The sequence below is a fragment of the Felis catus genome, chromosome A2 (genome assembly GCF_018350175.1).
Source record: "Felis catus isolate Fca126 chromosome A2, F.catus_Fca126_mat1.0, whole genome shotgun sequence".
Taxonomy (NCBI): domain Eukaryota; kingdom Metazoa; phylum Chordata; class Mammalia; order Carnivora; family Felidae; genus Felis; species Felis catus.
Window position 1 is genome coordinate 98019979 of NC_058369.1, and position 102573 is coordinate 98122551.

Here is a 102573-nt window from a genome sequence, read left to right on the forward strand (position 1 = left end):
GGTAGTTGGATAACCACATTGATCCAATAGTGTCCAACACATGAAGCAGACCACCATGGTATGAGGAAAGCCTTGAAAGTAGTGTTATCACAGTGGGGGCTCAGGGTTTTGGAGCTAATTCATGTCACCAAGAGCAGGTAACTATCTCTTTTGAGTAACAGCTCCCAGCTTGCTTCCAAAACCAAATATATGATTATGGAAACAGGTAATTATGTAGCCTGGACCATCCTTCATAAACGAGGTATCATCAGATCCATAATCCATAAAACCAGGTCTACCTTAAAGCACTTCAAGAAGTAGTATCTAAAAGAACAGATTAAATCTTGCCACAAGGATACAAACATTGAACCTCTTCCAAGCAACAGAGGATGCCAACTATACAGGAGGCAATCGAGTATTTTCTGAAATAAATTTCACCAGACATTAAGCTTCATTAATAATATTTATTTTAAAGGTAACTTTTTATTGTAACAAATATAAAGTCATCAATGTTTTACAAATTGTCAAAAATGCTTTAAGTACAAAAAAAATACATTAGTAAAATGAAAGTTATATTGTGTTATTTGGTACATACTTAATACTGTCGACATGCACACCATATGCCAGAAAAGCTCATGCATTATTGGGAAAGAGAAGAAATAAGATAGAACTGCTATATTGTCTGATTACAAATTCATTGCTTCAGTTAGTTTTCTTTCTTCAGGGATACCATTTACCTGCAAAGTGTAAGAATGAGCATAGGCACGAGTTAGTCAGGGCATGGACACTTCTAGATTTTGAGCAAAACATATTATGAGCAGGAGTAATTTTCTATCTTCTTAACATAATCTAAAATAATTATGTTGCATTATATCTCTGCCATAGGTTTTTCTTTTCTTTTTTTTTTTTTTAAAAAGGAAAAATTCTAAATTAATCCTTTCTTTCTTGGGCCCAAACTATAATGGTTTGTACTTCTCAAAAGGTATGGTCTGAAAATTCCTCCCACAATAAACAAAAAGAATGAGGTTGACTGCGGGATGTATGACTGTACCTTTTAATCGTGACTTTTTAGAAAATATTGTGTGGGTTGGAAGGGCAAAGAAAATGAGAAAACCTAAAGGGGCATCAAACCTAATGGCTTGGGCCTCCTCCAAAAGGCAATGCTATTGTCAGCTTGTAACTGCTCTATTATCCCAGCTAGTGCTTAAGTCCAGGATTACAACACCAGCAGCTAGTTCATTTCTGAAACTTTTGGTGATCATTTAAAAAAAAAAAAAAAAAGAAGCACACACACAACTAAATAAAACAAACTTCAAAATATACTCTTCCCTAACAAATTCCATGTAAGAAGCTACAGATAAAATTACCCAGTATCCAAGAGACAAACAAACCCTGTGCTTAAATTATATTCATAAAGAAAACTATGACCTCACTTCATGCTTTGAGATACTTGGAAATGGCAGATTATTACTACACAATAATAATAATCACAATGTGGCTGCCTCTTTGTGGTACCAGGATAAGCAGGAAGGAGTGACAGAAAAGCTGTTGAACCCATGAAAATACATAAATAGCACTAAATCCATGGATGTACATACAGAGCAGAATAACTCAGAAATTGAGAAACAAACTATTTTTTCATTCAAATGAACAGAATGGGAATAAGGAATGTAAGCTGCCCATTTAGCTCCTCTCTCTGGGAGGCATAACTCTATTTGATCATGCATTTAGCAGAGGCGGAAACACAACCATCCATCATAATTATAAAAAATGCTAGGGTGGTCTCTCTCCCTTTAGCACTTACTTTGGGGACTCACTGAAAACAGCAATGGCAAGAAGAAAACAACCAAGAGGAGATAGTGCACTTTAGTCAATAATGTGCTCCAAATTACAGAAAAATATAAGAAAACAAGAAGGTAATAGGCTAGAGTATTAACTAAAAAAGAGATCAAAGCTTCCTTGACTCAAGCAAAATGCATGCTCCCCAAAATCTATTTTAGAAAAAAATCTAGAAAATTGGGTTGAACAGCCTAAAATTCCCCTAGGGAAATTCTTTGGCTTTTATCCCATTTGCTCAGACACAAATTGTCCCTGTAGTTGGAAATACTGCCTGTTACTAAAATATAGCATACTAACAAGACTACTTGCTAAAAATCTATACAACTATCAAATATCTCTCTCTAATATCATCTACTTAGGTTTCCTTATTTTCTCTAATGGAGGAATAAGTAAAATTTACCTGGGTTTTTAAAATATACAGATAAATTATTTACTGTTCTACTAGAAACAGTCTCCCTTCTACTCACTCCCTGCATTAAATAATGAAGAATCAGAGGAAAGACATCTTAGAGGAGTTAGAAGTTTAAGAATTTAATGAGGAAAATGTAGAAACAGTCCCTTACAAGTTTTTTTCTTAAAAAAAAAAAAAAAAGGCCATGCAATTAGTGTTAATAGGGATTCATTTTTTGCTTTGCTCTTTAGGTAACGCATATTTATAACCAAGTTTGTCCCTTCATCAATCTCCTGAATGCTTACACAGTAGCACCACCACATCAATATATTGAACATCTTTGTTGAGACATGTTAGCATTTAATTAAAACAAGTGGTCAAAATGGTGGGAGAAAATTCTGATAAACATTATCTCGTAATTAAAATCTGATGAACAACTTTATTATACTTGCCTCAAATCTTTGAAAAGTTGTCAAACGAAAATCTCCTTAAATTCCCGAAAGCAGTAATAGAGAAAATAATTTTTGAAGAAAAACATCCAATAAATTTCTATACGTGCCTAAAGTTTTTAAGAGACTTACTTAATAGCTTCCCTACCATAATAACACTATGCATACTCAGAATTCCACATCCAACTTACATTTTTAAAACTTCTCTTGCTTCTCCAAAAGAGCTACAAAAGGCATGACTGGTTGCCTGGCAATTAGAACTAGGAATCAACCACTAATTAGAAGACAATCATGAATAAGTTATCTACTCAGTGCTGAGATGAATGAAATAATTGGCTGTGGAAATTTTTTAGGGACACTTGAAAGAAATAAACTTAAAGAAAGCAAGTCTTAGGGAAATAGAATAGTCAAGGGAGAATCGTCTGCCATCTTGTTGTCACTGGTCATGTTATAACAGCTTTTTAAAGTGGCATTAAAACCAGGCCAACCATTTCTCATTTATCCCCCCTGAAGCCTCAATGATTAGTCACAATGGTTTCCTTTTGTAAGAGTCAGTTTCAAGCTGCTCACTTACTGAGACAAATCCTGGATGCATCCAAGCTAAGAATCTTTCATACCAAGGGGAAGAATAGGGAGCTTCACTGAAGGAAGGGGATTTTATTCAGTCTTCCTTAATTAGACAGGACCTCCATGGATGCTTTTGCTCTAAGATCATTTACCCAGTGTTTATCACTCTGATGCCAATCTATGCAATAATCTCAGCTATTATTCTGAGGTTCAAACTCTGATTAAGGAATGACACAACTGTTTTGCCTTACTTGGTGAAGCTAAAGCTTCATAAATTATATAGTACTATAATTCTGTTTTAATCTGTTAGCTTCATACATAAACATCATGACATTATTACTTTTAGTACTTACCTGTAGTCTGCTGTTGGGGAATCTGAGTCTGATGTGGCAAGTTCCTAGAAATGATTGACATTTTTGAGTAAAACTGTGTTTGTCTATACACTTGTAAACAGCAGACATACTAGAATAAAAAACTTTATAGTTAAAAAGGGCCCCAGAAATCATCTAACCCAGCACACCCTCATGAGTTTACGGATGAGGAACCTGAGGTCTGAGGAAAATAAATAATAATATTTGGTAACATTCATAAAGTTCCTACTAAATGCTACATTCTACCTCACAACAACCCTAGGAGGTGGGTATTATTTTCTCCAACTTAGAGATGAGGAAACAGGCTTTAGAAGTCCAAGGCTACAGAGCTAAGAAGTGGTGGATAAAGATGTGAACACAGGGATTCCAGGCTTGTGCTTGTAACCTGTACACTTTCAGATCCAAGTCTAGAACATACATACACACTCACACAGAACAACATACCTATCCATCTTCATTCACTGTGCCAAATCTGTGCTCTCGTATCTCTGTCCCAGGGAATGACACTGGCCATCCACCCAACTGCACTAGTGAAGATGTAGAAGTCATCATCAACCCTTCCTTCTCCTTCAGTCCCCACATCCCAATCTTGGGAACCCTTGATGATTCTCCTCAATCTCCTTTGAATCCGTCCTCTTCTTCCCCACCTGTGTTGCTAACCTGGTTGAAGCCATCACCATTTCTCACTTGATCTTTACAACTGAGCTGAACTGTCTCCTTAGTCTTATTCTTGCTCCCTCATAATCCGCTGTGCACATTCTAAGACACAAATCTGGTTACGTCACTCAAACAACACACATTTCATGATTTCCTTACACCTACATGCAAATTAAGTTTCAAGTTCCTTAGTGTGGCCCAAAAGACCATCAGTATATCTTGTCCCTACATGGAGCAGCCCCTGACTGCTTGAAATAGAACCGCCATCGCACCATGGCCATTCCCATCTCTTGTACCCAACAAACTCCCATTTGTCCTTGCAAACTCAACTTAAAATTTGTTACAATGGAAACGAATTACTCTTATAATTTAAAAATATCTCACAAGGAATGCTAATTAAAATTTTTTAACTTATTATTTTTTTAATTAAAAAATATCTCAAGTACCACTTCTTCTATGCCTCCTTACTCTCTAAGCATTCCCTTCCCATTATCACTGAGCATGGATTTACACACATGCTGCATTGTCATTGTGTTTCTCATCACATAATGTTTATTTGCCCCAAAGTGCCTTAACAGTAAGAATCCCTCAACAGTAGCATCCTCAACAGTAAGCATGAGATAAATAATTTTTTAATGGGTATGGGCAAAAGTGAAGACACCCAGAAAGATTCACATCATACACATGTGTTCATTAACGTTCATACATACTTAGTTTCAAACAATGATATTCAAATTTGTTTGCAAAAATGTACAATTTAGATTCTGTGTGGAAGAGATTCTAGGAGTCGGCCCCTTGCTAGGAGTAGGGTTTTCAGAGTTTTTTTGTTTCTCTTCAGCAATAGAATTCCTTTTAATTGAAATCCTAAGCAGAACTCTTGACGTACAAAAGAGATAAATGTGAGGTTGCCTGGGTTGAAACAAGGGAGCCAGGAATCCCGCCTGCTTTGTTTCCTTTGCCCCACATGCTGGCCCCTAAGGCATTTCTAAGAAACCTCCAAGAAACAGAGTTTGAAAACCATTGATCTGAATCATTTCAGCCAGGCAAATATTATGTTCCAAATACAACAATCTAAAGTGGAAAGCTGTATATGCTAGTTAAATACTGTTTAAACTCTTAAATTAATCTATAGAAATGTTAATGACTTCAAGTAATTTCTTTTTTAATTTTCAGTTCCATTTTAAATATATTGTTAACAAAATCAATTCTAATTCAATTCGAGGAAGCTACTTAATAATTCATCCCAATAATTATATTCTTTTTTTTTTTTTTTTTTTTTTTTTTGCTATTACCTATCAGCCCTACTTATCCTTTTGTGGTCTCCGGGAATATTTTGTTTGATTATTCTTTCAGTATTTCACATGATGTATTTATAGTGGTCTTCATCTCTAAAATATCAAAAGATTAATCTATAAATCACAGAAAAAATAAGATAGATTTAAAGATGGAAAACAAACATCTGCAATTTCATGGGCATTTGGGAGGGGGATAGGAATTTTGTTTTAACTTCTCAGGAACAACTAATTTGGGCTTACCTATTCTACAATAGAAGCTATTACACCATACCTTACACACACACACCTCACACACACACACACACCACACACACACACACACACACACACTTCTTCATTTCTCACCACCTCTAGCTCTACCAAGCTTATTAATGGGTTAAATCAATACATTTTGACAAAACAAAAATACTGCAGAGGACAAGAAAAGCCTTTCAAAATCCCTAAATCAAGGATACCCCCAATTCAAAATCAGTATTTGGCTAAAGCAGTTGGAACCCCCTTGCTCCTACTGGCCAGTAGGAGTCATCCTACTGGCCTGGCTCCAATTTACCCTTCTGTGGAACACAGTTTGAAAACCACTGATCAAAGTCAATCTCCACCCTGTTGTTTCTTCTCTAGCCTCTGATTCTTTTCCTCTTCGTCTATACTGCTAAACTTTGTAAGTACTAATGGGCTTGGCTAGGTTTGAGGAGAAACGGTTGAGAAAGTGCCACACAGAAGGTAGATCTATGAGAAAACAGTTGTGCTACTTTGGTTTAGAGATTTAACATTACCTGTGGCACACGCCCCACTTGGTTAAGTGTGAACAACGGACATGCACTACTTGCAACTTCAACTGAAACACAGATGAGTTACATAAAAGTGCTTATATGTGCAAAAAGGTGCTCAACAAGAAATCAGTGAAGATACAACCTGCCCAGAATCTCCAGGGTTGTGCACACCTGGCTCTGCTTTTGTGGGTGCCCAAACCTGTGATTGCATGTGAGCCTGTGAGTGTCAGGGTGTTAACATATCCAGGGTGGGCATACTTGAAGTGTGAATTACATTGAAGAGTTGAAAGGAGGTCCCTCCTAAGAGCATTGCTTCAGATATACAGGAGAAATGCTGGAGTAACTCAGCTAAGTCAAGCAGACCAGGCATCGAGAAAACGGAAGCATTCCATCTTTGGTGAAAGCAGACTGTTAAAGGCAATTATACAGGAAAGTGTGGTTGACTTCAAATAGAAGCCCAATCATCCTTCAAAGAAGGACCTCTGTAAAGTCATAAAACTATTTAGAATCATTACGTTATTAATGGACCAACTGAAAGATTATTATGTGTAAACTGCATTACGTAGAAAAAAGACTTAAGAAAACTGTATTTCTCTAAATTATTAGCATTAATTATTTTCTAATGTTGCTACCATTAATTACATGCATTTAAATAGAAAATTATGTAAATTAGCCATTGCACAAACTTTATTCTTTAAGGAAGCAAAGGTAATAACTTGCAAATTAATAAATAAGTGATTGAGGGGAGTACACAATTATTTATTATTTGTACAGCCATTTTAAGGTAATCTGACATTCTTGGATATCCTGTAGAGTAATTATATGAGTAAGGTTGATGATTATCAACCCATTATATTCCTACTTGCTTGAAGACTCAAAAGCAAAGAAAGGTTAAGTGATTTTCATTAAGCCACAGAATCTGTGCCAGAATTGAAAATAAATGACATTAGTTTGGCTATGTAGAATACAAAATACTTCTCTTTTGAATTAGTATGGAGCTATTTAGCAGTAAGTAACATATTTAATAATAGTAATATATTTTTGGAATTTCCCAATTATTTCAGCAAAATTGATGTTGCTCAACCCTTGAATTTTCTATAATTTTTTTCTAACAAAAATGCTGATTTGGACCCCTCACCTGCTTTTACTAAGGAACCAGGCCATTTGGATGGATTAAGGAAGAAAGGAAGGACACAGAGAAACGTCACTATAATTTTTAATTTCAAAACCTAATTTTAAATAAATCAATGTAGAATATATATGGAACATAAATGAGAAAGGAGAAATTCACTTATTTCTTTTAGTTAGTTTCCCTTGCTTGTACAAAGCCAAAAGCAAGCCTACCAAGCCCACCACAGCTTTAAACTGAAGCAGTACAAACCTACAGAACCAAAATTCATCACAGATATTGCATCCATTGCTGAATTAAAACAAAAAAAAGTCAATGGCTCTGAAATATCCCTGGCTGCTTGACTCTTCTTGTCAACAGGAAACCATTATCTTGGTACCCTAATACATTCTCTTCAACTGATACTTTCATTGAAACCTAATTTTTTATTCATGAAATTTTACCATAGCTACTTCTCATTATTACCAAAGGGAAGACAAACAGAAAAATACTTTAGACAAAAATTAAAATGATTAGTTACTATATCTCTCATTAGAAGACTGAATTCTAGATTTCTATTCATTAATCTATAGAAGATTAAGCACTACCTACCTCCTGTTTTGAGGGAGACCCGATTACTCTGGATTAGGCATTGTGTTTAGTATAATGAATAAGGAAAATTTCGTATAGACAATTAAAACCTTTCTAGAAAATGTCTGGATACTTTTCCCTATTATTCATTACATAAAATCTCTTAGGAGGATGCCTCCCACTCAGGAAAAGTCCATTGATATTGTGTTGGGATGAGAAAAGGATTAATAAGGAGGCAGATCTACCCCCTAGAAAAACATGTACTACATTATACATTTTAGAATAAATCCTTTTTTAGAAAACGGAATGTCTGAAATTCCCCAGCAAATGCCTCCTATAAAATTGCAAAATGACAATTTCCCAGTGGTTTTTAGTTTTTCAAGGTTCAGCATTTCTCTGTCCCAGTCAGTACTAATCAGTACTCATTTCTCACTTCTCTACACCGTTTCCTCAGGCAGCAGAAGGAGGTGTGAAAAGGATAGCAGCTGATAAACAGAAACCCACAAACAGTCCCAACACTATATCAGGCACCTGAACTGCCCCCTTTCACATTCTTCTTTTGTACATCACCTCTTAGTGGGGAATCAGGAGAAACCGCTCCCCTTTTAAAACTCTAGGAGAAGGACTATGAATAATAGCCCCTTCCCCACCTCCACCCCCAAACACCACCCCAAGCTGGTGTTCCCAACTTCTAAAGCCTAGCCCTTTTAAGTATTTTAATTGGGAATTGTCAATGCTTTTTCCTCCTCCACCTAACTTACAGCTCCACCAGATTCCAAATCCACAGAAGTAGGGCCCTGGGATCTGCATTGCAAAAGCTCCACAGGTTAATATGATCTGCAATGTGGCTGGGAAACAACCAGGCTGGACTATCTCTCAACATCCCTTCTAGGACCTAAAATTCTATGACTTGGAATTTGATTTTCCTCATTTAAATCATTACAAAGGTTTGTTTTTGAGGTACATCAATCTGTAATATATTTTTATTCTTAATATGTTAAGTCTTTGGTCAAAAAATACCCCTTAATCACAACGATTCTTTGGGCAAAGCAACATTTACTGTTAAGAATTACTTTATAGGGGCATCTAGGTGGCTCAGTCAGTTGAGTGTCTGACTCTTGATTTCAAATCAGGTCATGATCACAGGGCCATGGGATCAAGCCCTGCATCAGGTTCCACACTGACCATGGAGCTTGCTTAAGATTCTCTCTCCCTCTGCCTTTCTACCCTGCTCTCTCTTTCTCTAATAAAAAAAAATTAAAATTAAAATTAAAAATAAAGAACTACTTTATAATGCAATCTCCAGCAATGAATGGTAATAAGTAGGTAAGGGAGAGAAAAGTTTTTCTTACTATTAATGGTAACATGTATTCACTCCACTGCAAAGATAAATACAGATGCAGAAAGCCTGACTGTATTAGGGGATGAGGAACATTCTTCAGAATATGTGGCTAGTGTTCTTCAAGACCATCAAGGTCATGGGAAAAGAGGAAGGTCTAAAAAACTGCTCTGATCAGAGGAGACTAAAGAGACATGCCAATTATTGTGTCCTCAACAGAATCCTGGAACAGAAGGACATTAAAGGAAAAACTAGTGGAATCTCCAATTATTAAAAAAAAAAATCTGAAGTCTGCTTAATAGTCAATATTGGTTTCTTAGCTGTGACAAATATACAATGGGAGAAACTGGGTGAGGGGTCTCTGGAAACTATATTGTCTTTGCACCTTTTCTGAACCTCAAAAATCATTCCAAAATAAAACATTAATTAATAAATATATTAGCAAAGACAAAACTAAATTGCCCTGGCATTTCCATAGCATGTGATCATTTTAACAGCCTGTTTATATTGTCTCTGTAACCTGAAATGTAGAAGGAACGCTGTGCAAAATGAAATCGTCCTTCCTGAGCATGTACTCCATCTTCTGGTCCCTGTCCAGGTCTCCTTTCCACTACCTGTTCAATCACTTTGCCTGTTATCTGGATCAGAGATCCCTCTGAGGTCAATGACTACATTATCTTTGCCTTAAAATCAAGATAGGTAAATAATCTAATTTCAGTTTTGACCTAATTCAGTGTTGTCTCTTATCCATGTTCCAATTTCATCAATTGCAAATGATTAAACATTTTTTTACTAATGAACGGTGTCAGTCTAGAGTCCTGCAAAGCACTGTACCAAGAAGAAAATATTACTGTGTTACGGACATGTTACTGGGACAGCGCCTCATCATACAACTGTTAGGAGTTCTCTTTACCTCACACTGTTATCGGGTTCTCTAGATCCTGGACTGACTTGTTTAAGAGACCCAAGCAAATTTCCGTGCAGCTCTGAAGAAAAATTTGGAATGTTCTCAAGTCTTGCTCAGAAGCCAACATAAACTTTCAGCCATTTCCTTATGCCTGAATATTTCCGGTGTCAAGCCTGACGAATCAACATGAAATCCTGTCGCTAGCCAAATTATTTATGAATGATAAAATCAGTAAAGTTAGTATGAATACGTGAAGATGAAACACATGCCCTTTTAGGAAGGGTTAATTAATAAATACCAGGGAGCATTATCCAAGCTTTGGACTTGGTTATCAAGTACTGTAATACCTCATCTAATGTAATATCTCATTTTAATGTTGAGAATTCAGTTCAATCCAAATGACCAAACTATTTATGTATATATGTACTTGGTGCTGAAATAAAACTTGAAAAACATGCTTTTTAAGGTAAGGAGTAAAAGCTGAATTTGCGTAAAGGACAGCTGTGACGAACCTGATACAATGAATTCCCTATTATCTGGCATGGTTGGAAAATGAGGTTAATCACATATTCTGGCTTATAGGCAGTTACCATAGAGACAGTGCACATATTATCCATTTCCAAGAATAAAAGAAAGATAATACACACTCAACACTGAAACTACACCAAATGTAATTTAATTTTCCTCTGATGAGTCAGACGTACTTGATGATCTCGCAGTGCCTCAGAATAATCATTGTGAACATCATCAATTATCTATGTACCCTATTTATATAGAAGTGCTAGTTAATGGAGTTTTTCCATTAGCAGAAATCTGAATAATGTGAAAGTTTTCTGGACTTAAAAATACGTATATGGCCAAATTGTCGCAAGTTCAAGAAAATAACCTATTGCATTTGCAAATAGATCGGATCAACATAATGATAGTCGATGGGGTTATGGAAGGACTGGGAAGATGTATTTGGCTGTAAACTAGACAGAAAATTTTATTGTTTTTGTATATTAGTAGCAACATTGCAAAATCCTAACCACAGAAAATCAAAGTAATTTTTAAGGAGCTATTCTTAGTCTCAATATATATGGTCAGAAAGTGTCTCTAACAAATGACACAGCCTTTTTCTTTCCCTTAAACTTCACTAGCAATAGTTTTGCTGACTTGCAAACATATTTAAGTTCCCCTACTCATTATAACAAATATTTCTCTTTTAAAATGTGATAGCATTGTTATTTTTATCACTAGGAACATATGGTCTTTGAAGAGTTATATCTGACCTTTTTTCATGGATTCATAAAGTATATCAATATACTCAAGGCCTCTGAAAAATCTTATAGTTTTAAAACAAACAAACAAACAAACAAAAGAACTGTTTCTCAAGTATATTTGACCATTTCATTTTTTTGAGATTATATATCAACATTTGAAGAATATATACCCAGATTTCACTGTCACTCTTAGGTAAAGAAAATACAAAATGGTAGCCTTAAAGACTTTTAAAAATTCTTTCCATTTGGAAATGAATGATAAGTCCGTTCATAATCTTCATCTAAAAAAAGCAAGAAAGATTGCTTAAATTGTGAGCTATTATAATACTCTTGAAATTATACTCATTTTTCCCATCAGTATCTAATCCTGGTAAAGTGGGTTTTAGGATGACCCATGAACCAACCATCAGAGAACGTAGAAATCTATCCCTTCCATTCAGTACAACTAAATTTTGTGAGACTTTAATATTCACATCCCTGACAGAATATTAATATTTCCAAAACTCAAAAATTTTAAATGTATCCAAGTTTCTCCATTGTCTATCAGACTTGAATCAATTACTGTACACACACACATGCACACATAAACACATACCTTAGCCTATTCACCACTAAGTAGATAATGTTAGAGCAGTTCAGGAAAATACAATACTTTTAGATTTCTGAAGTATTTTGGACAAATTCATCAAATCTAACTATCGAAATTACTCTTATTAATTACTGTTTAATTTTCAAATTACCACATACATTTTACATGATTACAAAAAAAGCACTTGCAATGGGAAACTGTACCCAGTATGGTTCCCAGAGAAATCTTTAATCAGTATTACCTGTTGATCATACACTAAGGTTTATGTGGGGAGAGGGAGGTAGATTTTTCTCTATATCCATCATATTATATTCACAAAAGTAAAGTGAAAAAGAGGAGGATCTCAAAAGCAAACTTGTGACTTCCTTGGGAAACTGAATTTACAGGGGAACCCCATGTTGTTAAAAATAAATTACAATTTTACCTACAATCCCCTTATATCAAAATTGATCTTCTAGGCATATAAGGTGGGTTCTCAAAGAGCAACTGGGAAATTTCCTTAATTAACCCCTTGTCCCCAAAGGTACCCTTTACAAAGGTTTCTTCCAGGCTTTCTAATCATAGTCCTTCCAGTACTACAAAGGTTGGCACTAATAAGTTATGCTTATAGTCAAAATTGGAACTACTCATTTTTATATACAGGCATATCATAAGAAACAATGTAAAAACCTTTTATACCCTGAGGCAAAAAAAAATTAGATTAAATAGATCTCTGGTAATAACATTAAAAAACGGGTTAACGGGGTGACTGTGTGGCTCAGTTAAGCATCCGACTCTTGATTTCGGCTCAGGTCACTATCTCACGTTTGTGAGTTTGAGCCCCACGTTGGCACTGACAGCATGGAACTTGCTTGAGATTCTCTCTCTCCCTCTCTCTTGCCCCTCCCCTGCTTGCACTCTCTCTCTCCAAAAATAAATAAATAAACTTAAAAAAATAGGTTAACAGAACCCAATAATTCTAATAATAGCTCTAAAAAATAATTTGTTATGTTTTAGGATATGCTTCTCTTTTCACAATTAACTCATCTTTGAGCAAACATGATTGGTCTGTTAGCAGTGTCAGTTTCTTAACTATTAAGGTGGATGTCATCTTCTTTCAATTAGTGAAGAAGAAAAGTGCATTTCCTGAAAGTAATTCTTTATATTTGGGTCAGCACAGTGGGGTCAGGATCTATACCATCAATGTCCTATTGGTATTTTCTCTTAGAGTTACAAACAAACAAACAAATGCAAAGCGAAAAGTTCTGGTCTTTATAGAAATTAAGTAGATATATTCATGCATACTAATAATTATACTACCAAGCGGATACTTACTGCTGTGTTTGCATCAGAGGCATATTGGTGCTCTCATAACTGTCCGTGTGCAGAGGGGGTATGATTTCCCCAGTCACAGGGTGGAACACAGGGAGTGTTGACAGGGGCCATGCTATCTCTCTATTCTTGGACATGTCACGAAGTTCTTTGGTAGATTTCTGAATAGCACTATGATGGACCAGCTGGATGCTAGATCAAAAAGAAATAAAACAACATCTGTTTAAAATCACATAGTAGCCCAATGGGTCTTCAAATTTGAAAAACGTTGTGAATTTTTGTCTTCTTTTTAAAACAAGGCATTATTGCACTTTTGGGCATTCTACAAGTTATCTCTGAAAGAGGTACATTTCACATACTTTTAACACAGCAACGCAGAAAGTTGCAAATCAATTTTTAAATAAATGTGTCTTTCATTAAACTAAGCTATAAAGCATTTTGTTAATATCACAGCCCTAAGTAACAAGCTAGTGCTCTATTTAATGTCTACGATTAAGATTAGACTACCATAGCTTTTATATTGTTGCTTCTGATGGGGCATTTATAAATACTCACAGAAGTTTCATTTTATGGTAGGTTATTACTGTAGATTCAGGAAAACGTGTATGAAGGGCCTTTTCATCTGTTATCTGGTTTATAGAAATGCAGGTTGGGAAATCACATAATATAAATGGCAAGTTAATATTCTGAATCTGAAATTTTAGGTTTAATTTTTACTTATGTCGTCTTAGTTTTCAAACCCTTTTTATTTTTTAGTTTCTACCCCTCCTAAATATCTCTATTTAGAAAGCAGCTTTCACATTCATGAAATAAACCGTGAACGATGACAAATGAAAAAATAAAAGCAAGACACACATGTATGGAGCATGATGAGCAACTGAGAAGTGAAAGAAATGATAAAGAAAATAACAGGAAAGAAGACACTTACTCTGGTGTTTGCATGTTTCTCTTTTCCCTAGAAACAAAACAAAATTTATGAATTAAATAATAGCATTGATATTTGGAACATTAAGACTATATGTTCATGGGATCTTGCATGATGTGGAAATGCTGACATTGTTACTATTAAATGCAACCAGGAAGCATTTGCCACCAGGTTGATGACATTACTTAGATGAGTACACATACAGAGATGGAATACTGATGAGAAACACACAGAAAAATGAAAAAAAAATGGAGATTAAGAATCAAGCTCTTGGAAATAAATTCTATGACATAATGAAATCAGGCTACATGTAAAAAATGGAAGAATTTGTTACTTGCTGCTTCATTAATTTTTTATCCTTTGCTTTGTTACCCTGACGTCTAGATAATCTCAGGAGATTCTTTTAATTGACATAGATGTCCTGAAAGTGCTAACTGTTCATGAAGTGAACACTCATTACTCAAATTATACTCTTATTTTCATGAATTTACTCCTAGGTTTATATGTATAGATACATATTTTCTTAAACATTTAGATTGTGCCACCCGTTTGACAGCAGAACAATTTCGAGAAGAATTCTGACCATCACTTCCGATCAAACTCAGACTATTTATTTAAAGTGCAATCACCATATCAGTAGATCCCACAGTCTCTGCACAAAATGGCTTATATAACCAAAAGAAGTAGCCTCAATTATTCTTGGGACTGTTTTGCCAGCATGAATTTACATCTAGCCTTAATAATTGTTGAATAAAGTAATTATATCCCCTAATTTGATTTACTAGACTCAAACTATTTTAATTCATTTTAAAGGAATAAAGTACTGTAGTTTGACTTGAACACAATCTCAATTAATTTATAAAGTGTTTTATGAACCAAATGAAACTTGGCTTTTAATGGAATCTTATGTGTTGTTAACCTAGTAGGCTCTATAATTTTTTATTAGTGCTTTAAAGTACTCACACTCCTTCCCGTCGGCAGCACATGATATAAGCAAGTATTAGAAAAAGGACCAGTGCTACTGCCGAGGGCACAGCCAGTGTAATTAGGAAATCCGTGTAATAGTCTCTGCTTTTCAAAGAATCAGAAGGGGGTTTGTACTCTCCACCATCAGGTAAAATCCCCTCTCCTCGAATCACCTCCTGATAGGTGGACACTTGCTTTGTTTTATCAACCTGATATAAAAGAAGACAATTACACATCAAATTAATAGCTACAAACATGACAAGAGTTGAAGATCTAGACATATCAAAACATTCTTTGACACATTTCTCAAAAGCAATTCCTTCCAATTCCTTTATCATCTTGAACTTGCAGTTGTTTATGGCAGCTAGGAAGAAGTAATGAGCAAAAATAATTAAGGGTTGGGGCGCCTGGGTGGCTCAGTCGGTTAAGCCTTTGACTTTAGCTCAGGTCATGAGGTCACAGTTAGCGAATTCAAGCCCCACGTCAGGCTCCGAGCTGACAGCTCAGAGCCTGGAGCCTGCCTCAGATTCTGTGTCTCCCTCTCTCTCTGCCCCTCCCCCACTCACGCGGTCTCTCTCAAAAATCATCATTTAAAAAAAAGGAACAAAGGGTTTATGTTGGCCTGGTTTTTATGTCCTTTCCACAACATATAGACATATGTACGGGAATCCGTAAGTAATAAAGCTATGTGTGTATGCAGATGTTCTTTCCTAGTTTCCCTCCCCCAAAACAAAGTATGTTCCCACTACTGTGTACATTTCTTGTCTCCTAGTGACAAACCTCTAGTGCAGATGCCAACAAACCATGAACTAGCTGATAACAGGGGTGTGTGTGTGGTTTCTAAGGTTAATGAAAGAGAAAAGACAAAATGAGAGACAATTCCTAAGTGACTACAATCTTGATCTTTCTTTCTGCCATCTAGCAGACAGAAGTAACTTTTAGGAAAGAGAGCCGAAGGCACATGTCACTCATTTAATGCTACAGTTTTACTACATTCTATCCCAGAATCAAAAAATGCACATTTGCACTATATTAATTTACCTCCACATTAACTGAACCGCTTTCACGGAGTTGCATTTAATTGTTACAGGACTCTAAAAATAGTCATGTGAACTTGGTCATTACATTTGCTCCCCTCGCCCTTCCCCCTCCCCCAAAAATGCTGGGGAGAATGATTTGTGGCTTTTCTCAGCATCCTCTCAAAACAAAACAAAACAAAACACTTGAACAACTTTGTGAAGAACACAGTGCTAGAAAAACTTTTTTTTTTTTTTTTTTGCCAAAGAATTGATGGTCTGCCTCCTTTAAGAAGGAGTGAACTGGGGCGCCTGGGTGGCTCAGTCGGTTAAGCGGCCGACTTTGGCTCAGGTCATGATCTCGCGGTACTTGAGTTCAAGCCCTGCGTCGGGCTCTGTGCTGACAGCTCAGAGCCTGGAGCCTGTTTAGAATTCTGTGTCTCCCTCTCTCTGACCCTCCCCCGTTCATGCTCTGTCTCAAAAATAAATAAACGTTAAAAAAAATTAAAAAAAAAAAAAAGGAGTGAACTAAGTAACTGATGAATTTCCTCTTTCAATCTCCAATGTAGGAAGCTTGTTGTCAAACTTGACCTTAAGCTTATTTTTTTAAATAAAGTTCAGGTCCTGATCTTCCATTTCTTTGATATCTTATTTATTATATTTATTGTTGCATTATTTCATTTAAGCCTCCCGAAATCTTCTGGGATGAGATGTGACATATAAATAAATGCATGTAGAATAAAAAATGAAAATCCCAATATTGCCATATATAAAGTCTTACCACAGAAACTAAAATCTTCAAAGCCTAAGTCATCTTTAAACCTTTAGAAATTAGATAATATTCCTAAGCAGAAACCATTTACAGCAGGACCACAAGTAAAATGGCACTGCTGGGGCCTGCCATCCACGGACTTTGATTTACAGGTACCCCCTCAAGTTATGATTGCGGCCTCTTCGTCTCTGGCACCCTTGCTCTGCATATTCAACATTTACCTATAATACACGTAAACCACAGCATCTTCATAATTTTACTTGACTTAAAAAGATAAAGAAAGAAACTTATTTTCCTCAGACACAGCCACATACAAAGAGGAGTCTAGGGCCCAGGGCCACAGGTGCTAAGTGCTACAATGTGAATACTATGTTCTCCCTTACTGGATCCGGGCAAGTTGCCTGCAGTCGGTTCTCTAAGACATGAAGTGACAGTTGTGTTTATGTGTCAATAACTTTGTTCAAATGTCAACTTTAAACTTAGATCGGCTTCACTCACCACCAATCATCAAGAGTTGACAGAAGTTAAATCTAAAGGTCACTAAAGAAGTAAAACAACTTACCTATCTTCCAGAAAGCAAGATAAAAAAATACAAGTTTTATATAAAATATTATACATATCAAGTGTAGAGGAAACCTTACCTACATTTTCTTTAGTCTTTTAGAATGCTAATTAAAAGGTAATTTAAAAAGAGATATTTAATATTTGTGGGGCTGTGGGTAAGATTCTAATTTTGCACACTTGGAATTATTTCTTATTCCTTGAACTCTGCCTACGATTTGAATTTCTAGGACACTGACTCATAGCACAATATTGGTTTATTTTCAGATTTATTATTGTGCTATAGTCCCTCCTTCCAAAGTGGGTAGTGGCAGCATATTTGAGACTTTCTTCGTATGTCACACAGACTCCATATTTATTCTGACTTAGCAGCCACCTGGATGTCCAGGGGGATCATTGGGACCACCTGCCAAGCTAATGTAGCCCCAACTAATCAATGGCAGACTGAGGACAAAAGTGGAGATACTCTTCCCTAAATGGATACACTGTCAACGAGCTTGCCAAATCCTTAAAGTGGAGGGAAGTCAATTGTGTTAACAAAGTAAACCTAGGATCTGTTCCCAAAAGCCATTCAGGTTTCAGTCAAATGTTATCTCCAGGCACATCACTTATAATTACATTTGCAAAAATGAAATAAAATAAAAACTCACCAATGAAATTTTGCACCAGTCAATGTAAAATTGGGTACGAAACTTTTTATCACATGTTATCACAGGCTCCATTTCTTGACTGCATCTCAATTGATTCTGTGGATTTTCAACTTCTCGTAAACAAGAAGAAAATGGTACATCGGCACCAACCATGACATAAACGCTGCAAAAATGTGAAACTCTCAGGTTATCCTTTGAGAAAATTGGAAACACTGAAAAACAATCTACGCTGAAAGCAGGATTTATCCTTTTGAATTGAGGGATTATCTAGAATCATCCCTAAGGTAGGGGCCTGGGCTTTAAAAACAGTGATTCATGTAGGGGCTGCCTTCGATTCTTTCCTTTATTCAACCAATATTTACTGAGTGCCTTGGTGTTCCAGATACTCTCTTGATTCTGTGTTAATTTCTAAAAAAAAAAATTTTTTTTCATCCTATTTATTTTAATTCCAAGTAAGCGTGTGTCTGTCACCTTATGATTACTGTTTGATAGATTATTTACATTTAAAAATTATTCGTAAATTATTTAAAAATAACACTATTGCTAAAATAATAAATAATTGTTAGTAATAAATCTCACTCGATTTCATTTTAATAAGACTCTGACATTACATCTCTGGAGGTGTGGACATGTAGCTATTCTACCCAAGAGTTCTGTCAGCTTTCCTACTGCATAGACCCCTACTGTTAAGTTTCTTATTATACTCTTTTATCCAAGAAGTCAATCTAAGAGAAAGCTATGATTTGATAAGCACAAATTCAGCAAGCAAACTTTATTTTCTTGGTGCATATCTTAGCAATTAGGGGGAAAAACTCTACTTAATTGGTCAATAAGAGTTTCACACACACACACACACACACACACACACACACACACACACACAAAGAGAGACACACACAAAGAGAGACACACAGAGAGAGAGAGAGAGAGGATAGTGTTAAGAGCATTTAAATAATCTTGAAGCTGCTTGAGAAAAGGGCATCTCATAGGTCTTTCAAAAGAAGAGAGAAAACCAGGAAATTACTCTAAATAAATACTTCCTTTTCTAATGATAATGCTGTAGCTACTTATAAAATGAAATAAACCCATCAAAATTCCAGCCCTTTGCAGAAATTGACAAGCTAACCCTAAAATTTATACTGGAAATTCAAGGAGCCTAAATAAATAAATGAAAAATTCTTAAAATAACAAAGTTGGAAGACTCACTATTACCAATTTTAAAATTTACTACAAACCAACAGTAATCAAAACAATCAGCAATAGTAATCTAGCATAAGGACAGACATGTAGATCAATGGAATAAAATTCAGAGTTCCAGAATAAACTCTTACATTTAGTAAACTGATTTTTGTCACAAGTGCCAAGATAATTCAATGGAGGAAAGAATAGTCTTCACAGCAAATGGTACTGGTACAACAGGGTATCCACATACAAAAGAATAAAGTTGGACCCTTTCCTCATATGATATAAAAAATAAACTCAAAACAGATCAGAGACTTAAATGTTAGAGCTAAAACTATTAAACTCTGAGAAGAAAAAGTCATACATTTTTATGACCCTGGATTAGGCAGTGGTTTCTTAGATATGACACCAAAAGTAATAATAGAAAAAAATCAGATAATTTGGACTTTATCAAAATTAAAAATTGCGTGCTTCAAAGGTCACCATCAAGAAAGTGAAAAGGCAACCCATGAAATGAGAGAACGTATTTGTAAATCATATATCTAATAAGGGAATTGTATCTACAATATATAAAGGACTCTTACAACTCAATAACAAAAAGACATATAATCCAATTTAAAAATGGCAAGGGATCTGGGATGCCTGAATGGCTCAGCTGGTTAAACATCGGACTCTTGGGGCGCCTGGGTGGCTCAGTCAGTTGAGCATCAGACTTTGGCTTAGGTCATGATCTCATGGTTCGTGAGTTCGAGCTCTGCATCGGGCTCTGTGCTGACAGCTTGGAGCCTGAAGTCTGCTTTGGATTCTGTGTCTCCCTCTCTCTCTGCCCCATCCCCACTCATGCTCTGTCCATCTTAAAGATAAATAAAACATTTTAAAAATTTTTTAAAAAATCAGACTCTTGATTTTGGCTTAGGTCATGATCTCACAATCGTGGGATCAAGTCCCATGTTAGGCTCCATGCTGACAGTGCAGAGCCTGCTAGGGATTCTCTCTCTTCTCTCTCTCCCTGCCCTTCTCCCCCACTCATGCTCTCTCTCTCTCTCTCTCTCTCTCTCTCTCTCTCTCAAAAGAATAAATATTTTTTAAAATAAAAACAAAAATGGCAAGGGATCTGAATAGACATTTCTCCAAAGAAGTATACAAATGTCCAATAAGTGCATGAAAAGATGCCCAACATCATTAGTCCTCAGCAAAATAGAAATCAAAAGCACAATAAGATAATGCTTCACATCCATTAGGATGGCTCTAATAAAAACACAGATAATAAGTGCTGGTAAGGATGTGGAGAAATTGGAACTCTCCCACTCTGCTGGTGGTAATGTAAAATAGTGCAACCACTCTGAAAAATAGTCTTGAAGTTCCTCAAAAGGTTGAATACAGAGTTACCATATGATCCAGAAATTCCACTCCTAAGTATATACCCTAAGAGAAACGAAAATAGATCTCTTGTAACAAACATTTGCACACGAATGTTCATAGCAACGTTATTCACAGTAGTCAAGAGGAACAATCCAAATGCTCACTGATGAATGGATAAAAGGTGGAATATTCATATAATAGAATATTACTCAACCATAAAAAGAAACAAAGTACTGTTACAGGCTACAACATGGATGAATCCTGAACACAATATTGTGGATAATTGAAAGAAGCCAGTCACGAAAGACCACATATTACATGATCCCATTCATATGAAATGTCCACAATAGGAAAAGTTCTAAAGATATCAAGTAAATAGCAGTTGCCCAGGGCTGGGGCTGGTGGTGGTAGTAAGTGGTTGCCAATGGGTCTGGAAGGAAGGTGTTAGGATGGTGAAAATGTTCTAAAATTGATTGTGGTAATGATTATACAACTTTGTGAATAAGCTAAAATCCATTGAGTTATAGGTTTTATTTTGAAATGTTTATGTATTTTGAGAAAGAGAGACTACAAGTGAGGGAGGACAGAGAGGGAGAGGAAGAGAATGTGAAGCAGGCTCTGTGCTGTCAGAGCAGAGCCTGATGTGGGGCTCAAACTTGCGAACCGTGAAGTCATGACCTGAGCCAAAATCAAGAGGTGGATGCTTAACCGACTGAACGACCCAGTGGCCCTGAGTTGTATGTTTTAAATAGGTGAGTTGCCCAGTGTGTGAATTACGTCTCAAAAAAGCTGTTATTTTTAGGAATGAAATTAAATGAAAGTGCAGCACAAAAATTCAAAGCCGTGTCAATGGAAGTACGAACTCACACCCTGAGTTGACAACTGTGCCCCAGAATTTGATTATACAAACTCATTTGGTTGCTCTTTGTGTCAAATTTATATTTGGACTTAAGATTCATTTGAAGGAACATTTTTTAAAAACCATGGTGCCTTTGGGAGACAAATAGTATATAATGGGCTAAAATTAAAGATGAAAATAAAAATCAAAAATTCTGTACAAAAGTAGGTAGAAGAAACCACTGTGGAGTATTGAGATGATCAGTAATTATAAATATATTCTATTTAAAACAAGTTCTTACTTTTAAGCTTATAAAAAGCCAATTTCTATTCCCTTACTAACTGCTTGGCCAAGATCTTATTTCTCCTTAATAATTATGAAATGTACTTATAAATACAGAAATAAAATGAGTGTTTTTATAACTGTTAACTTGCTTTAACATGACATTGATTTGCATTTATAATTGGTAAGAGTTTAAACTAATCCAAGATAACATAAATGGGCATAAGTTTTCGGTGCTTTGAAATGTTTTTCCTTCAAATTATAAAAGCAATATAAAAACATTACATAAAAACTGGGATAAAAAAACAGAATTAATTTATATTACCAAGATAACTATTTTCATTTTCCAATGTACCTTGCAGAGTATTTTTCAAATGCATACATTTTAACCTAACTGCAATCATCTCTAAAATACAATTTTGCACCCTGCTTTTTTTCCTTAATGCATCATAAGCATTTGCCACATTGTACAGGCTTTATAATTATAGATTTATGGCAATATATTTTTTTAAGTGCACATGATTTATTCAACAATTATTTCAGAGTCGGACATGTAAGTTGCTTCCAAAGTTTTGATTTTATAAATAATATTGCAAAGACTATCTCTGTGCATATTCTTTAATGTTACTATCTTAAAAGAGATGCCTAGAAGTAGAAACATTTTTATGACAGTTGACACATACTGCCAAATTACTTTCATCTCTACTTGGATGATCCATAAGCTTCACAGACTTAATATGTTCCGAACTGAGCTCATCGTCACCCCACCCCACCTCCACCTGTTCCTCCTTTTCCATCTTCTTCTCTCTCGATGATTGGCATAGCCAGATGCTCAAGCACCATCATCTTTGACTCCTGTCCTTCTTTCCACATATTCAATCCATCATCAGTCTCTGACATTTACCCTGAAAGAACTCTCCCATACACCTGTCCACTTTGTTCCATCTCACTGTTACAACCCTACTTCTGATCACCATCACTTTCCACAGGCCGTGGAGCAACAGCCCCTCAACGATTCTCCTTGAACCCAGTCTTTCTCACTGTCCTCAAGGAGCCTCTTTGCAGAACAAATGAATGAATAAAAAGCATTATACCAGTTTTAAAACACAGGCAACTGCTTATTTGAAAGTTGCTAAGAGAGTAGATCTTATGAGTTCTTTCTCATCACAAGAAAAAAACCTTACTAAGTGAGGTGACGGATGTTAACTAAATTTATTATGGTAATCATTTTGCAATATATACATACATCAAATCATAATGCTGTACACCTTAAACCTGTACAGTGTTACATGTCGATTAAATATCAATAGTGGAAAAATAAATAAGTTAATAAATAAAATGCAAACAGACTACAAATGTCATGCTTGAGAGAAGGAGATATTAGATTTGCCTTGCAGGTCCAGAAAATGTGTATTTATTGTTTCCTTTGCAGAGCCTGTAAGCTTCAACATGTTGGCTTTTTACAAAAAAAAATTTAGTATAAGGCCATGAATAATAACTCTATGCTATACATGCTAAAATTACATTTTTCATAATCTGTTTTCCTTTCGGCTCACTTTTTGATATGCAGAAACAAAATTTTTACGAAGTGAAACAAAAAAGATCATTACACCTTTATGACCTCAGTCACGTGTTTTCAAGCTTTAAAATGTGTAAACAGCTGAGATGGTAACATATTGTCAAGTATAAGACTCTCAAGCAAGGTTACCAAAACCTCAGAATCTTGAGAATTGATTTACATGGAAGGAATTTGTTCCTTCTAAAGGAATCTTTTCTTCCAGTTTGAACAACTCAATTTCCCTTGAGGTAGAACATATTCACTGTGCCTTTACACATACAATGTTTTAAACCAAGTAACAGGTAAAAAAAAAAAAAATTAAGCCCAAACTCTGCCTTTTTCAGCCAGATTTCTGTTAGCTAAATGGATCCAATGAATGCATACTTTACCTATTTGTCCAAGAAACGAATGTGCCTTATTCTTTATTTTGTGTATAAAGGAAATAAAAGAGAGTTTAGGGAAGAATGTGTCCACATGTTACATGTTGCCTGGGAACTTGAGCTCTTAAAAGAAAATGCACTATGATTCCTGCCTCTGTCCCCCACACCATGTCTTTGTTCTGTGCATATCTGCAACCAATCAATCAAAAAATAAGATGAACAATAAAGGATAAATTAAACTAAATAAAAGATGTAATACAGAATAAGAAATACAATAAAGGGCACTTCCAGACTCTGTTCTACTGTTCACTTGCTCCTCTCCATTGGAGAAAGAATAAATTATCAGAAGAGGGAACTGGCACACACTGAAGGGTCAGGCCCTTCTAGTTCTGTGTGTTGGGGGGAGACTTTCCTGCGTGCAGAAGGGAGGCATTCGGATTCAGTCTACTCTACCACTCTTCACCATGTGTTATATTTTGCAAATGTCCCTAATGCTTCAGGATAAAACAGAAACAATTTTTCTTGGTATACAGGGCTTTATCCAGTCTGGGTTTTGCCTCCTTGGAAACTACCACTTCTGGATCCCTGTCCCCCAAATCCATTTGAAATAGGTTGCCAAATCCATCAGGGTTTCTCCTACCTAAAGGCTTTTGCTCAAGCTGACCCCTCTATCTAGAATCCCTCTTTGCTATTTTTGGGGGCAGGTTAATTTGTATTTTAAACTGAGATCATGCTTCCCCTTCCTCTATGAACCCTTTCCAGGCATGGAGCTGAAGTGAAGGAGATACACTCTCTGTGAATATCTCAGCAATGGTGTGTATGACACTGTTTTCTAATTATCTGATTACTCACCTGGTCCCTACTAGATTGTGAGCGTAGATTTTTTTTAAAATCACTGTACATTAAAGATTAATATAGTATTCCTGAATACAAATACTTAGTAAGTGTTTAACTACAAAAGAAAAAATGAATCTATATGTGGAACGTAGAATAGACTTAAAAAAATCCTTAATGTTTATTTATTTTTGAGAGAGAGACAGACAGTGTGTGAGTGAGGAGGGGCAGAGAGAGAGAAGGAGACGCAGAATCCGAAGCATGCTCCAGGCACTCCAGAGCCTGATGCGGGGCTCGAACTCACGGACTAAGCCAAAGTCAAACGCTTAACCAACTGAGACACCCAGGCACCCCGAACAGACTTTAGGCATATAGCTATACTGACTTATACTTACAAAAATAGATTTATATGGACTTCCAATTTTTACATTACTAAGGCTCTATTTTAGAATTTCCCATCAGGTTATCAGCATCATTCCACAAAAGAATGTTTGCACCAAAAATGTAGGAGGCACGTTACTTAAGAATGAAGGACAATCTCATAAATCAGAAAACACGGGGACAAAGTCAGCAGAGCACTACAGACTGGCCCAGGATCATGACCTTGCATCAGAGCAGTATTTGGCAGCCACTGACTTACATTCTCTTCCCCAAGTGTAACTTCTCACTGAGGCCTTCATAGGGCAGAAAGCAAACAATTAATTAGAGGGAGTATTTTGTGAGATTGTCTAACGAATAAACTAGGATTCTCTGTTGCTGATTGAGGCTAGATCCACATGCTTTGGTAACCAGAGGAAATAGTGGTGGGTTTGACAATCTCTTATGAAAAGTGAGTATATTCTTTAATCCTCACACCCCATCATTCCCTTCATAGCCGCCATTTACACCACATCACTCACCCCGGGCTGGCAGCTATGCCATGCCTAGAATGAAATATGAACCCACTCCTCTTTCCACGAGCTTTATCCCAGGCTAAATGCACCCACGAGTCCTTAGCCTCTGGCTCCCTATCAGGAGCAAAAGCAGCAGCAAGACCACACCCAGAGCCAGCACAGTTGCCCGGGGTTATGGGTCTGGCAAGGGAAAGAAAATCTTTTCAGGAGGCTCAGCCTTCCTTCGCAGGAGCTTATTTACTTTGAAGTAAATCTTTGTAATTGTTTTCTGCTAGAGTTAGGAGAAGTTTGAAAGCTGTCAGTGAGCCTCGAGAAGCGCACAAATGTACATCAGGAAGGATGAGGAGCCAGGATGCTGCAGAGGGGGTTCTTGGTGATTGACATTTAACAGCACTTGGGGCTGCAGAAGGGTAGTGGGTTTCCTCTGATGGGTCTACTGCGGAGAACTTTTATTCATCTGCTGTTTATCTGACTCCATCTATCAAATATGGAAAAACTTGCCATTAGCAGATTGTGGCTGCCATGAGTAATAGTTTCATGGAGATATCATTTGTGTGTATGTTTAACAGTCTGAGACTTTTGCTACTAAATATTAAGCAGAACTCATTTATCAGGTGCTCAATTAATACTTCAGAAGTATATGACTACATCTTTAAATAAAATCTTAAAACAGAAAGGGACTGGGACGCCCAGGTGTCTCAGTTGGTAAAGCATCTGACTTCAGCTCAGGTCACGAATTCTCGGTCTGTGACCTCGAGCCCCGCATCGGTCTCTGTGCTGACAGCTCAGAGCCTGGAGCCTGTTTCAGATTCTGTGTCTCCCACGCTCTCTGCCCCTCCTCCACTCATGCTCCCTTTCTCTCTCTTTCTCTCAAAAACTAAATAAACGTAAAATAAGTTTAAAAAAAAGAAAGGGATGGAATTCTTTTGCTATACTGACCTTACTTCTTGAACTTTTCAAAATTTCACTTTTAAAAGGGATTTATAGCCCAGGTTACTTTCAAAAGAAAGTACGGAGGCAAAAAGTTTATTAGGTAAATTGAGAATTATGATTCTTACATCAGCAAAAAGGAAGAACGGCACAAGAGAGGAGTTAGTCAAGCATAGGATTTATTTCTAAGTTTCAGGCAACAGGGTAAAAAATTATTTGTGTTACCAAGGCATTATATAACAACTAAAGAAGAGACGCAAAATCATTCCAGGGACAATTTTTTCTTCTGGAATGATACTCAAGTATGATCTTGTTTCACTGGTGTTCATATAGGGACACTGGAGTAGTAGAGTTGGCATTGCATACAATTTATAGAAATGCTATTTTAAAAGACTTATCATATGAATACTTTGTAAAGGTTATGGCTTAACATTAAATTAAAACTCATGGAAAGCATTTCAAGTTGGGAAGGGATCTGAGACAACAGGGTCCAAATAAATGCCATGGGACTGACTCTCTCAAATATCTGACAGCACATGCCTCCCTCTAGCAGGTGCTAGGGGGTCAGTCAGCTAATGACTGAATTCTCTAACAAGTACTTATAGGACAAAAATTCTGTTCTTAATTTAGAGTCACATGCTCAGGCCCAGCCCTAGACTCCAAGACTCAGAATCTCTAAGGGGAAGCAGGAGCCAGGAACCTATCCATATTTTTATTAAAGCTCTACTGGCAATTCTTAGGCTAGACATGGTTGAGAAGCACCATTTTTTTTTTTTTTTTTTTTGTCAGCGTTTGGTTTAGATAGTTGTTCAGTTCAATTTAGGGTCGTTGTTTCTAAAAGAGCCTCTGTGGGCGGGGCCTGCACTACCGATTATGGAAGAGTGAGCCCAGAAGAAAGCACAACCAGGGAAAACCCTACCAATGCCTGTTTTTCAGGTTGCTTCCTCTAACATCTTGTGGTCATTGTTTTAACGATCATTGCAAACACATCACTTTAAGGAACTGTTGAGAAGACTCCAGCTTTGGAGAATGTTTTCAGGGGAGATTCTCTGTTCATCATTTTCCATGGTTCTACTTTAAATACTCAGTGGGAAACAGAATCATGCTGGAACTCTGAAGTAAAAAAATTTAAGCTCTAAAATTATGGTTTCATATAGAAAGCCAACCAATAGATAGACAAGAGATAAAGCAGCTATTTTTCTCAAAGCACTTCTATGTGTGCTTGACTGACTTCAAAATCCATTACTGTAACATACAAGCTACAATTTAATTCTGAAATTTGTAAGTTGGACTTCACAGCTCACTGCTTATCCTTTATCCCCCTTCTACCTACTCTCCCATACTTCATCTGTGTCTATTTGTGATCTCTTCCCTTATTTCCAACAAAGTTCTCTGTTAAAGCTGCCCTTAAATTTAATTCTTATTAATCCAGGTATTTTAGTTAATTCCAGATATCATCTGTATAAAAATGTTACCATGAATATGGATAAAGGAGGAGTTGGAAAGGCATATGCTATATAAACTGTGATTTATTCCATATCTCGTATATTTATAGAATGGTTTAAAAAAAAAGGTAGATCTGCTTCAACCTACAGGTTAAAAATTAAAGACCAAATTTGATTTGATGTTGACATTCAATCCTTTCAATTTATCCAGGCATAAAAAGTGTTTCTTAAACTATACAGGTATAAGTCATCGTTTGCAAGGCATGACAATAGACGAATCCCTCTCAAATGAACTCTCATTTAGACACTATAACAACTCTGAAGGAAGAAAGAGTACAATGCCCATTGGAGCAAATGGGGAAACCGAGGCACAGAGGAGTGCTGCATTTTGCCCAATGTCACCCAGCTTATGAGTGACAAGGCCAGGCTTTAGGAATAGGTTTCAAATCCATTCCAGCTATCCATCACCGACACATGGTGGAAAGAATGTTAAAGCGAAGAAATAGTTTCCTAGAATAAAGTTACAGCAGTCTGAGTGTCCTGCAGCTGATAACTGGGGCATCAATTTCCTTTGAAATTCAGGACCCTAAATACTCAGCTCCTCTATGGAAGGTACAAAAGACTTAGTGCTATAATTTATGATGCTGATCCTGATCTACAATTAGAATTCACAGGACCTGGAACATCAGATACAAAGAACCATTAATGTAACCTCTTTGTCAATATAGAAAATTGCTAGTGTTTTCATATCTGTATAATACCTACTTATTAAAAAGAATGCAATAGGCCATCCTTTATCTATAATAAGTTTGATAAGATCACCATATTTAACAATGCACATTTAAGGCAACGAGATAAAGGTCTGCTTACCCCTCCTTCATGTCATTAATGGGCAGTGGGACCCGGCCGCCCCGGTCTAGGGCTGACGTGATGTTTATGGCGTTCAGACGCTCTGGCTGCCACACATTTTTCACCGCCCCAAGAAAGTCTCCAAGAACCTCGCTGGCCAACATTTCTTCTACATTCATATTTTTAATGAAGAATTCTGCTTGATATGGTAACGGGAAGTCTAATTTTGGTGAAAAAGGATATGTGTATCTTTAATAAAATAGTCTTTCGAAAGAGAAACAGATGAACAATTTGAGATTTGTTGATTTCTGTCATAATCCTGGCTTTGGGGAATAATACTAATATTGACTTTAAAGACTTTCTGCATAACGGAGGACATATCTAAAAACATAACATACATCTGACACAGAATTTTACCTACAATGTAATCAAATCCAAGGGATAGCAGGGCAATTTGTAATTGTAGGATCTGACCAAAAAAGATAAAAATGCCACACCTGCCCCAAATTTCCCAGTGACTTGCCAGTCTCCTCCCCTGCCAATATGGAAGGAGCATTTCCAGAAAACTCTACGTGGGTAGGAATAATATTTTGTATTGGTAGTGTTTTAAAATCGACAGATCTTTTTCAAGTACATGGTCTTATTTAATCATTACAACCCTATGTACTTCACTGCCCATTTGAACAGAGGACAAGGTTGAAGCACAGAGCAACGTTCTTTCCAAATAGAGATGTTACAAAATATCTGTAATTGTTTGTGAGTTATTTACATATAATTTGAAATACCATAATTTTAATTTGCAGTATTCCTGATCTTTTTAGAGCATGCTGAAACATTACTTTTACTAAAATAAATACTGGTTATATTTTCAAAAAGAAATCTGAAACCATAGTAATTTCTCTTTTGATCACTCCATAATTAAATATTCTAGGGAATTATATTTTAAATTTCTCACAAAATTCCCTACCTCATGTTGTTAGAGATTCACTTAGCTTTTTTCCTTTTCAACATCTCATCAAAATTTCCCTCTAAAAATTTTTAAATTAATATTTTTAAGTATCCAATGTCCAATTCAGACTTTCAGTGTAACTAAGTAGAATAGATAGAAATAAATAAAATTTACAGTTGACTCTTGAGCAACATGAGTTTGAGCTACACAGGTCCACTTACATGTGGATTTTTTTTTATATAGTGAGTACTGTAAATGTATCTTCTCTTATGATTTTTTCAATAACATTTTCTTTTCTGTAGCTCACTTTATGGTAAGAATACAGTATATAATACATATAACATATAAAATATGTGTAATAGACTTATTTATGTTATCATTGGTAAGACTTCTGGTCAATAGTAAGCTATTAGCTATTGCTAGTTATGTCTTTTGGGAGCCAGAAGATACAAACAGATTTTCAACTGCTCAAGGGTCAGCACCCTAACCCCTGCATTGTTCAAGGGTCAACTGTATTTCAGTTCCTCAAATGTTACTCTTGAATTAAAAAACATCATTTCCTATATTCAGATTGTTCTGTTAAGATAAAGAATAGCTTTGGGGTGCCAGGCTGGCTCAGTCAATAGAGCAGTCAACTCCATCTCAGGGTCATGAGCTCAAGCCCCATGTTAGACATGGAGCCTACTTAAAAAAATTAAGATAAAGAATAGCTTTTTATGTTTAATAATATTTCTGTAGTAATAAAGGCTACTTTTTTGGGAATACTTACTATGAGGTAGGCCAAGCTAAGGGACTGCGGTCAATTATCACATTTAATACTCACGACCAGGGGGTGAGTAGGTACTTGCTCTGCATTGTCAGAAGGGGAAAATGATCTTTAGAGAGGCCCAGAATTTTGCCATCATTTGAACTTGCCTCATATATTTTTTTATCTAAGCTAAAGGAGACCGTGTATATAAAGTGCTCAGTGGAGCTCCTAGCATAGAGTAAGAACTTATAAAATAGTAAACTTTAGCAATTATTATAAATAATATGAACAAGCTGTTTACCTGAATTCTCCCCTTAGAAGGAAAAGAAATTGTTTCTGGACTATATACACATTTAAAGTCCTCAGTAGTAATTACACTACATATATTCTCTGATTTACTTCATTAAAACTCATACATCTGTTAAGTATTCCACTCTTACTCAATAATTAAATAAAAACTAAAAATTACACAATAAATAACTGAAATCTTGATGACCTCACTTCTTATGAAGCCTCTTTAATATTAAAAGACATTTGAAGCCACAGGAAGATGTTCAGGGGAACATGTTCAGGGGAAGATGTTCAGGGAAGATGTTCAGGCTTTAGAATTTTCAAGGGGGTTTTCTAGACTATGGTGTCTCTTCCTAAAGACTGAGTTTTTCGAGGCTCTAATCACGGAAGGTTCTTTATTCATCTTCTACACTGCCATTTATTCTGCTTGTGATTTTGTTAGATTTGTTTGATGTATAGCCCATCTGCAATCTTCTAAAATATGATTTATTTATTCTATTTTATGTAGATAAGTTTCCTGTTTTATACAGATACATTTCCTGTTTTATACAGATAAACAGTAGTTTAATCATGCCACATTTTTCTCCACAGTGAAAAACAGCCATGCATAAATATGTCATGAAGAACAGTTTCTTGGCAATAAATAATATTTATAAATAATACCAAATATAGTTTTTGAGTGTGCTAGAAGTCTATCATCCATTAATTTTACTCCGTGTTTTTATATCCACTTTTCCAAAAAAGCGTGCAAAACATTTTTCTTATTATCAATGCCACTTTTTGGAGAACTGTTACTTGGTTTTTCCTAATCCACGTGACCCTGTTTCGTGGCTCCTTTCTGAGACCCACTGCCGCCACACCCCTTGGAGGCTCTGGGCCCTGCAGCTGCCTGCTGTCCACCGAGCCAAGAGCTACTGCCAGACCTTCCAAAGATGAGTCATAGGAGCTTTCTAACTTTGGGGAAATCCCATGCCTGCTATATTTGGACATCACAGAGGCCAAGGGAACGGCAGGCCAACAAATTGGTGGCAGGCCCCTGAGGCACTAGACCCAATTTAGAGAATCACTCTATGCACTCTCCTTGAGCGCCAAGCTCTGTGATTCTACATGACTAATTTCCCATTAGGTCTCTCAGAGGAGGAGACAGCTGGGCAGAGAGTCAGACTGAGCATGATTATCCTGATATGCGACTCCTGCTATTTCTCCTCCTAACCTTATCTGGGAGACACGGCACGTGTGTAGGCCCTGCTCAAAGATGTACATCCTAGGGCCCACATGCACTCCATCGAGACCAGTGAGGATAAACGCATGCTATTTGGTTCACTGGTTTTCACAGTTTGGGGCCACTGAACCCTATGTAAAAGACAGTGGGGCAGCTCCGCCCAAAATAAAAGTGGAGGCTTCCAAAATCTATCTACTCTTCCTCCTTCACCAACACACCTTTAAAACCCCCGATACAGGGGCACCTGGGTGGCTCGTTGGTTAAGCATCCGACTCCTGATTTTGGCTCAGGTCATGATCTCACAGTTCGTGAGCTTGAGACCTGTGTCAGGCTCTGTACTGACAGTGCGGAGCCTGCTTGGGATTCTCTGTCTCCCTCTCTCTCTGTCCCTCCCCTGCTCATGCTCTCTCTCTAAAATAAATACACATTAGGGGTGCCTGGGTGGCGCAGTCGGTTAAGCGTCCGACTTCAACCAGGTCACGATCTCTCGGTCCGTGAGTTCGAGCCCCGCGTCAGGCTCTGGGCTGATGGCTCAGAGCCTGGAGCCTGTTTCCGATTCTGTGTCTCCCTCTCTCTCTGCCACTCCCCCGTTCATGCTCTGTCTCTCTCTGCCCAAAAATAAATAAACGTTGAAAAAAAATTTTTTTTAAAGAAATACACATTAAATAAAATAAATAGCCTGTAAAGCCAACTTCCAATCCTACAGATGTATCTGCTTGAGCATAGGTCTCTACATATCAAACACATAGAGGACGGATGCCCGTGTATTCTGTATCTACCAGTCCTGAGACCAGACTTGAGGAGGAAGTTCAAACTGTATACCAGACTGTCTTTCAATCTGTAGGGACTTCTGTACCTGAGAAAGGGGAGCCCCTCTGGGAGCATAATGGTGAGGTTAGTGGTCCAAGCCCACTGTAATGTAACTACATCACTACACTGATGAATTCCCAAGGAGAAAGGGAATTTTGTGATTATTCTGACCATTAATGGTATTTCAATTCTATAAGGATAGCTTAGACTGGATACGAGCATCCAATTACAATTGCAAAAGTCTTCCGGATCCAAACAGGAATACCTACCAAAAGCCCTTGGGAAGTAGAAAAGGGGACAGGGAATCTTCTGTCCAGGCCCACAGAACTGGCATTTGAATTTGCCTTTCATATATGAAAGTCACGTTAAGTTTTAAACTAGCACACTGTTGTGTGCAATTGACACTGCTAAAACACGTGGGAAAAAACTCATGTATAGGGGTTCAAAATCTTTAAGCAATCTCCCCAATTATGTTTTGCAGCATCAATTCTATAAATATTGCTTTCTTTCAAATAGTGTAGAGGTATTTTTCAACTCAATTATCAAGAATTGCAAATTAGTAGGTTCTAATAAAATATTTTGTTTGCTCATTTAATTGTACTGGTAAATAGAACTATGAATTCCCTATTTAAGATGCACAATTGCTTTTACTAATCTTATGGGTAAAAATGCTGTGTCAGTTCTTCTGTTACCCTCATAAATGATATCTAGCATAGAGAGGAGTATCCCATGATTTACAAATTTTAACTACAAAGTTTTTAGTGGCATGAATTTTTTCCCAACTGAATGCCAGAAAAGGGTCAGAATACTTGAGAGTGCAACTCTTAGAATATTTCCTGTGTCCCTAACCTTCCAAATCCTTGGGAGTAACTTACAATGTGACTATATGTAACTCCAAATTGCTGATAGGCTCCAGCAATGCGTGATTCGCTATTTAGGAAGGAGACTGTGACCCAAACTCCAGTGTTTTCCCATCAACAACTCTCCATCTTCACACACAATTAAACCACTACCTATGATCAGTTTTAAAGTAAAGTAATAAAATTAGCTCATAATTACTGACTGTACACTCTGAGCTCAACCCCATGTTAAGTACATTTCAATCCTTAACTCAGAGACTCCTTCCTTACCCCAGACTTGGGAGAGAAATGCTGGTCTTAGTCTCATTTTACAGATGATGAAACCAAGGCTTGGAGAGATAAGTGGCCCATGTGTTTGGCCCCCTATTCTGAGCTTTTCAGCGTCATCACACATCATAATATTTTATAACCAGTTAAATATTGCTTCACTTTCTTTTCTACACTTTACTACTTTATTGGTAACATTAGGTATGTGGTACCTTAAAATCTTGAATTGTGTTTTACATAGACATAAAACATAATGAAATACTTCTGGTAAATAAGAAAACAATCAGCAACATATCCTTCGTACCTACCTTCTGCTGACATTATATTAATTATCAAATTATGCCTTGCAGTCTCAAAGGTACGCCTATTGTAGGCAGTTATCTATTAGAAAAAGAAAATCATATTAAAGAAGTGAAATGTTATTTGGGAAATGAAATTCATTAAGGACAAAATGAAAACAAATTGTCGTTCTTTCCATTTTCGTTATTTGTTTATATACTTACAAAATGTGCCTTCTCCGGGCAATAACGACTCAGAGCTTTTAGCAATGTTATGGGAAAATAAATAATTAGTCAAGTCTATTTAACATGCAAAAACAAAAAGTTAAAATCGGAAAGACCCTTTTATAGAACACCATTAAGTGCTAGTACCAACGAAGATGCATCATTAGTAAATGGATTAACCATTAGAAATTACTTACCAGTGCCGGTCTAAGATTTCAAAAAAGCCAAAACAATGTATTTTTGCACTTTTAAATGGAGCTTAAGGATTATACTAAAAAGTACACTTTGAAAAAAAGCACATCTCTGTGTTCTTTGTATTCAGTAATAAACTGCACACCAACCAGTCAAAAAAATGCACGAATAACCCCTGGACCTCGTATCTCCCAATGGGAGCAGAAGAATAACAAGGATCATAGTCTGTAAAGCTTATGGCACATGCTCAAAAACACAAATCAATCCCTTTGTAGAGTCAAATATTAGTAAACATTTGCAGAGCCAATGAACTTACATCAAAGTCAACCGCGAAATGGCCAGTGCAAACACCAAACAAAGCAAAGGCCAACAACAAGATAGGGCCTCAAAAATTAAGGAATAATTAACTTTATAACAGATATTAAATCATTCAGACAGGTGTGCAGTACCTCAAAAACAACAAATGATTGTGCAATCGTCTTAGAATCCCAGCACTAGCCTTCTGGCAGTGACAAGCTGTAGTGCACATTGAGACAAAAAGAGCAGGACAAAACTGACTCAAACGAAAAGAACAATCTGGCTCATTTAAAAATAAATATCAAAGACTGTTATAGCATCATATGTGAGCTTTAAAGGAAAGAAATTACACTCGCCAGAAATATTATTTGAGAGAACAATAAAAAAAAGAATTTTGGAATAAGTAAGTCCAAACCTTTAACACTATTTGAAAGTACATATTCTGAAAAGCATATTATTGCACGAAGTTAAAAGGATTTCTCTGTCCCCAATTTGTCAAATTTCTGTTGGGTTTAATGACTTCCTTGTTGCTGTCTGTTGGGACACATACTCAACAAGTTTCCCACGGGACACTAAAATTAAGACGAGTCATTAAAATAAGTTAGGAACTATTGCTCACAAAGAAGCAAATGAAAAAATGCAAAAAAGACTTGAGGATTTTAAAAGTTTACCCTGTGAAATAATTTAATCATGTTCTCAATGGGAAAAAAAAGTATCAATTTTCTACTATTTGTTAGAGTATCTCAAAGCTAAAGCTCAGAAAGATCAGACATTTTCAAGTTCGTGGCAAGATTTTTTATGGCTAACCTTCCCATAATTATCACAAATTTCATTATTATAAATTTCATAAATTCTAATACTTTTTTTTTAAGTCACAGGCTACTGAAGAGAATGAAGGACCTTTCATAAATCAGGGAGAGAATTTTATCTGAATTTATATTTAATGTTTAATTTTAACAGCTGTAACAGAATGCAGTCTATCACTTCTAATGAGGTATTTAAATAAAGTAACATTTTAACGTTCTCAAATTTTACTTCTCATGATGATATGAAGCCCTTCATAGCAGAGAGGTATGCATGCGTTCAGGCTTTTTTGATCCCCTATTTCTAGAACAGTAGCTGATCTATTTTAGATGCTTAACAAATATCTAATGAATAAATTAATCAGTGGGTTTATATGTTTAAATATTAGCTTAAGATATGCAAACCTCTTTTTGACTATGTTAATAGAATATTTTAAAATACTGTAAATATGTTACTATATACAAATATAGATATGTTATTTACAGATAAATCACTACTTGTGTTAAATGAAAGATATGCTAAATTTTCATCATTACCTTTTTAGCATATTATTTGATACATATTTGTAACATTATGTTAGTAGTAAGGTATGAGTGAGAACATCATGAACCCTTGAGAATCCTGGCTCAAGACATGTGTTTCTCTCCCATACCTCTCTGCAACCAGCAGTAGCCATTTTGAATTTTACGTTTATCATCCCATTCATTTTTAAAGAGTCTTATTATAAATGCATGTATGCTTAAAATATGTTAGTTTGCTTGTTTCCGAGTTCTATAACAGTGTTTAACTATATGTAGTCTTCTGGGGCTGGTTGTTTCATTCAACATTATGTTTAAAACATTTGTCCATGTTGCTGGGCAAGCTTACATTCATTGTTGCTGTAAACATTCAATAATATTATAATAGAGTTGTATGGTGACAGATGGTAGTTACACTTGTGGTGAGCATTGCATAACTAGAGAGTTATCAAGTCACTATGTTGTACACCTGAAACTATGTAACACTGTGTGTCCACTCTACTTAAAAAACATTTTTTTTTAATTCACTGAATGAAAACTCCACATTTCTCTATTCTTCTCATAGACTTTTGTTATCTATTCTTTTGCTGACAGGCTTTTGGGTCTCCATTGCTCTGTGCGTTTCCAGTGTTTTGCTATACAAACATCGTTCAATAAGCATGATTGGCCACACCTCCAGTGGACATTTGCAAGTGTTTCTTTTGGGTATATGCCTAGAAGTGGGACTATAGGATTATAGGGTACAGTGACACTCATCTATGTGAAATATTCAATACTGTTTTCCAAAGTGCTTATCTAATCCCCATATCCACCCTCAGTGACTTTTACCAAGGGTAAAATTCTCTTTGTGGTCTTAATCTGAACATTTTTCATTACTGATCAGAGTAAGTTTCTTTACCTAATTGTCATTTGTGTCTCCTCTTTAGTGAGATGTCTGTTCATGCCTTATTACTTATTTTCATGTTTTTTTCTTATTACCAAGTCCTTTTTTATATTTTAGATACATATCATTAGTCAGCTATATATTTTTAAAATATCTTCTCCCAGCTTGTGGGTTGCCTATTTTTTAATGATTTTGATGAACACCAGTTGACAAGTGTAGCACAGTAAAATTTATCAGTCTTTTCTCTTAAGTAAAAATGTGTAGGTATTGTTTAAGAAATCCTTCCCTACCCCAAACTCAGAAAGATATTCTTCAACCTTTTCATATAACAGTTTAAAATTCTGCTTCTCATATTTAAATCCTTAAACTACCTAAACTCAAGTTTTGTATTTCTTATGAAGTAAGAATTTAATTTTGTGTTTACCATATGGCTAACCAATTCTCTGAGCACTATTCACTGACATCCTTTCCCCCAGTCAGCTGTGGTACCATCTCTTCAGACGTATATCATTGTTCCTTATGTAGATGTATCCGTTTCTGGGCTCTCCATTCTATTAATTGGTTAATTTGTCTATCCCTATATCAATACAACCTTATGACAATTACTAGCGATTTATAATAAATCTTGATATCTGGAAGGGAAAGAAACCTTCCTCCCCTCTATTTCTTTTTCCTTAGGAGTGCCTTGATTGTTCTTGGCACTAAAATTTATCTTCTTTATAAATTTTAGAATTAGTTGACATTAGTTTCATGAAAAAAACCTATTGCAATTTTTCTTGGAATGGCATTGAATCTATAGGTCAATTAGGGGGGGAAATGATGCCTTCATGATTTTGAGTCTTCCTGTCACTGAATGGACTACCTTCTCACTTATATAATCTTAGTATCAATTAAGTTTTATAAATTTCTCCATATAGACTTTGCACACCTTCTGTTATATTTATTCTAAGTGCCTTACAATTTTTGCTGTTATTATAAATGGTATCTTTTTAAAACATCTATTTTCTCAATACTTGTGTTTCATGTATAGAAACAGAACCAGATTTTTCATATTGATCCTATAGTTTACTCCTAGGCTTTCTTAAAATTTTAATAGTCTATAGACTATTTATATCATTGAGTATTCTATTTCTTCCCTTAAATACTTACAGACTTAATGGTCTTTTTTCTTTCTTTACTGCGATGGCTAGGATTTCTAATATATTCTGTAATAAATGTGATGGAAGGGTTCACTCTTGTTTTGCTCTTTAATTTAAATGGAATTCCTTTAGTGTTTTCCAATTAAAAAATGACATTTGACATTATTTTAGGTAAATAGCCTATATAACTTTACTGAAAATTTTAAAAAACTATTTTGACAATAACTCAAAATAACCTTTTTCTTATATCTACATATATATCTATGTAGATACTTATATGTTCTATTTCTGTATCTTATATCTACATTGTCTACTGGAAGGAGATTTATTGATAGAAGTCACTGGAAAGTCATATTAATTCAAACTTCAATTCAAAAGAAGAGGGGCGCCTGGGTGGCGCAGTCGGTTAAGCGTCCGACTTCAGCCAGGTCACGATCTCGCGGTCCGTGAGTTCGAGCCCCGCGTCAGGCTCTGGGCTGATGGCTCAGAGCCTGGAGCCTGTTTCCGATTCTGTGTCTCCCTCTCTCTCTGCCCCTCCCCCGTTCGTGCTCCGTCTCTCTCTGTCCCAAAAATAAATAAACGTTGAAAAAAAACCAAAAAACAAACAAACAAAAAAACAAAAGAAGAAACACCTTCTCTTTGCCAACACAGAAGTTCATATCCACAGTCTATGGCTGATTAAAACTTTGGAGAAAAACTCAAAGCATGTGATCCCCTGAGAGTTTATACCAGATAGAAAACATGCCATTCAGGACCTGTACAAGCTCCTGGCAATTCCATTTAGTAGCTCCTATGATGCTGCTCTGGTCACTACCACTAAACCCTTATGGAATTAATAAGTTAAATTAGAAATCTAAGCTCCTGAGGCATCAGGGTATAAAACTATAGTAGGACTCTCTTGCCACTGACTGCCATTATAATTCTGATTTTGTTGGGTATGGCAGGGAAACCTTACTAGCTTTTACATCCATTTAGTTTTTATAGTGTTAATTCCCATTCAAAGTCAATATTGCTTTTGTTATTGTTTTAATTTCCTTTTTTTTTTCAATGTTTATTAACCTTTGAGAGACCGAGAGAGACAGAGTGTGAGCAGGGTAAGGGCAGAGAGGGGGAGACACAGAATCCCAAGCAGGCTCCAGGCTCTGAGTTGCCAGCACAGAGCCTGAAGCGGGGCTCGAACGAACAAACCGGGGGATCATGACTTAAGCCAAAGTTGGGACACTCAACTGACTGAGCCACCCAGGCACCCCTATTGTTTTAATTTCTAATGTCTTCCAGGTATGATGTTAGGTACTGGTAAAAATCTGATGGATTATAATAGCATCCATTCCTTCCAGAATAAAGGCCAAACATATCACCCTGGCTTATGGAGCCCTCAAAGATCTACCCCTACCAACATCAACACCTCTGTTCCCATCATCCACCCTCTGGGGTGCATCCTGCCTTCTAGCCACATTTAGAGTTCTCTGAAATCGTGTGGTTTTGCTTACACCTCCAAGATTTTGATGTGCTGTTTCTTCTAAGATAGCCTTCCTTCTACTTGTGAAGTGAATTCCTATTTACCCTTTTACAACTCGGTATCAAACAGTACCTTCTTATTAAAATAGCTATGACAGTGTTGGCTAACAATGGATTTCCATTCCAGTGCTTCAACTCCTGGAAGACATAGCAGGACTCACCTCTTACTCATCTTCTACTACCAGCAGTTATCATAATACTTAGCACATGATAGGAGCACATGTCTATTTAAAGACTGTATTTCAATGAACATGCAATTTGAAATTAATATATAAAGCAAATAAGTGTTTTAAGTTTGTATTTATTTTCTTACATAGAATTCATATTATAGTAATCTATCATTTTTAAATGTCTTTTAATTTTTTCCCACTAATTTAGACTGCTCCCTTTTTTATATACAAAGCTGAAACAAAGACCTTGGTAGATAAACAGAAAGGAATGGCATATTTCCAAATTAAAAAAAAAGTTCTAAGTAAATTACCTCAATTATTGTTGGTTTCCCCACATTTTCTGCTGTTGGAGACCCATACAGGACACCATCGCTATATGGTGTCCTTTGGATATATCGAAGCCATCCAGGTCGGTCTGGGTAACCCATTAAATTTGTGTTAAATGTTATAGGATCATTACTAATCTCGCCTAGATAAGAAACACAGAATTAAGATATAAGACAGTTATTTTCACACATGTTGCTTTGGTAATTTCAATCAAAATATTTCTAAAAATTTTTCTTACATTTGTAGCAAACTAAATACACACCAAAAAAAACAAAACAAAACAAAACAAACAAACAAACAAAAATCCAACCCATCTGGGAATTTCAATTAGAGCCTCACGTAAAGAAAACGTCTTTTTGGTTATTTAGTTTGCCTGGAAATCTTATGCAACAAAGAAAAGCAGTCATACAATGTTTTTGGAAATTTGCTTTCTTTTCTTTCTTTTCTTTTCTTTTTTTCTTTCTTTCTTTTTTTTTTTTTTTTTTTTCACATAGGAGTGTGAAAGTTCTGCCAAGGAGACAACAATCTTTCAGGAAAATCCTCTAATCATGCTGATGCACATATTCTCTTGAGAAGCCTTTCTTTCATGACACTCTGGATACTATCAAACTAATCATAATGGACATCTCAAAATGATAAAAGTATCATCAAAACAAAAATAATGTAATTTTAAAACTTTGGAGAATGTTATAAATCCAAAAAGAACCGTAATTAATAAATAATAATAATAGCACCATTTGTTAGAATGTGCCTGGTCTCTATAGGCACTATTTCACCTGATTTTCAAACACACCTATAAAAATGTTGCTAATAATATTAGCCCTAATTTTATTCATGGGATATGTAATTTTCCATGTTAAGTAACTTCTCCATGGTCTTACTAAATGGTGAAATTAGAATTTAATCCTGGCAGATTCCAGAAACTATGCTCTTAACTACATATTTTCTTCACAAACATTGGAGCTACTGCTCAAAAGGCTCAGCTATGTTGTTTTGCAAACACAGAATGCCACATAAAAACCTTTTTTTGGGGGGGTGCCTGGGTGGCTTAGTCGGTTAAGCAACCATCTCTTGATCTCAGCTCAGATCATGATCTCATGGTTTGTGAGTCCGAGCCCCGCATCGGACTCAGGGCTGACAGTGTGGAGCCTGTCTGGGATTCTCTCCCTCTCTCAAAATAAATAAATAAACATTAAAAAAAATTTTTTTAATAACTTATAAAAAGATTATTTTTTTAATGCTGGTGAGAACATGATTAACTATTTTCTATGACTGTTTTCAGGTATGTTATTCATCACATAATTTACAAAAATAACATTTATATTAATTCTAATGATACAATTCTCAGAAAGTTCATTGTTTGTTACTTAGGAATCATAGTAACAAATATGTTTTTGCTTGCTACCCTTTCTATATTTTAATTAATTTGATGGTATTCATCAAATGGGGCAGAGAGAGAATGAGACACAGATTCTGAAGTAGACTCCAGGCTCTGAGCTGTTAGCACAGAGCCCGACATGGGGCTCGAACGCACTAATTGTGGGATTATGACCTTAGCCAAAGTCAGATGCTTAACTGACTGAGCCATCCAGGTGGCGTTAAACCAACAGTGAATTAAATAAGGTTTCACAATTAGTATTATTTTGAAGGAAAAATTAATCTTCATTATATTATGAAGTTATATAAAATTATCTCATATTGTAAAAGCTTTCTTGAGAACTCTTTCTAAATACCATATTTCATTCTCTTTTACAACATATGTATAGTCTTCCAAAGATCAATATGCTACATAAGAATCGAAGTCTTAATACGGAAAATCATAACTGTACAGCTATAATTATTTCTACACGAATACAGGTAGGTCATTTGTCAGAAGCACAAAACTCAACATTGGAAAACTAGAAACAAGCTTTTTTTTTTTAATTCAAAAATGAATTATTTTCTTCTGTGATTAAATTTTTAATCTTAAAACAGGAAAGATCCCTACAACAGCCAATTTATCACATTTACAGACCATTTTGAATAATGTTAATAATATCTGATCATAGACCTTGTGAGTCATATACACTGAACAAAAAGGAAAATTTAGTATATTACCCACTTGTTTCCCACTGAGAACATACCAGGCTTGGGGTAAGGTGGAAATTCCCCCTTAAAATACTCTCTTTCCAAAACATGAACAAAGAGGACACCTGCAGATGGGTACACATTCCGATCAGAGTGCACCTTCGAGAAAATCGTGTACACTGAAAACAAAGGAAAGATAAGAGATCGAAAGACAGATAATGAGAAACGCTCACAGTTTGCTTGCACTGCAAAGAAGGGTTTTGCTTCTTTAGAAATTTCTGGGAGAACTGAAGCAGCATGCAAAATATTGTTAAGAAGTTTGTTTTAAAGGGAAGTGACTTCAGGACAAAACATGAAACAACTCTTTCAACATGGTGTGTTTAGACACTCTCAAAGATTATGTAAACAAAAGTAGGCACATTTAATAATTAAAGCTGTTATTAAATAGGAAGACATTCATAATATTTTTTTGGTAATTTCTTTTTATGGAAATTATTACCAACAAAATATATGATGAGAACTGACCCACTACATAATTATGATTACAGTTTCTTTTTTCTTTTTTGAAAGTGAAGTATAAAGAGTAATTTTTAAGTGGTAAAAATCTAAACCATATTAACTATTTGCCAGACAAAGCGTAGCAGACTATATAATATCAAATGTATATAATAGGTGACTTTCATATACGCTTATAAAAATGCATTGGATACTTTTTCCTCGTATTTATCCTAGAAATGATTTACTCCATTTTACCTGATCTTGACTTTTAATAATTCTATTAATCTATTCTAGTATGCTACATCCTAAATAAACATAACAATCACATAATAAAATTCAGCGCAAATAATTTCTTTAAATGAAATGGGGCAGATTTCATGAGTTTCCAATTACTTATGTGATGTGAGTACATTAAAATGGCTAAATTGGTTTAATTAGTTCCCACCTATTCTTTTTCCTGTGATATCATCATCTCCACCAACACATTATTGCCATTACACTTGTCACCTCTACAATCTCTTTTAGTTTTTTATCTTCCTGATTGGCTAGTGGTGGCTTTTAATCCACCAGTGGTGGATTTTAAACAGATAAATCCTATCTGGTCAGTTCTTTCTCTTAGTCACTGATGGATTCGTGAATGTAGTAATTAACCTTGAGAACCTCAAGGCTGCTTACCCTAGGCTCACAACTAAAAGCCCTAGATAGCAAAATCACTGACAGTAAATTTTTCAGCATAAAAATACAAACTCTCACAAAATGCTTCTTTATCTGTGAAAACTTGTCCCTGCAGTTCTATGGATGGCTGACAAAAATGGAGAACTGAATGAAAATATTGTAGCTTCATGTACCCATAGCTTTGCTACTAAAAACACAACTTCAAAGGCTATATAACAGATGGAAGGAAGCTGCAAGTTATGTTTAAACTAGGTACGTAGAGAGACTCCTCCTTTCCTGACTTGATTTGCTAGTATTCATAAGTACTCTGCACGTGGCCCTTAGAATACCCAACTTCTTCCCCCCAAGAACAATTTACTCACCTGTGGAAATGGTCCCATTCCAAAAAAACAAAACAAAACAAAACAAAAGAATGAGCAAGTCACAGAAAAATAGAGAGGATGAGAATGTGAAATTTTTCATCAGTTGGATTCCACAGCCTCCCCTGAATGCCAGGTGCTGTGGAGAATGTGAAAATGGAGGAGGCCCAGTCCCTGCCTTCCATGAGTTCACCATTTGGTTTGGGAGACCAACGCCCACCTAATTAGGTATGTTCCCAGACGTATGGACTGCTCTGGCAATACATAGTAAGATGGTGAGGAGCAATGGAAGCTGGAAAAGATCTGGAAAAGATTTATGTAAGAAGCAGAGTTCCATATGGCTCATAAAACACTAACAAGATTCTGAAACTCATAGATGGGGATTTGGGCATTTCAGTGGTGAAAACTTGTAAGATACAGTCGTGGGATACTGGGGGGACCTTTCAAGGAAAAACAAATGAAGTTGTGATCTTGAGACATATTTAAGGCAAAAGGAGAAAAACTAGGAAGGAGAGTCAAATTATGGAGATTTGTGAACCCCTACTGAGAAGTTACTTCATTCTGTATGTCAAGGTGGTTAAATTCTAGATCACCATCCTACCCTCAAAGCACAGGAGTACTTTAAAGAATCTAAAGGAATCTCTCTAGAGTTTACGTAATTTATTCTTTCTAGAGACTAAAACACCTTGAAGTCCAGCACTGAATTTTCCTTACCATTGTGATTTTCTTGGCACTTAGAAGGTGTCTGACATATTTGAATAATTTTACCAACGCCTGTTGAATGGATGAAAACCTTCTACTTAAAAAGCACTGTGGAGGTAAACACAGGTGTTATGTTTGTGGACTAAATGTATACATAATACTTGACTTAAATTTCAGCTTTTTAACGAATTAATTCTCACATGTGTGTAGCAGTTTCTGGGTTATCATCCTCCGTTTACATTATAAACTAAGAGTCTCCCTTAGTTTGTGCCGCCATCAAGTAATAAAAGCTGGCTTCTAAAGCCAAAAGAAACGTTGTTCATATTAAACAATATTGAAATGATTCTATTTACTATATAGCCCTTGGCAAGGCCTGAAGGGGAACCACGAAGGGGTACCTGCCACCGCACATCACCTCACTACAAGGACTAGTATGGAACATCTCAGTTTCCGCTTTCATAAAAACCATTTCTGTGATCTACAGAGCCAAACCACAATTTACCATGGCCCTCGTGGGTTTTAAGATGACATGCACATTTCTTTATTCACATGTACTCAATTGCCTTTCTGCAATGTGCTGAACTGCATACTTGCTGGTCAGTTACCTTGGCAACTCTGCAGTAAAGGCTGCTTCACTGTAAGTATAGTACGCCATTCACTCTGAGAAAAACATGATATGGATGTATGGCACATTCATCATCCAGAAATGGAAAATGACTAAGCCACTATGTTTTGTTTGTGAAAATGATACTTCCTTTCTGCAGCATCAGTTTAAATTACGGGCACCCACACAACATTTTAGAGAAGGGCCCTTTACCCTTCCCTTTCCCATTTGTTACCTGCAAAACAAATCACTCTTCAACAGAGGCTATCTGGGCGGTATTTACACCTAGCTTCCTTTTGGAAACAACACGGGACACAGAATTCCAAGTTACAGGCTCTTGTTCTAAGCATGAGCTATATAAATAACGCTGATCTGGTCTGCACCGACACCAACAATGGCTGTGACTCAGTTAACACGTGTTGCGTCCACATGTACCTACACAGTACTCACAAACAGAAAGCCTGAAGTGTATTGCTTTCCTTAAAAACAAATCTTAAAAATCAAATTTAAACATTCTAAGAATCCACAGTACTAAAATCTAATGATCTCTGAAATATACATGTGTACAGTGTCATGCTAATCAAACTGAGGTCACAGGCTCTGGTCTCTCTGTGTATCACATGGCTTTGCAATTGTCTACGGCTGCAAATCCATTACCTCTGCAAACACATGCCACTGGAAACAAATGAAACTGAAAACCAGTGTGTGGCTAAATCCCGTGCAAATCCATCACCATTAATGGGAAAAACAATTAAACCAAAAATTCAACCCACAGGGGGTCAAAAACAGCATCTTCAAACAGCAAGGGTAGCTAGATTTGCAAAGATTAAAAACTGAGGACAGTCACAGAGAGCAGATTTTTTTTTAGGAAAAATTACATATCTAAGAAGAGCAAAAGGGTGTGTGGGCAAGGGGCCAGGGTCCCTAAACTCAGTTCAATGTTCTTCATTACCATGCTACCGAAAACTTTACAAAACTGTTCTCTGTACATTTTAGTCATAAGGTACAGAAAACTACAGATCATGTCAACAATCATGTGACAGCAGAGAGCCAAGAATCAAGTAACAGACGGTGATGGCAGTAACAATAAAGTGGGGCCTCATGCTAGCTAAATAGCATCCTGTCTTCCTTTATTAATAGTCCATTTGAAATTTCTCCCTAAGGGAGCCACATCGTGATGAGGGTGTGCATTTGAGTGCTTATGTACAATTACTTAAAAACAAAAGCAAATTTGGATGTATTTAGTAAACATGAAATTTTGAAAGGATTATGGTGGTGCATTGCTAGAATTTATAGCATATAACTTCACAATTATCACAAGGATTATTTTTAATGGCGTATGCGTGTGTACAGGCACGTACAAAGTCCCTTCTCTACAAAAAAGTCCAAAGAACACTTACCAGACCTTTTTCTGCATCACCAAGAACAAGTGCACGGTTATAAAATAAACTAGCTGCTGAGTGTGAGACCCTGCAAGTACCAGGGAGATTTAAATCTGAAAGCTGTCTCTCCACTGAAATCTCTGAGAAGAAAGTCATAAAGTATTGTCAGTGTTCACGTCCAGGTGGCCTCTGTTAGGCACCTATTTTGTGTATATCTCTCTCATAGATGCTTTATCAACAAATTAATCCTTCTAAAGGGTCCACTTATATCATCACTTTCTAACTTTTAAGGTTTAATAAGACACAGTAAATTCTCACTTTACCAGGAGACCCAAGGAAGGAAACAGTTCAGAGAGCTGAGTTTTCTAAAGGATGGAGTCCATCCTTTTTCATGATGGTACAGCATCATCATTTGGCACATCAATTACTGCACTCTGCTCTATTATACAATGACGTCCTTATGGACCGTTTGGGTGCCTTGTCATTTACTGATCACACACCTCCGCTAGTGGGTCCCAGTCTGCTAATGCTTTTTAAGGTTGTGTGTTTTATAGATTTTCTGTTTTCTCATCTGCAGACAAGTTGTCAGCTGTCATTTCTCATTGCTATCAGTATGTTTCCTATAGCAGCTTCTCTATCCCTTCTAATTTGCTGCTATTAATCTGCTGCATGCACGTTTAGAAACCAGACTACCAAATGAGGTGGCGTTGTGTGTTAAAGTAAGAACAAATTTGTTCTGTCTTAACGCACGCGGGGCTCTGCTAGATGTGAAAAACAGGAGCCTGCATTTGCCGCATCGATTTTGGCCACCTTTTGTGGCCGATTTCCTGGTCCTTAGTTGATGCGGTATACTTCTGAATAGATGATCTTACTATAATTGGGACACAGCCATTATTTGAGATGGCAGCGTAAATTCCATGTATTAAATGCATTCAGAAATAAATAAGTGTACCATAGAAAGTCTTAATTCAACCCATACATTATGTAAACACGAACTGTCAAATCAAAATGAATGGATTTAATGTGTTGTATAAAATAATTTCTTACATATCTGCTGTGTGGGAAATATACTGCATAATTTAAACAAAGAGATCTATTGATTAAGTGATCTATTACCTTCAGCAATAGCTAAATCAGCCTAAGAATATTATAACGCACTATAATTAATAAGTAATTTATTATTAAGAAATTAAAGTCTACTTCTAAAAGCATTTCAATTTTGTTAATTTGCCTCTCATGTTCAGAGAGTTTTAAGACATAAGCTGTTCAATGGGAAGCATGACAAGAGTGCTTTGAGTGAAAATTACTTAAATAAGATGGCGCATGTTTCTCAACTGTTCATAGCACTGCCTGAAAAAAACTGGGGGTAAAAATGATGAAGAAGACTTTTAAGTACGTTTAAGATGAATGGTAATACTGAACAGCCATTTATCTGGCACAGCTTTGAAAATAAACTTTTGCCTAAGCAATGAGACATTCCGATTCCTCAAAATCCTCTTTACCTTAAATCCTTATGCTAATCCTAATGTTAAGAACCAGGATATCATTTTAAAAGAAAGTTACGTAAAAAATACAGTTGCTAAACTTATTATATGGCCATCCCTGGTAATTAAAACTTATAAGTACTGTCAGGAAAAAAAATTAAGTTTGGTCTTAGACTTTATGGCTTTACCAGCTAAAAGGCTTGGAGCCCCTGAACACACAGCACCACAAGAAGCTGCTACCAATGAATCGGGATGGATTCTAAGAGATGAAACTCATTTGCTGTCTCTGCCTCAAAAGAACTCATTTCAGGGTTTCAGAGTCCGATATATTTATTGTTTCCTTCCCAATTTATTTTTTTAATGTATTATTTCTATAGCCAAATTGAAATTTAATTACTAACCTAGATAATTGCTGTAGAAAACTATTCTGAGGAACATCAGTATCCAGCTAGGTACACGACCTTTCTGTGGGGTTTCTTTTCCCCCTCTCACTAAGATTTACCTTATATTTGATCAATCCAGGTTTATAAATCCTGGCTTGGAATCAAAAGTTTTTCTCAGCAGTCTGCCCTTCACCTTTGAGTTTACTCAACATCAAAGTACTGCAGGCCATTCATTTGGCGGTGGTCAGCTACTGTTTTTATTGCAGTCACAGACCATGCCTAGGCTGTAGAATTCATCACAGGGAAGGCATTACATTGCTTTTTTAACTTCATTCCTTTAAGAGATAAGGCCACTTTTCTTTACATGAGGTAGAAGAGAAACACTGCATCTTTTTCTACAAAAAGCAAAAGGTTTTTTTTTCCTCCTGACCAAAGCCACTTACCGAAACTATTTTTCTACACTGGAGTGAAACGTCTTGATTTTCCATATAATGATCACATGTTTTTGTTTTGTCCTGTTGTTTTTTTCTTAAATGTCAGTTGGAAAGTGGTTGCAAAACATTGTTAAGTGGTGATCGATGAACTTAGTCTCGTGAACGCTGCTGTTGAGAAGGGCTTTAGATGTCATCCTGCCTGAGCATGCCAAATATATTTCTCTACTAAAGACAGATCATAGCATTACTTCCTACTTGGATATGGCCTCAGCATTCTTCTCAACCCAGAATTCCTGACAGACACTATCAATCGGAATTGGCATGCACTTGCCCCCCTGGAGAGTTCAGTCCTTCATTTTATAGATAACAAAATTGAACCCAGACAGACAAAATGATAGGTTCAAGGAGAAGTAAGAGGAAAGGCTGGGACTTGAACCCAGTAAGTCATGTATTTTGTTGAGTTGGAAGCATAAGGTAATACATTTGGTGGTTGTCTGTACCTTGTATTATTACGATCTACTACAGCAAGCTAATTATGTTGCATAATGCCTGCACTTTCTTAACCTTTTGTTTGATGACAAACCAGAATTTGTCCGAGTTCATTCTTCTATTTTGTGAAGTTACCGTAATAACACTGCACAACGGGAAGAAATGAGTTGACAGTCACAACTCCAAGAAAGAAACAGACCTGAAGATTCTTTTGTTTAAAGAAAGAAACACACTTGAAGTTTAAAAGGAGACATTTCAGCTGGCATTACCTGAGCCTAGAAGGAGAAACTCATATCCCTGATAGATGGTCTTTTGAAGTCCTGGAACTTTGTGACTCTTCCTCCTAAATTTGCCACCTTTCAGAGGCAAAGAAGAATATATATTTTCAGCCATAGGAGCACTTCCTGCTCCTCTCCAACCACAGAGGAAAAGAAGTCATCTAGAGACATATTTCCATCTTCAAGGCATGCCAGTCCTTGACTGTCAGTAAGCTAAGGAGGAGCTCCTTTAAGACAGCAGAAGAGAATTCTAACGAATTATTCAGAGTACATATTACTTTATTCCCAAGAAGGTCAAATTAAAGTTTAAGTTTAATATTAAATAATTAGGAAATCAGTACATGATTATTTTGACTTTCTCTAAGGAGAAAGTTTGTTTCTTAGGGGAAAAAATAATAAAAGTTTATCAGTAAACCTAAGGCTCACCCATTTTGGAAAGTGAGTTAAGAAAGAAAGGAGAATTTGAAAACATTTATCTAAGTGAAGTATATGAATGAGTAATGTGAAGGCTTATTCCTTTTTTATTTAAATTATTCTGGGATAAATTTTAAGTTCCTCTACCTCCACCCTAGGGGAAAAAAAGGGAATCTATATTTAGAATGCTCTTTATGATTTTTGTAATTTGTGCCAAGATAGAATGATGCCAACTGTGTGACTCTGAGACTTCAAATTCCTCAAAATCCTATTTACAGAAGAGATACCATCCCACTGCTAAAATTTAGGACAGAGCATTATTTTAAAAGGTATAGAAAAAATACAATCACTAAACTTACTTTACTCTATAAATGCTCTTAGAATGTTTTGTGCTCTCTTGAAATTGTCAAAAAGAGATGATTGGAATTCACGGTCAAGAACATCTCAAAGAACATTTGATACCTGAGGTAGCATTTAAAACGGCCTTGCTCTATGAACCACTAGAAACAATTCTCTTCGTACAGTTGATAAGGCATCATTCTCTGTATATTTTGATAATACAGAACTATAGTGATAGTATTTAAATTGGATGAGAAGACCAGGAAGGGAAAAAAAGCTAAAGGTTGAGTTCAAAGAAACTGAGGATGTGGTATCTCAGTAGATTTAGGATGTATTGATCACTTCTATTTTGAGAACTGTAATTATCACTCAAGTTCTAAGGAGAAAATCAGTTTGGGATCCAATGAGAGCATGAAGTTTAAAAGAGGAGGAGACAAGTATCTCTTGAAGATTCTGGAGAATGCTGCATGCAAAGATCTTGGAATCGCACATTTTACTAAGAAAGCACCACAGCAGGGGCACCTGGGTGGCTCAGTCGGTTGAGCGTTGGTCCAACTTCGGCTCAGGTCATGATCTCGTGGTTCGTGAGTTCGAGCCCCTCATTGGGCTCTGTGCTGACAGCTGGGAGCCTGGAGCCTGCTTCTGATTCTGTGTCTCCCTCGCTCTCTGCCCCTCCCCCACTCATGCTCCGTGTGTGTGTGTGTGTCTCTCTCTCTCTCTCTCTCTCTCTCTCTCAAAAATAAATAAACATTAAAAAAAAAAAAAAAAGAAAGAAAGAAAGCACCACAGCAGATGACTCATCGGGGCTCAACAGCTTATTGTGGAACACCTTTTTGGCAAATCAAGTAGGAAATGGAGGGACATGCTCAAAGATAACAGGAGTTCTAGAGATCAAAGTGAAAGAGAAGAAACTGAAGAAAAAAAGAATGGATGACTGTAAATTTAGTGCAGAATGGTGTGAAGTCCAAAGGGAGAGTTTTTGGTGATCTCATGTGGGGCACCAGGAAGCAGAGCAAGTCCCAAGGCCTCGGGAGATGAAGAGATTTAGTACATTGTAGATGGCAACACTGAGAGTCATCTGGGGCCATAACTAGGAAGATCAGAAAACAGGAAGAGGGGATATGCCTAAGAAGCTCAGGGCTCTCAGCTTGAATAAGGAAGCATCCAGATCCTGATGATCATCATGGGTAATTCCCTTGAAGAAACCAGGAGGAATCCTTTGAGAATATCTAAGGAAGGTGTGGGGAAAGGACTCTGAGATGATGGGCTTCGGTCCTGGAACAAATGCATTTTTTAGTGCTTTTTTAAACAAAGTTTTGTGATCTTCTCATGGGAAGTTATTGTTATAAAACTCTATGTTTTATTATGGATATTACCAATCAAAATTCCTTTAAAAATGCAAAGATACTTGCGGGTTTGTTTCAAAAACAGTAGAGTAGAAAATTGGAAGCCTCTGTCTTACTGTGAAACAGACCTGGACGTGGATGATTCCAGCTTAAGGGATAATTTGGCGCTAGCTGGAATAAAGCTAGTGACCTCTAATTTTGGAGCTGTATGAAGAGAGTGAGGTAAGCCAGGAATCATTCCTACAAGGTACCCAGGATTTGTTATATGGCAGTAAAGCCATTTTTATCACATAAAATTACTTCTCTTCTAAAAACATTTTTAAATTGCTATTTTTATAGACACTTTGGTTGCCCCAAAGTCATGGAAACCAGGCTACATGCAAACATGCAGGAGCACATATAGCCAAAATTGTGTATGTGCATATGTGTGGTTGGGGTGGGGGGTGGTGGGCAGAGATCTTAAAGGCAAATAATCAAGAAATGTTAAGTGAAAGCTTATGATGATAATCAGCATTTTGAAAACAACTCATCTTTTGGTTATTAAGTAAGTCTTTTTCTCCCTGATGAAATGCATTATTTCAAAGGTCCTGGCATATTGCTAATGGACACATTTATGATAGGGAAGAAAAAATTTAGGAAAAAAAAATCATCCAAGGGTCAGGTCATCTTTCCAATAGAAAGTAAGTGCCATCTAATTATTTAATAGCAAAACATATCAATTTGGTTTTGCAACAACAAAAAAATCAGTCAAAAAACCATCCACAATTAGCCAAAATATTTTATGACCATTTTTCTAAGGTTGAATAAATACTGTTTTTAAAATGATTTATGTTAAATGTGCTTCTTAATGTTTTTCAATGTTGTAAATAAATTGTTATAATAACCACACTGGGACAATTTTTATAAGTGGCAAGGTAATGACTGGATAAGGGTCACAATAGGTTAAAAACAAGAATTATTTTTAGTTAAAAAAAAAGGCAAACTACAGCAAAGGAAAAAAAATTTAGAAAATAATGGATTAAGAACATAGAGGATCAGAAGTTTTAGAAGATTAGGAAAACAAAATCTGATTTTTTTCAGACTGACTTACCAAAAAAAAAAAAAAAAATCCACACATGACTAAAAAAGCAAATGGGATACTGGAAGCGAACATTTAATTTACCCCCCAAAGGGGATTTAGATTTACCACCTAAACTCACCATCTTTCTTCCCACCAGTCATTTTTCTGCTGAAAATATAATTGTTGGCCTGTTTGGTCTTCCAGTTAACTGTTCCATTTATGCCATCAGCACAGCTTAATAAAAAAGCTTTTCAGAATAAAACAAATGCACAAAAAATGAAATTAATGTCACATTAAAATGACTATCACAGATCAGCTACTATTAACTGGGATTAGATTCCTTTCCGCCCACTAGCTGTTTAATTCCATTTACTAAATATTTGTTGTGTGTCACTACAAGGAATATGTAAGGATATAAGGTTAACAAGATACAGGTTCTGCAACTCAACAAGTCCACAATCTTCAGGGATTGATCATTCATGTACACAAATATGAATGAAATATATATGCATATAATCATTACACATATACAGAGTGGTAGAGAGAGAAGTACTACAAAACCCTCAGGGGGGAGCCATAATCCTTGGATAGGGGTGCTATGATAAGTTTAAAGTATGTTTTACATTTTACAGTTGAGGGGGCGCCTGGGTGGCTCAGTCAGTTAAGCGTCCCACCCTTGGTGTCAGCTCAGGTCATGATCTCACGGTTTTGTGGGTTCAAGCCCCACACTGGGCCTGTGCAGCTGCCAGCACAGAGCCTGCCTGGGATTCTCTCTCTCTCCCTCTTTCTCTGCTCCTCCCCCACTCACACTGCAAAAGCTCTTTCTCTCAAAATAAATAAACATTAAAAAAAAAAAAGAAATTTTACAGTTGAGTTTTGGAAACATTACATTGGCAGAAATGAGCAGAATTGGGATTAGGGGCTAATAAATAGGAGGCTATCTCTGGAGTGCAGGGTAGCAGTGAGCCCATAAATCAGTGGTTGAAGCAAAAGGAAAATAAAGCTGGGGCCAGTTACACGACATCATGCAGATAATACTGACAAAGTTTTCAAATTGCCGCATGTGGGTTAGTTAAAAGGGGAGTCAAAGATGGTTTTGACTTTTTGAACCAGAATGACACAAAATAGTGATACATTAGGAATCCCCCCAAAAGGAGTCAGTTTTAGGAGGAAGATGATAAATTTAATTTGAGATATATTAAGTCCAGGGTATCACTTGGAATATCCAGGTGAAACCGTCTAAGAGAAAGATCGAAATAGAACTCTGGTTCGTAAGAGAACTTAATGGGGTTTCAGATACAGATTGGAAATTCATCCCCAGAGGAATGATTATTGAAGCCAAAACCCCAGCATAATTCTTTAAAGAGACCATGCTCCCAGGTCACATGCACTAGGCACCCTCATATACCAGGTGATCTGGAGAAGATACACCTTCGTGTTTTTGAGCCATTCATCTATTCTATTTCCCATCATCGAACCACCACTCTTACTGCTTACTCTCCCTCATTTTTCATCCTTACCTTTTTTTTTTTTTTTTAACGTTTATTTATTTTTGAGACAGGGAGAGACAGCATGAACGGGGGAGGGTCAGAGCAAGAGGGAGACACAGAATCTGAAACAGGCTTCAGGCTCTGAGCTGTCAGCACAGAGCCTGATGCGGGGCTCGAACTCACGGACCGCGAGATCATGACCTGAGCCGAAGTCGGATGCTTAACCGACTGAGCCACCCAGGCGCCCCTCATCCTTACCTTTTAGACATAATATTCGGGTACGATTTTCCTAACTACAACATTGGGTCTCCAATACATTCTCCCTTCCTCTAACCATCTCAGGTATGTTCCCTCTGGGTTCAGCTCAGTCCAGGAATCCCCCCAGGGTATACCCTACAATTTTGTCCTAGCTTCTGGAGCTGAAATATAGCAAGAAGGAACGCACAAAGAAGTGGCAGGGACAGCAAAGGCAGAAGAACATGGTAATAAATACATTTATATAGCAAGCACAGAGGATGATTCAGCAAAGAGCAGCAGAGGCAGTCAGAGAGGTTGGACAACTGAGCCTGAAGTGTCACATATGTCAACACAAGAGATATCAAGGAGACTGGAATCAACATCCTCACATACTGCAAAAAGGTCAAAGAGAATGAGAGTTTAGAAAAGACTGCTAGCCTGTGTAAAATGAGAAGTTACCGGGGACTCCTTGAAAGTGGAGTTGCAACAAAGTGACAAGAATAGAAACCAAACCGCAAAAGGTCAAGATATAGATGCAGCAAATATAGTTAATCTTAAGAACATTGGCAGGGATAGGGGAGCAAAGAGATTAAATGATATGATAGATAGACGGCAACATAGCAAGGCGGAGAGAGGGCAGGTTATCTGAGTGTGGGAAAACAGATTTTGTTTAGCTCGGGAAAAGACGCAAGGAGACAGGCAGACTAAAGGTAAAGAAAGGGAGAAAACCTGATGAGACACAATGCAAGAGAAACTAGAATGGGCGAAACCAGCATTTACAAGTAAAGAAAATACCTCACGAATCAGAAACTAAGGACAAGTGAAGATAAAAACATCAGCAGGAGTACAGGAAGCTTCATGTTGAAAGGGGTTCCTCACCCTAAGAGATGAAATGTGTATTTCCTTTTTAAACGGAATTTTGAATAAAATTCTGAACTTTAATTAAATGATGAGAAATACTGAGTTCCCTTCCAAAATGGAAAAAAAGAATACAATTCAACACCCAAGTTATTAAAAACTAACAAAGAGGCAAACAAAACCTCAGGTGAACATTTCAGTGATGCCTGCAGGTGGAAATCAAAGGCCCTAGCACCCCAAGCAAATAAATGACTTGATGGGTATTTAATTTTTAAAATATGCAAACTTAAGTGTACTAATTTTATATCTACTGAAAGACCAATCTTCTGGATGATCCTTCTAAGAAATGGTTGATTTGCTTAATAACTGAAGTTATGTCCTTTTATTTATTTTTATTTTTTTTTAGGCAGGCTTCACGCCCAGCACAGAGCCCAATGCGGGGCTTGAACTCATGACCCTGAGATCAAGACCTGAGCTGAGATCAAGAGTCAGACCTTTACCTGACCCTGCCACCCAGGAGTCCCAAATTGTTTCCTTTTAAATCTAGGTGAAAAACACAGTCGTTACTCCCTAAATAATTTAAGCTAAAATAGGATCAGAAATGTCCATGGCCTCTTGTGGCCAAATATCTCCCCTACCCCCACTGCATTCTCTTGATCACTGGGTTCCAAAGACTACATTCTGGTCACAGAAGAATCATTTGGGCAACTCTCTAAAAATACATATTCATACCCCAAAAAATTCGTAACAAAACAATGTTTTAAGCACATATTCATAACTCCAACGTGGAGAGTGTAGGTACGTGGGTTACACAGTTTTATCAGGTAATTCTCATACAAAATATGAACTCTAGAAGACTGAGAGAAAACCTACAAAACCCAAGGGTATATAGGATATTCACTGAGTCACATCATATGTGCCAAATGTAAGGCTGACCATAGAACTGAAAACTACCTCCACTTTCCCATGGATTGGAGAGTTACCATAAAGAACAGTTTGGAGTGAATGGGTCAGTTAAGCGTCTGACTTCACCTCAGGTCATGATCTCACAGTTGATGAGTGTGAGGGCTGTCTGCTGTCAGTGCTGAGCCTGCTTTGGATGCTCTGTCCCTCTCCCTCTCTGCCCCTCCCCTGCTCACTCATGCTCTCTCTCTCAAAAATAAATTAGCATTAAAAAATTTTTTTTTAAAAAGAATGGCTTGAATATCCAGACAGCACCCCTTTTGTTCCCTCCTTTATTCTAGCCCAGTAGTTCTCAGACTATGTATGCATAAGAATTGTTATTCAGTAAGGGAAGGGAAACAAAAATAACATAAAAACAGGGAGGGGGACAAAACATGAAAGACTCTTAAATACAGAGAACAAACAGAGTTACTGGAGGGGTTCTAGGAGAGGGGATGGGCTAAATGGGTAAGGGGCATTAAGGAATCTACTTCTGAAATCATTGTTGGATTACATGCTAACTAACTTGGATGTAAGTTAAAAAAATTTAAAATACAAAAAAAAAAAAAAAGAATTGTTCAGGGTTATACACACAAAACTACATATATTGTACTTTATGGGTGATTTAAAGAATTTACTAAGATAACTTAAATCTATGGGATTTTTTTTTTTCTTCCACTCTGTCATGTCCTTGCCAGGTGAACAAATTATCATTGCTCATACGTTCTAGGTCCTATATAAGGGTAGTCCAGTTGGCTTTTACAAGATTCAAAAGACAAATTTGATTGGTGCCTCAGTCATTAAAAAATAGAAGCAGTGTAAGAGTTTAAACACATTCCACCAGCATCATTCTATTTTAAAGCCAGCATTGCTTTGAGCATATTCATTTTTTTTTAAAAGTTCAGAGTAATCCATGTAAAGTTCCACTCTGACCACAGAAGACAGTAGTCCAATAAATCTAAATAAAAAGACAACTTTTATATGACTCTACTCGCCAGAGAGTGTCACTAAAGGCAAGACACAACACCACGGATGGTGTGCCTGCTTCCACATTCAAGTCTCACACCTTGAGGAAGAAATCTCAATAACATGGAAATAACTATTTGTTTTTAATTGTGTGTCCAAGACCATGGATCCAGTTGACTAGCTTCTTGTATAGAAAATTACTATAATCTGTGCAATGACAAATGCAGATATTCGCTGAAAAAAGCTACCATTTTAAAGTTTGATTTTTGTTAGAAAAGGACCAAAGCATTTCTTTTTCTGTGAGAACAAATTTCCTTAGTTAACATGGGAAAACACAACTCAATTTAAGAATATTTACTCTATACATAACTTATCAAGATTAAATCTAATATGCAAAAAAATTTCAACCTGTATGGACCGGTTCTTGGACTCTTTCCAAAGATAACAGAGCATCCTCAGAAATCTTGAAAGAAACTCCACTGTGCTCACTAGGTTCATGATAATCTCGGCAACAATTGTACCTGGATGTGAGTTTTGCTCTGATGCATAAACACAAAAGCAAAGAATAACATGCTTACTGCGTTTACACTGCCCAAACTAAGAAGACATTCACGTGATTAGCTGGCATACACAATTTAACCAATTCCTCAACAGCTCTCTCTCAAAAATCATCAGTCTGAATTAATCCAAAGGTGGCTGGCATGCCCTTAAATTCCCTTGAAACTATATAATACTTAAAGTTCGCCTTAAGATTCCATGATTTATTCTGAGTCTTGTAGCACCGTGACTGACTACATTTCATCTGGCCTGGAGCAAGCACTCTCCAAAGAGACATTACTCTTTCCCAAACCTGAATAATTTGCGGACTTGAGGAGGTGGGGTTTGTTATTTAATAAAAGCAATTGAAGAGCTGTGAATGGTGACTGATTGCTGATGAGCTAATCAGAATGTCAAGGGAAAGAAATAATAAATAACGATTTACTCTGCCATTGCTGTCCAAGTAAACAGCAGGGAATGCCAAATGAAATTTAATCTGATTAACACACTCACCTTAGAACCAAACTGTCATGTCTTTCTCTGTCCACTGTCTCCTCTGTCTCTTTTCATATTTCACTTGAAGGGGGCACAGACTTTGTTTTCATAAACTAGATAGATAGCTCATGTCCCTGACATCTGTCTGCTTTCCCCACGTTGCTATGCTGCTTCCTGGCCCTCTATATCTTTTCTTCCCTTCCTTTATTCAACATCCTTAATACTTTTAAAATTGTCTCTTATATTAAGATGTTTTCATATTCTTCTCTCTAGAAATGTGCATTGACATTATCATTAGCTACTGCGTTTTGAATAATAAGTGAGCGGCACTACACTAAGAGTTTATACATATTAACTGATAATCATTACATTATCAACTATGGGAAGTAGGTATTTTTAGTTCCATTTTTCACTGAGGATAAAAAGACTTGGGAAATTATGGAACATACCCTGGATCATAAGTTTACTAAGTGGCAGAGTTGGACTTTGAACTTATTTCTTGGCTTACTGCAAAGTCCGTATCATCTACTCCATCAATACTAACCCCAAATGGTTAAATGGAAAAGCAATTTATAAACTACATACTTTTAAATGTATTTTGAAATATTATTACTAGTACATCATCTTCAACTTATTTTTCTTTCTAGAAAAAGTAAGTTTCCCTTGACTGCTGGATTAGAAATAACTAGCAATGAGGCAATGCCCATAAAAATTAATTCCATGCATTATGTGCATGATTGCACACATGGGCATGCATGCACACACACACACACACACACACACAAGATTCATTAAAAGAGGAAAATTAAAAAGTTGGAAACTATGGGGGAAAAAGGCTTTGCTGAGAAGGACTATCCACTCCAACCTCAGGAAAAGATCCTCTAAAGAGAAGTGTAACAGCAGGATTTTAAACCTAGGAATGCCAAAATAAGAAGCCTCCAAACTTTGTTAAAATAGGAGTCCAGCAGGGCAAAACATAAGTAATTATCAAATATGTTTGAAAATTATTTGAATTTTATAATTTTAGCATAAGCAAGGTAAGATACTAGTCTTTGGAGTAAAATAAAGTTGGAATACAGAAAGGTAGTGTTTTGTATCAGAGTCTCTGAAGGTAAGAGTGGGTTGAAATCCCGGTTTTTGTCCACTGAGCAAGTTATGCAATATCTCTGTACCTCAGTCTCCTCATCTGGTAGGGACAGTATAGTGCCCGCTTCATAAGGATGTTGTTAGTATTGAACAATACATTTAAAACCCTCAAAAGAGTGCTGTGCACATAATGATGTTCTCAGAAAAATGTGAGCTATTATTACATTTAATCTTCAACTAATATGGAGGAAATCTTATTTTTTTTTAATTTGTTTAAAGTTTATTTTTGAGAGAGAGTGAGACACAGAGCAGGAGTCGGGGAGGGGCAGAGACAGAGGGAGACACAGGATCCAAAGCAGGCTCCAGGCTCTGAGCTCAGCAGAGAGCCTGACGCAGGGCTCAAACTCACAGCTGTGAGATCATGACCTGAGCCGAAGTCAGCGCTCAACCGACTGAGCCACCTAGGCGCAGTGAAGGAAATTTTGGATGCCTTTAAACGTGATTTCTTAAAAAGTAGACACTTAAATGAAAAAAAAAATGTGACAAATGGCATTCCAGACTTAAGCTTCTCTTTTTTGTTCTCATGGTCATAAGACACATAAAAAGTGATATTTCTAGAGCTGCATGTAGTAAATGCTGGAGGCTGCTGATGAGCAGAGCCAACAGCCCAGGGGCTCCAATGACCCCCCAACTCCACGTGGCCTCCCAGAGGACTAAGATGATGGCATTGGCCATGGTATGATGGACGAGAGCTGTAGCCTAATCCTTCAGAGGAAAGCCAGATGTAATTAGAAGCGAGTTCTACTGATACGTGCTAGCTCTGACTCTCATAAACTCTTAGGTGTTTTGTTTTGTTTTGTTTTTCTGAGCAAATAATACAACAGAAGCAAAGTCTGCACAGGCACAAGAATCAACTTTGCATCATACATATCAAAATTGGGGCGAAAATTAAATACCCAATAAAAGAAGTGTTGATTTGATAGAATAATGGAGAAGGGACAGTTGTCCACTTCTCTTAGTAGTTTTACTCCTTTGCTCAAATAGCCTGACCAAAGCACATACTGGGTTTCCACTGCCCGGAAACAGGACTATCTGTGTTCCATCTCAGAAACGTTAGATGGATAAGGAGCACCAGTGGGACCCTTAACAAAAGGGATGCATAATAAATGCACTAGTTATATGCACCATTATAATTTAATGTCCTGATCTACAAAATGTTGGATTATTTTGAAATTAATAAAATTAGCGAAAGGCAGAATACAAAATAGTATGTAGGCTATGTGAAATCTAGTGTAATAGTGCAATCTAGTGGAAAAGGATTAAAAGGCAGAGTGTAAGAGCTACCAGGTTAGGGAAGTCAAACTGTCAGGAAAATGCTGTTAAAAACACAAAAAGTACAATGCTTACAAGATTTTCCAATTAAGAAACCTCTGAAAGAGAAAGACTCTCGTATCAGTTGTTTACTTGGAACTGTCATTACTTTTCTTTATTGTACAAGCCCTGTATCGCCATTGCAACGTATTCAAATAGTATAACCAGGAGGGTATAAAAAATCAAAATCCCCTCTCCCCTATCTGTGGCCTCCCTCCAGTGCCTAGGGCATCCATTCCCAAAGGGCTTTACACCTTTTCACATCTATGCATATACAGACGTACGTTTGTGCACATACACACGTGCATATACACACTGTACTCTTTTTCACATAATGTGATCACACTGTCTTCCTTTAGCATAGATCTTGAATGTGTTTACGTGACATCACATCTGAAGGCTGCATAGATAGCTTTATGCCGGTGCGGCTCAATCATAATTTACGCATCAGCACCTCGCACTCAGCCGTCCAAACTAGAACTCCTGATCTTTCCTTTAATGCCTGGGCCTCTTACCGTGTTCCTCATCCCATGAATGGCACCCCCATTCATCCTCCTAAATATGACAGAAATCTAGAAATCGTCCCTGACATCTCCTCCTGCTGATCCCCGTGGCCAATTCAATCCACGACCCACTCCCGTTGCTATTTACTCCTCAAAGTGTCCCTCCCAGCTTCATCCCCCATAGCCACACCAGCTCAGGAGGTCTCCAACTCCAGCCTGGATTACAAAAGTAGCCTTGGAAGGAGTGTGCTGCAAGCCGTTCTGACCCCTCCAACCCCTTCTTCACAAAGCAGCCAAAATGCTCTTTGTGAAATGCAAATCTGATCGTGTCCTGCTTAAACCCCTCCGAAGACTTCCCCTAGGTTTTAGGCTGAAGATTACACTCTTAAATGCGGTCTAACAGGTCCTGCAAACTCTGCTCCTTGACCTGCTAGCTCGCCTCCTTTTGCGTTGGGCTCCCTCTTCTCAGTCAGCTCCAACTCCTCTGGACTTCTTCCAGCACCTTTTATTTGCCAAGTCAACCTGCCCCAGGGCCTCTACAGAGCTCTTCTTTTACCTCAAATACACCTTTCCTCTTCACCTCACTAACATTTACTCACCCTTCAGATCTGAATACTTCCTCAGAGAAGCCTTCCTTAATCCCCCTGCCTGGCTAAATCCGTTACTTAGAAATTCTAGTAGTGTTTGTAGCACTTATCACAGATCGAAGGGCACATTTATATGTGTGATTATTTGATTTATCTCTGTCAGCCCCACTAGTGTAAAAGATCCTTAATGGTTGGGACCCTATAATCCCCAGCATCTCAGAGGGGACTCAAAACCAGTTGACACCCCCAGAAAATAAATAAATAAAAGAATTTTTAGTAAAGATGACCACTCCTTTTTCTAATTTTTCATTATTGCTATCAACCCTACAATAAACATCCTTATACTTTTACTTTTGAGCACTTTCACAAGTGTACCTATAAGCTAAACTCTTAGAAGTGAAACAGCCAGATAAAAAATAACCTTTCAGATTTTGATAAGCACATGTAGCAACCTGTTCTGTTTCCACTTCTGCAGTACCGGCCTTTGATTAGTATCAACTCTATAGCTAGAGAAAATGACAAATGTTAAAGGTGCTACACTGATTAACTATTTCATAAGAGAGAAAAACCAGCATTATTTAACCACATGTCTTACCAATTTGCTAAGGAGGGAAAAAAAAGGAAGAAAGAAACAGAGAAAAACCCCAAAAGAACATTGGGGCTATTTTTTTCTTTTCTCCTGCATTCCAAGGTAAAAGATCAACTTTACATCTATGACTCTTGCTGAAGAAACTGGAAGCTAAAATATTTCACTTTAACTACTATAGGAAAATTAACTGTGATCTCTCCTTTCAAATTCACAATAAACCCCAAATCTCCATAATAATCAGAGTGGTGACCAGATGAATGAGTGAAACACTGAAGAATGGGGAAGAATTTACACCAGGGCTGCCTAACTCCTAAGCATTTTTGAAATGAACAGCTTCATTTGTCAGAAAAGAAAGTCTTCCTTCCGAAGTCACAACAGATGCCCTGGCAATTCCCGGGGTACAGAATGCTGAGGATCTATTCTAAAAATCTGATTAGTCCAAGGCAATTAAGTAGAAAGGGAGACATGCTAAAGATGAGCGCTCTGTAAGCAATAAAGCACATTTAAACCGCTATTGCATACATATTGCATAACGATTCTCAGATGAAGATCAAAAAAAAAAAAAATTCTACCCAAGTGACTCTAGAAGAAAGCAGCACTTTAGCTTTACCCACATTATTTTTCTCCAGGAACATGACATTAATAATCATGCCAACAACTGAGTGTGTTGAGACTACCTATTTATTTCCTGAGACAACTTCTTCAACTTTTAAAATTTAACTTTGAGGATTATTTACTTCCGCGGCGCAGGAGCGATCACTGCATTCAAGGAATCGCAAATAGCCGCCCGTGGGTCAGGTGAACGACCGTTGACAAGCCAGAAGCTCATCTCTGAGCATTTCTCTCTCAGAAATATGAGCTCAGCACAGGACCGCCTGTGGCATCTTCAACAACTGGGAAGTGAGCCATTACAAGTTGCCCTGTGCCTTATTACAATCCCACAAAAGTGCATGGCACTTTTATAAAAGATACAGAAAATAAGAACAAACTTGTTTAACATGAAAAATATACTTAACACAGTCAGTTAGAGTGACCATGGTTCTGATCTAACAATTGGAGTGAGAAAGTTCTGGCTATGGGGCTGGGGGTGCTGGGGAGAGACAGGAGTGAAAAAAGTAGGAAAAAGTTGGTTTAAAAAGATGACTGAAGGATATTTTCTTCTTTCTTTACATCGCTCATCACAGTCACCCTTAGTTTTCAAGGCTCTGGAGCATAAAAATAGTTTCCATGGAGTCAGATGTATTACAGGTTATCATGCCTCAGAAGGGAGGGGGGTCCTGTGTGCATACTCTATAAATTAATTTTGAGCAATCAGGTTTTCAAAGTTAGATATGGTAATCAAAATAAACGATCAACAGGCAGATGGACAGGAAAGAAAAATCTGCCACAAGACATGTTCGAGACACTGAGAGTGTGCTCCTGAGATGGCCAGAATCCAGGCTAACCTGAAATGGAGAGAAGTTAAAAGGCCACAGGGTAGGAAATTACTTTTGATTGAAAGGTTTTATTTTCAATTGAAAAGCTAAAAATTATAACTAAGTCTTGCAAGGTCATATAAGAGGGGTGAAAACTGCGGAAGGGACAACTGCCCCCCATTTCCCCCAGGGTAAGAGGATCCAGCAGCCAAGGGCTTAGCTGTCCTGCACCAGCAGCCAATGGCGGTTGCTCCCCCTTAACCCTGGGCTCCCCATCATCCATGGCCACTCTGCCCGGGAAGCCAGCTCCCAGCCAGCAAGAAACACCAGGAAAGGAATAACTATAGGAAACAAGTTAAGGTCAGAACCCTTTGCAGGGGGAAATAAAAAGGGCACAAATAAACAAACAAACAAACCCTTTAATTCTCTTCTCAGATATTCAAGTTTGAAATACAATGAAAGGGGAGGAAGGAATGTGTTAAACTGCCCTGTTTCAGCTACTTTCCAGTTGTAAGAGATCAACTTGCAACACAGAGGATTATTCTTTTCAGACAGTTTATCAGAAAAAAATAAAATGTTTCCATCACAAGTATCTCTGCTGCCCTACGCAAAAATGTTAGCATGGCCTTCAGATTAAATATTCACTGAAACAAAGGTGAATAGTTCTGAGATTTTAAAAGAAGAGACCAAGTAAAGGTGTTGATTCCCTGGCTGAGCTGCACTGTTAGAAAGGTCTGGAGTTGAAATCCAGCTCTACTTTTCATCCACTGATGCTAGTTCTGTTTTCCGAAACAAACAGAAAAGAGTTCATGTCTACTTTTAGTCAAGCTAAACATTTCCAGACCCTTTGAGGATACCTCCTGTGACAGGATTGCCAGACCCCTCATCATCCCCACGGACTGTTCTGGAAGTTGTCTAATTTGTCAACGTCTCTCTTTAAATGTGACAGCCAGAAATGGACGCAATACTACAGATGTGGTTAATTAGAGTGGGGTACTATTAGTTTTTGTGACATATGGACACTATACTGTTATCAGAATCTAAATTTGATTTTTTTTCTCTTTTACAGAGACATCATGATGCTGGTTCATATTAACCTTTTTCCTCAAAGATTGCCACCGCATTAAGTCACCTTCTTCCTTATACACTGATGAATTATGGTGCATTTACTGCTATTAAGTATCTTTTCACATAACATCGCAGCCTATTGAAACCACATTAAACTCTAAATTCTTGTTATCTACTTGTAACAGCTCCCCCTTTTCAAGTCATTCCTGGATTTTAAAGCAAGCATCCTAGATCTTCATCAAAGTCATTCATAAAAATGCTGGAAAAACAAAAAACCCAGGGCAAAGGGTTAGATCTTTCTCCAGGGACCACTCTTGCACCCAAACCCAGTACCCCACACACCTGGAGGGTGCTAGTTCAGCCCGTCTCATGCCCACAAAGCAATCCCGCTAGTCAACACACCATCTCACCCACAAGAGCATCTCAAGCCTTAACAAATGCTTTGCTGAAAGTAAGATTCACTTATGTTTCAAAACAACGTGTAAAAAAACTATACATATTAAAATTATAGTCTTTGAAAACTACATATGCACACAGAACAAAGACTAAAAGGAAAGGAGCCTCAATGGAAATGTCTGTTCAGGCGTCAGACTGTGGAGACTGTTTTTTATTCAATACTGTGTTTACTATAGTTACATTGTTTAAAAAATTGAAGACACCAGGAATTCTTCTTAGAGAGAATGTTGCTTGGAGGCAGTTCATGTAAAACAGCTTTAAGAGACTTGAGACTCTATCTGATCCTACCAACTTGAAAACCCCAATCAAAAAATATTCAGTTAAAAAGACTTGTTGATCCTTAGGAACACTAGCTTCTTTTTTTTTTTTTTAATTTTGCTTTCCTGTTTTTGGCATAATATTTCTGGAAATCAGAGAGATAGCAAACCAGAGAACAGTATTCTAAAGTTTAGAAAAAGCCTGGATGGGGTATATATATAAGTGTGTGTGTGTGTGTGTGTGTGTGTGTGTGTGTGTGAGAGAGAGAGAGAGAGAGAGAGAGAGAGAGACAGAGAGACAGAGAGAGAGAGAGGCAGACAGAGACAGAGACAGAGAGACAGAGAGTGAGTGACTCAGTCTGTTCATGTCTGTCTGTCTGTTATGTCTGTCTCTTTATCTATGCTGGAGAAGTTCAAAAGGATGAAAAGGAAAAAAAAAAGTCACCATGTTTAATAGTTCTGTGAAGATTTGGACTAAAACAGACCTCCAGCCCAAGAATCTCTAATGGACACATAAACTCATATCATCTATTCACCTAGAGTCCTCTTTTACACTAAGAGCAGGAAATAAGATCAGCAGTAGGATTTGCACTTTGGTGTTTAGAGCTGAGGCAAGGGTAAGGTTTAAGAAAAGGAGTCAGTAAGAGTAAGTGTACAGTTATCAAAAAAGAAAAAGAAATAAAGTGGCTGGTTATTTTGGAGAAAATATCCATAAATCCTGCCCTTATTGGAATCCCAAACAATCTGAATATTTGATGGAGAATTTTTTAACATGTCAGGGTGTCTTTACTGCCTCAGCATTTGTTTAGAGCATGGTTTTCTCAGTGGAAAACCAGCGTTAGAAACTGAATACATGTTACCCTTATCTGTTTGAGATGGTCTCTCACTAGGTTTCTCTGGTGCTGTCTCTTGCTATTTTTAATGTCTGAGAGCAAGACAAGTGAATATTCCACTTTGCTTAGAAATACAATTTGTCCATTGTCCTAGAAGCTAAGCTAAATACATCAGGTAAACCAACAGCTTTTAGATTTATGGAAAACCCTTATAATAAAGAGGTAAGATGAGCAAATACTAAGTCCAGTTGACAACTGAAAATTTTACTTTGCTTAGAAATAAATTTTGTCTACCACCCTAAAAGTGAAGCCAAAAGTATCTGGTAAATCAGCATGTTCACAGATCTATAGCAAATTTTCATTTAAAATACATAAAATGTCCAACTAGAAAGTCTAGTTATTATTTGACAAGTGAAAATTCCACTTTGTTTTGAAATACAATTTTCCCGCCACCCTAGAAATTAGGCTAAATACTTAAGGTAAGTCAACAGTTTCACAGATGGAAAATTGTCATAAAATAGGTTAAATGTCCAAAGAGAAGTCTAGCTAGTATTTGACAAGGGAAAATGCTACTTTGTTTTGAAATATAATTTTCCCATTGCACTAGAAGTTAAATACAGGTGGTCAATCAACAGCTTCATGGATCCACAGCAAATGCTCATCAAAATGAATTAAAATGTCCAAATATAATGCCCAGTTATTATTTGATAAAATAAATATGCTCAGTAACACCTTTTTTTTTGCTTTACATGTAACCGTGTGCAAAATGGGTAAGAAATAGTCAACACTGAGAATATCTGAGAAAATCCAAAATTCACTTAGGAATAATAAATGTCAAAAAGTGTTTTAAATTCTTGTCTATTAATTGGAGGGAGGCTAATGTTTTGTAAGATAACACAAATGTTATCTAAGGTATTTGTCAATGTTACATTTTTGTATTTATTTTTAATATTGTTTTGCTGTTTCAGATTTGAAAAGTCTTATCATAATTACTTATCAATGTTGTTTTTTTTTGCTCAGAAAAGTATTTCTAAGCAAAATAAAAATTATTTAATATGAAGAGAAATAAAAAACATAAGGAAACACACCAAAATGATAACTATGTGTATGTTACAATAGTGAGATTAGAGGAAATTATCAGTTATCCAGTTTTAAATATTTATGTACTAACGTTGTTCATTTAAATTTTAATTAGAAAAAGCAATTAATATTATTTCCTTTAAAAAATCTCTGTAAATTTAATGTTGTTTAACAGTTAGGTCTCTTTGGAAAGAAAATAATGAAGGAAAATTAATTTGATCTGATTTTTAATTTTTAGGAATCATACATATGTAGCTCTATGAGAAATATATGTTATTTTGGTACATGTAAATGCATAAAGAAAGTCTGAAAAAGTAAACTACATAATGTGTATGGGGATTAGCTTAGGATGAAGAAGTTACAGGTGATCTTGATTTTCTTCTTGATTTTTTTCCCAGTTTTCTGTAGTTTTATTCTCCTGAATTTTGCACAGTGAATAAAAATTCAGTATGATAAAAAATAATACTAAAGATGTTTTTATACAAAAAAATTCTGGTTAACATTTTGAAATAAAAAATGAAATTGGTTCAAAGTTATTCAAACTTTAAAAGTCTTGGGATAGATTTTTAAACTTTTATTTTCCCTACCATCTATCCTGGTTTTTAATCTCACTTTTTAGATAAAGAATATCTATCAGTTAACAAATAGGCAAACTAAATTTTCTAGATTGAAAAAAACATCTAAGGGGTTGACAGTTCGGCAGTCAGAATGGTACTCTGACAAACATAAGACATCCTAAAATTTTATCTTGCAGAAAAGGATGAACATCTTAAGATTAAAGGCACTTATAAAAAGTATAATTGTGTTCACCCAACTTCCTAGAAAAACATCTTCCACTGTTGGAAATTTTCACTTCATTCATTCATAGATCTGATGCTTAACATTTTATTTCTGATAAAAAGTAAAATCCCAGTAATTGTGTTCCACTTTTGTTTATTCCTAGAAAAGCTAACTTTAATTGCGATCCCTGACACGCTGTCACGTACAATGGGTCGAATTCTTATTTATCCTATATGTATAAATAATCTGTAGCAATGTTATTAAAATATACTCAATTTTAGCCTTTAAATACAAATGTGGTCATCCGCATTTCAGAAACCTCACTCAGCTGTAGACAACTGGCTTTCCATTTTAACTTAAACTTCTTTTTCTAAGATTATCAACAAATTGTCCTTTTTCTCAGACCCTGACACTTTGAGGCGCTTAAATGGAAATCCTCGTTATGGCTCTTTTTTTTTTTTTTTAAGCATCCTTCTTCATCAGTATTTCAGAGGTTTGCAACTCATTGCACTTTTATCTAAAGTAAAATATGTATATTTATATGCATAAATACACACAAACATTTGTGGCCGAATCTCAGCAACACGCTTGAAAGGATTAAACATGCGGTTACCGTGACTAAATGTATTCATTCACTCTACAAGACTTAGAAAAACGTAACGTTGCAGAGAGAGCTAGGTCTCTGTGTAAACCTTGTAATCACCACTAAAAGGCCATAGCTGGGAGCCTCCGAAGCCTCCAAGCACACTGGAGGCATCCACAGCTGTTTTTAATTGTTTTTGCTTTTCAAAATAGTGCACTTGGTGGGGCAAACGGAGCTGTTTGCAGCGTCTCTGGCCCCCAGCCGGGGTTAACCCTGACCTGAACGCCCTGTTTAGCTCCCAGCATTTCACGATTCTGCTTCCCTGCTCCGTAAAACCTAAGAAAAACGAGATTTCTGCCGCCAAGAAATGCTCTTAGGAGGAAGGAGAATTAGGTGTTTCAAATGCACATTTTTGTGTTCCCTCCCGATCGGATTCAAGGAAAGAAAAAAAAGGATGTTTATGTGGAAGGGGATGCAGCTTGACACCCATTTCCTATGGCTTGTCTCCGGGCCGCAGAGCCCCATTCGTGTGGTAACGACCCCCAGAAAAATGGGCAACAACCCCCAAGTCTTTGCTTCAGGGATGGGGAGAGGTCCACCACCAGGGCTGGTAATTAGGGGTAGGGGGTGCGGTGGGAATGGAAATTGGAGACAGAATTTCTGCGCGCTCTGGGCAGGGAGGGGCCCGCGGGGGCGCGGAGAAAAAGAAAAGGCCAGGGGTCAAGGCTGAGAAGGGACTCACAGGGCCCAGGAATTGGGGTGCGGGGTGTTCTGGACGAGGGGTGTCGTGAGGATGCGGGTAGAAAGAGGGGCTGGCGCCCAGAAAATGCCCCCAGGTACCCAAAACCCGGGCGGGGGATGGGGAGGCGGCGGCCTGTTGGCCCCAGGACCTCCCGTCGCGCGCGGGCCACTAACCTGTCAGCAAGAAGGTGCCAGTGGTCGCGGGGCTCATCCTGCGTGTCCCCCGACCCTGTCCCGTCCAAGCACAAGGGTCTCCCAGCTCCCACCACCGGGACAATTGCATTCTTGGCCTGACTAGGCCGGCCGTCCTCGATTCTCCCCTCCCCTCCCTTTCTTCTTTCCTCCCAGCTTGGCCAGTTCAGCATCAGCATCCTGCACCCCCTCCTTAATCCCGTACTCCCCCTAGCGGCGGGCCAGTGTAGCGTGGCCATCGCCCCCACCCCCATCCCCCAATCCCCCCCAACCCCCGCCCCCGCTCCCCTCCGCCCCCCTAACCCGCGGAGCACGCTGGGATTTGGCGCCCCCCTCCTCTGTTCAGCCTATATAAGGCTCCCGGTCGGCGCTCCCGGTACACGCGCTTCAACTTCGGTTGGTGTGTGTCGAAGAAACCTGACTACGACCTGGGGAGAACAGCGAAGAGGGTCCACCGAGCCTTGCGAAAGGTCCGCTGAGCGGGCTCGCGTCCGGGGCCACTCCGGGCTGCGGAGCACCCAGCGGAACCCACGCCTGGCACAGGTGTGGGACCCCGTCCTCCTGTCTTCGCAGAGGAGTCCTCGCGTGGTGAGTATGCGGTGAGGATGTTTCTTTTTTTAAGATCACATTCATTCCCTGTCCTTTTCGGGAGCTGCGGGAGATAGAGTAGTGCCCCTAAGTGTCTCTACAAAAATCTTGTCACGCCTTCACTGGCTGTACCCCAAAACAGAGTGGAGAGAGAAACCAAGCCTTCAGGGCTTTGATTTCCAGGACCCAAGTCCAGATAAGAGCTGTAGACAGACATGAGCTGCGGACAGACATGAGCTGCAGACGGATAAGAGCTACAGACCAATTTGCAATTTGTTCTTCAAATGCGCTACATAGTGATAGGCGCTACAAACTAATTGGCGCTTCAATGCGCTATAAACTGATAAGCGCTTCAAATGCGCTGTAGACTGGCGCTTCAAATGCGCTACTAGCTGATGGGTGCTTCAATGCGCTACAAACTGATAAGCGCGTCAGATGCGCTACAGATGGATGGACGCTTCAATGCGCTTACAAACCATTATGGACTGCAGCAATATATGAGCTGCAGACTGATGATTGATTTGCGCTTTAAATGCGCTACAAAATCTGAGCTGCAAAAGATTAGCGCTACAAAAATGATACCATTAGCACTACAACAGCGCTTCATTGTGTTACAAGGCACAGGAACTGCAGAGGTACATGAGCTGCAGAGAATTCACACCTAAAATGCGCTACAAAGTAATAACAGCTGCAGAGATATACAAGCTGCACTGTTTTATGCTATAAAGAAACCTGCTAAAAAGGGACAAGAGCTGTAGAGTAAATTACTCCGTCTTCTTGGAGGGGGACCCCACCCTTTGTCTCTAACACACCTTTTGGAATGGCTCCCACTATGTTTTTCTGCAGGACGGTTGTCTGCATGATGGTGCTGTTACACAAAATGGAGCCCCGGGCAAAAATTAGTGTTTAACATTCTGCCCACACCATTCCTGCTATAGCAGTGGAGTGGAGGGGCGCTGACTTGAGTGTAAAAGGGAATCTTTTGGTGGTGGCAGAGCGAGCTGCCTTGCCTAGTTGCGCTTGATTGAAGTGGCAGTGTAGTTGTAGTGGTGGCGCGAATGGGCGTCCAGCAACAGTTTGTGGAAACTGTTGGTTTGCTTAGTATGGGCGGGGGGGGGGGGGTTGGATCTGGGGATGATTGCTCTTGTTGCATGAAATGAATCTGGCTGTTGGAGGCTGGTGGGAGGGGTTTTGGGAAGGGGGGATCGTGGGAGAGGCAAACAGCCAGTCTCAGACCTGCCCCGCCCATTCTAGCGCGCCTTCTCTGCAGTATCTGCTCAGAGCGGGCTTAGCGCCTCCCAGCGCCTACTCAGTGCGCGCCTCCTCTGCAGCGCGCCTTCCTAGAGCGCGCCTTCTAGACCATTTCTCCCCAACCCCGCCCCTCCCTAGCCCCCTCCTCTGGGTGTCTCCCCCCAGACCCCGCCTCTCCTTGAGCCCGCCTCCTCTGAGGCCTGTCCCCCAGGCCCCGCCTCCCCGTGAGCCCGCCTCCTTTGAGGCCTCTCCCCCAGGCCCCGCCTCTCTCTGTGCCCTCCCCTGAGGCCACTCCCCCAGGCCCTGCCTCTCCCTGAGCCCTTCTCCTCTGAGGTGGCTCCCCCAGACCCCACCTCCCCCTGTGAGCCCACCTCCTCTGAGGTGGCACCCCCCTGAAACCTCCCTCCCTAGGCCCGCCTCCTCTGAGGTGGCTTGCTCAGATCCCGCCTCTCCAAAGCTTGGCCCCTCCCTGAGCCAGCCTCTTCTGAGCTGGCCTACGGCCCCGCCTCCCCGGAACCCGCCTGCGCCTGCGCAGTGTGAGCCCCCAGCCCCTCCCATCAGGCCCACCTCCTCTGCGCCTGCGTACTGCCTTCACTGCCTGAGCCTGGCTGCACAGCCCCTCCCTTCTGCGGTTTCTGTGGCGCCGGTTTTGCTTTTTATCCAGCAGTGTCTAATAAATATAAGAACAATAAACAAGAACAATTAGCAACAATGATAATTATACCTGGAATTTACAAGCACTTTTTACAAGTGCTTTGCATATATTAAATAACATAATCCACAATTTAAACTTGACAGTGGGTTATGAAAGGTGCTTCTGAGCATACATGGCTGGTGCCTCTAAGGGCAATCCAGCTAAATGTTTTTACTATAAATGAGAAATAAGTTGTTTTAAATACTTTTAAGGTTTTTTTAAGACACTAATGGGCATTTATGGTGGCTTACTGGAATAGGATTCTTTGGTGGATACAAAATAAGGAACAATTTGAACTGTGTTTCCTATGTTTCCTAGGAGTTTAGTGGCTTATTGGCATTGTTGGCCTTGGAGCAAGGATGAGGTGTTTATGTGTATGCCTGTGAAGCTAGGTTTTTTTTTTCTTGGAACCCTAGGGTATTAGCCCTGACTAACTTGCCTGCATATTTATTAATTGTGCCTGGCACATGGTAGGCATTCATTAAATCTGTGTTAAATGACCAGAGTAAATTGGTTTATTCAGTGCCTTCTTTGGTGTCTGCAGGTGTTTTCTGGGTTTTTTTCTGTGGTGCTTTGCTGTGCTGGATTGTCCAAGGCATTGCTAGCCTTATTTCTCACACTTAATAGGATCTTTAAAAAAAAAAAAGCGTGTATGTATGTATACATATATATATATATGTATATATATACTTTAAACTCCAATAATGTAAGCTGTAATTATAATTAAAAAACTATTTTAATTTAAAATATTCAGAAGAATTAGTTTTTTTAAAATAAAAAGCAAAAACTATTTAAATATTTAAATTTGGGGTGAGTGGATTACTTACTGGTGGTACATAATTTTCATTTAAAATTTGTATAATGTAAAAACATTTTGAACATAGTTGAACATTTTAGCTGGCATTGTTAAACTTTTTTATTAAACCAATTTATGCCTTACTTTTATTCATATGTACCATGTTTATGTTTCTAACTAAATGAAGAAATTTTAAAACCTCATTTATCTTGATACTTTTATACATACTTATAATTACAGCTTTCAGTAAGTCCCCATGCCCACCTTGCCACCCTGACCCTCCCCTCCCCCCAACTCCTCTTAGGAAATTCTGTGTCTGCATTTTTTTAAAGTTCAAAACAATGGTAAAAATGTGCATATTAATATAATTTGCATTTCACAAATAGTACACAGAGTACTAAAAAAGAAATTGGGACTTTTGAAAATGTAAAGCAATTAAGAGTTGCTTAATGAAGTGTCATTTCCTAATGAGATGTTTAATGTGTGACAGTTTTGGGCCACTATTACTCTTTGATATGTTTGGGGAACGGAAGTTTTTAGAAGTCATCCTGAATAGTCAGAAATGAATTAAATGTATTTAATTCCTATATAGACTAGCAATTAATTCTTTTTCATATGTAAAGGTGACATCTGTCCCATGTGGCTCGGCTCTATGCTATGTATCCTTTCAGGTTTTCCTAAAACCTGACTGCACCTCCCCAGTCCAGCCCCTCATAAGGGGGGTTTAAAGAGCCATAGTTCTGTAATTCAAATCAAGTCATAATGCTCCTGTTTCTATGTTAACTGGTGCTCTAGTTACTGTTTAAATATTTTAAAACTTTATTTACACAAATGTTAACCTGCCTGCCCACTATCCTATCACTTTTAAAGTTGAAACCGCTCTTCTCTGGACAGTCATCTCCTTTAGGATATAGAACCCCACCCCAAAATTTAAAACCCCAGAGGTGGGCACCTGAAACCTGATCTTGGTAAAGGTCAGGGGTCTCAAACTGGTGACCTTGCAGGCCAAATAAGACCCTTAATTTGTTTGACCAGCACTGGAATACAATTTTTTTTAAAGAATTGAATGTCTTTGGGGAGGGGGGCAATGCATCCCCAAATTACAGTCACAGCCTCCTCCTTACTGTCTTAACTTCAGGTCCTTTTCACTTTTATGGTACCTTCCTGTCTACTAAAAGCATTTGAATTTTAAACCCTTATTGATCTTCTGATTCCCTAAACAATACAATGATTGCTGATTTCTGAACATGTTGTTATATCTGTCCTATTATTGTATTTTGCAGATATTAAAACCCATCAGATCTGGGCCTCAATAAAACTCATCTCAGTGACTGTGATTGACACGTGGGTTGTTAACCTTCCTGACCTGGGTCAGGCAGCGCCAGGCCATGCTCTGAATGCCTTTCCAGAATTTTGAAAGTATTGTCTGGATGACAGAAGTGGCACCCGAGTCACCTGACTTGTGCTTATTAGTTGTTTTTAATGGGACATTAAAACTCTTAATTTTGTAAATAAAAAGTCCACTATTTTGTAACCTTATATTCTGAGTGTCACCAATACAGTTATCTCCAAGGAGTTGGAAATGAAACAGTGTCACAGGTTATGATGTATTGCATCTTCTCGTTTTTCTACATTTTTAGACTATTTAGAATATTTAATCTTAAATGTCAATTAAAACTATCAAAATGGCACAGTAATTCTGTCTCTTAAAGATTCTGCTCGGGGGCTTGGGGGGAGATTCTGCTTGCTGTATAGCCATTCCTTGGAGTAGGGAGGGGGAGGGCAGAGGAGGGGCCTAAAGGATTATGAGGGGTCTTAAGGAAGAGGAAGGAAAGGGTATTTCTCTACACCCAGGGTCAAGGCTGAAGTGTACAGCCATCATTTTTGATTATCACGTTGTTTGGTTTTTTTTATGCCCTACTGATTTAAATGTTAGCTATTTTTCACCTAACTTCTTTGAATAACACATGTTTATCTTTGTGGGTTGTAAATAATATAATTAATTTAGTGTCCATTTTGCCTTAATGAGTCAGAGAGGAAAAGGTGGCCAGGACTGCCAAGTTAAAATTGTAGTGAATAGGCAGACTGCCTGCTTTGTATATTATATTTTTAAACTTTTGAGCACTTTTCTAAAGTTGTCCAGATATGAGAATTTAATGCTCATTATAAAGTTATTAAAAAAATTACTCTAAATGCACTTAGCCCTGTTTTTAGCAAGTACATAGGCACTGTTGGATCATTTATTTTAGGTGTGATTTATTGTCCCCATACCCATAATTAGGACCTTTAATCCCCCAACCCCCCCCCCATGCGCCATATATCCACTCACCACCTAGGAGTGCAGCCCTATCCTGCTCTAAATTACAAACTTTTTGGTGGGACTGTGCTGACAAATTTTGTTTAAAGACCAGAAATTGCAAACTGGTGACCTGAAAGTCAAATGAGGTCCTGGATTTGTTCAACCTACGGTGTATACAAAAATAATTTAAAAATTTAGGTGGAAAATGTATGCCTAGGTTGCTATAGTTGCAGCCCCTCCCTGTTTTAATCTTAGCCTCTTTACACAGAACGTTACATTTCTATTTTCTTAATAACTTTATTAATAACTCAATAACTTTTATTATTAATAACTTTAATAACTATTAATAATGTAATAACTAACAGTTATTAAATATTCACACTGTGCCTTACCTGCATTGTTTAATTAAATCTATACTGTAAGTTTTTGAGTGTCCAATTTGATAGCTCAGCTCCTTCTAAGAGGCATCAATTAATATTTGTTGATTGATCGCATAATAAGGAGGGAAACTGATATACACATGTTGCTGCTCAGTGCCACTTCTGTCCCACAGGGAATTCTCTTTGGGGAGTCAAATTGTGGTCAGAAAAGTAATTTAGATAATCCTGTGGGTTTTGTGGCAGTTGTTGTTGTTTGTTTTGATAATCATTTACCTTCTGCATGGAGGTAGACCACATGACAGTTGGCCAAAGTGCCCCCTTCCCCCAGAGTTGATGAATATCGGCATTGTGATTTTAAAACCCCACCTTTTTTTTTTTTTTTTTGGTTCCCTATTAGCTGGAATATTAGCTGTGTTTCAGGTAACTTGTTTAATAACAGTTAATCATTTTGGCTTTACTTTGTGGTTTTATTCTGGCTGGGTCTTTGACTTGAGAGGTTTTTGCTGTGCTCTCTTGATACAGGGTTGTTTGTTTACAATGTCTCAGTGTTCTTTTCTAGTCGGTGAAGGTAAGCTTGCTGTTGATATAGTTATGTGTTGTTGAGTCATAATGAACAGGTGACATTTGAGGAGGAAAAGGTCATTTGGATTTCTAAAAAATGGGGTGCTTTTTGTTATGCTTTGTTTAATTGATTAATTTCTTTCTCCCCTTTTCAAGGTTTGCATTTCTTTACTAATTACTGATGTAAACAAGTAGGGCAAAGAGATACTTTAAATACTCATGTATTTGAAGTATTTTTGGTGGATACTTTAAATACTCATGTATTTAAAGTATTTTTGGTGGATACTTTAAGTACTCATGTATTTGAAGTATTTTTGGTGGGTACTTTAAATACTCATGTATTTAAAGTATTTTGGTGGATACTTTAAGTACTCATGTATTTAAAGTATTTTGGTGGACACTCTAAATGCTAAATTCTTTTTTGTAATGTGCTGCTTTGAATGTACATGTTAAATTTATGCTTTTGTCTTCCTTTACAGAAACAAAAAGCTTTTGAAAACAAAAAGAAGAAAGGGTGGAAGAGGAGGCCAGGACCCAGGCCTCCATCCCCACAGGAGCGAAGCTGCACCTGGGAGGTCTCCTCCCACCCCAACTCTCACCCTGGGGCCCGACTGCCCACCTCCTCCTCCTCCTCCTCCCCCCAACGGCCCTTCCTCCTCCTCTTCCTCCTGCTCCTCCTCCTCTTCTTCTTCTTCCTCCTCGCGCAGCGGCCAAAGAGGCCAGTACATCCCCAACCTGGCCGAACGAAGGCGGGACGATCTCTCTGAAGAGATCAACAACCTCAGAGAGAAGGTCATGAAGCAGTCAGAGGAGAACAACAACCTGCAGAACCAGGTGCAGAAACTCACGGAGGAGAACACCTCCCTCCGTGAACAAGTGGAGCCCGCCCCTCAGGATGAGGAGGATGACCTCGAGCTCCGAGGTGCTGCAGCGGCCGCTGCCCCGCCCACTCCCATAGAGGAAGAGTGCCCAGATGACCTTCCCGAGAAGTTTGACGGCAACCCAGACATGCTGGTCCCTTTCATGGCCCAGTGCCAGCTCTTCATGGAAAAGAGCACCCGAGATTTCTCAGTCGATCGCGTCCGCGTCTGCTTCGTGACCAGCATGATGACCGGCCGTGCCGCCCGCTGGGCCTCCGCGAAGCTGGAGCGATCCCACTACCTGATGCACAACTACCCAGCCTTCATGACCGAGATGAAGCACGTCTTTGAAGACCCTCAGAGGCGGGAGGCTGCCAAACGCAAGATCAGACGTCTGCGCCAAGGCATGGGGTCAGTCATTGACTATTCCAACGCCTTCCAGATGATTGCCCAGGACCTGGATTGGAATGAGCCCGCCCTGATTGACCAGTACCACGAGGGCCTCAGCGACCACATCCAGGCGGAGCTGTCGCGCCTTGAAGTGGCCAAGTCGCTGTCCGCACTGATAGGCCAGTGCATCCACATCGAGAGGAGGCTGGCCAGAGCGGCCGCGGCGCGCAAGCCTCGCTCCCCGCCGCGCGCGCTCGTTCTGCCACACATCACCAGCCACCACCAGGTAGATCCCACCGAGCCTGTGGGAGGTGCCCGCATGCGCCTGACCCAGGAAGAAAAGGAACGACGCAGAAAGCTGAACCTTTGCCTCTACTGTGGGAATGGAGGTCACTACGCCGACAACTGTCCTGCCAAGGCCTCAAAGGCTTCGCCGGCGGGAAACTCCCCGGCCCCGCTGTAGAGGGACCTTCAGCGACCGGGCCAGAATTAATAAGGTCCCCACAAGATGATGCTTCATCTCCACACTTGCAAGTGATGCTCCAGATTCATCTCCCGGGCAGACACACCCTGTTCGTCCGAGCCATGATCGATTCTGGCGCTTCTGGCAACTTCATCGATCACGAGTACGTGGCCCAAAATGGGATTCCTCTGAGAGTCAAGGACTGGCCGATACTTGTGGAAGCAATTGACGGACGTCCCATAGCATCGGGCCCCGTTGTCCACGAAACGCATGACCTGATCGTTGACCTGGGAGATCACCGCGAGGTGCTGTCATTCGACGTGACTCAGTCTCCGTTCTTCCCCGTTGTCCTCGGGGTGCGCTGGCTGAGCACACACGACCCCAACATCACGTGGAGCACCCGATCTATCGTCTTTGATTCTGAATATTGCCGATACCACTGCCGGATGTACTCTCCGATACCACCGTCGCTCCCCCCACCAGCGCAGCCGTCCTTCTACTACCCGGTGGATGGATACAGAGTTTACCAACCAGTGAGGTACTACTATGTCCAGAACGTGTACACTCCGGTGGATGAAAACGTCTACCCAGATCACCGCCTGGTTGACCCGACCATAGAGATGATCCCTGGAGCACACAGTATCCCCAGCGGACACGTGTACTCGCTGTCCGAGCCTGAAATGGCAGCTCTGCGAGATTTCGTGGCCAGAAACGTGAAAGATGGGCTGATCACCCCAACGATCGCCCCCAACGGAGCCCAAGTTCTCCAGGTGAAAAGGGGGTGGAAACTGCAAGTTTCCTACGACTGCCGAGCTCCCAACAACTTCACCATCCAGAATCAGTATCCTCGACTCTCTATTCCAAATTTGGATGACCAGGCTCACCTGGCGACGTATACTGAATACGTACCTCAGATACCTGGATACCAAACGTACCCCACCTATGCCACGTACCCGACCTATCCGGTAGGATTCGCCTGGTACCCGGTGGGGCGAGACGGACACGGGCGATCGCTCTATGTCCCCGTGATGATCACCTGGAATCCGCATTGGTACCGCCAGCCTCCGGTACCCCAGTATGCGCCGCCGCAGCCGCCGCCGCCACCGCCGCCTCCGCCGCCGCCGCCCTCTTACAGCACCATGTAAACACTTGTCGTGTCCTTCGAGATCTCTGCCCTCAGATTTACTCCTGTTCAGCTTCTCAACCAATGACTGTGTGCCAAATTGGGCTACTGCATCTTCAAGCCAAACCTGAGGCACGGTCCTCTCTGAAACGGCTAAGGAAAGGTCAGGGCCACCCTGGACGGGCACACGTCCTGAAAAGCACCAAAAGAGCGACAGAGCATTTACCAACAAATTATCTCTCGGTTTTCCACCGTAACTGCCAATGTAACGAAAATTCGTTGAAATCTCTGTCACCATCTGAATTAATAGGCTGCCAGATTCCACCTTTAACATTTACAGAGAAGCTGATGCAAACACAGGAAATGCTGATTTCTCTATGGAGGGGGAGATACAGAGGAGGAGGAGGAGGAGGACATGACTTTTCTTGCAGTTTCGGTACCCTCTTTACATCATTGGAGGACCGACGCCTTATTAAGGAAGCCAGAATTGTTGGTGCAGTGTAAAACGGCTTCCGTGATCTTTTTGCTGCACCCTTAGAAACTTCACCATCTTCAGACTCCACATTCATGGTTCCGTTAATTCTCAAGGAGCAGCAACGAGACTGGTTCTCCCAGGAGCAGGCAAACCCCCTGCAACAGCAACACCTCAGGCTTCAGAAGGAAGTGCTCTCTCAGAAGGGACTCTGGCATGTTTAGAGTGTGCCTTCACACCCTGGTGCAAATCACATGTACCCAAGAACTCTGGCTTTCTCACAACACCTTACCATCATCATGCCAGTAATGGCTTCCATGAAGTGTTAAACCCGGTAATTAGAGACTGTTGGTGATTACGTTTTGGTCACGCACGAGGGTTAATGAGTAGCAGCAAATCAAAAGGATTCTTAACCCATACCCACCTCTTAAGAGACTCTGAGTTAATGCTACCAACTTGTCCATCAGAAGAAATTTCACGGGTGTTGTTAACTGGCTGGAAGAGCCTCATCTGAAGTCTTGGAAGCATCTCTCCATGTGTCTGCCTCCATTTGCATCTGGGCATTTCATCAGCAGTCCCCTCACTAGACTATAGCATTAGGATGCTTAGAGAGGGGACACGAATTTAGCACCCAGACCCACACTCCTATGCCTGCGAGGGATATCTTTGAAGAAGAGGGATTGAGGCACTGGACATGGCCTTGAAGATACGGACTTCTTTTGTGAGCTTTAAATCCAGAGAGTGACCTGATGGGTAACCACTTTAAAAGGATCAAGAGTTCACACAACGGAAAGCGGTCCCCTCTAGGGGATGGAGAGGATAATAAGCTGCCAATGAATGAAAGGCCTCGAAGCAACTCAAATGACTCAAAGCAACGGACAACACAAGTGTTGTCTTCAGTCTGGTGATGACGTCTAGTCTCCTGGATGCTTTGTGCTAACCTGGGACTGCCTGACTTCTTTAGCCTGGTCTTTTGCTACTACCTTGAACTGTTTGTCTAACTTTTCTCTTTCTGTTTAATTCTTTACTACTGCCATTAACCCTACTGCAGGATTCGTGTCATCTTTCCTGCCTGGTTGCTGAGACTCCATTTTGCTGCCATGCACGGAGGAGAAAGAGGCAGGCTTCGAGGGGCATGTGTTTCAATACACAACGTCCAATTGCCAAAACACAGTTTGAGCAGTAGACCGTGTGGTATATATTTCCAGTTGTTTATCATGAAGAGGAGTCCAACGGTGAAGTTTCATTTTTCATCCACATCATCTTTCATACATTCATTATCGTCCCCCCCCCCATTCTTGCATGTTTAAATACTTAAAAGTTTTAGCTGTAGGTTAGTGGTGTCTTTTAACAGTGTTTTAAAGTGGTGACTGCTTTCAGAAGTTATTTCCATTGAATTACAAAGTTCTATCCAATTCTTACTGTTAAACTAATTAAAATGGATAAGTTAACATAGTATAAAATATTTTACTGTGAACTTCTCTTACAACACTGTGAATGAGAGTCCTCAGAACTGGAGTATTTGTATAGTGGTTCATCCCGTTAACCTTCAATCTTCTATTTTAACATACACAAGTTCAATTTTACCAATTGGGCCTTTAACAAGTCACACAAAAAGATCTACAAATCCAAAGAAGATAACTAATTGGCCAGTTAATTCCAAAAACGTTTCCTCCCCCCACCCCCTTCAGTGGAATCAGAAAGCTTGTCAGTCACCCACGTGTATTAGAATAATTACTTTTAAAATGGTGCGTTTGTGCTTCTGGACTATTTTGAAGCGTCACTTCAGTTTACCTCAGATCAATCCATCATCCATACATTTGATTCAAGTTGTTTTGTGTCAAACTTACAGTTGTCAATTGATCTTCAAGCTGCAGAGGACCTAGAAGTAGGTCATTTGTCTGCAGCCCTGTGGCATGTGCACACGGACATTTGCCATCACTGCAAGCAAACGTCTGGAGATGTTGACCAACGAAAGCAGCGGTCAGGGAGAGCATGGTGATGGGGATGAAGACCCTGACGCACATTTGGCTGTTTAGTAAAGCTTGTGGAAAACTTTGGGCAGTGTGTACTATGCTTTATTGCTATATATACTCTCTATTATACTATCTATAAATGTAGGTGTTAAGAATAAGTAATTTCAAATTTATTCTATAGTATCAGGATTTAATAAGTTTCCTTTCACTGAATTTATTTTGTTGCTGTTGATTATGTTAATTGGACACTTTTTTTTTGGCATTTTCCCCACAAAAACGCCTTTATTCATTAGAAAGGAAAGAGCAAAGGAATTAAATCTCTAAGGGAGTTAGAAAGGGAGCAAAATAAAGCATAAAGGACGTAAATAAATCAGCATATCAGCGTTATTAAGCAAAGCCGGTAGTCGACCTTTTTGAAACAAATTGGCAAACGTGATTAACTTTTGACCCAAATTGTCAGTGTTCATGAAATCAAGGAAGAAGAAGATATGAGCTCCCATTGTTGGGCGACCCTGGAGAGAACTAGTGAAGGTCATCACACTAGGATATTGAGATGGAGGAAGTTTACATACATTTCTGAAGGGTCAATTTAGTTTGAGCAATGAGGTATTTGTATTGGATGCTGGAAAACAGAGAATTAGTTTGATTCAATCATGCAAGGTGGCACAATGGATAAAGAGGGCACATCTGTGTCGTGCGGTCTGGATTTGTTTTTAAGTTTGCAGGTACCTCTTGGGCTCCTGGATTGATCTGGTTGTCATCCACCACAGACATCGAACATCAGATGCGGTTCCAAGATTGGCAACAGAGAACACTGCTGGAAAGACCTGGACAAAAATGAAGGATCACCTGCCGTGATGAAGAGCTGGGTGGGAACCGTTTATCTAAAGAATGAACATCTAGTGGGGTTGAAAGTTCTTTGTTGTCTCAGATTGTAGAAACGATCAATTGAATTGGTCTGTGGAAATTGCGTTGTTTTTATTTCTTTATGTAATCATTTAAGTAATAGGGGATATATATAATGATAAGTATTTTAGGGTGGGAGGGACTATTAAGTAATCTTAAGTGGGTGGGGTTAGTTTAAAAGTTAGCATGATATTATGTATTAGATAACTCTATAAGTGGACATGTGTACTTACTTGTGATCCTTTACCCTATGATTGCTACCCTTAAAGATTTCAAATAAACTCAGAGGGACCTGCAGAGAGATCAACCTATTTAGGGCAGATTGGACATGGACAAAACTCTAGTGGGAAAAAGTTCAAAGATGATTAGATAAATCATTTAGAAGAGGCTCTTTGCCCTGGGTGTTAACTCCAGGGGTCCAGATTGTGAGCAAAGCCTTTGGAGAGTTACAGGATGAGTAGGTACTCTTTGAAAAATTCTTGCTGGAATGAAACTGGTAATGATGGAAGGTAAATATTTATGGAAGTTACCGGAAAGTGATGATGCCCCTGTCAGTGGCCCTCCTACTTACCCCTGCCTCCTCTCCCTACCACCTCCCTACCCTTCCCCATTTTATTGCTGTATTTCTCTCTATTTACTAATATTGTATTGATGTTATAATAAAAATTCAATTAATAAAGATTTAGTGGTTAAGTGCAAACTGTGTCCTGATCATTTCAGCGTCCACCGACATTAAAGGAACAGGGTGAGGGTGTGGAATGGGGGAGGGGGAGGAAGGGAGATGGGAGGGTAGGGCAATGGGGGTGGGGAAGTGGAGAGGGGAGGGTGAAGCAATGGGGGTGGGGCAGGGGGGAGGGTCTGGGAGCCTAGAGGGAGGGTGGGGGTAAGTTTGGAAGTGGGGGGGTCGTATAAAGAACACATTAAACAACCCAGTATCAATTACCCAGAATACTCCAGGAAATCAACTAAATTATTCCCAGATGCAAAACTTTAACATATAAAGTAAAAATAAAGCACCACCATTAATGCTTTATGAATGTAATATAAAAATATTAAGATGCAAAACTTTAACATATAAAGCCACATAATGGTGATTCTATTAAGAAAATAAACTTTTAATATGAATCCCTCATGGAATACTTGATATTTATTAATAGAAAAATTATAAAATCATTAAGGACTGAAAGGAAGACATACTAATGAAATAAGATGGAGATGAATAATAAGGTAATAAGATGGGAAATGAACACGTGGATTTTTAAAATACCAATTAACATTAACAGTGATCATGAAAGTCATATGAAGAAAAGGGACAAATGGGGTCCATGAGGCACTCATCCTATCATATTTCAAAACCTAATGACATCAGAGTTGTAATAGTTTGCATACAAAACACTGACAAAGGGACTCTTAATGTGCCAGTTTCAAAGGGTTGCTGGATTCATATGACACGGTGGTCACATAAACAATGGTTTATTGGGAAGGATACATGAAAAGAGCTGGGACTAATGATGAAAACACAATTAAAAACTCTCACCTTGGAAGCAGGCTACCCTGGATAGTTGTCCACTCAGCCCAGAGTACACAAACTTTCACAGGTATGTAGAGTGATGGGTGGAACTGGGGAAACTGGGAGTGGGGGCACAATCAAATGCCTATCAAATGCCTGCACAGGGGTTACTTATAATTTACACAATATGATGTAAAAACTATCAACCAAATCAGTTTGAAAGAAAATGGAGGGAAATAAATCATAGAAAGATAGATACCACATGTTTTCACTCTTATGTGGATCCTGAGAAACTTAAGACCATGGGGGAGGGGAAGGGAAAAAAAAAAGAGGTTAGACAGGGAGGGAGCCAAAACATAAAAGACTCTTAAAAACTGAGAACAAACTGAGGGTTGATGGGGGGTGGGTGATGGGTATTGAGGAGGGCACCTGTTGGGATGAGCACTGGGTGTTGTATGGAAACCAATTTGACAATAAATTTCATATTAAAAAAAAAAAGGATGGAAATATCCTATTCACCCTTGTTTTATGACACCTAGGCTCCTCCCCATCCTGACCTCCCCCTCTCTCCATAAACCATGTAGTTAGAGGGGCCTGGGTGGCTCAGGTCATGATCCCAGAGTGGTGGGTTTGAGCCCCCTGTTTGGCTCTGTAATGAGTGTGGAGCCTGCTTAGGGTTCTCTCTCTGTCCCCCTCCCCCACTCGCATGCTCACATGCTCTCTCTCTCTCCCTCTCAAGAGACAAAATTTAAAAAAAAAACACGTAGGGACACTTGGGTGGCTCAGTCAGTTGAGCGTCTGACTTTGGCTCAGGTCATGATCACCTGGTTCTTGAATTCAAGCCCCCCATCTGGCTCACTGCTGTCAGCACAAAGCCTACTCGGATCCTCTGTACCCACCCCCCTCTCAAAAATGAACAAACTTTCAAAGAAAACCCATATAATTAAACAAAGCTTAAGTGAAACAAACAAAAAGTTGCTGAACCTCAACATTGTATTAAGTTAAATTATGCAACTGTATCACAAGACAAGTCTAGATCATTAAACTTATTTCGTTTAGCAAAGGCAATATTTGTTAAAATACATTAACAGTTTTATAAAAGAAGTGGCTTTTCCGAGTGGTATCAACAAGGTCTGTTTTGTAGCTATACAAATTACATAAAGAATCCCTTTTATGCAGCATAGTTGAAGCAAATAATTAGTCAAAAGCAATTGTTTAAAATGATGACTACATTGTTTAACACATACAAATATACTTTCATTGGTCAATCTTGATAGAAACCTGTGTCTCACTCATTGGAGGTCTTACCTTTCTTGAATAAATTATATTAGTAATACAAAACAAGTTACACAGCAATGAGAAAATACACACCTTTTAAAAACATACAATTAATCAAATATGAGCGTGGAGAAGAATCACTTTTGACCCATACATCAAAAAATACACTATAGGTGCCTAGGTGGCTCAGTTGGTTGAGTGCCTGACTTTTGATATCGGCTCAGGTGATGATCCCAGGGTTGTGGGATGGAACCCAATTTCCTAATATTTTCTTGAAGAAATAAACACCCAACCCCCACCCTTAACTCCTTTTCCATCTTCTTTGAATATATGTAGAAAAGAATCTGGATGAAAATAAATACATATGTGTATGTCTGTGTGACTGTGTATGTGTCTGTGTCTGTATATTTATTGATTTCCAGCTTCTTTAAATATATGTAAAGGAGAATCTGAATGCAAGTAAATAAATGTGTGTGTGTCTTTTTGTGTGTCCATATATTTATTGATTTCTGGCTTCTTTAAATACATATAGGAATGTATCTGGAAAATAAACAAACAAATAAATAAATAAATGTGTGTGTGTGTGTGTGTGTGTGTTTAAATATATATAGAAATGTCTCTGGAAATCAATCAATTAATCAATCAACCATGTGACCTTTGTGTGCCTGTATATTTATTGATCTGGCTTCTTTAAATATATACAGAGGGGCGCCTGGGTGAAGTCAGTTGGTGAAGCATCTGACTTCAGGTTATTATCTCCTGGTTCTTGAGTTCGAGCCTTGCATCAGGCTCTCTGCTGTTAGCATAGAGCCTACTTCAGATCCTCTGTCCCACTCTCTGCCCCTCCCCTGCTTGCACTCTCTCTCTCTCTCTCAAAAATAAATAAACATTAAAAAAATGTTTAAGTATATATAGAAAAGAATGTGGATGGAAATAAATAGATAAGGTATATATATATCTGTGTATGTGTGATGTGTGTGTCTGCGTCTGTATAATAATTGACTTATGGGCTCTTTGAATACATGTAGAAAAGAAACTTGATGAAAATTAATTAATTAATTAATTAAATGCATGTGTGTGTACATTTATTGATTGCTGCCTTCTTTAAATATATATGGAAATGAATCTACATATAAATAAATAAATAAGTGTGTGTGTGTGTGTGTGTGTGTGTGTGTGTATTTACTGAGTTCCGGATTCTTTGAATATGTACAGAAGAGTCTGGATGGAAATAAATAAATGAATAGTGATTGTATGTGTTTGTGTGTGTATGCATGTGTATGTTTATTAATTTCCGGCTCCTTTAAATATGATATAGAAAAGAATCTGGATAGAAATAAATAAATAAATGTGTGTCTGTGTGTGCCTGTGTGTGTCTGTGTGTATGTGTGCCTGAGTATTAACTGATTTCTTTCATTGTGCCAGACACTAGACCAGGATTTGGGGGACACAGTACTGGGCACAGACACTGGGCTAGTACAGTTGAAGGATGAGCACCCAAGGTTTCTCCAGCTAGAATACCCCAACTGCTCTTGGGCACCATAGTTGCCCAAGTCTTCTTTGAACAGGTATTACATAATCATCATTCAGTGCAAACAAAGGATCTCTATTAATTTGGGGCGTTTAAGTTATTTCTTTAGATATGCCAAATTTCTTAAATAGTTTTTATTTTGATTAGTGTTTAATTGAGAATTAGGAAGTATCAATAAGAGAAAAGGAGATTACATGGCTCTTTCCTCCCAAAGAGTTCCCAAGGAACGAACTCTCTTAGCACACAGTAGAGCTCCCTAATTATGTTGCCAGATAATCCCTAGAGACAGGTGACACAGGTGCATCTAGAATGCTGCTTTCTGGCAAATCAGTAGAGTTTACAGAATACCATGTGCACCCATGACAATAACTCCAAGGGAAAGCAAGAGAACCTCTGGAAGATCATTAATTACTGTTTTATATCTGGCCTTAGATAAGAAAATCACTGAATTCGAATTAATTATTACTTGTATAACTTTGTATCCTTGTTCTTCTCAAGCAGTTCATGTCATGCCAAGAAAAAAATAGGGGCATTATACTCAAAAACAGATCCTTATGAAAATTCATTATAGGTAAAAATTATTTTTTAAAATAATAAAACCACTTTTTCTCTTCTATTTCTAAGAGGTTTCAACTTTATTTAAATCTTATTTACATCAATCTTGTGTTAGAGTAAGTCTAATAAGGTAGCACAACAGCCTACATTCTAGACCAAAATATATTTTAAGACTGTGCTTTACTCATTTCTGTAACTTTGAGTCATCTGAGTACCACCCCAAGTTTCAACAGTACCCGCAGTTCTTAAGATTAATCACAGTAGGGTGATGGCATTTTACTAGATTTAGGACCACAAAATTGGCATATCAAATTACCCCATCAGTCCAGCACTGAAATAATGCCCATTTCTGAGAATTAGGTTTAAGCCTTGTTAGCAGGGGGCTAAACCTCATCAAATTCCAATGTTGGGGTTGGGAAAGTGTTCACTGATTACCTCTCTCCCTTTTGGAACTTGAACACGGGAAGTTAGATGTGAATTAAAAAATTGTTTTTAAATTGAGATATAATTGACATATAACATATTAGCTTCAAGTGTACAAGATAATAATTCAATATGTGTATATATCATGAAATGATCACCACAAGAAATCTAGCTAACATCCATCACCAGTTTAAATTTTTTTTTGTTATAATGAGGCTTTTAAAGATATACTCATTTAGCAACTTTCCAATATACAATAAATACAATATTATTAACTATAGACACCATGCTGTACATTACATCTCCAGGACTTATTTATTTAATAACAAGAATTTTTACCTTTTGGCTGCATTCATGTATTTTTCCCACCCCCCTTATCCCCCACCTATAGTAACCACCAATCTGTTCTTTGCATCCATGAGTTTGGTTTTGTTTTTGTGTTTGTTTGTTTGTTTGTTTGTTTGTTTGTTTAGATTCCATATGTCACTTAGATGATATGATATTTGTCTTTTTCTGTCTGGTTTATTTCACTTAGCATAATGCCTTCAAGGTCCATCCATGTTGTGGCAATGGCAAACTTTTCTTTTTTTTATAGCTGAATAATATCCCATGTATATGTATGTGTATGTGTGGATGTATCCATGCTTTCATTCATCAATGGACACTTAGGCTATTTCCATGTCTTGGCTATTGTAAATTGTGCTGCAATGAACATAGGGATGCACATTTTTTTTCAGATTTTATCTTTGTTTCCACTGGATAAATACTCAGAAGTGGAATTGTGGAATCATATGGTAGTTATATTTTTAACTTTTTGGGGAACCTACATACACTATTTTCCATAGTAGCTGCACAAATTTGCATTCCCTACAACAGTGCAACAAAGGTTCCTTTTTCTTTACCTCCTCACCAACATTTGTTATTTCTTGTCTTTTTGATGATAGCCATTCTAACAGATGTTGAGATGATCTCATTATGGTTTTGATTTTCATTTCCTACAAATCAAAACCACACTGAGATTCACCTCACACCAGTCAGGGTGGCTAAAATGAACAAATCAGTAGACTATACATGCTGGAGAGGATGTGGAGAAACGGCAACCCTCTTGCACTGTTGGTGGGAATGCAAACTGGTGCAGCTGCTCTGGAAAACAGTGTGGAGTTTCTCAAAAAATTAGGAATAGATCTACCCTACGACCCAGCAATTGCACTGCTAGGAATTTACCCAAGGGCTACAGGAGTGCTGATGCATAGGGACACTTGTACCCCAATGTTTATAGCAGCACTTTCAACAGTAGCCAAATTATGGAAAGAGCCTAAATGTCCACCAACTGATGAATGGATAAAGAAGTTGTGGTTTATATATACAATGGAATACTACTTGGCAATGAGAAAGAATGAAATATGGCCTTTTGTAGCAACGTGGATGGAACTGGAGAGTGTTATGCTAAGTGAAATAAGTCAAGCAGAGAAAGACAGATACCATATGTTTTCACTCTTATGTGGCTCCTGAGAAACTTAACAGAAGACTATGGGGGAGGGGAAGGGGAAAAAAAAGTTAGAGAGGGAGGGAGCCAAACCATAAGAGACTCTTAAAAACTGAGAATAAACTGAGGGTTGATGGGGGGTGGGAGAGAGGGGAAAGTGGGTGATGGGCATTGAGGAAGGCACCTGTTGGGATGAGCACTGGGTGTTGTATGGAAACCAATTTGACAATAAATTTCATATTAAAAAAATGATTTGCATTTCCCTGATGATTACTGATGTTAAGCATCTTTTCATGTACCTGTTAGCCATCTGTATGTCTTCTGTGGAAAAATGTCTATTTAGATCCTCTGCCTGTTTTTTAATCAGATGGTTCTTCCTTCCTTCCTCTCTCTCTCTCCCCCTTCTGGTCTTCCTTCCTTCCTTCCTTCCTTCCTTCCTTCCTTCCTTCCTTCCTTCCTTCCTTCCTTCCTTCTTCCTTTTTCTTTCTTTCTTTCTTTCTTTCTTTCTTTCTTTCTTTCTTTCTTTCTTTCTTTCCTATTGAGTTGTATGAGTTCTTTATATATTTTGGATTTTAACTACTTATTAGACATACAATTGACAAATATTTTCTCCCCTTTAGTTGGTTGCTTTTCATTTTATTATTTCTTTTGCTGTGCAGAAGTTTTTTGGCTTGCTGTAGTCCTACTTTTTAAGTTTTCCTTTTGTTGGTGTACAATCCAGAAAATCATTGTCAAGGATGAGGTCAGGAAGCTTACTGGTTGTTTTTTCTAATTTCAGTCTTTAATCCATTTTGAGTAGATTTTTGTGTGTGGTATGGTAGTCGTCAAATTTCATTCCTTTGCATGTGACTGTCCAGTTTTCTTAGCATCATTTATTGAAAAGACTGTCCTTTCCCCATTGTATATCCCTGCTTCCTTTGTAGTAAATTAATTGACCACATGTGCATGAGTTTATTTCTGGGTTCTCTGTTCTGTTTCACTGATCTTTGTGTCTGTTTATGCAAATACCATACAATTTTGATTCTATAGCTTTGTAATATAGTTTGAAATCAGGTACTGTGATGTGTCTAGCTTTGTTCTTTCTCAAAACTGTTTTGGCTATTTGGGGTTTTTGTAGGTCCATACAGATTTTAGGTTTATTTGCTCTATTACTGTGAAAAATGCCATTGGAATTTTGACAGGGATTGCACTGAATCTGTAGGCTGCTTTGGATAGTATCGACATTTTCATGGTATTTATTCTTCCAAACCTTAAGCAGGGAATATCTTTCCACTTATTTGTGTCTTTTTCAGTTTCTTTCTTTTTTTTAACTTTATTTATTTTTGAGACAGAGAGAGAAAGGGAGAGAGAGAGAGAGGAGCACAGAGTAGGGGCAGAGAGACAGGGAGAGAGAGAATCCTAATCAGGCTCCACACCAATAGCACAGAGCCCAGTGCAGGGCTTGAATTCACAAACCATGAGATCATGACCTGAGTTGAAATCAAGAGTCTGAGTCTCACCTGACTGTGCCACCCAGATGCACCTTCTTTAGTTTCTTTTATCTATGTTTTATAATGTTCAATGTACAGGTCTTTCACCTCTTTGGTTAAGTTTATTCCTAGGTATTTTATTCTTTTTGATGCAATTGTAAATGATATTGTTTTCTTAATTTCTCTTTCTGATAGTTTGTTAATAGTGTATAGAAGTGCAACTGATTTTCATATATTATTTCGTATTTTTTCACTTTACTTAATTTGTTTATTATTACTAACAGCTTTTAGTGGAGTCACTAGGGTTTTCTGTATATACTATCACGTCATCTGTAAATACAGATAGCTTTATTTCTTTCTTTCCTATTTGATTGCCTTTTATTTCTTTTTCTTCTTTGATTGCTATGACTAGGTGTTCTAGTACTATGTTGAATTAAAATAGTGAGAGTGGGCATCCAAAAGCTTTCAGCTTTTCACCATTGAGTGTAATGTTAACTATGGGTTCGTCTTATTATTTTGAGGTATGTTCCCTCTATATCCACTTTGTTGAGAGTTTTTGTCATGAATGGATGTTAAATTTTGTCAAATGTTTCTTTTCCACCTATTGAGAGGGTCGTGATCTTTTCCCCCTTCATTTTGTTAATGTGGTGTATCACATTGAATTGTGGATGTTAAACCATCTTTCCATCACTGGAATAAATCCCACTTGGTCACGTTGTATGATCTTTTTAATATATTGTTGAATTCAGGTAATGAATATTGTGTTGAGGATTGTTACATACATCATTATTGGGGCTATTAGTCTATAATTTTCTGTTTTTGTATGTCCTTTTCTGGTTTTGGTATCACAGTAATGTTTGCCTTGTAAAATGAGTTTGGAAGTGCTCCCTCTTATTTTTTGAAAGAGTTTGAGAAGAATTGCTATTACTTCTTTTTTAAGTATTAGAATCCACCAGTGAAGTCATCTGATCCTAGACTTTTGTTTGTTGGGAGGTTTTTTAGATTACTGATTCAGTCTCCTTACTAGTGATCAGTCTGTTCAGATTTTCTGTTTTCCTCCATGACTCGGTCTTGGTACATTATGTTTCTACAAATTTATCCATTTCTCCTAGGTTGTTTAATTTTTTATGTATAATTTTTCAGATAGTCTTTCATGATCCTTTGTATTTCTGTGGTATCAGTTGAAATGTCTCCTCTTTCATTTCTGATTTTATTCATTTGAGTCCTTTATCTTTTTTTCTTGTTGAATCTAGCTAAAGATTTGTCTTTAGCTTAAAAACCAGCTTAGTTTCATTGGTATAAAATGCATCTTTCTTATGATAAAGCTAAGTTGTAGAATGCAATTTGGGCCTTAGGTTAAAATTATCCTTCTACTTCTCCCCCATTGCAGTTGTGCCTACCTTTGTAGGACAAGTCTGCGTAGACTGCATAAGTGAACAGAATGTAGAACTTAAGCTCCAGTTTGTCCTCAGGACAATATCGATACCAATGTATTAGAGATGTCTCCATTCCAGTGATAGCTCCTATCAGGAAAACTAACCATATCTAGGACCAACATATCAGGGTTCACTAAGTATACAAATCGAGGCACCTAGGGGGCTCAGTTTGTTGAGCATCCAACTTTGGCTCAGGTCATGATCTCACAGTTCATGAGTTCGAGCCCCACGTCAGGCTCTGTGCTGACAGCTCAGAGCTTCCAATTCTGTGTCTCCCTCTTCCTCTGCCCCTCCCCAACTTGTGCTCTGTTTCTCTCTCAAAAATAAATAAATATTAAAAAAAATTTTTTTCTAATCCTTGTTATTTAGAACTTGATGACATCTACTTCTGCTGCGTAGTATCTGCTGTCACTTTTTTTTTCTCTCCTATTGAAAGATCAAATCTCTGGGCAGAAGCTCTGAAAGTCAATGTGACAAAGGCCTGCATAGTGATTCCAATCCACAGTGATGGACTAGAGGGCCACTTGGAAGAGAGAGAGGTCCCTACCACAAGATGATTACTGGACCATCACAGACACACACCTAGAGGTTAAGAGGTGGCCTTCTATACCTACTACAAAGGTGTGTGTGTATGTGTGTGTGTGTGCGCGCACATGTGGTGTTTGTTCATTTAAAAATACAGCTTAGGTGGATTAGATAGTTTTATCTTGGATTTTTTTTTAATGTTGATTAATTCTACACTTACATATTCCATAAATGGTTAATACATAAAATCTATATAAAATATTTGTTACGTGATGAATTTTGTCCCCCCCAAATCCATATGTTGAAGCCCTAACTTCCAATTTGGAGACAGCACATACACATAGAGGAAAGACCATGTGAAGACAGGGAGAAGATTATCATCTGCAACCACTCTTATTAGCACCTTCATCTTGGACTGCCAACCTCCAGAATTGTGAAAAAATAAATCACTGTGTTTAAGTCACCCAGCTTGTGGTTGTATTTTTATGGCAGCCCTAGTAGACCAACATAATATTCTATGTTATTCTATAAATTTTATACTTATCATAATTTTAGAGTAGTATAATATAATAAATGTAAGCATAATATAGTAAGTCATTAACAGGACATATTATGTGTCATATTATATAATTATTTTGATGTGTTCTACATTATAGTATACATGTAGAATACTAAAATAAATGTAAATATAATATAATATGAATATAGGTATGACAAGTATGAATATATGCACATATTTGGTATTTATTATGTTAAAATAAATATAAGTAATATGAACACACTCTCTCTGGTTGATGTTTGCATTTTTATTTGTTTTTAACATTTATTTTTGAGAGACAGAGAGAGACAGAGCATGAGTAGGAGAGGGGCAGAGAGAGAGCGAGACACAGAATCCGAAGCAGGCTCCAGGCTCTGAGCTGTCAGCATGGAGCCCGATGCAGGGCTCGGTCCCACAAACTGCAAGGTCATGACCTGAACCAAAGTTGATGCTCAACTGACTGAGCCACCCAGGCACCCCGATGTTTGCATTTTTATATCAAAACCAGTGGAATATCTATAGTACAGTTCACCATAGGTCATAGAATCCCCCATAGTTTTACAACCTTGCGTTTCACTTCAACGCAAGTGGGCTTCTGGAATTCAAGAGCTAGAGCAAAGAAATAGATAGCATTCTGTTGTCAGCAGTCCTCAGCAAGAAAGAGCAAATGCAGTGTGTTGGGCCATGAGGAAGCAATGGCTTTCACCTCCATTTTTCGATTGCTACAGGGGAGAGATTCCTCACCAGAATGCCCTAAAGAAATCAAGCTCTTGTTAAATGAGCCACTATATGAAGTGGGGTAAGATAGAGAATGGTTTCCCTCTACTCTCCTCAGCTTCTCATTCTATTATCTGGTTAGGTTTTACAATCACACCTATGGGGTGGCTGTCACATTTGAGAAGGGGCCACCAACAGCTTGATAAGATAAACCTATAATTATCCTTGGGAGTCTCCCCAACAACACACACTGCTACTTTATTTTATGCCCAGTGATGGGCAGTTTAGTTTTTATTCATAGAAATTTCTGAAATAGGTCATAATAGGTTGTTAATTCTAAAACACTCTATATCCTAGGTCAAAATTTCATCGCATTTATTATTTTAATCTCCAATTATGCCCAAGAAAGCACACTTGAGGTTGTACAGACAAATTTAGAAATCCATGATATGGGAGCCAAGTTAGAATGTATGAACCCCCCCACCCACCCTGCTACTTCTAGGAGGAGTTAAAGTGAAAAGAAATGCCCTTCCAAATTAGGTCAAAATTCACAATTTTCCCCTCTAGTTTCTTATTCCATTCAGTCTATTCAGTGGGATTTCACTGCCCTCTGGGTGAATAGGGTTCCCTTAAGTTTGGACTGTCTGGTCCTGAAGGGATGCTGGTACTTTCTTTGGCATCCTTCAAACTCAATCCGAGTCTCTCACGTGTCCCTTTAAAGAAACAGTCAACAGAACACATAAGAAGACAGACATACCTCATTCTATTGCACTTCACTTTATTGCACTTCACAGATACTATGTTTTTTAAAAATTGGAGATTTGTGGCAACCCTGCACCAAGCAAGTCTACGGGTGCCATTTTCCCAACAACATCTGCTCGCTTTGTGTATCTGTGCCACATTGTAGTAATTCTTGCAATCTTTCCATTTTTTTCATTAATATTGTATTTGCTATGGTGATGTGTGGTAAATGATCTTTGATGTTATTATCAGAGACTGAAGATGTGAGTGAATTGCTGCAATCTCAGATGAGTAGTTGATTCTTATGGATGAGCAAAGAAAGTGTTTCTTAAGATGGAATCTACTCTGGTTGAAGATGCTGCGAAGATGGTTGAAATGACAATGAAGGATTTCAAATATTACATAAACTTAGTTGATAAAACAGTGGCAAGATTTGAGAGGATTGGCTTCAATTTTGGAACAAATTCTACTGTGGGTCAAATGCTATCAAACAGCATCACAAGATGCAGAGAAATCGTTTGTGAAAGGAAGAGTCAATCAGTGTGTCAAACTTCACTGGTGTCTTATTTTAAGAAACTGCCACAACTGTCCCAACCATCAACGATCACCATCCTGATCAGCCAGAAGCTATAAACATTGAGGCAAGACACTCTGCCAACAAAATGATTATGTATGACTCACCGAAAGCTCGGATGATGGTTAGCATTTTTTGGCAATAAGGTATTTTTAAATTAAGGTATGTACATTGCTTTATTAGTCATAATGTTATTGCACACATAATAGACTATCGTATAACATAAGCATAGGTTTTATATGCACTGGGAAACCAAAAAAATTATTTGACTCGCTTTATTGTGATATTCGCTTTATTGTGGTGGTCTGGAACTGAACCCACAATATCTCTGAGGTATACCTGTATTACAGTTACACACATATACACCCCATACCCCCAACCCCTTAAAGACTTTAACTGAGCTGTTCTTAGGCCTTGGTGTATGAGGTGCATCAGTCAGTATTAGTTTTAGCTGCATGTAAAAGAAAACTCCTAGGTAACAGTAGCTAAAGCAATATAGAAGTTATTTCTCTCCCAAATGAAAGACCAAAAAGAAATACTCCAGGGTTGGTGAAGTGACTCCATAGTATCAATAGACATAGACTCCATTCTGTTGTTCCACCATCTTCCAGTCTTAGATGACCACTGGCCAGAAGGAGGAAAGGCAGAAAAACAAAAGGGGTCCTTCTCTGCTGAGTCATCTCCCTTTAAGCTAAATCCCACACATTTTTACTAATATTTCATTGGTCTGAACGTGGTTACATTTTGGGGTGAAGGTGTGGGAGGATAGAAAAACAATGTTTCATTCCACATGTTTCACCCCCAGCTAAAACTCTGGGATCTGCTTCTAAGGAAAAAGAAAATAACTGATGAAGTTAGAGTAGACAACTTAGTTTCTAACACATAGTACAATCTGGATCCACATTGCTTCTGATCTACTTGTAGTAAGAGAAGAGAGGTGCCAGGGTGGCTCAGTCGTTTAAGTGTCCAACTTTCACTCAGGTCATGATCTCATAGTTGGTGAGTTTGAACCCTGTGTTGGGCTCTGTGCTGACAACTCAGCCTGGAGTCTGCTTTAGATTCTATGTCTCCCTCTCTCTCTGCTCCTCCACTCTCTCTCTCTCTCTTTCTCTCTCTCTCTCTCTCTCTCTCTCTCTCTCTCTCTCAAAAATAAGTAAACATTAAAAAATTATAATAAAAAGAGAAGAAAGGCAAGCAAAGAGAATCATGAACAAAATAAGAGAAAACAGTTTGGTTTGAGCCTTGCCTATATGGCAGCAGTTAATTCAGAACCAGCTATTCTGAGTCCAAAACCTATCAAATTCAACTCAATTAAAAGTAGTCTTCTATTAAGCTATTAATTCTACTGCCATGTTTTCAACATATTTGGGGGATAATATCCAGCTATGCACATGGTTTTATTGTCCAGAAATTTCATTTGACTCATTCTTGTCTTTGAAAAATTAAAAAATTTGCAATGTGGTCTCTTCATGTGGCCTATCATGAATAGTTAAAACACTTATTCCCAGCCCCCTCTTTTGTACTTTCTGATGGCACCCAGGAATGAACTGAGCATGGGGTTTAAATCATGGCAATGGTCCATGCTGTGTTTTGAACATATTTCTCCACATCTGTATCAAGAAATTATTTAAGTACAATTCATTTCATGGCGTCCTTCATTCTCCAAATCTCCTACTGTCTGTATTTCTTCATTTCCTGCAAAGTCCCAAGGCATTTGTGGTTCTTTTTTTATTGCTCTGGAAATTCTTAAGCCTTTGAGTCTGGTGTTCTTACTTGTCTCATGTATATTCAACCAGAGAATCCAACTCAGAATTGTGAACTGTAGCTGCTGGTGATACATCCAAAGCCTATCCTCAAAGATCCAATAAGGATCAATATGATCTGTCCTCTGCACCCTTCTAAGCCTTATTTTTCCAAGCCTAGAGTAACTGTTGTTGCTTTGATTGCATCAAAGATACTCCCTTTAAACACCCCTTTGCAGCATCAATTGGGATAAACTTTACTGATCCATTTTGTTTTCCCTGTCATTTATTCATTCTTTTTGACTGCCCTAGTTGAGTTTTTACATTTTTTACCTGCTTCTAAGTTTGCTCCATTTCCTTTTCTATCAAGAGGAAACCTAGCACTGATGGGTAAAGCTTAACATTTCTCTTCTAACATATTCATCTAGATTTTCTTGGTGGGGGCCCATGGCAGGAGACCCACAGTGAGAGACATGAAGTCAAAGATTTTGGGTCTTCAAAAAGCATCTATTGTTCAAACAAATTTTGTGGAGTCTCATCAACTCAAGCTGAATAATTTCACAAAGGAAATATCTTCCCACCATCCCCAAACATAACCGAGGACTAAACTCAAACTATTGTCACCCAGCTTGTTTATGATGTTCTTTGTCTTCCCAGTGCTCTTCTTAAGAATCCTGACTCTTACATGTCATTTATGCCTTACACTCACAATAATTCTATCACCTTAAAACTCATATGCTCTTAACTTTGATGCTTTGAAGTATATTTTTTATGCTGGTCTTGTCTCAAATATGTTCAAATCTTATATAACCACTTGGTATAATTGACTCAGTTCTCAAAGTATCAGTAGTAGAATTCCACTTGTTCATTGCTGGTCAAAAAAGAAAACTATTACCTTTTGTACATTAACCGTGTATCTCAAAACCTTTCTATAATTGTGTATTAGTGGCATGGGTCCTTTTGTCAATTCTTTCTAATTTTCCACATAGATGACTGTGTTATCTGTTAAGAAAAACAGTTTTATTTCTTGCTTCCAAATCTGTATACATTGTATTTTCTTTTCATGTCTTATTTCATTAACTAGGAGGTTCAGTACAATGCTAAAAAAGAGTTGGGATAGGGGACAGCCTTGCTTTGTGTCTGATCTTAGTAGAAAAGCTTCAAGTTTCTTACCATTAAGTGTGATGTTAACTGTAGGATTTTTGTAGGTGGTCTGTATCAAGTTGAGAAAGTTCCCTTCTAATCCTATGTTGAAAGTTTTTGTCACAGATGCACTTTGGATTTTATCAAATACTTTTTCTACATCTATTGATATGATCATGTGACTTTTCTTTTTTAACCCAGGGGTATCATGGATTACATTAATTGATTTTTGAATGTTAAACCAGACTTGCATAATTGGGATAAATCCGACTTGGTCATGGTGTATAATTCTTTCTATAAATTTTGTTGAGGTTTTTTGCACCTATGTCCATGAGACAAATTTATAATTTCTTTTCTTGTAATGTCTTTGTCTGATTTTGATGTTAGAGTAATGCTAACATAAAACAAATTTAGAATTATTCTCTCTGCTTCTATCTTCTGAAAGAGAATGCAGAAAATTGGTATGCTTTTTTTCTTTAAACGTTTGGTATAATTCACCAATGAACCCATCTGGACCTGGTGTATTCTGTTTGGGATGGAAAGTTATTAATTGTTGATAAAATGTCTTTAATAGATATAAATATTGTCTTTTCTTGTGTAAGTTTTGGCAAATTGTGTCTTCCAAGGAATTGGTCCATTTCATCTGAATTATCAAATTTATGAGCATAGAGTTTTTCATAGTATTCCTTTATTATCTTTTTAATGTCCATGGGATCTGTAGTGATGACCCCTCTTTTGTATCTGATGTTGATAATTTGTATCTCCTCTTTTTTATTTTTCTTGTTTTAATTTTTTTAAAATATTTATTTATTTTGAGAGAGAGAGAGAGAGAGAAAGACAGACGAGAGGCAGGGCCAAAGGAAAGAGAGAATCCTAAGCAGACTCCACGCTGTCAGTGCAGGCCCCATCTTTCAAAGAGGGAGATCATGACCCGAGCCAGACACTTAAGCAACTGAGCCACCCAGGCACTCCTCTTCTCTTTTTTCTTAGCCAACCTGGCCACAGCTTTATCAATTTATTAATTTTTTTAAGGCAACTTTTGGTTTTGCCAATTTGTCCTACTAGTTTCTTCTTTCCAATGTCATTAATTTCTGTTTTAATTTTTATTTCCTTTCTTCTGCTTGTTTTAGGTATAAATTGTTCTTCTCTCTCTAGTTTCCTAAGCTAGATTATTGATTTTAGATTTTCTTCTTTGCTAATATAGACATTTAGTGCTATAAATTTCCTGCTAAGCACTGTTTTTCCTGCATTCCACAAATTTTGCTGTCATTTTTTTCATTTTCTTTCAGTTCAAAATGTTTATATTCTTATGAGGTTTCTTCATTGACCCATGTATTATATAGATGTATGTTGTTTAATCTCCAAATATTTGGGAATTTTTCAGATCTATGATTATATTGATCTAACTTAATTCCATTATGATCTGAGACCATACTTTGTATGATTTCTATTTAAAAATTTTAAAGGTGACCTTTATGACCCAGAGTGTAGTCTACCTTCATGAATGCTCCAGGTGGACTTGAGAAGAATGTGCATTCAGCTCTTATTGTACAGAGTATTCTATAAATGTCAATTCAATCAAGTTGATTGATAGTACTGTTGTAGTCAATTATATTCTCATTGATTTTCTGCCTGTTTGATCTATGCATGACCTACAGAGGGGTGTTGAAGTCTCCACATATAATACTGGTTTTATCTATTTCCCCTAACAGTTCTATCAGTTTTGCTTCATGTGTTTTGAAGTCCTGTTGTTAGGTACACATACATCAATTGTTAGGTCTTCTTAGAGAACTGATATCTTTATCCTTATGTAATGTATGTCTTTATCCCTAAAAATTTTTTTTCTGATGTTTGCTTTTTTCTGAAATTAATACAGCTACTCCAGCTTTCTTTTTTATTAATGTTAGTATAGTATATGTCTCTCCATATCTTTATTTTTAATCCATTTGTGTATTTATATTTAAAGTGACTTTTTTGTAAACAGCATATGTTTAGTTTGAATTTTTGTATCCACTCTGAAATCTCTGTCTTCTAATTGGTGTATTTAGGCTATTCACATTTAAAGTGATTATTGATATAGTTTGATGAATATCTACTTTGTTTATAACTGTTTTCTATTCACTGAACTTGTTACTTTGTTCCCTTCTCCTTCCTCTTTTTCTGTTTTCTGTGTTTCAGCTGGGCATTTTGTGATTCCATTTATCTTTTAGCATACAAATTATGCCTCTTTAAAAAATAATTTAGTATAGTTTGCAGTATTCATTTTTATTAATCAAATTTTACCTTCAAATAACAAGGGAGGCTGGGAAAGAAAGTGGCTTCTGTCCTGGTGATGCTCATAAGGTGGGAAATTCCTCAAATATTGGAAGGTTGTTCAAAATTGCTGAGTAGCTAGAAAGAATTACAAATGGCTACTACATATTTTCTCATACTTTCCACCTCTTTGCTTAGTGCCTAAAACAGTGAATTTCTTCCTACTTTATCTTTCAGTTATTAGGTTGTTGTAAAAATATTTTATTGCCCTTCGGTCCCACAATGGAGTTTTCTTTTCTTTTTTAAAAATATCATAGGGCTTTTAAATTCCAAAAATCCTCTTATTCTGATAGTTTCAGTTTTTGACTGCAATAACCTTTCAAATCTATTTGAAGGTATGAATTATAAATTTTTAGAAGATTATCTTTTTTCTCAATATTTGTGTACTGATTTTGGTGTCTCTTTTACTATTCATTTTCCTCAAAATGCCTTGTAACTCATTTTTTTTGGGTATTCATATTTATAAATGAAAGATTTGGTTCATCAGTATAGTAGTCATGAACCTTGGCCATTTTCAAGCTTTCTATTCTGTTAAGAACTGCCACCCAGGAAGAAGTGATTTAGGTTCCATAAATGTGGTAGAAAAAAACCTTAAGGAATGCCTCTTTCCAGGAGATAAAAGGCAACTTTTCTGAAGGGCCTGTAGATAACCAGACAACCTACTGAATTACCTGAGATGGTGAGATAAAGAAAGGATCACTTGGTCCAACTCATTTTAACTTAAAGCTACATGTCCTTGTTGTTTTCTTCATGGCCACTCATGCCCATTTGAGGGTCAGATTTTGCTTTTTTGCCTTATTCGAGCCACGAGGCTCATAGTAGATTTTCATTTCCCATAAGTCAGAATTTTCACCTTAGTTAGCTCTTCTAACGGGAATTAGCCTGTGAGATGAAGATCATTCAAGTTGGGACTGTCCCAACTATTGCACAATTCTTTAATGAACTGGTTTACTAACTGGCCTGTGGCCAGTCACATTACCAACCCTGCTGGCTCAGTGCTTTGCATTCCTCTGAGGTTTCTAGCACTCACCCCTCTATCTACTGTATATTTTCAAGAAATTCCTCAAATTTTCTGTATGATAAGGACACCCTGCTTTGTCTTCAGTTCTGTTAGATTTGTTCCTTTTCTTATATAACTCCTATTTTTCAAGGAGACTTTACAGATGAAAATAAAATGTCCGTCATCTCAGTGTGGTGGTGGCATTTGGTTTTTTCCATTTCCATTTCCATTTCCATTTCCATTTCACAAATATATCAATGGATAAAATCAGAATGAACAGGTTAGCTTAGACTAAATATGCATTGGTCTGATTAAAAATTCATCTTTAAAAAAAATAAAGAAAATTTAGCTTTTCCATTGGTACTTTGGAATTTGTACTTGTGCTAAAATTCTTAGACTTAGGCTTTTTTACTATATTACTGTAAAATGCAAAGTATTACTTGATGTTTTTACAATTCATTTCAATACTTCAGAGAATTTTTTCTTAGCTCTTTCCTGAGCCATAGATATGTCTGTTAACATAAATATATTTTCCATACACTGATTAAAATATTTATTATGTTTATTCTGGAAAGTGGAATTTTGAGTGATGCCGTTTTTGCTTTTAGATTGTGTGTTGCAAATTTTCTACAATAAACATATATATAATTAAAAAGGGACATTAAAAATAAGTGTATTTCTTTCATTTTCCTTCAGTTTGCTAGAAGAATGTTATACCATGCCTGTGGCTACATAGAGAACTGATCACATTTTTGAGCAGTATATTTAAGGTATGGAAAAATCTAAAAACATGAACAGTCTTATCTGTACCAGTTGCATAGAGATTTGGGGGTATACTATGAAGTTTAAAATTTCATGCATTATTTCTTTTCTACTTTTTCCTGCCA

At 37.8% G+C, this 102573-nt stretch overlaps 2 protein-coding genes across 12 annotated transcripts; one reads left to right on the forward strand and one right to left on the reverse strand.

The window, feature by feature from the left end:
• Positions 1–429: 429 nt before the first annotated feature.
• Positions 430–70115, reverse strand: SGCE (sarcoglycan epsilon). Of its 10 annotated transcripts, XM_019825476.3 has the most exons (13): positions 69929–70113; positions 53020–53127; positions 42490–42612; positions 40351–40508; positions 34324–34396; positions 28890–29088; positions 18316–18478; positions 15314–15525; positions 14354–14380; positions 13429–13617; positions 3579–3622; positions 2662–2696; positions 430–716 (listed from the first exon to the last, which is right to left on the reverse strand). In XM_019825476.3, exons 1-13 carry the CDS (start codon positions 70035–70037, stop codon positions 666–668), a joined length of 1491 nt encoding a protein of 496 aa, XP_019681035.1. In that variant the 5' UTR covers positions 70038–70113; the 3' UTR covers positions 430–665. The 10 variants fall into 10 exon arrangements, with proteins under 10 accessions (XP_019681035.1, XP_019681036.1, XP_019681039.1 ...); XM_019825477.3 differs by lacking the exon at positions 14354–14380 and having other exon boundaries at positions 69929–70115; XM_019825480.3 differs by lacking the exon at positions 53020–53127 and having other exon boundaries at positions 69929–70111.
• A 209-nt stretch (positions 70116–70324) lies between these two features.
• PEG10 (paternally expressed 10) lies at positions 70325–79456 on the forward strand. Of its 2 annotated transcripts, none has more exon segments than NM_001291090.2 (2): positions 70325–70545; positions 76995–79456. In NM_001291090.2, coding segments are annotated over 2 exon segments (1239 nt in total). In that variant the 5' UTR covers positions 70325–70540; the 3' UTR covers positions 78229–79456.
• Positions 79457–102573: the final 23117 nt, after the last annotated feature.

Excerpts from the sequence above, each read along its gene's own strand:
- SGCE (XM_019825476.3), bottom strand. The coding sequence starts at position 70,037 with ATGCAATTGTCCCGGTGGTGGGAGCTGGGAGACCCTTGTGCTTGGACG. Across the intron at positions 40,509-42,489 it reads TCCACCTTACCCCAAGCCTG|GCGAGATTAGTAATGATCCT; the intron begins GTATGTTCTCAG and ends TTTCTTATCTAG. Across the intron at positions 34,397-40,350 it reads GGAAACCAACAATAATTGAG|ATAACTGCCTACAATAGGCG; the intron begins GTAATTTACTTA and ends TTTTTCTAATAG.